Consider the following 144,179-nt stretch of genomic DNA (forward strand, 5'->3'; position numbering starts at 1 on the left):
ACTCTTCGCTCACTCTGAAAATTCCTTTCAATTGATTCAACGACTTGTGTCAGCTTACTTTCCGGAAACACAACCGACTCCAATGAGTCATTTGAACTGACTCACCAATTTGAGTCAGAAGATTTACTTAAAACACAACACCCTAAGATGGTTCATTTAAAATGAGTCATTGACTCAGAAGATTCATTCAAATTAATTCACTAATTGGAGTCAGCTGATTTACTAGAATCATCACACACTTAGATATGATTCCTTTAAACCGATTTACGAACTCAAAAGATTAATTTCCATTGTCAAGTTCATTTCCAAGTCCAATGACTGCAGTCATTGGACTTACCAGAATCCGTGCAGAATCCATTGATTCATTTGAATCGATTCACCATTTTGACTCATTGTCAACACAACACACTCAAGAGGACTCATTCAAACCGATCACTGACTGATAGATTCATTTAAATTGATTCAATGACTCGAGTCAGCGCATTAACCGGAAACACTGTTAACTCCAATGATTCATGTTAATTGATTCTCTAATTCAAGTCATAAGATTCACAAGAATCACCACACACTCAGATGATTAATTTAAACTGATTCAATTAGTGGACCTATCGCTCACTCAGAAGATCGATTTCAGTTAATTAACTGACTCGAGTCAGAGAACTTACTGGAAGCAAAACGGACTCTGAGTCATTTGAATTGATTCACCAATTCGAGTCAGCCGATTCACTTTCAACGCAACGCACTCAGACGATTCATTCAAAATGACTCACTGACTCAAATCAGCGGACTGGCTAGAATGACAGCTGAGAGGACGATTCATTTTGATTGATTCACTAAATCGAGTCAGCGGACTCAAGGGAAAGGATTTGATTGACAGACTCAAGTGTACCGGATGGAGTGGATTTCAATGACTTGTCCAGAAAAACGACACTAAACCAACTAAGTTTATTACATTTCATCCTTCATTTGAGCTAACAGGAAGTTCATAGGAGAGCTTAACGGGAAACACTTGTGCTCTTGATGACGATGGACGTGCTTACACCGAGTAGAAACAAGAGTCAGACCAGTTTCATTCCGTGTAGTGGGCCACCAGAGTCACTTTGCGCAGGGGACAGTTTACCGAGGACGCTGCCGACGGCGGAGCGGACGCCCTCTGGGCTCCCTTGCCGGATCTGTGGGTGGAGTCCGGAGAGGGCTGGGCCGAGGAGGGGCCGGCGGCCGACACGTGGGGGTCCCTCTCTGGGCGGACGGTGCGATGGGTTTTGGTCATTCTGGAAAAGGTCTTGAGGGTAGAGCCTCGCTCGGGGGTGGAGCATCTCAGGAAGGCCCTGAAACAGCGGTAGAACTACACGCACACACACACACACACACACACACACGCACACACACACACACCCACACACACACACACACACACACATTAGGAGTAACTAACATCGTTTTAGACCTGTGTTGTACCATAAAAGTTCACTTAAGTGGTCTCCATGTTGGCAGGACAGCTGCCTTGGATAAACGTAGTGTACTTAGTATACTCTCCCATTCCACACGTATACTTTAAGTCTACTACATTTCCCCAAGGGGCCGCATGGGAAACTGGCACGCTGCAGCGTGTATAAATACAACCGTATTTTTCGGAGTATAAGTAGCACCGGCCGAAAATGCATAACAAAGAAGGAAAAAATACATATATAAGTCGCACTTTTTGGGGAAATTAATTTGATAAAACCCAACACCGAGAATAGACATTTGAAAGGCAATTTAAAATAAATAAAGAATAGTGAACAACAGGCTGAATAAGTGTACGTTATATGAGGCAAAAATAACCAACTGAGAACGTGCCTGGTATGTTAACGTAACATATTATGGTAAGAGTCATTCAAATAACTATAACATATAGAACATGCTATACGTTTACCAAACAATCTGTCACTCCTAATCGCTAAATCCCATGAAATCTTATACGTCTAGTCTCTTACGTGAATGAGCTAAATAATATTATTTGATATTTTACGGTAATGTGTTCACACATAAGTCGCTCCTGAGTATAAGTCGCACCCCCGGCCAAACTATGAAAAAAACTGTGACTTATAGTCCGAAAAATACGGAAATTATAATTGTGACAAAAAAATCTAAATGTTACTGTATTGCTCAAGTGCTTCATAAAACATTAAAGTTAAGATATTCAAATGTAAGTACACCAGAAATGTCCACTTAATTTATTATTTTTGTTGCATTTATTGTTCTGTGTTAAGCAAGTTAATGCAGCCATCAATTAAGACTATATAGTGCCAATTTGCACTTAATTTAGTTTTAAATACCACACACGTCTTCACATTATTAATATTCATACATTATTAGTTATTTTACATTGTATTAAAATATTTTGTTGGACTTTGATATTTTATTATTTTGTTTTTGTCCAACCACATTTTTATTCTTTTTAAAACCACATTCTAAAACCAAAACAAAGCAAAATATGATAATACAATGGAACAAAATATACAATTATTAGTAATATTGAAACAATAATAATAATAATGTAACATGCCATTGAAATTTCAATTAAGTTTATAAAGGTATTTAGTTTGAATGAATGTAATTTTTATATTAATTTAATGGGTCCAAAAGATGTATAATGAAATAAAATATGATAATACAATGGAATAAAAAATATATACATATTAGAAATCTTTAAACAATATTATTAATAATGTAAAATGCCTTTGAAATGTCAATTAGGTTTATGACAGTATTTAGTTAGAATGAATCACATTTTTAGATTAATTTAATGGGTCCAAAAGATATATAATGAAATAAAATATGATAATACAATGGAATAAAATATATACATATTAAACATTTTTAAACAATAATATTAATAATGTAAAATGCCTTTGAAATTTCAATTATGTTTATAAAAGTATTTAGTTTGAATGAATCACATTTTTATATTAATTTATATATAATGAAATAGAATATGATAATACAATGGAATAAAATATATAAATATTAGTTGTATTGAAACAATATTAACAGTCATGTAAAATGCCTTTGAAATTTCAATTAAGTTTATGAAAGTATTTAGTTTGAATGAATCACATTTTTAGCTAACTTTAATGGGTCCAAAAGATATATAATTGAATAAAATATGATAATACAATAGAATACAAAATATACATATTAGTAATATTTAAACAATATCAATAATCATGTAAAATGCCTTTGAAATTTCAATTACGTTTATAAAAGTATTTACTTTGAATGAATCTAATTTTTAGATTAATCTAATGGGTCCAAAAGATGTATAATGAAATAAAATATGAAAATACAATGGAATGTATATATATATATATATATATTAGTAATATTTAAACAATATTAATTACCATGTAAAATGCCTTTGAAATTTCAATTAGGTTTATGAAAGTATTTAGTTGGAATGAATCACATTTTTAGATTAGTTTAATGGGTCCACAAGATATATAATGAAATAAAATATGATAATACAATGGAATAAAATATATACAGGTACATATAAGAAATATTTTAACAATATTAATAATCATGTAAAATGCTTTTGAAATTTCAATTAGGTTTATGAAAGTATTTAGTTTGAATGAATCACATTTTTAGATTAATTTAATGGGTCCAAATATATATAATGAAATCAAATATCATAATACAATGGAATAAAATATATACATATTAGTAATATTTAAACAATATTAATAATAATGTAAAATGCCTTTGAAATTTCAATTAAGTTTTCGAAAGTATTTAGTTTTAATGATTACATTTTTGGATTAATTTAATGGGTCCAATATATAATGGGTTCAAAAGATATATAATGAAGTAAAATCTGATTATACAATGGAATAAAATATATACATATTAGTAATATTTAAACAATATTAATAATAATAATGTAAAATGCCTTTGAAATGTCAATTAAGTTTATGAAAGTATTTAGGTTGAATAATTAAATGTTTGGATTAATGTAATGGGTCCAAAAGATATGTAGTGAAATAAAATATGATAATACAATGGAATAAAACATATCATTATTAGTAATATCCAAACAATAATCCATCCATCCATTTTCTACCGCTTGTCCCTCTCAAATTTAAATGAGGTTGATACAAATATTTTTAATGCATTTTTAATGTTCAATATATTTTATAACATTGTAAATGTTTTATAAAAACAATAAAAAAAAAAAAAGTAAGTATTAAATGCAGGTAAATACAACATTACAGTGTAAGGTTATTTTATTATTTTCTATATTGTTATTTTTTATTATTATTAATTGAATTATCAATTGGGTTTGTTGGGCTACTTTTTCAAAATCTTATGTAAAATAGTTTTTAATGTATCATTCTACTAATCTTATCATAAATAGGATCAACATTATTATCATTATTACATTAGACGCATTTCAACTAAAAAAAGCAAGAGCCCCAAAAGTAAATATAAAAAAGTAATGCAAAAGTGAATACAAAGCATAATCTATAATGCAATGATCTTCTCAAACTTTCCTTTTTGGACCACAAATGGCCCGCAGTCTTCCACGGAGCCACGTGTCCCGTCTGGTGACTTGTTTCCCGCCCAGTATGAGACGCACCGTGACAATGTATTAGAAACACCGTTCCCATAACTCCCCTGGTGGCTGTCAGCTGGTAGCAAGTGTGGGCGGCCCGCGCGGCGATTTAAGCCTTCAACTCGCCTCAACACACGGCGGTTATATTGATGGGCTGGGAGGAACTGAAGACTGAAAGCGCCACGCGGTCGAGTGTGCGTCTCCGTTTGCGCCTCTCTCTGTGCGGGGCTTTTTATTGGCGCCTCGCAGGGAAGAGCAGAAGTTGTATATTGTAGCATCCTGGAAGAGTTAGTGCTGCAAGGGTTTCTGGGTATTTGTTCTGTTGTGTTTATGTTGTGTTACGGTGCGGATGTTCTCCCGAAATGTGTTTGTCATTCTTGTTTGGTGTGGGTTCACAGTGTGGCGCATATTTGTAACAGTGTTAAAGTTGTTTATACGGCCACCCTCAGTGTGACCTGTATGGCTGTTGACCAAGTATGCTTTGCGTTCACTTGTGTGTGTGAAAAGCCGTGCATATTATGCGACTGGGCCGGCACGCAAAAGAAGTGCCTTTAAAGTTTATTGGCGCTCTGTACTTCTCCCTACGTCCGTGTACACAGCAGCGTTTTAAAAAGTCATACATTTTACTTTTTGAAACCGATAGCGATAATTTCCGATATTGCATTTTAAAGCATTTATCGGCCGATAATATCGGCAGTCCGACATTATCGGACATCTCTAGTTGTAATAGCAGTAAGGAGAATACACGCACAAAAATTTTGGGTTAAAAAATAACCCAATTTTAACCCAATTTTTGCATTGAATTATTTAACCAAAAAGTTGAGTTCTGATTACTTAATGTTGGGTTATTCCCAACCAAGCTATTGGGTTAAATTATTTAACCCAAAAGTTGAGTTATGCTAACTCAATGTTGGTTGATTCATAACCCAACTATTGGGTTGACTTTATTTAACACAAAAGCTGAGTTATGCTGACTACAATGTTGGGTTATTCCAAACCCAACTATTGGGTTGCGCAATTTAGCGCTCCTTGATCCAATAGTTGGTGAAAAATTATACATTTTACTGCTGGTTTGTCCTACTCCTTCCCAACTGCTGATCAAAATTATTTTTATTCCATTAAAATATACTCAAAAGCAAGATATGAGTGACATATTTTTTTACAAGAATTGGCGTGTATGGTCATAGTAGTCACGGCGGGGTCGCATTCTACTGCGTGGATCGTTCTCCCAGTATGCCGACGGGACTCCAGAGGCAAAGTGCAGGTAAGGAAATTATTTATTGTCCCACAAACCAGCGTGCCAATAGCACGGGAAGCTAACGGAATAGCGAACAAGAAAAGCTTAGCATGTAAACAGGCAAACAAAAAGGCAAAGCTTAGCTCAGGAATCAAATTAGTTGCCGTCGTAACTGTTGCTTGGAAGCAAATAATAAAGCCAGACTGAGTGTGGCGATAAGCAGGGAATAAGTAGCTCTCTGATTAGTGCCCAGGAGCAGGTGAGCGTCCCGAACACTAATCAGAGGCAGTTGAAAATAATCTGCAGTCATGGCAACTAAAACACAAACACAGCGGTGCGCAAAACAGGAACTGAGGGAGTCAAAAACTAAACAAACATGATGAATCATGACATTAGTAGTTCTATACAGCATGCTCAAATATTTCCATGTACATAAGATGTGTGATTGTAAATAATGTTAATGAGATTAATCCTTAATAAAATTCCCTTCAAGAAAAAAGTACCTTTTTAATTAAAAAAAGCCTTTTACCCAAAAACGCATTCGACATTGAAAAACAACCCAAAAATGGATCATAGTTTTGAAAACCCAGAAATTGAGTTAAAATAATACCCTTATAACCCAAAAAAATGATTTCTATTCATAAAAATAACTCAAAAATTTAACCCAACACTTGCAACTCATAAATTGGGTTATCAAAATAACCCAGCATGTTTTAGTGTGTACTTGCTCAGCCAGCATTAATAGCACTAATGAATAGAGTGGGGTGGGCGTGGGGGGAAGTGGGGGGTCCCAATTCAAAATTGATATCAGATATCGGTTTGATATCTGAAAAAAAACCCACAAGTAATGGATTATATCATGTAAAATACAATATAACAAGCAGTCCTGCAAAACCAGCATATAAATTGGTATTTTTTTGTATTTTAGTCAAGTCATTTACCAAAGGTAAACATGGTAGATTATAGGCTACTAGTAGCTAGTAGCTACACAACAGCTAAGCACATATAGCACAAGAGCTATGTCCCTCATTAAACAAAATACGGCAGTCTAAAACATGACATGTGTCAATATAAACAAGTATCGAATTATTATAGTTGCATATTACTTCCACGTACAAAGTCTCCAATGCAGAAGTGTATTGGAAAATATCAAGTAACAAATGTGTCCGCATCATCTTAATGCTAGATTTCGCGGGAAAAAAACACAACAATTACCAGTCCACTTCAACTTAAAGACAGCATAGGTCCATTCCAGACGGCTAAAAATAAATAGGTCACTTTTTCTAACATTCCACACTAGCAAATAACAAAAGTATGTATAACTCCTGCTGAATCATAATGCATATTCAGGCAACATCCTATGTGTTACTGTGTTCATCAATGTGCATTGTCTCTTTACATACACAAATAAATATCGTATCGGATCAATCTCATTGTCAGCAGATGCTCAAGGCTCCAATGTCGGTTGTACTGGAACACCCCTGCTGCTGATGAGTAAATCGTAAAATGCTGTACGATAAGTGTTACACACATGACATAGCAGACTAGCCACATTTTAAAGCGCAGAACGAGCTGAAATAAAGCTGCGGGACGCTAGGCCGCTCATAGTACTTCAAATCTTGTGGACGGCATGGTCACATAGTACATCGCACGATGCAGCAGCGACAGAACCAATGTTGTAATAGCGGTAACGAGCAAACTTGCTTAATGAGAATTAACCCTTGTGCAAACCGAAGGCCCAAATCGGGCATTACATTGATTGATTGGTTGAGAAGTTTATTGACATCTTAAAGAATTGAATCCATGTAATGCTTTAAAAAGGCAAATGGATGCACAAAAAGCCAAAAGGCTTGTTTTCATTGTGGTCCATTAAATATTCATCACATTTGATACATTTAATAATAAAATACATATAACCTGTATCATGTATATAAAAAAAATACGTTAAAAATGGATAAATGTGTTTTTTATGTGATATGATTGTTCAGTTTGAAGGTTAGGGAGATTTTGCTAGGGAGTTAAAAAAAAAAATAGCATTGTGTTGTTAGAATAGAATATAAACAAAGTATACACACCCTTTCTTCCCCATTGACTCCCATTATAACAGCTATTTTCAAACAGACTGTACTCTTGGTATATTACAATGCCTTTCTACATTAAAAAAACAAATACATCTCATAGAAATAAATCTCAAGAAAATACTGTTTCAGTGTAATTGGTGCCAGAAACCATGAGCATTATTCTCAGAGCTTTGATAAGCGTAAATGAGTTAAACTGCCATTAAGCTACTGAAATGCAATGAAAATGATCTTACAGTAAGTGTTTTTTTATTATGATTTATTATGATTAGTTTAGCACCTAGCCATCCTGCTAATGCTACAGTGTTTCAACTACTAAAACACAATTCCTCATCCTCTTAGTGTTCGGGCTCAAAAATATAAGGTTCTGAATCTTAATTTTGGCCAAATTTATAATTAATGGCTGTAACATTGTCTGCATGATTAGCATTGTGTTGTTGATTGCAATGTTGTTAGAATAGACTATAAACATAAAGTATACACACTAGAGATGCGCGGATAGGCAATTATTTCATCCGCAACCGCATCACAAAAGTCGTCAACCATCCGCATCCACCCGAACTAACATTTAATCAAAACCGCACCCGCCCGCACCCGCCCGTTGTTATATATCTAATATAGACGATGCAAGGCATTAGTGAGGTTATAAAGCTTTTGCCTGGTAAAGAAAGGAGACTGATCCAATGTAGCAGAGACATTCAATACGTGCCACGCTGTCACGGCCCAGACGCACACTAGTGCGCAATCATCTGGGAGCCGCGCTGAGCGCACCTCCAAGCGCGCTCGCGCCACTGCTGCAGGCAGCTGCGTTCTATCTTGTTTTAACATCCTGTGGCACTCTTCTGGGATCACGGCGGACGAAACTGCTCATGCTCAGGGTGTTTGTGGAGATTCGGGGTTTTGCACAAATGTGATGCACCATGTTAGATGTCCCGGTTTTGTGACTGTCGTAGACATAAACAGCGTCGCAGCTCTTGCAAATCACGTAGCCAGCATTACTATCATCCTGATTTACAACCTCATAAAAACGAGTCCACGCTGAACTTTTCTGGCCTTTTTTCCCCCTGGTCTTTAGTATTCCCTTTTTTAGTTTGTCGCGTACCACGTTTGCTGCCGGCGTTGCCATCTCTTTTTTTTTTTTTTCTTCTGTTTTGGCATATGCTGCAGGTGCCTGCTCGTTTTTCGTATGTGGGTAACAACATTTAACTATGTATATATATTTCCGAATTGGCTTAACTGCCACCCGCCTGATTCTATTTAAAATCAATTTTTTTTACATTTCAACCGCCCGACCTGACCCGCGGATAAAATCAAATTTTTTTTTTATTTCAACCGCCCGACCCGCGGATAATCCGCGGACTCCGCGGTTGTGTCCGCAAACCGCGCATCTCTAATACACATCTTTTCTTCCCCATTGACTCCCATTATAACAGCTATTTTCAAACAGACTGTACTCTTGGTATATTACTATGCCTTTTTACATTAAAAAACCCCGAATAAATCTCATTCTTGCTGATTGACAAACAAGAAAATACTGTTTCAGTGTAATTGGTGCCAGAAACCATGAGCACTATTCTCAGAGCTTTGATAAGCGTAAAGTTAAACTGCCATTAAGCTACTGAAATGCAATGAAAATGATGATGAGTAAGTGTTTTTTATTATGGTTTATTATGGTTAGTTTAGCACCTAGCCGTGCTGCTAATGCTATAGTGTTTCAATAAAGCTGTGTCCGCTTAGCACTCGGCTTCTAAAACTAACTTCCTCATCCTCTTTGTATTCGGGCTCAAAAATATAAAGTTCTGGATCTTAAGTTTTCCCAAAGTAATAATTAATGGCTGTCACAAAGTCGGCATGATTAGCATTGTGTTGTTGATTGCAATGTTGGATTAGACTATAAACATAAAGTATACACACCTTTTCTTCCCCATTGACTCCCATTATAACAGCTATTTTCAAACAGACTGTACTCCTGGTATAATACTACACCTTTTTACATAAAGAAACAAATAAATCTAATTTTTGCTGATTGACAAACAAGAAAATACTGTTTCAGTGTAATTGGTGCCAGAAAACATGAGCATTATTCTCAAAGCTTTGATAAGCGTAAATGAGTTAAACTGCCATTAAGCTCCTGAAATGCAATAAATATGATCTTAGGCCGTCATGTGCAACATTGCATATTTACATAAAAGACACCTGTGGACTCAATAAACTCAGCCAAGTACTGCCTGATTTTTCTCTCATTCTACTTCAGTAGGCTCTACAAATATTGTCTGAATGTTGTCATGAATAAGTGACCTATTCAAGGCTATAGTATTAAGACTATAAGCTTAATTGTGTTCCATTGTATCCATTAAACCATATCCAATTGTATTTACAATCCAAAAGGTATGTGAAAATACCGTCTAAACATCACAAAATGCCACAAATTCAGTCAGCTTTTTTAAATATTCCACTATGAATATCTTCCGCAATTTCCGTAGGTTCCACAAACCCCGTTTCCATATGAGTTGGGAAATTGTGTTAGATGTAAATATAAACGGAATACAATGATTTGCAAATCCTTTTCAACCCATATTCAATTGAATATGCTACAAAGACAAGATATTTGATGTTCAAACTCATAAACTTTTTTTTTTTTGCAAATAATAATTAACTTAGAATTTCATGGCTGCAACACGTGCCAAAGTAGTCGGGAAAGGTCATGTTCACCACTGTGTTACATCACCTTTTCTTTTAACAACACTAAATAAACGATTGGGAACTGAGGAAACTAATTGTTGAAGCTTTGAAAGTGGAATTCTTTCCCATTCTTGTTTTATGTAGAGGTTCAGTCATTCAACAGTCCGGGGTCTCCGCTGTCGTATTTTACGCTTCATAATGTGCCACACATTTTCGATGGGAGACAGGTCTGGACTGCAGGCGGGCCAGGAAAATACCCGCACTCTTTTTTTACGAAGCCACGCTATTGTAACACATGCTGAATGTGGCTTGGCATTGTCTTGCTGAAATAAGCAAGGGCGTCCATGAAAAAGACGGCGCTTAGATGGCAGCATATGTTGTTCCAAAACCTGTATGTACCTTTCAGCATTAATGGTGCCTTCACAGATGTGTAAGTTACCCATGCCTTGGGCACTAATGCACCCCCATACCATCACAGATGCTGGCTTTTGAACTTTGCGTCGATAACAGTCTGGATGGTTCGCTTCCCCTTTGGTCCGGATGACACGATGTCGAATATTTCCAAAAACAATTTGAAATGTGGACTTGTCAGACCACAGAACAAAGTAACACTTATGCACTCTGACCGTATTATGAGATCAGTCATACTGGAAATGTGCAAAAATTGGAAGAAGATCAATCAATCAATCAATGTTTATTTATATAGCCCTAAATCACAAGTGTCTCAAAGGGCTGCGAGATGTGATGTTTATCATTCACAAGAACACATGCTTGGCTTTTTTATGCATTGGGAAATCATAAATAAATAACCATTGAGTCAACAGATAGAGGGTCTTCTGTTGCGGTCATTATACTCTCTCTAAAAAAACATCCAGAAAGCGCCAACAATCCTCCATTTACATGTCGTGACCTGAAAATTAACCAAATATGAGTGATATTGTTATTATAAGCGTCAACGCAGACTGACTATTTTAGCGGCGCATTGATAGCAGTGAGCTAACGCTAGCTTACGCTGCTATTGTTGACACACTGAGCCGGCGGCTGCGTCTACCTAGTTTCAAATCTGCTGAAAGTAATTTCTAAACTATAATCGATGCATCGCTCACCTGGTAGTAGACACATGTGGCCATGGACCGACGGGCTGGTCGACCTTCACATCCCCCAAGATGGCAAAAAAGACAACCCCTTGGGATTGAGTCTTTATCTAAACTGTCAGTCAGCATCCCAGCGAGAGTGGAAATATTACAGTAAGTGTTTTTTATTATGGTTTATTATGGTTAGTGTGTATGTTTAGCACCTAGCCATGCTGCTAATGCTATAGTGTGTCAATAAAGCTGTGCTCGCGTAGCACTCGGCTTCAAAAACTAAATTCCTCATCCTCTTTGTGTCCGGGCTCAAAAATATAAGGTTCTGGATCTTAATTTTTCCCGAAGTGATAATTAATGGCTTTCACAAAGTCTGCATGATTAGCATCTGTGGCTCCTAATGCTACGTGACTGGCTTGCTCATTACCTCTCAAAAATGGCTGGGGAATCTCCGTGAGAATGATACTATTTTGGTCATATTTATTTCCTCGCAAAATTTGGAGGTCTTTTGGTGTCATAAATCAGATATATATGATAACAGCTTGAATATAGAGCAGGGGTGTCCAAACTTTTTGAATTGGGGGAAACATAGGGCTAAAAAAGTTTGGTCGAGAGCCGAAAGCGGACAGCATGTAAAGTTTTATATATATATATATATATATATATATATATATATATATATATATATATATATATATATATATATATATATATATATGTATATATATATATATATATATATATATACAGTACAGACCAAAAGTTTGGACACACCTTCTCATTTCAATGCGTTTTCTTTATTTTCATGACTATTTACATTGTAGATTGTCACTGAAGGCATCAAAACTATGACACCTGTGAAGTGAAAACCATTTCAGGTGACTACCTCTTGAAGCTCATTGAGAGAATGCCAAGAGTGTGCAAAATAGTAATCAGAGCAAAGGGTGGCTATTTTGAAGAAACTACAATATAAAACATGTTTTCAGTGATTTCCCCTTTTTTTGTTAAGTACATAACTCCACAAGTGTTCATTCATAGTTTTGATGCCTTCAGTGACAATCTACAATGTAAATAGTCATGGAAATAAAAAAAAAAACATTGAATGAGGCGTGTCCACATTTTTGGCCTGTAAATATATATATATATATATATATATATATATATATATATATATATATATATTTACATATAATGGATATATAATCCAACCATCCATCTATTTTCTACCGCGTGTCCCTCTTGGGCTTAATAATTGGTATATTATTAATTATATTAAATAATTAAATATATTAAGAGTATGTGAAAGTTCGACTTCTACTTTGTTTACTTCCGTGACGACCTCCTTAAAGTTTTGTAATCAATCAGAATAACCAAGCAGCTAAAATGCACCAAACATGGATAATTGTGTTGAGTGTTTTGCATTTTTCCCATCATGCTTTGTAATGGATATAAATGGGTGTAATTTAGAATTTTTTATGGTGCATGGACATTTTTTTATAATGTGACCATGTCTGTTGACATTTTATATATATTTTTTTGCACCATGACTAAGGAAGGTTGTTTGCATTGGGTCATAGAAGTAAATGCTGCGCAAATTGTTGTTCAATGTATAATTAAAGGTAATTGAACTGTATTACCCACGTTGTAAACTCTATGGCAACATAATGATGGCATCACATTTTTCAGACTATCAAAATGAATGCAATCTCTTGGTGGATAAGCATACTTGCCAACCTTGAGACCTCTGATTTCAGGAGGTGGGGGTGGGGGCGTGGTCGGGGGTGGGGTGGGGCGGGGCGTGGTTGGGGGCGTGGTTAAGAGGGGGGAGTATATTGACAGCTAGATATCTACATCCTGAAAATATGCACACAAAACTGTGTTTAGATAATTGATACTTCAAACTTGCATAAATATAACATGAATATAACATTACTTGGCTTCTGAGAGCTTCAAAATGTAATGAATAAAATGCTAACGTTGTTGATAAACAAGCAATTATTTTAATAATTAAATATGGTCATTTTAAATGAATTATTATGATAATTTAAAATTAATTATTTCATATATGTTTATTTTAATGTACCGGTATAATTATATGGCTGGATGTAATAAGGAGTCAGAAAAAATACAAATAAAAATACAATTAATTTTGATGTTTTTAGCAAAATATAGTAAAAAAAAAAAGTTTTTTTTAAATTAATAAATATGTTTATTTTTACGTAAGATAAACATAATAATACAATTTATCTCTAGTCTGGATGATTTAGTTCTTGTCACCCTGTTGTCCTCCCGTCGTGAAAAAAGGCTGTCCTCAGTCAGGTCTGCATGGAGCTGGAAGCCACGCCCCCTCCAGCTCCATGCGGACCTGAGTGAGGACAGCCTTTTTGTCACGCCCCCTCCAGCTCCGACTGAAAATCGGGAGATTTTCGGGTGAGGCACTGAATTTCGGGAGTCTCCCGGAAAATTCGGGAGGGTTGGCAAGTATGTGGATAAGATTCTCATGACATCTCGCGGGCCAAATTGAATATGTCGATGGTCCGCAGGCCGTAGTTTGGACACCCCTTATATAGAGGCAACTTGTTTTGAACTCTACTGGTACTTTAAGCTTGCACAAGGGTTAGTGGCACTGAGTTCATTGAATCGTGACACATGATCACCACCAAGAGTGAAGAAGTAGCAACATTTTAAAGCGCATGCAAAGGTAAATCAATTCGCAAGATGTCGAACTCTCTTCAAACGCAGCTACTGCCACCTTGTGGCGTCATAGAAAGCCAGTGTTTGGGGACTGATTAGAGACCATGCACCCGGCGTACATAAATAAAAGAAAAACAAAATATGCTAACAGACAAAGAAGCCAATGTTGCATAATGGAGACAAACAGGAGCCAAAACAAAACTGAACAGTAAATGAATTCCGCCCCGTCAGACAAAAGTGAAAGCATCCATTGATCACAGCTGCTGGCAGAGTGATGAAAAAAAAATAAAGACAAAAAAAAGAATGTCAGAGTTCTTAATCCGAAAAATAATTTATTCAGCTTGACTGCACCAAAACAGAACGACTGAGGGTAGGCTGCTAATTAACGGGTGCCTGTTAATTACACGTCTATTAATGTTGCATTCAAGTGCCAGGCTCCATGTGGGGAATGGGGGTCGCGTACATCTGGCAACCGTCTCTGGAAAAAGGAAACAGCAAATGTCTGCCTGTTCTTTTTGTGCATTAAAGCGCCCTCGTTGAGTTAATTATGAGCCCTGGTGAGCCTTTGAAGGAAGGCAGGAGCGATAATTGGACACAAATTGTTGTAGAGGGTCAGGTGACACTCACCTGGAGCTGCCAGGAAAGGTGATTTGTTCAAATGTGGATAAGACGGGACTTTTTTTTTATTCCAGCGTAGCGCTCAGACAGATTCCTCAGCTCATGGAATTCGGGCAAATGTTACCGCAGTGTGAAAAATGTGGATAAAATTGCCGTAAGTGTTCTTCTGGTGTCAAGTGTGCCTGTCGTCTCGAGATAAAAAGCAACAACAAAAACATTGTCTTGGGGATTAAGGGAAATTATCTGCAAGATTTGAACGCTTAAATGATGATGGATGATGCCAACATCTTATCGCGTTCCTTTGAAATCATATTTGATGGATGTGAAGCGCAGCGTCTTATGACAATAACTAGCGCTTGTTTCATGGGGTTTTTCCTTGCCTCCGTCGCCAAATGGCTTGCTGGTGACAGTTTAATGTGGCCTAGCGACTTGCTGGCAAGATTGGATTTGGAAACAAAATTACCCTTTTGGAGTTGATGTAAATACCGTAAATACTCTATCTGGCCAGGGCTTTTATTTAGAAGGCGATAATGTGAGCGATTCAGCGGAACATTTTTTTTTTTTTTTATTATTTTAATAATGACTCAGAGTGCATGAGAAAGTGTAATGGAGACATTTATAATTTAAGGGTGTCAAAAAAAAATGTTTTCACATTTTTTAAATCTGATCAAGGTCAAGGGTCCCTGAACTTTTTGACTCGGGGGCCGTATTGGGTTAGAAAAATTTGGTTGGGGGCCGCTGTATATATATATATATATATATATATATATATATATATATACATATACATATGTATATATATATATATATATAGATATATACACGTTGAAGAGCAGGGAAACCTGTGAAACAGGCTTGGAGGGATGAAATAGCCTCTGTGTTTTTTCCTGACGTAATGTATAATATATATGTACATATTATATTAATATAATGGATATCCACTCATCCATCTATTGTCCCCCTTTTTAAAATCCCCTGAAGAGCAGGGAAAGCTATATATATATATATATATATATATATATATATATATATATATATATATATATATTTATAGTCGAGTTTACTGTGGTTTATCCGTTATACAGTGCTCAATATCGGGGTAGAGCGGGTTATACGTTTTGCAGCTTTCCCTGCTCTTCAGGGGATTTATATATATATATATATATATATATATATATATATATATATATATATATATATATATATATATATATATATATATATTCCGAGCGTGATATTCCGAGCGTGATGATGTCACGTTATCGTTGGGAAAATGCATTTTTAGACAATATGATTTGCCTGAGCGGCGAGGAGACACCAAGAAAAACAAGCGGTAGAAAATGGATTAGAAAGGAAAGATTAAAAAAATAAAAATAAAAATAAAAAAAAATAAATAAATATTAATATTTATTTTATTTTATTTTTTTAACTTTGGACTTCCTGCGGGCCGGATTTTGGTCGCTGGCGGGCCAGATCCAGCCCACGGGCCGTAGTTTGGGGACCCCTGATGTAGATGATCATATCTGCTCTACAGATTTCCTTTAGAAAAGCGAAGTGTTACTTCTCTTGTTGCCTTATTTGTATTTGACTTTATTAAATGTTTGGGTAGAATTTTATTAAACAAGACTAGTTTTCTTTTAAATAAGGCAGAAATTTATCAGAGCTGTTTATCTATTTTATGGAGGAATGTAGTAAATCATAAAACTGGCACCCAATGTTATTAAAACTAGGTTTTAAATTGAGAATCAAATGTATTATATGTGTAAATTTTTGTATTATTTTTTACAAGTGTAAAAATAAGCTAACCAAAGAGGTCATCATCAAAGCCCACCTGTTTGTTCATGAAGATGTAGAGGAAGGGGTTGACAACCGTGGACGACTTGGCGAGCAGCGACGGCATGATGGTCGCCTCCGGGGTGAGAAGGTCTTGCGGGCCGAAGGTCGCCAGCAGCGCCACCACGCCGTAGGGCAACCAGCAGACCAGGTAGCAGAGCACCATGGTGACCACCATCACCAGCACCCGCTGCTCCCGCCGCCGCGCCACAACCGAACTGGCGCTGCGCACCTAAAAGAAAAGCAGCGTCAGCAACATCGTGAAGTTTATCAATCATCTTAGATTAGTCTCTAGATTTAATGCCTGCATTTGACTCCTCTTTTTACATAGACACTGTAACGCAGCACTTGGGAGAGACGTGATGTTGGCGAACGAATCAACTAATTTGAACGACTCTTGTAGGAAAATGATGAGATTCGATTCGCAGTTGAGAGCCGTTCATTTGAAAGCAGAAATTGCTTCCAAATGCCATCCGACTTCCAACTGGACGAGAAGACTTTTTACATTTTTTTAAATCACATTTCCGTTGTTTTTAATGCATGTCATTTTTAAAATTGGATTCACTTTTTTTAATTTGAAGATACATATTTGATTTACTTATTCATTTTTAATTTGGATTCACTTTTCTGGTGACATTGTTCTGATGAGGATATGTAAATTAATTCAAGCGTACACAAACCATGTAGGGTGGTGCCATTTTGGATTCACGTTTTTATTACGTCAAGATTTGGTGTCTAGTTTTATTCATAGTTTTTATTCACATTATTGAAAAGGGCTCTCGCGCTACTCGGTTTTTTTAAGTGATGAAATATTCTAAAGAGTGATGTTTATAATAAAATAAAATAATAAAAATATAATATAATAAAAACCCAATGAAAATATAATTTGAGTCATTATTTCATAATAATAATAATAATAATACAATTGGAGTTATTTTTTTTAACTATTTTGATCCACATCTTATTTTTATTTTATTTACCAGAGATTTCGGGAGGGGGCACTGAAATTCGGGAGTCTCCCGAGAAAATTGGGAGGGTTGGCAAGTATGGCTCCTGTGTCGTGTTCCCGCAGTCCCTCTTCGCTTTCCGGATTCAAGCTGTGTCTTGTCTCCCTGGATTCCCTCTGGTCCCCTTGCTGCCTTCCTGGATCTCGACCTCTCACCTAGACACGGACTCTGACGCCCCATGCTCCTGCCCTCGACCTCACGCCTGCTCCGCTGAGCGCATCTCCAAGCGCGCGCCTGCGTGCGCCACTCCGGCTGCAGCAGGCGGCTGCATCCAATCACCAAACAGTCAGCACTCAACACACCTGCCGCTGATGAGCTCCCTGGGCTTCTTAAGCCAGAGCATACCTGCGTTCCGGGCCAGAACGTAGTTTCCTGTCCCGTACAGTAAACCGAAACGTCAATCTCTCTGCGCACTCTCTCTCTCCGTGTTTCCCCACCTCTGTGCTCATTGCATACTTGCCAACCTTGAGACCTTCGAATTCGGGAGATGGGGGGGGGGTCCACCGTGTTCAATGGAGTAGTCTGATTGGGGCGGTATAGCTCGGTTGGTAGAGCGGCCGTGCCAGCAACTTGAGGGTTGCAGGTTCGATCCCCGCTTCCGCCATCCTAGTCACTGCCGTTGTGTCCTTGGGCAAGACACTTTACCCACCTGCTCCCAGTGCCACCCACACTGGTTTAAATGTAACTTAGATATTGGGTTTCACTATGTAAAGCGCTTTGAGTCACTTGAGAAAAAGCGCTATATAAATGTAATTCACTTCATTTCACTTCACTTCTGATCTACAAAATTTGCAGGCAGCATACTCCTTCCCCTTCGAGCTGTCCTGGCTGAACTGAAATTATTTTTTCCAATCATTTTGGAACTTGCAAGCGTACTTCGTCTTCTTACTCGTCGTCGCCACGTCTCTTCTTCGTTCTCCTGCTTCGTCTCTGTTATGTTTTTGGACATTACTACTTGCCGTCGTTTTGAAGCAATGCATGATGGGAATCCGGATGTTGTGTGTCAGTGTATTAACGTGCCGGCTGGAATAAACACACGCTGAGAAATAGCTCCGTGCCTGCCTACTTTATGGGTTATAGATAAACCTATGGATAGCGGAGACATATATAATAGTCTCCTTTTCTGGTGAGAGGGAACGCTAAAGGCAGTGCCTTTAAGGCACGCCCCCAATATTGTTGTCCGGGTGGAAATCGGGAGAATATGGGGAGAAAGGTTGCCCCGGGAGATTTTCGGGAGGGGCACTGAAATTCGGGAGTCTCCTGGGAAAATCGGCTCATTGTGTGTTGTCCTGTGTCGTGTTCCCGCAGTCCCTCTTCGCTTCCCGGATTCAAGCCGTGTGTCTTGTTTCCCTGGATTCCCTCTGGTCCCCTTGCTGCCTGCCTGGATCTCGACATCTCACCTGGACACGGACTCTGACGCCCCCGCTCCTGCCTTCGACCTCACGCTTGCTCACGAACCTCCGAGCTTGTCTTGCCCTTCTTGGACTTCCGCCTCTCACTCAACACACACCTTCAACAACTCCCGGTAACACTCAACATATAATCACTACACATAGTCGCACATATATACATTTTGGTTCAGTTACATGCTTCATTTGGATATTGTTTATATGAATAAATAGAGCAAAACGACGTCAGATATTTTTAAAAATAACACGCATTCATATAAATACAGCTGATATGGTGAATATGTATTGTGTCGTGTGTGGAACATTAGTTTAACAATCAAGCAGCACGACTAAGCTAGCAGAACCTTACAGTTCATGCACCTCAGCCTCCATGTTTTCCATTTGGATGATCCCATTTGCAGTCAGTTGCCGCTCCGGTTAATTTGTGTAGTAACGTTCCGCGGAAATCCACTAAAATGGGGGCAGGGCCACAATAAATCCGATGAAACGGTCACGGCCATCATTCCAAGTCAGGGCAGGGGATCATCAGATGGACCCATAAAAAGAAGAAGAAGAGGCTGCAGTGTAAACAATCAAGCCTGCCATCATAAATATTCCATTTTGGAGGTCTGGGGCGGTGTCTATGTGGACTTATGGAGTCTGGATTTATGCATGCATCACTTCACTGCTCCAAAAATGTTCCCCACTCGGAGAACAATCGACTTAAAAAAAAAAAAAAAGCACAAAAAGCAACAGGCAAGGCACCAGCTGGAGGTCGTCAGCGGAATATGTCAGGGTATGCTCTGATGGAGCGGCCAAAATGTCGAAAATTGACTACAATCATTAACATAAGAATAGGCCTGTCCTCTTAAGGTGACGCATGGGGCTCGGTCGCCATGGCGACGGCAGTAACAGGCGACGTCAGCGGTTGAAATAAGCAGGTACCCGAGCAAAGTAAACAGCTTAGTGTGGCTAATTACATGCTCATCAGCACATGTCTGTTTATTCACCGACACACACAATTCCATTTGAAATAATAATTACTGTAAGCGCGGCCGATTACAAATTACCGGCGGATTACTGCCAAGTCACCTCTTTAGAGTTGAATAAAAACTGAAAGGAGGGAAACAAAAAGTAGTTGCGGGGAACCAACAAAAGGTGCTGAATGGGTTTTGGAGGTTTTTGTCTGGGCCATCAAGGGAAGGACAAAAATAACAAAGGATCAAAATTATACTATCATTTATATCCTCAAAAGAAATTGTTCAACTGGGAACTTCATTTTAACTCACGCTCAAACTTTATGACAAAACATTAACTACACAAAACCTTTTTATAAAAAAATGGTGTATACTTTTTTTTTGTTTTATTATTTTTTTAATTTAAAAAAAAATCCTCAAAATACATAATAGTACACAAAAAACTTAATTATTTCCATCCATCCATCCCTTTTCTACCGCGTGTCCCTTTTGGGGTCGCGGGGGGTGCTGGAGCCTATCTCAGCTGCATTCGGGCGGAAGTCGGGGTACACCCTGGACAAGTCGCCACCTCATCACAGGGCCAACACAGATAGACAGACAACATTCACACTCACATTCACACACAAGGGCCAATTTAGTTTTGCCAATCAACCTATCTTGATTTATTTATTCTTTAATGGAGTTGACTTTATTTGTGTGAATTCCTTTGAACCATTTTTTGTCATTTTATAACATTATCATATTACTCACATTACAAACTGCAGGAAAATAAAATGCGCCATTAAAATAGGTAAAGGGGGTGAAATGTATTGTATTTATTTATTTTTTATTTTTTATTTATCTGGATGTTCATTTTTACCGTTTCCCCAAAGTATCACCATCACCACTATATTATTAATATTACCATTCATTTTTAGAGCTACTATTACGATTATTAGTAGTGGTAGTGGTTGATTTGAGCAGCTTGCAAATGAGAGTTCATTATTCAAATATTGGAAAGTATGAATTACATAAGAAATCACACACACACACACAAACGCGCACACATACACACACACGTAGACAGGATGTATTTAGGGAGAAAATGCCATGTTGTGTACACTTGAGATTATCTCTTCCCCAAAGGCAATCATAGAACTATGCTAATGCAGACACACACACAACGTTTATGGTCGCTTTATATTTAAAGACAAAAAGCTTCATACTCTGTACTGAAACCAGCGTAAATATCTCATTAATAGTCTTAGTCAGATTGTGTTTTACGTTATTGTAAACACTGGAGATTGTCTTAATTCAGACCTGTCTAGCTGCCTAAATGGGTTGCCAGAGGAATCAGTAAAATATTTTCCTTTCAAATGAAAAAAAAAAAAATATATATATATGTTAAAGTGTTTATATTACATATATTTTTTACATTTAAAACACTTCCTTGTGGTCTACATCAGTGGTCCCAACCACCAACTACCGGTCCGTGGATCGATCGGTACCGGGCCGCACAAGAAATTTAAAAAAAAAAGTAATATTTTAGTATAATTTTTTTTTTTTTTAATTAAATCAACATAAAAAACACAAGACATACTTACAATTAGTGCACCAACCAAAAAACCTCCCTCCCCCATTTACACTCATTCACACAAAAGGGTTGTTTCTTTCTGTTATTAATATTTCTGGTTCCTACATTATATATCGATATAGGTCAATACAGTCTGCAGGGATACAGTCCGTAAGCACACATGATTGTATTTTTTTATGACAAATAAATAAATAAAAATACCATACCCCCCCGGTCCGTGGGACAAATTTTCAAGCGTCCGCAGTTAGTAAAAGGTTGGGGACCACTGGTCTACATGACATGTAATGGTGGTTCTTTGGTCAAAATGTTGCGAAGATTTTTTTGACAATCACTTCAGGAGGCGCTGTTTTGTGGGCGGTCTTGTCGACCCGCTTCGACTGCCTCTCCAACCCGTCATCCATGTTTTAGTTTTTCAAGACATGTTTTGTTTGCAAATCTTTTTTTTCGGTTACTTTCTTTGTGGTTGCAAATTATTTTTTTTGTTCCTCCTCTGAACAATGTGTTAGTTTAACCACAAAAATTATTTGCAACCAAAAAAGGTTTCGACACAAAAAAATATTATTCGTAACCAAAAAAAGATTTGCAACCACAAAACCGATTCGGAACCAAAGTAAAGATTTGACACCGAAAAAAAGGATTTGTAACCCCTCACCACTCTTAAAATGTTTTAACTAAAAAAAACGATTTGCAAACAAAAAAAGGCTCTATCACCAAATATTTTTTGTAGACAAAAAAAAAGCTTTGTAACCAAAGGACCGATTCGGAACTAAAGATTTGGAACCAAAAAAGAAAGATTTGCAACCAAAAAAAAACTATTTGTCACCCCAAAAACTTTTTGTAAACATAAAAAATATTTGTAACTAAGAAAAGATTTTTAGCCAAAATAACCCGATTTGTAACCAAAATAAAGATTTGCAACCAAAAAAAAAAGGTTTCGTAACCTCAAAATTCTTTTTTTTTTTAACCAAAAAAACATTTGCAACCAATAACCAATTAGTAACCAAAGTAAAGAATTGTGAAGTGAAGTAATTGCATTTATATAGCGCTTTCTCTCTAGAGACTCAAAGTGCTTTACATAGTGGAACCCATGATATACATCAGGCTCTGTTAGGAGGAAATCTTTTCCCAAGTGGGCCGGACTGGTAAAATTATGACAAGATAACTTAAAAGTGAAGTAAACTTTAGATTGTTTTCTTTGTTAAAAAATAGAACTAAACTTACATGTTGCGGTTAATATTATTCTATCTTCATTTGTCGTTATTTATACTTTCTGAATAAATGATGTGATAATGTAATCAGTCAAGTAGGTGGAATTGAGTCTGGCAGAGTTATAAAATGCTCCCATTGGTGTTAATATTTAATCCATCAGAAGATGAAATAAATAATAATATCAAAATGTAATTACAGACTGTTATTAATGTAATTTACTGATTTCACTCAACTGATGTACGAACATCATGTGGTTTATTCTGTACATATCTAGCATCATCTACTTTGTACAACAAAACTTGTGAATTTGGACTTGTTTCATTAATCAGACATGAAGTCAGAAAGGGAATTATGTGCGCCCAAGAAAATGTGTCCCCAGTCATAAGCACAACAGGAAATGTACAGATTATCAAAAACATTCATTTGGGTAGAAATGTCACAGGTTTCATTACCAACATCTTTGACGATCAAGGCATGAGCAAAACATTCCACATTTTGTATACTACCACTAAAAAGCAGCGTCAGTACCTAGTGTCCAAACACGGCACATAGCTCCGCCTCCTCTGAAGTCATGTTGCCCTGACGACAGGTGATACAAAGAATTGCTATTGCGACATCCAGTGGACACAATTAGAACAGCAGTATCTTTCATTCAAAAATTTCAGCTCATTTTTATACCTAGCAAATTCATTACGTGGGCCTGATGCGCCCCGTACATTTGACACCACTGATCTACATCTTTAAGCTACATTCAAACCAGTGTGTGTGGCACTGGGAGCAGGTGGATAAAGCATCCTCATCAAGGACACAACGGCAGTTACTAGGTTTGGCGGAAACGGTAATCAAACCTGGAACCGTCAAGTTGCTGGCACGATAACGCTCCAATTCCAAATGGGCCAACAATATTTTGGATGCGTTCTGTCCAACATTTGCATTAAAGTCTTCTGTTATAATCTTGTGATTGATAATGCTGCTGCTGGTGCCTCACCTCGTATGAAACCAAAGTCAAAGTTTAACAACAAGTTCTCAGTCTTTAAATCCCCAGCAGCTTTTCAAACGTCACCATCTCTTCTTGGATTGTATCTCCTCCAAAGTATAGAATTGTGTGGTTACCTCATATTATTTCACTTGATAGTCCAAAAATATTGTTCTTTATTCTGTTAATTTCTTATTTGACTTTCCCTTTCTGGTGCGTAGTTGTGAAATTCCCTGCGGCTATTTTGATGACTCGTTTACATAAATTGTTGCGTCGGATCAGTCTTCCTCTCAAGGAATAAAAGTCACTGGTCAATCCCAAATTCTTTCGGATGACATACATGTTGAGTAAGAAGGACCATCAAGACAAAATAGCAATATTACCAAGTTTTACTAAAGCTTTAGGAGACCAGCCTTACAATGCGTTAATAGCAGCATCAAGAAACGGTCTAAAAATCAAATGGAAAGAGTCAGCTTATTAAGGTATTTCTAGGTATTTTTATTTTTAACTTTTTTTTTGTCATAAAAAAATATAATCAGGTGTGCTTATCCCTGCAGACTGTATTGATATATATTGATATATAATGTAGGAACCAGAAATATTAAAAATAGAAAGAAACAACCCTTTTGTGCGAATGAGTGTGAATGAGTGTAAATGGGGGAGGGAGGTTTTTTGGGTTGGTGCACTAATTGTAAGTGTATCTTGTGTTTTTTATGTTGATTTAATTTAAAAAAAAAAAAAAAAAAAAAAATATATATATATATTTTTTTTTTTTTTTATTTCTTGTGTGGCCTGGTACCAATCGATCCACGGACCGGTACCGGGCCGCGGCCCGGTGGTTGGGGACTACTGATGTAGACCAAAAAAAAGTGTTTTCCATTTAGAAAAAAAATACAAATAATATGACTCCTTTAATGCGCCTTATAATCCGGTGCGCCTTATATATGAAAAAAGATCGAAAATAGACCATTCATCGGCAGTGCGCCTTATAATCCGGTGCGCCCTATGGTCCGGAAAATACGGTAATTATTTGAGAAAAAGAAACACATTAAATATTGTGAAAATATCCAAATTTCCAAAGGACTGGTTAATCACCAAAAAGCTAACTCGGTTAACAAAACGGAACCTATGGCTGCTCTGGGCCTATTGTTTACCTTGCCATGTTTTTTGTTTATGTATATCACATTGCTACAGCTACATAAACATCCGTCCATATAAATGTCAACCTATGTTTCCATGAGAGACGTTTGTTAAGGAAATACTTGGGCTAAATATGTCAGCGGAGTCTTGCGGTCATGGGAGAAAACCTCTCAGAGAAGGCACATGAGCCAGCAAATGGTGTGGCAAATGAAACGCTTGTGCAGACAGCAGAACACGCACACGGAAGACAAATGGGCCTATAACCTTTAAATGAGAAGAGAACACAGATGTTCATGTGTAGTCGGTGGAATCCGGCGTAAAAATCTGTTTAGATACTGATAAGACGACGAATGTCAGCTTGTATTTTGTCCACAGGCTTGTCAGGTTTTCAAAGCTGACATATATCATTGTTTGTGTGGTTTACATATTGACATTTATTTTGGGATGTGCAGCGAAGCCTGACCCCCCCATTAAGTACAAATATACACAGGGCGGTTTCATGTCCATACGGAGAGAACTTTTTCTCTTAGTGACGTTACGAAAAGCCACAACTTCACACTTCTTCATTCTTGTCTCAAAAGTGGATCAAGCAAGCGATGGAGATTGATTTTCCTCACATTAAATGCTCATAAACAGGGAAAAATATTACAGTTAGAACTATAAAACTTGATAAAGTCCAGACCAGATAAAACAGAATAGAGGGTAAAATAAAGTAAAAGTGAAATACAAGGTAGAATAAGGTAAATGACAGGTAAAACTTGTTTTTTTTAAATAAATAAATGAAATGAATGAAAATAAGATAAAAAAAATTAAAAAAAACAGATAAAAGAAGAAAATAGAAGGTAAACAAAGGTAACAGGAGGTAAAGAAAAGGTAAAAGAAAGTAAATGGTAGGTCAAAAAGGTCAATAGAAGGTGAAAAAAGTGGCAAATAGAAGATAAAGAAGGTAAAGGTCAGTAAAATAGAAGGTAAAATAAAGTACAAGATACATTGAAGTTAAAATAAAGTAAATGGCAGGTAAATTGAGGTAAACAACAGGTAAAATAAGGCAAATAGAAGGTAAAATAAGGTAAATAGAAGGTAGATAACAGGTACGGTAATATAAGATAAATAAAAGTTAAAAGAAGGTAAATAGAAAGTTAATAGAAAGTTAAAAAGGTAAAATAAAATAAATAAAAAGGTAAATGGCAGGTAAAATAGAAGGTAAAAAAGGTAAAAGAAGGTAAAAAAAAAAAAAGGTTAAGAAAAGGTAAATGGAAGGTAAAATAAAGTAAAAAATAACAGGTAAAAGAAGGCAAATAGAGGGTGAAATAAGGTAAATAACAAGAAAAGATGGCAAATTGAAGGCAAAATATGGTAAACAGAAGGTAAAAAAGACAAATAAAAGGTAAAAGAACGTAAATAGAAGGTAAAAGAAGGTAAATAGGTAGAAGAAGGTGAATATAAGTTAGATAAAAAGTAAAGGATGGTAAACAGAAGGTAAAGAAGGTAAATTAAAGTAAAATACAAGGTAAAATAAAGTAAATGTTAATTACAACAAGGTAGAAGAAGGTAAATAACAGGTAATATAAGGTAAATAAAAGGTCAAATAAGGTACATAAAGGTAAAGGAATTTACATAAAAAGTAAAAGAAGGTCACCAAAAGGTTAAAAAAGGTCAAAAAGTGAATGAAATGTAAAGAAGGTAAAATAGAAGGTAAATAGAAGGTAAACAAAAAAGGTAAAAGAAAGTTAAAAAATGGTTAAAAAAAATGTTAATGGAAGGTAAAATTTAAGAAATGTAAAATAGAAGGTAAAAAAAGGTAAAGAAAGTAAATAGAAGGTAAATTCTGTAGACATTTATGGCAACCAGAAAAATGTTGGTTTATTTCACCTATTTTCCCTAAAATACGCATTGAGACGATAAAGTGTGTTTTACCCGATTACTCGATTAATCGGACAAACTGATCTTGTTACAACATTATTAAAATGTTATTTTTACTTACTTAAGTACAAAACAGTCTTACAGTCAATTAGAGTAGAACAACGTTTTCCGCCCAATAATTTTACGTTAAGAGGCGCAAGCTAGCATCATCAGAGCTAAAAGTGGCGCAAAATATAAAAATATTTGCAATGAAGTTTGTTGGCGAGACTGCAAAAGCCTTTCTAATCTGCTTCCACACAGTCCTTACTTGTAGGACGTATTTGTCAAGGAAACAGAAGATTAGCCGGCGAGGATTAGCATATCTCGCTAAGCAAACAAAATGTGTGAACCAGAAATCTGAAAAATCGCCCTACTTATCTCCTTTTTTTAAGCATTAACTGAAATGTGTAAAATAAAAAAAAAGTTGGCAAAAATAATGAAATATAGTCTTTAAGGCATTTCATGGCAAAGGACGCAAAAAAAGCAGATAGCTATTTAGCGGCAAAAAATGTATTGTTGCTTTTATTCTTATTTATTCCAAAAGGAGAACTGTAGTGGAAAAACGATTTGCACACTGCAAAAACTGAAATCTAAGTAAGATTAAATATCTCAAATAAGGGTGATATTTGCTTATTTTCTGTCTGATAAGATCATTCTTCTCACTAAGCAGATTTTATGTTAGTGTTTTACTTGTTTTAAGTGTGATCTCAGTAAGATATTACAGCTTGTTGCTGAGATTTAATGACCTATATTGGGTAAAACATGCTTGAAACTAGAATATCAACTGATGCAAAGCTGTGTCATCAACACTCACAAGTGTAAAACTACTTTTTTAAAGTAATAATTTATTATTTCAAGCATGAAAAAAAAAAATCATGACTTTGACACAATTGTGTCTCATAATAAAACAGATGACAGCTAAATGGACTTTGCTGTTTTATTTTCAATGAAACAATAGAAAATATGCACTCATATATTAGTACAGTTGTTATTAGTGAGAATATACTTATTTTAAGGTATTTTGGGGTTCATTGAGGTTAGCTCATTTTACTTGTTTGGGAAAGTAAAATTTTCTTGTTCTACTGGCAGATAATTTTCCTTAGTTCAAATAAAATACCCCTAATTTTTGTATTTTTTTTTCTTGTTTTTGAACACTGACTTTTTGCAGTGCAGATAAATAGTTTAATGCTAATAATGCTTAACTTGAATGTGAAAAGATGACCTCGTCACTTTCCTACGCACGCTATTGAACCGCAAGGACTCAGAACGCCACTTGGTGCTCTTACCTGTCTGATGGCGTACAGCAGCCGGCCGTACGAGAACACGATGACCCCGAACGGCAGCAGCAGGCAGAAGGCGAACAGGCACACCACGTAGGAGACGTTGTTGGCCGTCTGCGAGCGCCAGTCCACCGAGCACGTGGTGCCCGGACCCTCGGGGCCGTAACGGCTCCAGCCCAGCAGCGGGGGCACGGTCCACGCCGCCGAGTAGAGCCACGAGAAGCAGATACCGCCCAGCGCCGGGCGGAAGTCTCTGCCGTCGGCCATGTTGGGCACCATCATGGTGCAGTAGCGCTCGTAGGACAGGACGGCGAGGGATATGAGCGACACGATGCCTGGGGGCGAGAGAGGGACAAAAGTATTGGGACACCAAAGCCATCCTGCCATTGTTTCTGCCACTGCTGATTGATCTCCTGTGAGGCTCAATTGTTGTTCTGAAGTGACAAAATCAGGCCCAATCAGCGTTAATTTAGTGAAGTAGATCACCTGGGAGTCGCTTTTTGATTGGAATCAACAAGCTGCAAAACACTAACCCAGACCCGCTGTATTAAGCATTTATTAGACACATCTTCAACACTTCTTTCATTCACACTCAGTTCTACAAAACCCTAACCCAGTGAAGTTGGCACGTTGTGTAACTTGTAAATACAAACAGAATACAATGATTTGCAAATCCTTTTCAACTTATATTCAGTTGAATAGACTGCAAAGACAAGATATTTGATGTTTGAACTGAGAAGTTTAATTTTTTTTTTGCAAATAATCATTAACTTAGAATTTAATGGCAGCAACACATTGCAAAAAAGTTGGCACGGGCATTTATACCACTGTGTTACATGGCCTTTCCTTTTAACAACACTCAGTAAACGTTTGGGAACTGAGGAGACACATTTTTCAGGTGGAATTCTTTCCCATTCTTGCTTGATGTACAGCTTAAGTTGTTCAACAGTCCAGGGTCTCCATTGTCGTATTTTAGGCTTCATAATGCGCCACACATTTTCAATGGGAGACAGGTCTGGACTACAGGCAGGCCAGTTTAATACCCGCACTCTTTTACTACGAAGCCACGCTGTTGTAACACGTGGCTTTTCATTGTCTTGCTGAAATAAGCAGGGGCGTCCATGAAAAAGACGTTGCTTGGATGGCAACATATGTTGCTCCAAAACCTGTATGTACCTTTCAGCACTAATGGTGCCTTCACAGATGTGTAAGTTACCCATGTTTTGGGCACTAATACACCCCCATACCATCACACATGCTGGCTGTTGAACTTTGCGCCTATAACAATCCGGATGGTTCTTTTTGTCTTTGGTCCAGAGGACACGACGTCCACAGTTTCCAAAAACAATTTGAAATGTGGATTCGTCAGACCACAGAACACTTTTACACTTTGCATTGGTCCATCTTAAATGAGCTCGGGCCCAGTGAAGCCGGCAGCGTTTCTGGGTGTTGTTGATAAACGCCTTTCGCTTTGCACAGTTGAGCTTTAACTTGCACTTACGGATGTAGCAACGAACTGTAGTTACTGACAGTGGTTTTCTGAAGTGTTCCTGAGCCCATGTGGTGACATTCTTTACACACTGATGTCGGTTCTTGATGCAGTACTACCTGAGGGATGTTGGTTTTCAGCCTTGCTGCTTACGTGCAGTGATTTCTCCAGATTCTCTGAACCTTCTGATGATATTACAGACCTTAGATGGCGAAATCCCTAAATTCCTTGCAATAGCTGTTTGAGAAATGTTGTTCTTAAACAATTTGCTCTGGCATTTGTTCTCAAAGTGGTGAACCTCGCCCCATCCGTGTTTGTGAATGACTGAGCATTTCATGGAAGCTGCTTTTATACCCAATCATGGCACCCACCTGTTCCCGATTAGCCTGTTCACCTGTTGGATGTTCCAAATAAGTGTTTGATGAGCATTCCTCAACTTTGTCAGTCTTTTTTGCCACTTGTGTCAGCTATTTTGAAACATGTTGCAGGCATCAAATTCCAAATGAGCTAATATTTGCATAAAAATAACACAGTTTACTAGTTCGAACATTAAGAATCTTGTCTTTGCGGTCTATTCAACTGAATATAGGTTGAAGAGGATTTGCAAATAATTGTATTCTGTTTTTATTTACAATCTACACAACGTGCCAACTTCACTGGTTTTGGGTTTTGTACAAACAGGCGCCTGAAACTTACGTGAGAGGGCCTCTTAACTTCTTGTTAGGCGTCATGATTGACAAGCACAAATGATTTGTCTAACAACACTTAATGAAAGTCATCCCCGTATCACTCGTGTGTATGTGTGAGTGACATGAAGAAAAGCTCTGAATCACTTTGTGAAAAAGTCTCTTTTTGTTTTGTTTAGATTAAACAAATTAAAACACCTACCAGTACCTACTATTGTTATTGTGGTGGATTTTCCACATGTGATTTTCTTCAGGCTTATAGCGCCACCTGCTGTTTAGGCATGCATGTGAAAACCTACAGATGACATGTTTCTTTTTTTAACCCTTTTGCTACATCTCATTCAGGCCCTGAAACATCATACTATCTTGCACAGGTCTTCAACAGGGTCTGCGATCCCCAGGGGGTCTGCAGAGATACTGCAATTTCTCCACAAATGTAAATGTTGTAAACACACATGAACATTGAGCCAACACACTGTCATGCAGTTGAATGTGAATAAATAATTACATATAAATAATGATGGTATTATATTCATGTTAGCATTAAAGATAGCTAGCGAATAGCGCTCTAGTTGTCAGCCAGCGAGTAACACCAATAGTCATCTGCTAGCGATTAGCGTTGTAGTTGCCAGTTAACAATTAACGCGCTAGTTGGGAACTACCGATATGCGTGCCAGTTGCCCGATTAGAGCTCTAGTTGCCAGCTAGTGATTGCCGCACTAGTTGCCAGCTAGCGATTAACACGTTAGTTGTCAGCTAGCGATTAATGCCCTAGTTGTCAGCTAGCGATTGGCGCTTTAGTTGCCAACCAGCGATTGGCGCACTAGTTGTCAGCTACCAATGATCACACCAGTTGCCATCTAGTGATTAGCGCACTAGTTGCCAGCTGGCAATTAGCACACTAGTTACCAGCTGGCAATTAGAGCCCTAGTTACCAGTTAGCGATCAGCTAGGGCAGTGTTTTTCAACCTTTTTTGAGGCAAGGCACATTTTTTTCATAAAAAATTCCGGAGGCACTCCACCAGGTCGTCGTGCCTTATTTTGAGTTTGTTGGTGTCTTCCTGTGTAGTGCTTTAGTTTTTGTCTTGCGCTGTTATTTTGGTGGCCCTTCCTGTTTTGTTGGTGTTTTCCTGTAGCAGTTTCATGTCTTCCTTTGAGCGCTATTCCCCACACCTGCTTTGTGTTAGCAAGCAAGGCTATTTAAGTTGTTGCTATCCTTCTTTGTGTGGACATTGTTGATTGTCATGTCATGTACGGATGTACTTTGTGGACGCCGTAAGTTTTTGCTGTCGTCCAGAATTCTGTTTCTGTTTACTTGGTAGCCATTTTAGTACTCTAACTGCCAGCTAATGATAAACGCTCTACTTGTCAGCTAGAGATTGATGCCTGAATTGTCAGCAAGCAATGGGTGCGCTAGTTGCCAGCCAGCAGTTAGGGTGTTAATTGCCAGCTAGCGATTAACACCGACTTTTCTGTCTTGCCTCTTGGTGAGGGCGGTCGCATTTTTCTCCGCTCCCTCCTTCCCTGCTTACTTTCTGTGTGTCCTCGTCTTGTCTGAACTTTTTTGAAGCCTCTTTCTTTGCGCTGTCCTCAAATCTAAATATCAAACATGGATCTGATCAGCTGGACTCTCGACACAATTGACAAAGTCTTTTCGACAAGGAAAAGAGGTTCGGGGGAGCCCGGCTGCCCTGATGGAACCATTGCTGCGGGGTACCTGAGAGATTCCTCATGTGCCTCTCAGGCCTTTCCATCGAGGACGTGGAAGACATCTACCTATTTGGAACCGTGATTGCGGGGCACCTGCTGATTGGTCTGGGAATTGCTCTGGTGTATCGTCAAATTCGGAAGACGATAGCAGCCACTCAAGGAGCCCAACGGCTGTTCATAGCAATGGAAGGATTGGGTCGAGCTGTGGGAATACAGACTGGGGCAATTTCTGATTTGAATCGCAAAATGGATCTCATCTTGGAGAAGCTTGATGAGAAGGAAGAATTAAATTGAATTTGAGAGATCCAGCACGGACACAGAGCAGGCAGGTCATTGTTTTGACTGCTCGAAGAAAACAACATCTTAATCTACGATTTGACTCCCTCGAATGGCCTTGATGCTATCAGGAACAGGCTGTTCTGAAGAACTCCCCCGAGGACTCCTCAACGACGGACGCTTTTGACCTTCCTTTTTTTCAACAACACCTGGTGTCGAACTTTGAGATCGGCCCCAGACCACAAAAACATTTCAACATCTCACCCAAGTTAATTGGGCATACATGCACGCAACCGCCCCTCCCCCAATCAACGCCTTCACCACTGCTTAATTCCTCCGGGGTTGTGGATGGCTGAGTAGCGCTTTATAGCGGCAGACGGCCTCCAGGGCCCCAAATCCCCCCCCTCTGTTGCAAGTTGTTGTGATTACATGTATCATGTTTATGTGTGCTATGCAATGTAAGGTTTTTTCCTCGGACTCAGTCTGGTCCCCTCCTGAGGGTCCAGCCTTAGACTGATATTTTTTTTTACTCTTCCCCCTTTCCCAATGTCACCTTTTTCCCACCTTTTTCCCACCTTTTTTAAGGAGCGCCCTAAGTGGCTGATCCGTTGGCGGTCCCGTCTTGTCCCCTTGTAACGTATGTCTGCTCTTAGTGGGACTGTGTCAAAAATGAAATTTCATTTCTTATGTGTCTTGTACATGTTAAAGAATGGGCAACAATAAAGCATCTTGAATCTTGAATCTTCAGTAGCCAGCTGGCCATGAGAGGACTATTTGCTATCTAGCAATCAGCGCGCTAGTTGTCAGCTGGTGATTAACGCTCTATTTGCCAGCTAGCAATTAGCGCGTTAGTTGTCAGCTTGCGATTAGTGCTCTAGATGGCAGGTAAAAATAAACTATTTTAGTTTTCAGCTAGCAGTTAGCACACTAGTTTTCACTAGCAATTAGCACGCCAGTTGGCAACAAGCGGTTGAGGCGCTAGTTGCCAGCTGGCTATACATATATAGCCAGCTATATAAGTAAGGGGTCATGGCTAACCTTCTCTCCATCAGTTTTAGAGTCCTTGGCCTGGTAGAAGACCCGTGTTATAGTAAAAACCTTCTGAACCTTGAATGATGCTATTAAACATACAGGGATTGATGTGTTTTTATGATGTTTTGAACAAAAAGTGAGGTGGTAGAGGTGATTATGATTGACTGCAGCTCAAAGTTTCTCTTTGCAACGAAGTGTCAGAGAGTTTGTTTAAAGGCACTTAATGGAATCGATCGATACTGGAAGAAGATCCAGATTCACAAGCAAGCAGAAGATATTGGAAATACCGTGTTTTAAAATAAACACCCTCAGTGTGCGTTCCTGTTCAATAATTATGCCATCTGTATTATCTTTAGCCAGTCAGTGTGCAATTTGTTGTCTTTTCTTCCTCCAACACCATGTTGTTGTTGTGCGGTCACGCTCTAATTGAACACTTTGAGAGAGGAAGCTGGCACTGAGCCAACTGAAACGGTTTTGCCGCTTCTGGAACCAAGAACCTATTTTGAGTAATCCGTCTCTCTTTTTTTGAGGGCATTAAAAGTAGAGTTTTGCCGTGCTTGCCCAAAGTTTTTCGTTCTTTAAAGAAATAGTTTGTACTAATTTGTATTATTAACCTCCATTTTTCAGTTCAGCCTCTAAGGAAGGACTCGTGTCCTCGGTGCTGGCACGGATTCAACAGTGGCTCGTTCCGATCGTCCATTTTTAATGGGCTCCCCTACCTAGAGCCCGATTATTCACATGGAGAAATGAAGCGGCCCCTCAGCTGAGTCAGCAGAAGGTCTAATCATGGCAAAATTGTCCGTTGCTTTTCATGTCCTTTACGGCGCTAATTCTCCTCCAAGAACCATTTCCTGCACCACATGCAGCAACAATGACAATCACAACTTTGTTGGCTCGACTCAATTAGTGGGTCACTTGATTCTGATTTTAGACTTCACACAAACAAGAACCATGCTTCTTGTAATCAGGACTTTCAAAAAGGTCCAGACTTTTTCTGTTTTAATCTACTTTTTTTTATAAACAGCATTAAAGAGGCAACGACAAACAAGTCTCATGTGTACTTTGACAACCGTTACGACTTACATCCTGCTGACATCAACACTTATTCAAATAAAACTAAAGTTTAGGTTAAAAAATCTATTCCAGATCCAGGTTCAAACCCCACTTCCGCCATCCTAGTCACCAGAGGCGCTACATTTACTACGTTACATCTACTTGAGTAACTTTTGGGATAGTTGGAGTAGTTTTAATGCAACATACTTTTACTTTTACTTGAGTATATTTATAGAGAAGAAACGCTACTTTTACTCCGCTCCATTTATCTACATTCAGCTCGCTACTCGCTACTGATTTTTATCGATCTGTTAATGCACGCTTTGTTTGTTTTGGTTTGTCAGACAGACCTTCAAAGTAGTATCTATGCATGGCTGCGTTTCACCAATCAGATGCAGTCACTGGTGACGTTTGACCAATCAAACAGAGCCAGGCGGTCACACCAACTTATATTCTTGTCTTCATGAAAAAAGGAATCTATATGTTAAACATGCATGTGTATTCATTAAAACACCTTTAACATGTGAACAAAAACGGCAAAATAAATAAACATAAATTATATACTGTACATATAAATGTATGTATATACATATATATATGATATGTGTGTGTATGTATATGTATATATGAGGTAGATCACCTCGACTTGGTCATTTATTAAGTAATTGATTAACGTTGAAAAACTTATTGGGGTGTTACCATTTAGTGGTCAATTGTACGGAATATGTACTGTACTGTGCAGTCTACTAATACAAGTTTCAATCAATCAATCAATCAATGCCTACTGAGCCTATGGTGCTGTTAAGTTATTGTGGCTCAATTTGCCTTATTTTTTTTTATTTTAATGTATTATTATTTAACATATATTATTGTTTTAGTTGCTTAAGAGATATTCCTGGCTCTGAATTTGCTCATTGCTATTTTTATGTTTTTGTGCATTATTTGTTGCTGTCATCATTAAACGAACAGGTTACTCATCAGTTACTCCTCTCTGAGCTGCCACCTTACCGTGGTAGAGGAGTTTGCGTGTCCCAATGATCCTAGGAGCTATGTTGTCCGGGGGTTTCTATGCCCCCTGGTAGGGTCTCCCAAGGCAAACTGGTCCTAGGTGAGGGATCAGACAAAGAGCAGCTCGAAGACCTCGATGAAGAACACAAACCAAGGACCCAGATTTCCCTCGCCCGGACGCGGGTCACCGGGGCCCCCCTCTGGAGCCGGGCCCGGAGGTGGGGCACGATGGCGAGCGCCTGGTGGCCGGGCCTGTCCCCATGGGGCCCGGCCGGGCACAGCCCGAAGAGGCAACGTGGGTCCCCCCTCCAATGGGCTCACCACCCATAGCAGGGGCCATAGAGGTCGGGTGCAGTGTGAGCTGGGCGGCAGCCGAGGGCAGGGCACTTGGCGGTCCGATCCTCGGCTACATAAGCTGGCTCTTGGGACGTGGAACGTCACTTCGCTGGGGGGGAAGGAGCCTGAGCTAGTGCGTGAGGTGGAGAAGTTCCGGCTAGATATAGTCGGACTCACTTCGACGCACAGCAAGGGCTCTGGAACCACTTCTCTTGAGAGGGGCTGGACTCTCTTCCACTCTGGCGTTGCCGGCAGTGAGAGGCGACGGGCTGGGGTGGAAATTCTTGTTGCCCCTCGGCTCAAAGCCTGCACGTTGGAGTTCAACCCGGTGGACGAGAGGGTAGCTTCCCTCCGCCTTCGGGTGGGGGGACGGGTCCTGACTGTTGTTTGCGTTTACGCGCCAAGCGGCAGCTCAGAGTACCCACCCTTTTTGGATTCACTCGAGGGAGTACTGGAGAGTGCTCCCCCGGGTGATTCCCTCGTTCTACTGGGGGACTTCAACCTCATGTTGGCAGCGAAAGTGAAACCTGGAGAGGTGTGATTGGGAAGAATGGCCGCCCGGATCTGAACCCGAGTGGTGTTTTGTTATTGGACTTTTGTGCTCGTCACAGATTGTCGATAACAAACACCATGTTCAAACATAAGGGTGTCCATATGTGCACTTGGCACCAGGACACCCTAGGCCGCAGTTCCATGATCGACTTTGTAGTTGTGTCATCGGATTTGCGGCCTCATGTTTTGGACACTCGGGTGAAGAGAGGGGCGGAGCTTTCTACCGATCACCACCTGGTGGTGAGTTGGCTGCGATGGTGGGGGAGGATGCCGGACAGACCTGGCAGGCCCAAACGCATTGTGAGGGTTTGCTGGGAACGCCTGGCAGAGTCTCCTGTCAGAGAGAGTTTCAATTCCCACCTCCGGAAGAACTTTGAACATGTCACGAGGGAGGTGCTGGACATTGAGTCCGAGTGGACAATGTTCCGTACCTCTATTGTCGAGGCGGCCGATTGGAGCTGTGGCCGCAAGGTAGTTGGTGCCTGTCGTGGCGGTAATCCTAGAACCCGTTGGTGGACGCCGGCGGTGAGGGATGCCGTCAGGCTGAAGAAGGAGTCCTATCGGGTTCTTTTGGCTCATGGGACTCTTGAGGCAGCAGACAGGTACCGACAGGCCAAGCGGTGTGCGGCTTCAGCGGTCGCGGAGGCAAAAACTCGGACATGGGAGGAGTTCGGGGAGGCCATGGAAAAAGACTTCCGGACGGCTTCGAAGCAATTCTGGACCACCATCCGCCGCCTCAGGAAGGGGAAGCAGTGCAGTGTCAACACCGTGTATGGTGGGGATGGTGCTCTGCTGACCTCGACTGCAGATGTTGTGGATCGGTGGAGGGAATACTTCGAAGACCTCCTCAATCCTACCAACACGTCTTCCTATGAGGAAGCAGGGCCTGGGGAATCTGTGATGGGCTCTCCTATTTCTGGGGCTGAGGTTGCAGAGGTAGTTAAAAAGCTCCTCGGTGGCAAGGCCCCGGGGGTGGATGAGATCCGCCCGGAGTTCCTTAAGGCTCTGGATGTTGTGGGGCTGTCTTGGTTGACAAGACTCTGCAACAACATCGCGTGGACATCGGGGGCGGTACCTCTGGATTGGCAGACCGGGGTGGTGGTTCCTCTCTTTAAGAAGGGGAACCGGAGGGTGTGTTCCAACTATCGTGGGATCACACTCCTCAGCCTTCCCGGTAAGGTCTATTCAGGTGTACTGGAGAGGAGGCTACGCCGGATAGTCGAACCTCGGATTCAGGAGGAACAGTGTGGTTTTCGTCCTGGCCGTGGAACTGTGGACCAGCTCTATACTCTCGGCAGGGTCCTTGAGGGTGCATGGGAGTTTGCCCAACCAGTCTACATGTGTTTTGTGGACTTGGAGAAGGCATTCGACCGTGTACCCCGGGAAGTCTTGTGGGGAGTGCTCAGAGAGTATGGGGTAACGGACTGTCTTATTGTGGCAGTTCGCTCCCTGTATAATCAGTGTCAGAGTTTGGTCCGCGTTGCCGGCAGTAAGTCGGACACGTTTCCAGTGAGGGTTGGACTCTGCCAAGGCTGCCCTTTGTCACCGATTCTGTTCATAACCTTTATGGACAGAATTTCTAGGCGCAGTCAGGGCGTTGAGGGGATCTGGTTTGGTGGCTGCAGGATTAGGTCACTGCTATTTGCGGATGATGTGGTCCTGATGGCTTCCTCCGGCCAAGATCTTCAGCTCTCACTGGATAGGTTCGCAGCCGAGTGTGAAGCGACTGGGATGGGAATCAGCACCTCCAAGTCCGAGTCCATGGTTCTCTCCCGGAAAAGGGTGGAGTGCCATCTCCGGGTTGGGGAGGAGATCTTGCCCCAAGTGGAGGAGTTCAAGTACCTCGGAGTCTTGTTCACGAGTGGGGGAAGAGTGGATCGTGAGATCGACAGGCGGATCGGTGCGGCGTCTTCAGTAATGCGGACGCTGTATCGATCCGTTGTGGTGAAGAAGGAGCTGAGCCGGAAGGCAAAGCTCTCGATTTACCGGTCGATCTACGTTCCCATCCTCACCTATGGTCATGAGCTTTGGTCATGACCGAAAGGACAAGATCACGGGTACAAGCGGCCGAAATGAGTTTCCTCCGCCGAGTGGCGGGGCTCTCCCTTAGAGATAGGGTGAGAAGCTCTGTCATTCGGGGGGAGCTCAAAGTAAAGCCGCTGCTCCTCCACATCGAGAGGAGCCAGATGAGGTGGTTCGGGCATCTGGTCAGGATGCCACCCGAACGCCTCCCTAGGAAGGGGTTTCGGGCACGTCCGACCGGTAGGAGGCCGCGGGGAAGACCCAGGACACGCTGGGAAGACTATCTCTCCCGGCTGGCCTGGGAACGCCTCGGGATCCCCCGGGAGGATCTGGACGAAGTGGCTGGGGAGAGGGAAGTCTGGGCTTCCCTGCTTAAGCTGCTGCCCCCGCGACCCGACCTCGGATAAGCGGAAGAAGATGGATGGATGGATGGTATTATTATTTAACATATATTATTGTTTTAGTTGCTTAAGAGATATTCCTGGCTCTGAATTTGCTCATTGCTATTTTTATGTTTTTGTGCATTATTTGTTGCTGTCATCATTAAACGAACAGGTTACTCATCAGTTACTCAGTACTTGAGTAGTTTTTTCACAACATACTTTTTGCTTTTACTCAAGTAAATATTTGGGTGACTACTCCCTACTTTTACTTGAGTAATAAATCTCTAAAGTAACAGTACTCTTACTTGAGTACAATTTCGGGCTACTCTACCCACCTCTGCTAGTCACTGCCGTTGTTTCCTTGGGCAAGACACTTTACCCACCTGCTCCCAGTGTCACCCACACTGGTATAAATGTAGCTTAAAGATGTAGATAATGGGTTTCACTATGCAAAACGCTTTGAGTCTCTAGAGAAAAGCACTATATATATATAATTCCCTTCACTGTACGGGTATCTTGGTTGTCATATTAGCGGAAAAGATCGCCCATGGTGTACAACAAAAGTAGCGGTAGAGTAAGCTGTCTTGCTCCTGCTCTACTCTCTTTAATAGTACCAGTAATTCAGTTCGAAATATTAGCTTTGGCCTACTTACTGTTGCGTAGCTGTCTGGATGGTTGGCCTGCAGACGGCGCTTCACGTTAGTTGTATCTTTACCAGAGAAAATCAAAGGACAGGGATTACAAGGTGTCTTGTTGTCTACCGTGGCAAAGGTGAAGCCCGTCCATATGTCTTCCCTTGTCTCTCTTCCAGGTGTAGAAGACATACTGAAATGCCTAACCTACTTAGTGGCCTAGTGGTTAGAGTGTCCGCCCTGAGATCGGTAGGTTGTGAGTTCAAACCCCGGCCGATTCATACCAAAGACTATAAAAATGGGACACATTACCTCCCTGCTTGGCACTCAGCATCAAGGGTTGGAATTGGGGGCTAAGTCACGAAAAAATGATTCCCGGGCGCGGCCATCGATGCTGCCCACTGCTCCCCTCACCTCCCATGGGGTGATCAAGGGTGATGGGTCAAATGCAGAGAATAATTTCGCCACATCTAGTGTGTGTGTGACAATCATTGGTACTTTAACTTACAAAGACAGTAGCTCTGATTGGATCCCCTAAGTCAGGGGTCGGGAACCTTTTTGGCTGAGAGAGCCATGAAAGCCAAATATTTTAAAATGTATTTCCGCGTGAGACATATAATATTCTTTAACTCTGAATACAACTAAATGTGTGCATTTTTAAGTAAGACCAAAATTTTTAGAGTACCGTATTTTTCGGACTATAAGTCACAGTTTCTTTCATAGTTTGGCCGGGGGTGCGACTTATACTCAGGAGCGACTTATGTGTGAAATTACTAACACATTACCGTAAAATATCAAATAATATTATTTAGCTCATTCACGTAAGAGACTAGACGTATAAGATTTCATGGGATTTAGCGATTAGGAGTGACAGATTGTTTGGTAAACGTATAGCATGTTCTATATGTTATAGTTATTTGAATGACTCTTACCATAATATGTTACGTTAACATACCAGGCACCTTCTCAGTTGGTTATTTATGCCTCATATAACGTACACTTTTTCAGCCTGGTGTTCACTATTCTTTATTTATTTTAAATTGCCTTTCAAATGTCCATTCTTGGTGTTGGGTTTTATCAAATAAATTTCCCCAAAAAATGCAACTTATACTCCAGAGCGACTTATACTCCGAAAAATACGGTATAATAAGTGTCTTTTTCTTTTTAATAACAGTTATTCTGAAGGTAACCAATAATAAATAAAACACTTCTTACCATTAATGCGACTTCTGGTGCTGTATGGTTTTGCTGATGGCTTTGTAGTCTGATTGATACATGGTTATTGTTAACACTGTGATTACCAGTGGAATTATTCATCACTTATAGTGTTAAGCAATGTCAGCTAGGATTTATCTGAGAGCCAGATGCAGTAATCAAAAGAGCCAAAATCTGGCTCTGGAGCCATAGGTTCCCTACCCCTGCCCTAAGTGATTCAGTCCCCTCCCCTCGCCTACATGCAACTGTGATTGGACAGATTCCTAACTTGTACCACCCACCTAAAGACGAAATGAAATAGGATTGGTTTTTGTCTTGTTTTTATTCATTGACTGAATTGCCAATTAATTTTGTCATGTTTTTAGTCAACGTGCATTTGTTTTGATTGGGGTTCTATTGTGTCAGGGGAAAATAGGTTGCTGACGATACCTAAGACGGACATTTTTAGTCAACAAAATTAACTCTTCTTCAGTCGCATGCTTTGAGACTTTGCTGACACGGTAACCGAACACTTCATGCTCGTAGCCAGAGAATGGAGCATTGGACAAAAAGTTAGCACGCCGACTACTGATGAATGCAGAGGCAAGGCATCTGGCGTTTGAACGTATGCCTTAGGCCCTGTCTATGTTAAGCTGGATAACACCTTAAACGAATAACTATTTAGTCTTAACCCCGTGTCAGCCACACTAACCCATCGTTTAAGGTTCCCGTCCTTGGATATTTCTTAACACGGGTAAGTGCGGCGTCTATTTCTTGAGTCTCCGGCTCTTTGCTCGGTAAGGACTCATTGATCGTTTATAAACGGAGTCTGGAGAGGAAGTAACGTCATAACGTTTCATAACAGCCGGTTTCCACTCGGAGGTAACCACTAGAAAGATGGCGGTGAATCATCCAGACATGCCCGTGTTTCTCCTACTTCTACATGTACAGGCGCTTGTAGAAATCATACATGAATATCTTAAAGGGGAACATTATCACAATTTCAGAAGGGTTAAAACCATTAAAAATCAGTTCCCAGTGGCTTATTTTATTTTTCGAAGTTTTTTTCAAAATTTTACCCATCACGCAATATCCCTAAAAAAAGCTTCAAAGTGCCGGATTTTAACCATCGTTATATACACCCGTCCATTTTCCTGTGACGTCACATAGTGATGCCGATACAAACAAACATGGCGGATAGAACAGCAAGTTTATAGCGACATTAGCTCGGATTCAGACTCGGATTTCAGCAGCTTAAGCGATTCAACAGATTACGCATGTATTGAAACGGATGGTTGTCGTGTGGAGGCAGGTAGCGAAAACGAAATTGAAGAAGAAACTGAAGCTATTGAGCCATATCGGTTTGAACCGTATGCAAGCGAAACCGACGAAAACGACACGACAGCCAGCGACACGGGAGAAAGCGAGGACGAATTCGGCGATCGCCTTCTAACCAACGATTGGTATGTGTTTGTTTGGCATTAAAGGAAACTAACAACTATGAACTAGGTTTACAGCATATGAAATACATTTGGCAACAACATGCACTTTGAGAGTGCAGACAGCCCATTTCAGGCGCGCTAAGAACATATATTTTTCCACGATTTCAGCATTTTAAATGTGCTGTTTTTGATTGAAAAAAATAAATGTTTTTAAGCTAAGTTATTGGTAAACACAGTTTATGTATAATAATTTACGTAAAACCGCGAGTAATGAATAAAGTTTTCTTCAATTAAAATATTCTGTAGACATACCCTCATCCGCTCTCTTTTCCTGAAAGCTGATCTGTCCAGTTTTGGAGTTGATGTCAGCAGGCCAGGAAAGCTAGGGTCGATATTCTTCTCTTGATCATCTTCGGTGGCATAAGGGACGGTTGAAGCGGTGTGAGCCAAGACATCCAGGGGGTTTAGCTCGCTCGTCTGCGGGAACAAACTGCCGCCATTGCTTGCCGTTCTACCGAGGTCCGTTGTCCCTGAATAGCTCACACACTCCGGCAGATTCAATGGGGGTCTGGCGCCAGATTTCTTTGACTTTATCGTTGGAAATGCATCTGCTTTAAGTGTCGCAGGATATCCACACATTCTTGCCATCTCTGTCGTAGCATAGCTTTCGTCTGTAAAGTGTGCGGAACAAACGACTGACCATTTCGTCGGCTTTCCCCACACCCTCGTATTTTGAACAAATTCCGTCCAATTTCTTGCCACTTTCGCATCTTTGGGCCACTGGTGCAACTTGAATCCGTCCCTGTTCGTGTTGTTGCACCCTGCGACAACACACCGACGAGGCATGATGTCTCCAAGGTACGGAAAACAGTCGAAAAAACGGAAAATAACAGAGCTGATTTGACTCGGTGTTTGAGAAAATGGCGAATTGCTTCCCGATGTGACGTCACGTTGTGACGTCATCGCTCCAAGAGCGAATAATAGAAAGGCGTTTAATTCGCCAAAATTCACCCATTTAGAGTTCGGAAATTGGTTAAAAAAATGTATGGTCTTTTTTCTGCAACATCAAGGTATATATTGACCCTTACATAGGTCTGGTGATAATGTTCCCCTTTAAGAGAAAGCGATTGCAGCTATTTCAGATACAACACATCTCAGACGGCAAGAGAACTTTCCAATGTCCAGGTCACCTGTGCTTCTATTTACCGAAAAACTTTGTCCATTTGTCGAAGGAGAGACAAAAAGAATGCGAGCTCCCGTGGATGTGATTAAAAAGGTAGCGTGTGCTTTGTATTACCTGACCGTCAAGGGAAGACTACGGAAAACAGCGAATGCTTTTGTACTGGCAAAGCAGACTGTATCAGTCATTGTCCGCCATGTATGCCGCAGACTCAACGTCTAGGTCCAGAGTATATAAAGTCACCAAAAACGAATGGACAATGAAGGTGAAGACAAAAGAGTGAGGAGTGTCCTGACCAGATATCTAGATCCCTAGACTGATTGATGTAAAATTTTCTTTATCACATTGTTTACTTTCACGTGTCCATTAAAGATTTGATTAATTTATGATGGCTCAGATGTGATTCACTACAATAGAGCCCCACAGCACACTGGATTCCAGTTCATTGAAATACCACAACACTGGATATTGTTCAGATAAGTTAATTTTAAGAACTTGCACACAAAGCAACACTGGAGGTGACTATGACGTGCGCATTTTCTGCGCATGCGTGTTAGATCGCGTTGTGCCGGCGGACGGAGGGGGATTAGGGGGTCTTAAACGACCGTTGTGTGTGTGTGGACAAGGATAAGGTTAGGTGGGATTTACCCTTAGTGTAGAAGGGTCCTCAGTGTAGAGGCACCCTTAGCCTCGCACGTAGCCTCCATCGAGCCGTCGTAGTTTCACTACAAAGCAGCCCGTTTCACAGCACACTGGCTAATGGCATAAAAGTCGTTGGCCATTTCACGCATAGCCCACCAAAGGCAGCTGAAAGCAAATTGAACATCGCCTGCACAAGAAAGTCTCTCACGCAGGACATGCCAATGGGATGGAACATCACCCTGAAGATGATCAAGAGTGTTCAGAGGAATCACGACATCCTGGCTCAGCATCACCAAGAACACTGCAGCTGAGCTAGAGAAACTAAAGAAGCTGGAGACAGTGTTGGGAGCACTGCAGCTCATTTTTGATTGTCATTTAGAGCAGGTTTGTCCTTAAAGTTTGTGCGTGGGTGTGTGTGAGCGAGAGAGAGAGTGTCTGAGACTTTGAGTTAATTTACTCACTTTTATGAGAATAGATATAACAAGCTTCTAATAATGGAGGTAAATGTGTGTCTTCTTTTTTTTTTTTTACACTGAATTTATGTAGCTGAAATGTTTGCGTATTAATTTGGAAAAAACAGATTTTTTTCAAAATATGCTGAACATTTCACTGAATAAAAATGTGTGAGCAAAATGTGTATATTTAAAAATTAAGTTTGTCAAAATACAGTGTTAATAAATCAGTGCAGAAATACTTTGCTTTAAAACTCAAGAAGTTTACAAACTTGACACCTTTTAGGCTGGTTCTGGATCGCTTCAGTCTTAATTAATGAAAGTGGCTCTTGAGTTCAAATATTTCTGCACTGAATGTTTTTACAATTAATATTTATACACTGATTTTTTTTTACACTCAATTTTTCTGCACTCAATTTTTCTGCACTTGGTATTTTACACTGAATTGTTATACACTGATTTTTACATTGAATTTCTATACACTGACTTTTTTATACTGAATTTTAAAACACTGCCTTTTTTTAACACTGATTTTTTTTACACACTAAAATTTTAAACACTGATTTTTCTTTTGACACACTGAATTTTTAAACACTGAATTATAACAAACTGATTTTTTTTAAACACACCCATTTTGCCCACATGTTTTTTTATTCAATGAAATTGCCAGCATCGTTTATTGTAAAATGAATACGTCCACAAAATTTAAACACAAAAAAATCAGTTACGTAAACTCAGTGTTTATAATTCAGTGCAGAAATACTTAAAAATGTTCTTTAAAACTCAATAAGTTTGCAAACTAGACACCTTTTAGGCTGGTTCTGGATCGCTTCAGTCTTAATTTACTGAAAGTGGCTCTTGAGTTCAAATATTTCTGCACTGAATGTTTTTACAATTAATATTTATACACTGAATTTTTTTTTACACTCAATTTTTTTGCACTCAATTTTTCTGTACTTGGTATTTTACACTCAATTTTTATAAACTGATTTGTTTTACATTGAATTCTTCTTCACAACATTTTTCTGCACTTCATGTTTTACACTCAATTTCTATACACTGACTTTTTTTACACAGAATTTTAAAACACTGCCTTTTTTTACACTGTTATTTTTTTACACACTGAATTTTTAAACACTAAATTATAGCAAACATTTTTTTTTTTTAACACACCCATTTTGCCCACAATGTTTTTTATTCAATGAAATTGCCAGCATCATTTAATGTAAAATTAATACGGTCCACAAAATTTAAACACAAAAAAATCAGTTACGTAAATTCAGTGTTTATAATTTAGTGCAGAAATACTTTAAAATGTTCTTTAAAACTCAAGAAGTTTGCAAACTTGACACCTTTTAGGCTGGTTCTGGATCGCTTCAGTCTTAATTTACTGAAAGTGGCTCTTGAGTTCAAATATTTCTGCACTGAATGTTTTTACAATTATTATTTATACACTGAATTTTTTTTTACACTCAATTTTTTTGCACTCAATTTTTCTGCACTTGGTATTTTACACTAAATTTTTATACACTGATTTTTTTTTTTACATTGAATTTTTCTGCACTTCATATTTTGCACTGAATTTCTATACACTGACTTTTTTACACGGAATTTTAAAACACTGCCTTTTTTACATTGTTATTTTTTTACACTGAATTTTTAAACACTGAATTATAACAAACTGATTTTTTAAACACACTGATTTTTTAAACACACCCATTTTGCACACAATTGTTTTATTCAATGAAATTGCCAGCATCATTTAATGTAAACTTAATACAATCCACAAAATTCTAACACAAAAAAATCTGTAAATTCAGTGTCCAAAAAAAGCTTTCATAATAAAGACACAAATTCAGACTGAAGCCATCGATCCAGCCAATGAGGTGTCAAGTTTGCAGTCACAATATTTTGACACTGAATTTTAAAACTTAATTTTTAAACACACACATTTTAATCAATGAAATTGCCAGCATAATTTGATGCAAAAAAATCAGTGAGATAAATTCAGTGTCCAAAAAAAGCTTTCCTAATAAAAGGTTGAAGTGTGACGTTTAAAGGGGAACATTATCACCAGACCTATGTAAGCGTCAATATATACCTTGATGTTGCAGAAAGTGAAGTGAATTATATTTATATAGCGCTTTTCTCTAGTGACTCAAAGCGCTTTACATAGTGAAACCCAATATCCAAGTTACATTTAACCAGTGTGGGTGGCACTGGGAGCAGGTGGGTAAAGTGTCTTGCCCAAGGACACAACAGCAGTGACTAGGATGGCAGAAGCGGGGATCGAACCTGCAACCCTCAAGTTGCTGGCATGGCTGCTCAACCAACCGAGCTAAAAAGACCTTTTTTTTTTTTTAACCGATTTCCGAACTCTAAATGGGTGAATTTTGGCGAATTAAACGCCTTTCTAATATTCGCTCTCGGAGCGATGACGTGACGTCACATCGGGAAGCAATCCGCCATTTTCTCAAACACCGAGTCAAATCAGCTCTGTTGTTTTCCGTTTTTTCGACTGTTTTCCGTACCTTGGAGACATCATGCCTCGTCGGTGTGTTGTCGGAGGGTGTAACAACACGAACAGGGACGGATTCAAGTTGCACCAGTGGCTCAAAGATGCGAAAGTGGCAAGAAATTGGACGTTTGTTCCGCACACTTTACCGACGAAAGCTATGCTACGACAGAGATGGCAAGAATGTGTGGATATCCTGCGACACTCAAAGCAGATGCATTTCCAACGATAAAGTCAAAGAAATCTGCCGCCAGACCCCCATTGAATCTGCCGGAGTGTGTGAGCAATTCAGGGACAAAGAACCTCGGTAGCACGGCAAGCAATGGCGGCAGTTTGTTCCCGCAGACGAGCGAGCTATCGACCCTAGCTTCCCTGGCCTGCTGACATCAACTCCAAAACTGGACAGATCAGCTTTCAGGAAAAGAGCGCGGATGAGGGTATGTCTACAGAATATATTAATTGATGAAAATTGGGCTGTCTGCACTCTCAAAGTGCATGTTGTTGCCAAATGTATTTCACATGCTGTAAACCTAGTTCATAGTTGTTAGTTTCCTTTAATGCCAAACAAACACATACCAATCGTTGGTTGGAAGGCAATCGCCAAATTTGTCCTCGCTTTCTCCCGTGTCGCTGGCTGTCGTGTCGTTTTCGTCGGTTTCGCTTGCATATGGTTCAAACCGATATGTCTCAATAGCTTCAGTTTCTTCTTCAATTTCGTTTTCGCTACCTGCCTCCACACTACAACCATCCGTTTCAATACATTCGTAATCTGTTGAATAGCTTAAGCCGCTGAAATCCGAGTCTGAATCCGAGCTAATGTCGCTATAGCTTGCTGTTCTTTCCGCCATGTTTGTTTGTGTTGGCTTCACTATGTGACGTCACAGGAAAATGGACGGGTGTTTATAACGATGGTTAAAATCCGGCACTTTGAAGCTTTTTTTAGGGATATTGCGTGATGGGTAAAATTTTGAAAAAAACTTCGAAAAATATAATAAGCCACTGGGAACTGATTTTTAATGGTTTTAACCATTCTGAAATTGTGATAATGTTCCCCTTTAATACTGCCTTGCTTATGGAGAGGAAGGGAATGACAGCCTGAACAGCCAGCCAAGTCTGAGCCTTCAACAAAAAAAATCAGTTCTCATGTTTCAGGCGTAATGGGACAGAGCCCACTACTGGCTTCGAAGATTGTTCCCAGCAGAGGTGGTCTGAACATGAAGGGGCACGCAGTGAGATGGCGTGAGTTGCACAAAAGTATTGGCAACACCTGCCACATCAGTGCCATGCGAAAGGTCATTTTTCCCTGTCTGGACATGTGGTGCCGAAGAAAATGTGAGCACCCTTGTCTTTCTGAGAAAATGCCACAGTGCAAAGAAACACAACTAATTGGGACAATCTATGCACCGTTTATCGCAGGTTGTTGATCTTGATTTTATTTTGCAGTTTTAGTAAGTCAGAACAAATGTTTGCCTAACCTTTGAATAAGAACAGTTCTTGAGCTTTTTTATAAGTTCCATCCATCCATTTTTTACCGCTTGTCCCTTTTGGGGTCGCGGGGGCTGCTGGAGCCTAACTCAGCTGCATTCGGGCGGAAGGCGGGGTACACCCTGGACAAGTCGCCACCTCATCGCAGGGCCAACACAGATAGACAGACAACATTCACACTCATATTCACACACTAGGGCCAATTTAGTGTTGCCAATATTAAGATTTATTGTTCTTACACCTTGCACATGTTGTCTCTTTTTGATACATAGAAGTACATTTTGTGTTGAGCTGTTTAAAAAACAGAATTAAACATTTGTACAAGGCAAACACATTGTCCACTCCTACTGCTCACTAGTGTAACCATATCTGAGTTATTGTGTAGAAATATGGGGAAACAACTACAATTGTAACGGTGTTACAAAAAAGACCAATTAGAACAATACAAAATGTTGGATATAGACATACTTGCCAACCCTCCCGGATTTTCCGGGACACTCCCGAAATTCAGCGCCTCTCCCGAAAACCTCCCGGGACAAATTTTCTCCCGAAAATCTCCCGAAATTCAGGCGGAGCTGGAGGCCACGCCCCCTCCAGCTCCATGCGGACCTGAGTGACGTGTCGACAGCGGCCAGCCTGTTCTCACGTCTGCTTTCCCACAATATAAACAGCGTACCTGCCCAATCACGTTATAACTGTAGAATGTTTGAGGGCGAGTTCTTGGTTTCTTATGTGGGTTTATTGTTAGGCAGTTTCATTAACGTCCTCCCAGTGCGGTAACAACACACAACAACAGCAGTCACGTTTTCGTCTACCGTAAAGCAGTTCGTCTGCCGTAAACAGCAATGTTGTGACACTCTTAAACAGGACAATACTGCCATCTACTGTACATGCATATGTGACAATAACATCTACTGCTTTTAGAGAGTGCAGTGCACAACTGCTATAATATATATATATATATATATATATACAACAGCACAACTTTATCTCCTTTGATATCGAGGAATTTTACCCTTCCATCACGCAAGACCTACTGACTCAAGCACTAGACTTCGCCTCAGACTACGACTCAATCACAGGCAACGAAAGAAACATCATCATCCACGCAAAAAACTCCATTCTCATCCACAACAGTACACCATGGCAAAAAAAGAACAATGCAACATTTGACGTCACTATGGGAAGTTTTGACGGAGCAGAAACGTGTGAACTCGTTGGGAGTTTCCTCCTCTCCCAGCTCGCTAGCCTCAATCTGAACCTTGGTATTTACCGTGATGACGGACTGGCAGTGTGTCGCGCCTCGCCAAGGAGCAGCGAGAATACCAAGAAGCGCATATGCCAAATTTTCAAAGAGAACGGCCTACGGATCACGATTGAAGCCAACAAACAAACCGTCAACTTCCTTGACGTCACTTTCAACCTGAGAAATAACAGCTACCAACCATTCACGAAACCCAACACAACACTCCAATACGTGCACCATGACAGCAACCACCCACCCACCACCACGAAAAGAATACCTACCGGAATCAATAAAAGGCTATCGATGCTGTCATCTAGCAAAGCTGAATTTGACCAAGCAACCCCCCCGTACCAAAAAGCCCTTGATGAAAGCGGATACAATTTCACCCTCACCTATGAACCCACGCCAGGAAACCAGCCAAAAAAGAACAGAAAACGAAACGACATCATCTGGTACAACCCCCCATACAGCAAAAACGTCTCAACTAACATTGGACACAAATTCCTCAATCTGATTGACAAACACTTTCCCAAAGACAACACCCTAAGAAAAGTATTCAACAAGAACAACATTAAATTGAGCTACAGCTGCATGAACAATATACGACAAATCATCTCAAACCACAACAAAACAATTGCAAATGAGCCGTCAGCCCCCAGACAGAGCGACTCCAAAACCAACAAAGGCTGTAACTGTCGAAAGAAACCTGATTGCCCTCTCAACGGGGGGTGCTTACAAACATCAGTTGTCTACCAATCTAAGGTAATACGCAAGGACATTAACACATCCGACACATATGTAGGATTAACCGAGGGAGAATTCAAAACCAGATGGAACAATCACAAGGCTTCTTTCAGGAACAAAAACCTGCGAAATACCACAGAACTCAGCAAACACATTTGGGACCTCAAAGACAATAATGTTGAATATTCAATAACATGGCAAATTCTTGCATCCAGCACACCTTACAATAGTGGTAATAAAAGATGCAACCTATGCTTGAAAGAGAAACTGTTTATTATTTACCGTCCAGACCTGTCATCCCTCAACAAGCGCAGCGAAATTGTAACAGCATGCCGCCATAGACGGAAACACCTCCTAGGTAACACATGAGCCAATCACCACGCCCCTACGCCAGCCTGTACCCACCCACTCTGTGCCCTATATAAACCATGGTATGCGAATGCTCCCATTAAAATCTCCTGATGATTGAGGGTACCCCCCCTCATGAAACAGGCCTGTAGAGATGAAATAGTCTTGTGATTTTTTTCCCCACACATACATATATATATATATATATATATATATATATATATATATATATATACATACATACATATACATATATATATATATATACATATATATATACACATATACATATATATATATACATCCATCCATTTTCTACCGCTTATTCCCTTTGGGGTCGCGGGGGGCGCTGGAGCCTATCTCAGCTACAATCGGGCGGAAGGCGGGGTACACCCTGGACAAGTCGCCACCTCATCGCATGGCCAACACAGATAGACAGACAACATTCACACTCACATCCACACACTAGGGCCAATTTAGTGTTGCCAATCAACTTATCCCCAGGTGCATATCTTTGGAAGTGGGAAGAAGCCGGAGTACCCGGAGGGAACCTACGCAGTCACGGGGAGAACATGCAAACTCCACACAGAAAGATCCCGAGCCCGGGATTGAACCCATGACTACTCAGGACCTTCGTATTGTGAGGCAGATGCACTAACCCCTCTGCCACCGTGATGCCTATATATATATATATATATATACATATATATATATATATATATATATATATATATATATATATATATATATATATATATATATATATGAAATACTTGACTTGGTGAATTCTAGCTGTAAATATACTCCTCCCCTCTTAACCACGCCCCCAACCACGCCCCCGTGGGGTTACTTTTTGGTTGGCCAACGATTTACGTGGTGTTGCGCACCTGACGTCAAGTGCGTTGAGTCTGTTCTGAAGTCTACAGTAAAGAGACGTACTTCATCACCTCGCCTGGTTATTGCCTCCAACTCAATATATTACAACAACATTGCTGTTTACGGCACACGAACTGCTTTACGGTAGAATAAAACATGACTGCTGTTGTTGTGTGTTGTTACCGCGCTGGGAGGACGTTAATGAAACTGCCTAACAATAAACCCACATAAGAAACCAAGAACTCGCCCTCGATCATTCTACAGTTATAATGTGTTTGGGCAGGCATGCTGTTTATATTGTGGGAAAGCGGACGTGAATACAGGCTGTCGACACGTCACTCAGGTCCGCATGGAGCTGGAGGGGGCGTGGCTTCCAGCTCCGCCTGAATTTCGGGAGATTTTCGGGAGAAAATTTGTCCCGGGAGGTTTTCGGGAGAGGCGCTGAATTTCGGGAATCTCCCGGAAAATCCGGGAGGGTTGGCAAGTATGAACATGCTACCCAAGAATGTACAACAATTCTTCTCCACAAAAGAGGAGGACTATAACCTTAGAGGAAAATCTACTTTAAAACATTTTCATGCACGCACAACACTTAAGACCTTTAGCATATCAGTATGTGGAATTAAATTATGGAATGGATTTGACAAAGAAATCAAACAAAAGCACTAATATGATACGGCTTAAGAAACTGTTCAAGCTACAAGTGTTCACAAAGTACAAAGAAGAAGAATTATGATAAACATCTTGAACCTTTTTTAAAAAAAGAAGAGATAATCTCATTCATCCCGTCGGTGAACAATAAATTACTTAACCATTTATTTATGAGAATTTAAATCATTGTGTACATATTTACATGTCTAAAATGTATTTCATATTGGTTTGCTTACATATGGTATATGTATGTATTTTTTTATTCACTTTTCTGTTACAAACAGAAAACAAAGAAATGGGATACAACTGCTATGATATGGATAGGGGTAGAGTTAAATAAACTCTGCTTCTTCCAACTCCTTTTTAGACGTGCTGTAATCAAACAATTGGAAATATGTGATACATTACATTGTAATTGCATTGTATGCATATTCGAAATAAACTGTAACATGTAATAATAGTATAAAATACTATATCATATTTTTTATGGTACACTTATTAAAGACAAAAACATATTTTTCTAGTTGTGATTAATCGTGATTACTTACGAGTTAACTATGAACAATATGCAATTATTGCGATTGAATATTGTGATCGTTTGACAGCCCTAATATAAATGTGTGCTTGAAAAATCTAGTTAAATAGGTATGGTTTATTATAATAATAAAAAAAATCTTATCATAAATGAATGTGTATTTGAAAAAAAAATTATATTTCAAATTAAAATAGATATTTTATGAATATTTTGGGGATTTTCTTACATTTATAATAATTAAAAAAGCTGTAAACTATTTCGTATTATAGAGAATTTGTTTTCTTTTGGAGTGTTTGCTTGTTATTTGCTTATATTGAATAAATAAACATTTAAAAAAATAATATATTTCTACAGTATATACAGACCTTGACGAAAAGACAACCCCTCCTTTTCAAGACTTTTTTTTGACAAAATATTTTTTTAAGACTACATGAAGTAAAAAAAAAAAAAAAGCATTTTAATAACGAGTGACCCTCGTGTGTGTGTTAGTGACAGGAAAAAAAGCTGTAACTCAGAAGTGCCTGGGCGCCACCTGCTTGTTAGTGTTTATCTCCAGACCTTGACTGTAAGACGACCTATGATATGTCATATACTACAAATGAAGAGATCAGGCGGGAAAACTGAAAAACGCCATTTTCAAGCAAAACGAGACGGTGTTGTTACACTCGGGTCGCATGACGGCGATTAGTGGCGTGTTCCCAAGATGCAGAAGATCGAGGAGGCAATGTGCAGGTAAAAGTATTTAATATAGCTCAAAACAAACAAAGGAAAAGGGAAGGCACCGAAGCATATGCAAAAAAACGAAACTAAAACTGACAGGTGCAAAACAACAAAACAGAATGCTGGAATACAGCAAAACTCACGGCAGGAGGAAAGGGCGTTCAAATGATCAATATCCATTCCAAACAAAGTCCCAACAAAGAATGGCGGCTCACACTCAACTTAAATAGAACTGATTGCAAACGGAAAATAGGTGAGGGGAAATGCTCTGGGCAAGATGTGTGAAGCGGTCACGAAAAAAAAAAAAACATTACAACAGGAAGTGCCACCAAAAGAAAAGCACAGGACATGAACCAACACAAAACACAGGAGAACACCAACAAAAGGGCACGGCCTGGTGTAACCAGCCGTCACAGGTGTCCTGATAAATCTGAGCGGTCTGTGAGCGAGAAAGGTCGACACAGTGAGGTGGGAAAAATGCCTGTTTACATAATGTACGGTATACTTGTGTAGCCATTACTGTCTCCAATGACAAACTGAATGGTGTGTTTACTCTGCTGTTGTTGTCTTGGGATGCAGCTGTCAATTTAATCATGTCACGATGCAGCGGTCAATGTAAACCCTGGACCCCCTTGTCCAGGAATGACCCAAAAATGTTGCTTAGTTGGAGGAAATTGATTTCTTACAGTGATGGAATGTGCATTCATGTGGGAAAAATGGATCTGTTTTCACTCATTTTTAGAGCCAGGCAGGCACTATATACAGTTGAAACTCAGAAAATGCAAATGTCCATTCATGTCAGCAGTAACTTCAAATGTAAAACTTTTATGTGATATAAAGTCATTGCATGCAAAGTGAGATATTATTTCTTATAATTTTGATGATCATGGTTTACAGCAGGGGTCACCAACGCGGTGCCCGCGGGCACCAGGTAGCCTGTTCTAAAAATAGCTCAAATAGCAGCACTTACCAGTGAGCTGCCTCTATTTTTTAAATGTTATTTATTTACTAGCAAGCTGGTCTCGCTTTGCTCGACATTTTTAATTCTAAGAGAGACAAAACTCAAATAGAAAATTCAAGAAAATATTTTAAAGACTTGGTCTTCACTAACTGACAAAGAAACAGATAACAGATTTGGTCTCCAGTTCAAAGTGTGACATGATTTATTTAAAAATTTGAGAGTTGACTTTTGTATTTTACATGAGTTATTATTTGTACAAACATGGTGCAAAGTAATTCATGATTTGTTAAAACATGTTAGTGGCTAGCTAGTTAAAATGGGATATTGTGATTTCACAAGACTGTCTTAGAAGTGATCATTTGAAAATGTTCAATTTGAAAAATGTGCACTTAGAGAAAACATAAAAATAAAGTGTTGCATATTGATATTTATCTGTTTCTATATATATTTATTGTGAGAAATCATTAAGATGATCAGTGTTTCCACAAAGATAATTATCATTAATTATCAATAATAACATAGAGTTAAAGGTAAATTGAGCAAATTGGCTATTTCTGGCAATTTATTTAAGTGTGTATCAAACTGGTAGCCTCTGCGATGAGGTGGCGACTTGTCCAGGGTGTACACCGCCTTCCGCCCGATTGTAGTTGAGATAGGCTCCAGCGCCCCCCGCGACCCCAAAGGGAATAAGCGGTAGAAAATGGATGGATGGAAACTGGTAGCACTTCGCATTAATCAGTACCCAAGAAGTAGCTCTTGGTTTCAAAAAGGTTGGTGACCCCTGGTTTACAGTTTTCAAATTAAATATTCTGAGATTTTCAATCTGAGGTTTCCATACATTGTATGCCATAATCATCAACATTATATCAAAAGTAACCTTGAAATATGTCGAGTTGCATGTTAAGAGCCCTTGCCATATATTACTTTCAGCTTGTAAATCTACACAAACTTTTGCACAATATTGCATTTGTTTCAGTTTCACCTATATAAAGTATTTTCTCGGGAGATTCTTAAAATATTCGAAAATGTTACTAAATCTTGCATTCCTGTGTAATTTTCACATATTTTTTATCCGGTTAAATTCTACAGAGGAATATTTATTTCTTATATTTATTTTCAAAAAAGTGTTTTTTTTCCTACGCTTTGTGCCTCTTAAAACCTCAATGTTGGCTTTATAAAGTCACGCCACCTCTACCCTAAACAAAGTTGATGCTAACCCACCTTTTGTGTTCTCCTTTTTACAAATAAACAATAAGAGAACCGACAAAAAAAAAATAATCGTTAAGCAGAATCGAAAGTAGAATCGGAACCGGAAAAATATGATCAATTCCCATTCCTATCTATAATATAAACTATTTCGTAATGTATATTATCATGGAAGGGCTTCACGGTGGCAGAGGGGTTAGTGCATCTGCCTCACAATACGAAGGTCCTGAGTAGTCTTGGGTTCAATCCCGGGCTGGGGATCTTTCTGTGTGGAGTTTGCATGTCCTCCCCGTGACTGCGTGGGTTCCCTCCGGGTACTCCGGCTTCCTCCCACCTCCAAAGACATGCACCTGGGGATAAGTTGATTGGCAACACTAAATTGGCCCTAGTGTGTGGATGTGAGTGTGAATGTTGTCTGTCTATCTGTGTTGGCCCTGCGATGAGGTGGCGACTTGTCCAGGGTGTACCCCGCCTTCCGCCCGATTGTAGCTGAGATAGGCTCCAGCGCCCCCCGCGACCCCAAAGGGAATAAGCGGTAGAAAATGGATGGATGGATATTATCATGGAGAATTTGTTTTCTTTTGGAGTGTTTCCTTGATATTTGCTTACATTAAATTCCTAAATATATTTGTAAAATATTACTAAATATATTTTTTATAATTATATATATTTTGTAACTATATACTGATCTTGACTAAAAGACACCCCTCGCCCCTTCAAGAACTCTTTTTGGGAAAAAAAAAATGTTTTAAGACAGAATCAAGAAAAATAAAATACAAAACACATTCATTTAAATGACTTTTAAAACTTGTGGGAGTGACAGGAAAAAAAGCTCTGACTCACTTATTTGTATTTTATTAATCTCCAGAGCTTGACTGTAAAATGACCTCTTTAACACCCATTCGATGTTTTATACTGCAAATATTTATGTTGTTTTTGATTGGTCAACAATCATTTGTGCGTGATAATCATCAGCATATATCTCATTAGCTAAAATAATCTTATGAGTTATAGCGCCACCTGTTGCTTTGGTATACACCTGAAAACTTGAAATATATATTTTTTAACATTTGTACATTCCATATACAGTGTGGGGCGCGGGGACCAAATTTGGCTTGTTGAGTCGCTTGATTTGGCCCGCCAAAGGTTGGCTTTACAAATATAATTCATATTCATACTGACCTTTTAAGCTCACTTTGGGTGTCCTGACTGGATAATAATATCACATATCGGTCCAATATCAGCATGAAAAAACAAGTATCAGATTATATCGACTTGCATCCAAACCTTCCAATACTAGTTTTACTACAAGCAGTACTGCAGTGTGTTTACTTCAGTCAACCTCTAAATTACCTCCAATAAACACTCAATTTCTTCTATTTTAGTCAAGTCATTTACAAAGGGTAAACAATTGAAATGTGGGTGGTTGATGAGCCTCTTGTGTGCTTGTTGGTTGATGTATTTGAACCTGTTAGGGATTATTTTCTGCAGTTTGGCATCAAAAACTTGTCAAATCAGATGTCACATAAAGGTCAAGAATCGGCAGCAAGAATTTGACGTAATCCATTCCGGTGAGGGAGCGGGGGCGTCGTGGAACAGGGCGCAGGAGAGGCTTAAGGTTTATGAAGCGGAGTAAAATGATGGCGGGTTACAACCTTTTAGACCATTATCAGCTTCAAGCAGCCTGCAGATGGACGACAGCACAGCGGGGATTGCACTCATCATCATCATCATCATCATCGTCACTCTAACACTTTGCGCCGATCCATTAGCGCCTTACATTGGGTGTGCACGCTGATTATTTATACTCCACTCCCATGTTGTTGGCCAAAATGGCTTATAAGAGCTTCCAAAGGGTTAACAAGTCCAATAAACGTGCCACAATTAACCACTTTTATCATATATTATCAACTCAAAATAGTCAAAGTTTGCAACCACATATGAGATGCACAGTTCAGAACATAAAGCAACAACTTAATTGGACAGCTTTGGTAACATATTACTTGACGTAAACAAATATTCCAAACCAAAATGCCATCTGCTTAGTTAAATATATACATTATTTATATATTGCGCTAGTTTTACCATTGTACATTTCACAAAATGCTTCTAAAATATACTTTTAATGAGCTTTTTGACCAATTACATGGCTTAATCTGAAATATTCAGAACCAAAATGCCATCTCTTGGGTTGATTTCACAGGTTATTTTTAACCTCTGTTTTATATACAGTACTGGCTTAGATTTCACCAAAAGCTTCAAAAATCCATCCATCCATCCATTTTCTACCGCTTATTCCCTTTGGGGTCGCAGGGGGCGCTGGAGCCTATCTCAGCTACAATCGGGCGGAAGGCAGTGTACACCCTGGACAAGTCGCCACCTCATCGCAGGGCCAACACAGATAGACAGACAACATTCACACTCACATCCACACACTAGGGCCAATTTAGTGTTGCCAATCAACTTATCCCCAGGTGCATGTCTTTGGAAGTGGGAGGAAGCCGGAGTACCCGGAGGGAACCCACGCAGTCACGGGGAGGACATGCAAACTCCACACAGAAAGATCCCGAGCCCGGGATTGAACCCAAGACTACTCAGGACCTTCGTATTGTGAGGCAGATGCACTAACCCCTCTGCCACCGTGAAGCCCAGCTTCAAAAATATACTTTGAAAAAGCTTTTGTGACAGTCAAATATTCCGGACCAAAATTCTATCTTTTGGCTTGAAAACGTAGTTATTTTGATAATCTGCAAAATGTACTCACTTAGATTTCACCAAAATCTTCTAAAATATACTTATAATATGTGGCATGTATTTTGAGCAAAAATTCAGTCTCTTGGGTTGAATATGCAAGTTTTTTTATATTCCGCTACATTGTGCAGCCTTTTGAGACATTTGTGATGAAGGGCTATATAAGTAAACTTTAATTGGTTGATTGATGATTTAGAGTACCACCTGAGATTTCACCAAAAGCTACCAAAATGTACTTTCAAAGAGCTTTTGTGACTTATTTTGTGGTTTAACTGAAATATACCAAATCAAAATTGTATCTCTTCCTTTAAATACACAGGGCCAAATTTATCAACTCAGATTACACCAAAAGTTATTTTAAATATACGTTTAAGGAAACCTTTTTTGACTTATTATGTGGGCCAACTCAAATATTCCGTTCTGTGTCTTGGTTGAAACACGCAGGTTATTTTCATATTCTGCAAAATCTAGCGTTCCCAAAAAGCTTATAAAATATACATTGAAAGAGTTTTTGTGACATATTACATGGCTTAACTCCAATACTTTAGTCTATTGGGTTGAGTACGCAGGTTATTTTTAAACTATATTTACCAGTTTAGATTTCACAAAAAATTTTCAAAAAAAAAAAATACTTTGAAAGGGCTTTTTTGACATATTTCATGGTTTACCTCAAAGAATCAGAATCAAAATTTGGTCTCTTGGATTGAATACGAAGGTTATTTTTTATATTGTATTATGTTTACCAGCTTGGATTTCATAAAAATACTTTAAAATATCCTTTGAAAGGACTTTTATTTTTACTTATTTTGTGGCTTAACTCAATCATTCCGGACCAAAATTCTGTCTTGTGGTTTGAATATGCAGGTTATTATTTATATACTATTATATTAACCAGTTTAGATTGCACAAAAATATTATAGAATATACTTTGAAAGAGCTTTTTTGACTTTGTACGTGGCTTACCTCAAATATTCTGTGCAAAAAATTAGGTCTGTTGCATAGAAAAGGTACGCTATTTTCATATTCTGACAAATTCACCAAAAGCTTATAAAATACACTTTGAAGGAGCTTTTTTTGACTTATGATTTAAATATTCAGAACCAAAATTCTATCTCTAGATGTGAAAACGTAGTTTATGTTTATATTTTGCAAAATGTACCACGTTTGATTTCACCACACACGCACACACACACACACACACACACACACACACACACACACACACACACACACACACACACACACACACACACACACACACACACACACACACACACACCCAGTTCCAATGCATTTTCTCTTACATAAATGCTGCATGCTTTTTGCTGTCATTTTAACACGGTCGGTGCCTTCGGTCTGTTTTCATTTCAAGTGACCCAAGACCCATCAATAATAAGGGCGGCTGCTTTTTCATTTCAGACAGGGGTGTCCAAACATTTTTCCAACAAGGGCCACATTACCAAAAGTCATAGGATACGGGGCCCATTTATATATTTTTTTATTTTTTTAAAAATGCTGAAAACTGACATTAAATAAGTTTAAAGACAAACCTTAGTGTCAGCTTTGTGTTATAGGTGACAAAGTGTACAATTTGTAGTTATTTCAGGGGTGTCCAGGTGCTTGGGTTTTGTTGGCCCACGACATATTGTTGGAAAAAACCAACAGTAAAAATGTAAAGAAAAATTAACAAAATGATGTAATGTAATGAAAAAAAAATTAAATTTTGATACTAATCAGAATCAGCTTTATTGGCCAAATATGTTTAGCAAACAAGGATTTCGACTGCGCTCTCTTAGTTCAAGGAAAACAATAAATAATAACGATTAACTATAAATATAAACAAGCACTTAAATAACAAATATGTGCAAAGCTCTTAAAATGATAGTGTAGCGGTGAATAGAGTAAAGAGTAATAAAGATGATGACGTGAGCACGAGTTAATACATTCAGTGACAGATAATAACTAATAATAATACAATTTGTCTCTCATAACAAAGCTGGCACTAAGTTTTGGTATATGATGTCTGTTTTTAGCATTTTTTTTTTAAATATATCAAAAGATCCCCCAAATTTATATCAATTCTTACGTGTGTTTTTTCCGACAACATTTCTAGATAATCTTATTTATATGAAATATAACTTACTTCACTGATTATTTATTATTTTTAATGTTGTTAGTTATGGAGTATATTGTGAATAAATTGAGAACAGGAAGTGAAGAAAAGTTTTAGCAACTGCTATGTAAAGGAAAAGGGATAGGATTAAATAAGCGCTGCTTCTTCCTACTCCTTTTCGAACATGTTGACTATTTCAGTGTTTTTCAACCTTTTCTGAGCCAGGGCACATTTTTTTTCATTGAAAAATCCCGAGGCACACATTAAAGAGCAGAAAAACATAAAAAATGAAACTCAGCAGCCGATATTGACAATAAAAAGTTGTTTTCGCAATTGTTGGATATGAATTCAAACCATCACCAACCCATGCATCACTATAGCTCTTGTCTCAAAGTAGGTGTACCGTCACACCGTGACTTATTTTGAGTTTTTTGGTGTTTTGCCGTGTGTAGTGTTTTAGTTCTTGTCTTGCGCTCCTATTTTGGGTGTTGATTGTCATGTACGGATGTACTTTGTGGACGCCGTCTGCTCCACACGCTGTAAGTCTTTGCTGTCGTCCAGCATTTGGTTTTGTTTACTTTGCAGCCAGTTCAGTTTTAGTTTCGTTTTGCATAGCCATCCTTAAGCTTCAATGTCTTTTTTTAGCGGCACTCGCCTTTTGTTTATTTTTGGTTAAAGCATTAGATACCTTTTTACCTGCACCCTGCCTCCCGCATAATGTGATTGCGACAAACCGTGTTCCTGACATCGACAAAGCAATTAGCTACCTGCTGATATGCCGAGCGCTTAACAGTACAGACACTCAACAACGGCACATTATTTGCGGGTTATAATTACTGGTTTGCATAAAATAGTTTTAACCCAATTAGGTGAAATTACATAATGTCCCACGTAGGGTTGTACGGTATACCGGTATTAGTATAGTACCGCGATACTAATGAATCATTTTCGGTACTATACCGTCTCTGTAACGTACCGGTCCCGATCCCCCCCATCCCCGCGTCGAAGTCACGTCATGTCATTGCTGGTTTACGAGCAGACAAGCATGTTCGGCGGCACACAATCACAGATTACTTACAAGCAGACACAGTGTGTAGACAGAAAAGGGAGAACGGACGCATTTTGGCTTAAAAACTAATGAAGTTAGAACACTAAAACGCCCTCAGGAAGAGATGCTTTAAGACATGGCTAGCTAGCTATAGCGGCTAATGTCCATCCGCCGTCGGCAGTGGTTTAGCGACTTCTAAATCACTAATCCTCGCTTCCATGGCAAAAAATTAAGTACGTTTCTTACAAGTATCATCCCTGCAGGACGAGGAATAGCTAAACATGCTTCACTACACACCGTAGCTCACCGGCGTCAAAATGTAAACAAACGCCATGGGTGGATTTACACCTAACATCCACTGTAATGATATCAAGTACAGGCACGTATCTAGTCGATACTACTATGATTATGTTGATATTTTTTGGCATCACAACATCTTCTTTCGTTTTTTAAAAATGTATATCATGTTTATAAACTCAGGAAATATGTCCCTGGACACATGAGGACTTTGAATATGACCAATGTATGATCCTGTAACGACTTGGTATCGGATTGATACCAAAATTTGTGGTATCATCCAAAACTAATGTAAAGTATCAGACAACAGAAGAATAAGTGACTATTACATTTTAACAGAAGTGTAGATAGAACATGTTAAAATAGAAAGTAACAGTAAATGAACAAGTAGATTAATAATACATTTTCTACCACTGGTCCTTAATAATGTTGACAAAATAATAGAATGATAAATGACACAATATGTTACCTAATCAGTCAGCAGACTAATTAGGAGCCTGTGTTTGTTTACTTACTACTAAAAGACAAGTTGTCTAGTATGTTCACTATTTTATTTAAGGACTTAACTGCAATAAGAAACATGTTAATGTACCCTAAGCTTTTTGGTCAAATAAAGCCAATAATGCAATTTTTTGTGGTCCCCTTTATTTAGAAAAGTACCGAAAAGTATCGAAATAATTTTAATATAGGTACCAAATAATTGTTATTGTTATACAATACTAGTCCCACGGCACACCAAACATTATGTCATGATACACTAGTGCAGTGGTTCTCAAATAGGGGTACGCGTACCCCTGGGTACGCGTACGTGAGATTTTTTTTAAATCTTCTAAAAATAGCAACAATTCAAAAATCCTTTATAAATATATTTATTGAATAATACTTAAACAAAATATGAATGTAAGTTCATAAACTCAGTGAAGCACAAGCTCAGGTTTCTCACTAAAATGTCTGTCAAAAAGAACTGTGAAAAGAAATGCAACAATGCAATATTCAGTGTTGACAGCTAGATTTTTTTTGTGGACATGTTCCATAAATATTGATGTTAAATATTTCTTTTTTGTGAAGAAATGTTTAGAATTAAGTTCATAAATCCAGATGGATCTCTATTACAATCCCCAAAGAGGGCACTTTAAGTTGATGATTACTTCTATGTGTAGAAATCTTTATTTATAATTGAATCACTTGTTTATTTTTCAACAAGTTTTTAGTTCTCTTTTTTTCCAAATAGTTCAAGAAAGACCACTACAAATGAGCAATATTTTGCACTGTTATACAATTTAATAAATCAGAAACTGATGACATAGTGCTGTATTTTACTTCTTTATCTCTTTTTTTCAACCAAAAATGCTTTTCTCTGATTAGGGGGTACTTGAATTAAAAAAATGTTCACAGGGGGTACTGAAAAAAGGTTGAGAACCACTGCACGAGTGTGCCGCGGCACAGTGGTTGAGAAACACTGGAATAGAGAAACTGGAAATCGTGATATGTATCATGTTGTATGCATGCATGTTTCGAAATAAACACACACTCAACTCAACTCAACATTGCTGGCCATCAAAACCAACCCACAAATGGCCCCCGGGCCGCACTTTGGACACCCGTGATTTAGGGAAAAGCAGCTAGACAACATTTGGATGAGGTGCATGGAAAAGACTTGCACCTGCCGGCATATAGTAACGTGGTTATTATTTCATGCATGCATGTTTTGAAAAAGGGTGATAAAAGTGATCAGGACTCACCCAAACAGGCGTTAACGAAGCCGTACCAGACGCAGCCTGCCCGCCCGATCAGCCAGCGTCCCTGGATGCTGGCCGCGAAGCTGAAGGGTGTTCCCAGCACGCACACCAGCAGGTCGCTGGCCGAGATGCTCACCAGGAGGAGGTTCATGGGCGTGCGTAGAGCCCGGTACCGGAGGAACATGGCCAGCACCACAAAGTTGCAGAGGAACCCCAGGGTGCCGATGAAGCCCAGGCACACGGCCACCACCAGGTGCCCGGTGGGGCTGAGGGACGGCGGCGGCAGGGAGCCGGACACCTCCTCATACTTGGCCGTGGAGGCGGCTCCTCCCTCGGGACAGTGTGCGCAGCTCAGGCTGACGTTGGAGTCGATCATGCCGACAAGTTTGGAGGCGAACCATTCGGCTCTCGGAGCTGTTCGGAGCGCGCACTCAACCCATCGGGGGAATTCAGACTCGTCAGACTTTTACGCACGGGCGCGAGGCGGAGGGTTGCGTCTGCGGCCGACGAGGGAAGCTGAGCGTGGGTGAGGAACACGCAGGTGTCGCGGCGGCTCCGCCCACCCTGCGCCGAGCGCTCCTCAGCAGGAGAGGTGCGCTCCCTTCTCGCATGTCTGCCCTTTTATCGCCCACTGCGCCGGCTGGTGCGCCGCGGAGAGAGAAATGTGCCCATCTGGGCAGCATGTCGGCGTCTGCGCATGCGCCCGACAACGCCAATCACAGTTAATCACTGTCATTTACCATACTGATAGACCAGAGGTCGGGAACCTTTTTGGCTGAGAGAGCCATGAAAGCCAAATATTTTAAAATGTATTTCCGTGAGAGCCATATAATATTTTTTAACACTGAATTCAACTAGATGCGTGCATTTTTAAGTAAGACCAACATTTTTAGAGTATAATAAGTCTCTTATTCTTTTTAAAGGGGAACATTATCAGCAGACCTATGTAAGCGTCAGGGGCGTCACTAGCTTTTAAGGACAGGGGGGGCTTAGCCCCCAGGAGATGCACAGGATGCGAGCGAACGTTACGCACGAGCACAAAACTTCACAAACGGCTAACAACGACTTAGAAATTATTCATTGTTGTTATTATTATTATTTTTTAAATGCACGGGACGAAATGAAATGCTCCCCGGGACGATGGCTTTTAACAATTTTTTTTCTTTTTCTTTTTATGTATTTATTCATTTTACATTTTATATTAAATGTCTTGGTTTTTCCTCCCTCTGAAAATCCTATGAAATGTTTAACAAGCCATCCTATAATAATACAACAGCTATTAATGTAGCTATACAATAAGACAAATATATTTAATGATGTTTTTTTCATTATTTTAACAATAGGCTAATGTATATTACTTTATATAGATTCTACAAGAGGAGTTCAAGTACCTCGGAGTCTTGTTCACGAGTGAGGGAAGAGTGGATCGTGAGATCGACAGGCGGATCAGTGCGGCATCTTCAGTAATGCGGACGCTGTATCGATCCGTTGTGGTGAAGAAGGAGCTGAGCCGGAAGGCAAAGCTCTCAATTTACCGGTCGATCTACGTTCCCATCCTCACCTATGGTCATGAGCTTTGGGTTATGACCGAAAGGACAAGATCACGGGTACAAGCGGCCGAAATGAGTTTCCTCCGCCACCCGTGGCGGGGCTCTCCCTTAGAGATAGGGTGAGAAGCTCTGTCATCCGGGGGGAGCTCAAAGTAAAGCCGCTGCTCCTCCACATCGAGAGGAGCCAGATGAGGTGGTTCGGGCATCTGGTCAGGATGCCACCCGATCGCCTCCCTCGGGAGGTGTTTAGGGCACGTCCGACCGGTAGGAGGCCACGGGGAAGACCCAGGACACGTTGGGAAGACTATGTCTCCCGGCTGGCCTGGGAACGCCTCGGGATCCCCCGGGAGGAGCTGGACGAAGTGGCTGGGGAGAGGGAAGTCTGGGCTTCCCTGCTTAGGCTGTTGCCCCCGCGACCCGACCTCGGATAAGCGGAAGAAGATGGATGGATGGATGGATAGATTCTACAAGAAACACAAAACTTAAAAATTTAATTATTTACAATTGCACACACAAGTTTTCGTGCAGCTTCACTCATTGTAAAGGAAGATAATGTGCTTCGTACACCTGCAGGATCGCAAGCAAGGTCGCAGAGAAAATGCGGACTGGAATTTGAGTGATGTGGGCATTTTCTATATGAACAAGTGGAATGGATTGGATACCAACGCACTAAAGGGGCTCTCTACCTTACGCTACGAAGTGAGGGGAAACTGAGTGAATAATAACAGGTTATATGATTATTTATTTAAACTCATATTCGGGCCACTTTATAATGAATATGTATTTGTAAAAAAAAATAAAAAAAAATAAAAAAATAACACTAAACTATTTAGGGGGGCTTAAGAATATTTTAAGGGGGATTGAGCCCCCCTAAAATAGGCCTAACAACGCCAATGGTAAACGTCAATATATACCTTGATGTTGCAGAAAAAATACCATATATTTTTTTAACCGATTTCCGAACTCTAAATGGGTGAATTTTGGCGAATTAAACGCCTTTCTATTATTCGCTCTCGGAGCAATGACGTTGTGACGTCACATCGGGAAGCAATCAGTCATTTTCTCAAAAACATTACAAACACCGAGTCAAATCAGCTCTGTTATTTTCTGTTTTTCCGACTGTTTTCCGTACCTTGGAGACATCATGCCTCGTGTGTTGTCGGAGGGTGAAACAACACGAACAGGGACGGATTCAAGTTGCACCAGTGGCCCAAAGATGCGAAAGTGGCAAGAAATTGGACGTTTGTTCCGCACACTTTACCGACGAAAGCTATGCTACGACAGAGATGGCATAGAAGAATATCGACCCTAGCTTCCCTGGCCTGCTGACATCAACTCCAAAACTGGACAGATCAGCTTTCAGAAAAAGAGAGCGGATGAGGGTATGTCTACAGAATATATTAATTGATGAAAACTGGGCTGTCTGCACTCTCAAAGTGCATGTTGTTGCCAAATGTATTTCATATGCTGTAAACCTAGTTCATAGTTGTTAGTTTCCTTTAATGCCAAACAAACACATACCAATCGTTGGTTAGAAGGCGATCACCGAATTCGTCCTCGCTTTCTCCCGTGTCGCTGGCTGTCGTGTCGTTTTCGTCGGTTTCAAACCGATATGGCTCAATAGCTTCAGTTTCTTCTTCAATTTCGTTTTCGCTACCTGCCTCCACGCTACAACCATCCGTTTCAATACATGCGTAATCTGTTGAATCGCTTAAGCCGCTGAAATCCGAGTCTGAATCCGAGCTAATGTCGCTATACCTTGCTGTTCAATCCGCCATGTTTGTTTGTATTGGCATCACTGTGTGACGTCACAGGAAAATGGACGGGTGTATATAACGATGGTTGAAATCAGGCACTTTGAAGCTTTTTTTAGGGATATTGCGTGATGGGTAAAATTTTGAAAAAAACTTCGAAAAATAAAATAAGCCACTGGGAACTGATTTTTAATGGTTTTAGCCCTTCTGAAATTGTGATAATATTCCCCTTTAATAACATTGTTATTCTGAAGCTAACCAATAATAAATAAAATACTTCTTATCATTAATGCGACTTCTTGAACAGGTGTGGTAGAAAACGAATGTATGGATTAAAATGCATGAGAATGTTTTATATTTTGAAAGTTATTTTTAACACTGTGATTACCAGCTGAATTATTCATTACTTATTGTGTTAAGCAATGTCAGCTAAGATTTATCTGAGAGCCAGATGCAGTCATCAAAAGAGCCACATCTGGCTCTAGAGCCGTAGGTTCCCTACCCCTGTGATAGACGATCATTAAGTTTTATTTTTGTGCACAAAAAACATTATTTTTGAGAAACAATAGGATTAGACACAAATCACAATGTGCTTTTTGCTGAGGGATTGGATTGCATCAATATTTCATAAAAACATTCTAAAGCAGTGTTTTTCAATCTTTTTTGAGCCACGGCGAATTTTTTTCTTTTCCAGCAGAAATCATTAAAAAATTAAACTCAGTAGACAATAAAAAGTCAATGTCGCAATTGTTGGATATGAATTTAAACCAGTGGTTCTTAACCTTGTTGGAGGTACCGAACCCCACCAGTTTCATATGCGCATTCACCGAACCCTTCTTTAGTGAAAAATAACATTTTGGGGTTTTTTTCAAATTCAAGATAAAGTTTTATGCTTTTGGTAACACTTTAGTATAGGGAACATATTCTATAACAAATACTTAATAAAGAGTTATTTGGTTAGGGCCAGGGTTAGAGGGTTAGGGTTATAATAAGGCCATGCCGAATAAGGTATTCAGGGCCGGCCCGTGGCATAGGCCGTATAGGCAAATGCTAAGGGCGCCGTCCATCAGGGGGCGCCATGCCAGTGCCACAAATGTTGGAGAAAAAAAAAAGGAAAAAAAAGTTGTTACTATTATTTCTAAATACAAAAAATAATCTCACGTTAATTAAAATGCAAAGTAAAGCCTATTTAATAGAAATATTATTTGTTACAACATTACGCCCTCCTCCTCCCCCCGCACGGTGCGCCCCCTCCCTTCCCGTATCATGACTCTTTTTGGAAGTCACCACATCAAAAAATCAACACAAGATGTCAAAACGGCCAAAACTGTCAGGTGCCCAGGGAAGAAAAAAGAGAAAAGAAGAGGAGGAGAAACGAGAAAAGACAGAGTTAGCAGGTAGGTAACGTTAGCCTACATGAAATTATTTGTCTGTTACAGAATGTGATAGTAACCTGGCTTTTTAGCATTAAGCTAATGTTACATGATTCGGCAATTGCTAATCAATAAATAGCTAGTTCTGTTTTAACGTCGGGTTAATATTGTGGAGGGGGCTAAATTGTTATGGAAAATAATAATGTAACGTTAGGTAATTACAGTACTCCCACCTTACATTCCTCAGGGACATTTGTATTAGATCTTTTAAGCAGGTGTTTTTTGTTTACATTATTGCCTTCTGGTTAGCTAATGTTTGCCCTGCAGGTAATAGTCACTTTTCCACCCCTTTATATATTAGGTATAGTTGTAAGTAAAAAAAAAAGGTCAAAGACAAAGCTATTCGGGTTCTTGTGAGTATATACACTTCACTGCCGATGTGGGGGGGCGCCACCTAAAATCTTGCCTAGGGCGCCAGATTGGTTAGGGCCGGGCCTGAAGGTATTAATAAGTACTTAATAATGACTAGTTAAGAGCCAATATGTTACTAATTTGCATGTTAATAAGCAACTAATTAATGGTAATTATGTTCCCCATACTAAAGTGTTACCATGTTTTTTTACTGGTGCACAAAATGAACCGTGCATGAACATCACCTTGTTCAAACAACAAAACCAACACAGTGCATAAACTCACAACAAATTACACACCTGCAAATCAGTGTGACTTCTGCTGTTGCCGTATCCGTAATACTCCGATAGGGAGAAGTTTTTATTTACACGATAAGTCGAGTGTGTTTTGACCTCCGCCGAACCCCTTAAGCCGACTCACCGAACCCCTAGGGTTCGATCGAACCCAGATTAAGAACTACTAATTTAAACCATAACCAACCATGCATCACTATAGCTCTTGTCTCAAAGTAAGTGTACTGTCATGACCTGTCACAACACACCGTGACTTATTTTGTGTTTTTTGCTGTTTTCCCGTGCGTAGTGTTTTAGTTCTTGTCTTGCGCTCCTATTTTGGTGGCTTTTCCTGTTTTGTTGGTATATCCCTGTTGCAGTTTTGTGTCTTCTTTTGAGCGCTGTTCCCCGCACCTGCTTTGTTTTAGCAATTAAAAACATTTAAATTGTTGCTATCTTTTTTGGTGTGGACATTGTTGATCGTCATGTCATGTACGGATGTACTTTGTGGACGCTGTCTGCTCCACACGCTGTAAGTCTTTGCTGTCGTCTAGCATTCTGTTTTTGTTTACTTTGTAGCCAGTTAAGTTTTTGTTTCGTTCTGCATAGCCATCCCTAACCTTCAATGCCTTTTCTTAGGGGCACTCACCTTTTGTTTATTTTTGGTTTAACCTTTTTACCTGTACACTGTCTCCAGCTGTCGCCTGCATATTGTGATCACGACAAACCATCGTCGTCGTTCCCGACATCTACAAAGCAATTAGCTACCTGCTGCCACCTACTGATATGGAAGAGAATAAGATGGTTACTCTGCCGAGCCCTAGACAGCACCGACACTCAAAAACCGCACATTATTTGCGGATTATAATTACTGGTTTGCAAAAAATATTTTCAACCCAAATAGGTGAAAGTACATAATCTCCCACGGCATACCAGACTGTATCTCACGGCACACGAGTTGAAAAACACTGTTCTAAAGTATCCTTAGAAAGGACTTTCTTTGACTTATGTGGCTTAACTCAATCATTCCGAACCAAAATTCAGTCTTGTGGTTTGAACATGCAGGTTATTTTTTATATTCTGTTATATTAACCAGTTTAGATTCTACACAAATATTAAAGAATATACTTTGAAAGAGCTTTTTTGACTTTTTACGTGGCTCGCCTCAAAAATTCTGGACAAAAAATGACATCTGTTGCTATTTTGATATTCTGCAAAATCTTGCATCTTAGAGTTCACCAAAAGCTTATAAAATACACTTTGAAGGAGATTTTTTGACTTATTATATAAATATTCAGAACCAAAATTATATTTCTTGGGTTGAAAACGTAGTTTATTTCCATAGTTTGCAAAATGTACTACGTTAGATTTCACCAATAGCTTGTAAAATATACTTTTAAAGAGTGTCGTTGACACACAGGCACACGCTTACTTGCTTAAGGTTGTCCATCGTATCCGATGACGACAATTCATCTCTACGTTTTGTGAGTCCTCATATGGCTGAACAGTCCAATCCGTGATCCACATGATCTGCTGCAAACAGAGCAGGTGAAGGCACTGACTAGGGGTGCGGGTGTGCCAATGTCTTCATGCCTTCTTTGACGCATCCTGGCTCGTCGATCACCTCGGTCCTCCTCAAGCTTATGAACTCCTTGTTGGAGGACCTGCCGCCAGGTGGAGCGTTGGGCTTGCCTTAGGATGTTGACAAACTTCTGTGGGCAGCCAAATTTCAGGAGGATATTCCAGAGAAGCTCCCTGTTGACCGTGTCAAAAGCCTTCGACAGATCGATGAAAGCAACGAAGAGGTCCTGGTGCTGCTCCCTACACTTCTCCTGAAGCTGCCATGTTGTGAACACCATATCCACAGTGCTCCTGTTCTTCCTGAAACCACATTGTGACTCCGGCAGCAGGTCTTCCGTGATGTTGTTCACCAGCCTGTGTAGCATGACTTTAGCCAGGACTTTACCAGCAACAGCCAGAGGTGAAATGCCACGACTGTGGCCACAGAGGGTCTTGTCCCCCTTGCCTTTGTAGATGGTGATAATATTGGCATCTCTCCACTGCTGAGGGACAGTTTCATGCTTCCACACGTTGCTGATGACAAGGAAGAGGCACGGATGGAAAGGTAGCCTCCTTGCTTGAAGATCTCTGCAGGGATGCTGTCAGGACCAGGGGTCTTGTTGTTTTTCAGAGACCTTATTGCACTCTTAACCTCTCCAAAGGTTGGTGGAAGGTCAAGGTCATGGATGGTCAGGTAGTCAGGTAGTTCTTCCAGGACTGACGGGTCTGTTGGGGCGGGCTGATTTAGTAGGGTTTCAAAATGTTCTGCCCATCTTTTGGTGTTAGTCAAGCCCCTTCTTCCCTGACTTTTGAAGAAGGATAGCAGGGCGTACTTGCACCCGTAGCCTGGTCCAACACTCAGCTCCTCTCATTGCATGAGTTAGTGATACGTATTTTATGTCCAAGCTTCTCAAAATGGCGTAATCAATCAGGTGCCAATGTCTGGAGCGTGGGTGCATCCAGGATGTTTTGCACTTATTTTTTAGTTGGAAGATGGTGTTTGTGATGGTCAGGTCATGCTCAGCACAGAGACTTAGCAGCCGTAGGCCATTAGCTTGTCCAATGCCGTGCCTGCCAATAACACCACTCCACACCTTGTTGTCCTTCCCCACTCTGGCATTGAAATCGCCCAACAAGAAGATCTTGTCCTCCTTAGGTATGCGACGGAGGGCCTCATCTAATGCTCAGTAGAAGCGGTCCTTACCATCTTCCTTTGATGGTAGTGTCGGTGCATAGGCACTAAGAAGGGTGGCCTATATTTTCTTAGCCAGAAGGATCCTGAGAGACATAAGCCTTTCACTTATGCCAACCGGTGTTTCTGGGAGTTTTGGTAGGAGGTTGTTTTTTATTGCAAGTCCCACACCGTACTGAAGCTCCCCTCCTGGAGGGTATCCTTTCCAGAAGAAAGTGTAACCTTGACTTTCTTCCTTCAGGGATCCTTCATCCAGGAGTCTGGTTTCACTAAGTGCAGCAATATCAACATTGTAGCGGTTAAGTTCCGCTGCAATGAGTTCCGCTGGGGGTTCTATTAGTGGCAATGCTCGTGTCCTGGAGTGTCCTTATGTTCCAGGATGCCAGTTTAAGAGGGATTCTTTTTTTTGTTTTATTTCGACCGCTGAGTGGAATTCCCGACAAGTGCGGTAGCCTGTCCAGGATGTTTTTGAGTGGGCAATGTTTGGGCCACCTTTTCTAGGCCCTTACCCAGTTGGGGTGAGCAGTGCAATCCTAAATAGGGCTGCTCAGACGTACAGGGGTCTGCCGAGAGCAGCTGTCACTCAATTTCAGCTACTAGCGACCATATATAGCCCTGTACCGCTGGTGTGCAGAGTTCTGACTAGGAGCTTCCGGTGCATTCATACCTGCTCCGGTTATCAGGCACTCTATCGCCACCAGACTTTGGTTTATTTTTGGTAGCTGGTCTCACCGAGGCAGAGATGAATACCTGCACATAGGAGCTTGTTTAGAGTTCCACTGGGGGTGCGCATGTCCCAGCAGCATTTCTTCACTGTGAGAGGGTGGGATCTGGTGGCAAGGGGAACCCAGGATGACCGGCACTCTTCCACAGTTGCAGGAGGCTGCCGTAGCTCCAGTTTTTTGGAGGACCGCCTATCTAAGGTGCCAGCCACGTTGATTTTCTCTCAGGGTGTGCTCTCCTAGCCTTTGTCTTTCTAGACTTACCCACAAGGCAGAGGGTCTTCACCGTATCCCTGGCTAGGGGGCAGTCAGGTAGGCCTTTGCCAAGGGCCACCTGGGGTAACAGTAGTAAAGGGGTTAACCTCCTAGTGCCCTAAGACCCCCAAAGAGGAGCATCCACTGCCGGATGCACTTTAACGTCATGCCCACACACACACACACACACACACACACACGCACACACACGGAGACAGCAGAGCAGAGCGAGACAACAGTTACAATGCATTTTCTCTTACATAAATGCTGCAATTAATATCAACTGTAATCTGCAGTCCTTCAAATCATTAATTTCCCTCATGCGTGAATAATAATAATAATAATAATAACTGGGATTTATATAGCGCTTTTCTAAGTACCCAAAGTCACTTTACATGTAGAACCCATCAATCATTCACACCTGGTGGTGGTAAGCTACTTTCATAGCCACAGCTGCCCTGGGGTAGACTGACGGAAGCGTGGCTGCAATTTGCGCCAACGGCCCCTCCGACCACCACCTATCATTCATCATTCAATTCACCGGTGTGAGTGGCACCGGGGGCAAAGGGTGAAGTGTCCCGCCCAAGGACACAACGGCAGCGATTTTTTTTGGATGGTAAGAGGCGGGGAGCGAACCTGCAACCCTCAGGTTTCTGGAACGGTTGCTCTACCCACTACGCCATGCCGCCCCAGAATACCGAGAGACAAGCTTTCACACTCATCTCAAACATTCATATCCACCGTATTAAATATGACATCATTTTTGTGTGAATGCTACGACCCAATCAGGGGCCCCCGTTTTTGACGGCGGAATGCAATGGTCGGTGGTCATGGCTGTCAATCACACACAGCTCTGCTTCGATTGTGAACTCTCGCTCTTGTCTGTTTTGTTTTTGCCTACTACTCCGAGCGGGGCGGGTGTAAAGCGAGCGTGCTGACGACTGAGCTAAAAGCAAGCTCGCGGATCGCCAGCATCGTTCTTGAAGTTGACTGGCCTCTGTTACACTCGCACAGGCATGGCTGGGCCTGTCACAAAGGAGATGTATTCATGAAGAAAATATTTTTTTAAATGGATGATATTTTTGCATTGTTGCTGTTCTGTTGAATAAAATCTTTTTTTTTAAACTGTGTTCTGTCACGGCCCGAGCGCACTCCAGCGCACATTCACTTGTGCGCTGCGCCGGGCGCACCTCCAAGGGCGTGCCAGCGCGTGTCACTCCAGCTGCAGCAAGCGGCTGTAGTCAATCGGCAATCAGCAATCTACACACCTGTCGCTGATGAGCTCTCCTGCCTTCTTAAGCCTGCGCAACCTGCTATCCTGTGCCAGAATGTAGCGACCTGTTCCTGTACAGTAAGCCGAAATTCTCCAAGCTATATGCATACTCTCTCTCTGTATTTCTTCCCCTCTGTGTCGATTGGTCTCGTGTCCTCCTTGTCGTCTTCCAGGAGCATTTCTCCGTTCCCGCGTTACGAGCTGTGTGTCTCGTCTCCCTGTGTTCTCCACTGGTTCTCTGGCTGCCCCTTTTGGATCTCGACCTCCCGCCTGGACACGGACTTTGACGCCTCTCTATTGCCCTCAACTTCCTGCCTGCTCACGGACCTCCGAGCCAGCCTTGCCCCTCGTGGACTTCCGCCTCTCGCTTAACGCTACTGGTAACACACTACGATATATATATATATATATATATATAGCTAAAACTACGTCCCTGCTGACTGTGCCGTCTTCTTCCCCTGTACACACGTAACTTGTTCTTGATGTGAGAATGCTGAGAAACAAACATTTACAATGATGCTTTTAATTATTAGGCTTTCTTACACTATAATCCTCAATATACGATTTTGGTTCAATATTTCAGATCAGTGACAGCATCTCCCAGCATCATGAACCATTAAAACCAATATTTCCTTGGTCTTCAAGTATAGTCTTCCCGAATACACTTCACTTTAATTAAAGTCACAGATTTTGCTGCCAGCAGGAGCAGACAATCCATACACCGCCTGACATCAGATGTTTAAACCCAGTGGGAATACTGTTTGTTTTTTTTTAAAGTGAATCGTTAGTTCAAGCAGCTGGATCTATGTCTCTGTGCTCACATGCTGCATCAAGGCAAACAACAACTGTACACCGCAAATATACATACAGTAGGGTAACAATATTAGCTGCAGCTCTCAGTAAGCAATGAATAAAAATGGATACCTCTCCTGATTGCTTCAAATCAATGTGGCAACACATCTAAGGAAAATCTGTTCTTATTGTTTGCGACAAAAGTTAAAATGAAGTTAACTTTTTCAGACGCCATGTACATAATTCACGTCTTTTATCATCGCTTTGATATCAGATGTCATACGTTTGCACCTCCACCGAGGACCACATGATTAATTAAACAAAACAGCGGGAATTATTTAAATTAATGCCATTAATAATGCAGACAGATTCATAGAAACTCCTGAGACGTTTGTGGCATGTTCACTCCTTCCAATGTCATGAGGCTGAAGTGTCCACTTTATGTAACCAGAGATGCTTGCATCAGCGGAGTAATTCCCCCTTAATCACATGCCAAATAGCAATAAATTAAATTATATTTTGCACATAAATGCCTAAATGTCAAAAGAAGTGGAGGAAATACAAATCTGCTGTTATTGTTTTTTTCTACTAAGTGCAATGGGCCCATTGTGTGTTATACTCAATGGTTAACTGGACATCTTTATGTGCTCGACGCCTCAATCATTGGTATGTTTTCATCTACAAAACCATTCTGGGTATCACTCCATCTTATCTGTCTTGTCTTTTAACAAAGAAACAAGGAAGTCACAATCTTCGTTCAATGAATGTTCTGCAATTTGTCGTCCCCAAAGTAAGAACTGAACTGGGCAAGAAAGCATTTAGGTTTTCAGCACCAAAGGCTTGGAATAACCTACAATCGAACATTAAACTTCAAACCCTAGTTACGTTGAATGAGTTTAAAGCTTCTGTGAAAGGATTGCAGTCTACCTTGTCTGTATGCACATGTGTCATGTGAGCAAGTTTTAATGTTGTAAATGTGATGTTTTATGTATTTATTTACTGTTTTTAATGTAACCTTGCTGCTGCCCTCTTGGCCAGGTCTCCCTTGGAAAAGAGATCTTTGATCTCAATGGGATTTTACCTGGTTAAATAAAGGCTAATAATAAATAATAAAAAATGAGCCACTGTCTGGTTTATATATTTTACCGGGAAGGGTAAGTGTTACCACAAGCGCTAGTCAAAGGCTGGGCTGCATGCTTGTGGAGGTGTTCTGCACACTTCCACGGCATGTTTATGCACACTCTGTGTGCTTATAAAGGTGCCCTACATGACTGGATCCCTTCCCCGTCCTCTGTCCATCCATCTTCTTCCACTTAACTGGTGTCGGGTCGTGAGGGCACCACCCTAAGCCCTTACCCAGCTACTTCGGCCAGCTCCGCCCGGGGGATCCCAAGGCGTTCCCAAGCCAGATCAGAGGCAAAGTCTGTCTAATGTGTCCTGGGTCTTCCCCGTGGCATCCTATTGATCAGACGTGCCCTAAACACCTCCCCAGGGAGGCAGATGTTTGAGACACCTCATCTGGCTCCTGTCGATATGGAAGAGCATTGGCTTTACTCTGGGCCCCTCCCAAATGACAGCACTTCTCACCCTATTTCTAATGGAGAGTCCTGCCACCCTACGGAGGAAGCTCTTTTTGGCCGCTTGTATACGCGATCTTGTCCTTTAGGACACAACCCAGAGCTTGAATGTAGATCCCATCCATCTATCCATTTTCATTGTCTACCGGTTGTCCCTCTCGGGTTCTTGGGGGTGACTGGAGCCTATCCCAGCTGCATTCGGGCAGAAGGCGGGGGTACACCCTGGACAAGTCGCCACCTCATCGCACGACCAACTGATTAACCAGTAAATTGAGAGCTTTGCCTTCTGGCTTAGCTCCCTTTTTACCACAGCGGACCGGTGCATAGTCCGCATGCTGATGCCGCACCATTCCGTCTGTTGATCTCACGAGCCACTGTTCCCTCAATCGTGAACAAGACCCCAAGGTACTTGAGTATCTCCACTTGGGGCAGGATGTCTCCTCCTCCTGGATCTCCTTTCCCGCGACAAATATTTTGCCTTTTGGGACCGTTTGTATTTGATTACACAGAAAACACCTCCTATCTTTCATTTTTAATGCGTATCGTAGGGGAATTAAGTACACGGTTCAGATCAGTTTATTTAATCCTTGGACCGGCAGTGTGATAGTAACATCGTCCACTCTTCTCCTCCACTACTCTGATTGTGGGAGACAGCATACCTAAGAATATCTGCTTTGTCAACTGCTATCTCACACTTATCGACTAGCTGTCCCTCTTCTGTGACTTGGCTCATTCTACTTGTTTGATCTAATGACATGGAAGGACGCCAATCAGAAAAGACCCAAAATAATTTCGAAGTCCGCTTCAGTCTGCTGGAAGAGGTAAATACTCTACATTATTATTACATTATTTCATAAAAGTACCGTAGTTGTTTGTAGTAGTTTCTATTGTTTTCCAAACAATGTTGCTTATCTAAAAGTTAGTTTTTCTTTTTCAAAGGCATGTTACATGTTAAAATTGTTGTGTTTTGAGGAATACCGATATCATTGATGTTAACAAGGCACGCTACTTTTGATGCGGTTTTTAACCAACATGACAGTGTCAAAATCACAGCAAGTACAATGCAGGAAATAACTTTTTACTAATGAAAGCAACAACCAGCACCACACAAAAATGAACTAGATATTAAATAGGAATAAGCAACATCACACAGCAAACAACACACTACTACTACTACTACTACAAACCCCGTTTCCATATGAGTTGGGAAATTGTGTTAGATGTAAATATAAACGGAATACAATGATTTGCAAAACCTTTTCAACCCGAATTCAATTGAATGCACTACAAAGACAAGATATTTGATGTTCAAACTCCTGAACTTTGGGTTTTTTTTGCAAATAATAATGATCTTAGAATTGCATGGCTGCAACACGTGCCAAAGTAGTTGGGAAAGGGCATGTTCACCACTGTGTTACATGGCCTTTCCTTTTAACAACACTCAGTAAACATTTGGGAACTGAGGAGACACATTTTTTAAGCTTCTCAGGTGGAATTCTTTCCCATTCTTGCTTGATGTACAGCTTAAGTTGTTCAACAGTCCGGGGGTCTCCGTTGTGGTATTTTAGGCTTCATATTGTGCCACACATTTTCAATGGGAGACAGGTCTGGACTACAGGCAGGCCAGTCTAGTACCCGCACTCTTTTACTATGAAGCCACGTTGATGTAACACGTGGCTTGGCATTGTCTTGCTGAAATAAGCAGGGGCGTCCATGGTAACGTTGCTTGGATGGCTACATATGTTGCTCCAAAACCTGTATGTACCTTTCAGCATTAATGGCGCCTTCACAGATGTGAAAGTTACCCATGTCTTGGGCACTAATACACCCCCATACCATCACAGATGCTGGCTTTTCAACTTTGCGCCTATAACAATCCGGATGGTTCTTTTCCTCTTTGGTCCGGAGGACATGACGTCCACAGTTTCCAAAAACAATTTGAAATGTGGACTCGTCAGACCACAGAACACTTTTCCACTTTGTATCAGTCCATCTTAGATGAGCTAAGGCCCAGCGAAGCCGATGGCGTTTCTGGGTGTTGTTGATAAACGGTTTTTGCCTTGCATTGGAGAGTTTTAACTTGCACTTACAGATGTAGCGACCAACTGTAGTTACTGACAGTGCGTTTCTGAAGTGTTCCTGAGCCCATGTGGTGATATCCTTTACACACTGATGTCGCTTGTTAATGCAGTACAGCCTGAGGGATCGAAGGTCACGGGCTTAGCTGCTTACGTGCAGTGATTTATCCAGATTCTCTGAACCCTTTGATGATATTACGGACCGTAGATGGTGAAATCCCTAAATTCCTTGCAATAGCTGGTTGAGAAAGGTTTTTCTTAAACTGTTCAACAATTTGCTCACGCATTTGTTGACAAAGTGGTGACCCTCGCCCCATCCTTGTTTGTGAATGACTGAGCATTTCATGGAATCTACTTTTATACCCAATCATGGCACCCACCTGCTCCCAATTTGCCTGCTCACCTGTGGGATGTTCCAAATAAGTGTTTGATGAGCATTCCTCAACTTTATTAGTATTTATTGCCACCTTTCCCAACTTCTTTGTCACGTGTTGCTGGCATCAAATTCTAAAGTTAATGATTATATTAAGGCTGCAGCTAACGATTATTTTTCTATCGATTAATCTATAGATTATTTTTTCGATTAATCGGTTAATCTATAGATTATTTTTTCGATTAATCTATAGATTATTTTTCCTTTTACCGATTTTTTTATTTATTTAAAATGAAGATGAAAAAAATAAATGTAGGCCAGTTTTTTCAAAAGGCATGGCTTTTATTTACAAAAAAAAAAGTATGGCCACTCAGTCAACATTGACAACAACATGACAAAATATTCTGTAACAATGTAAACATTTAACAAAATTAAAAGTAGCTTATTTGCTTTTAATGTGCAAATATAAAAGTAAACATCCAGTGCAAATCTTAATATTCTGCAATAGTATAAGCATTTCAAAAGTAAAAGTATTGCTTATTTTGCTTTAAAATGTGCAAAAATAAAGATAAACATCCAATTCAAAAAAGTGCAAAACGGAAATATTCTGTAACAACAGTGTAAACATTTCAACAAAAGTAAAAGTATTGCTTATTTGCTAAAATGTGCAAAAATAAAGATAAACATCCAATACAAAAAAGTGCAAAACGAAATATTCTGTAACAACAGTGTAAACATTTCAACAAAAGTAAAACTTTTGCTTATTTTGCTTAATAACACAACAATGATAGTATGATTGAAGTGAAAGTTAATTGTTCGTTTGTACATAGTATACGTAATTGTTAATGTTGTAAAAGGTATTTGCACAACTAATTAACGTTAGCGTTAAAGAGGAGCGCGTCTTTGTAAACACTGAACAGGCACGCCAAACGCTCCTCTCAGAGCGAAACGGAGCTTTAGTTTATGAATTTACAACGCAGATACAAATGACACATTCATGTTTTTGTGTAATGATGACAACGTATACTCACGCGGACGATTGACTAGTTGATGGTGATGGCAAGAACGCTGCCGTTGTGCTGCTATGATAGGCCATTTCCGCTCGACACAGTGTGCATACAACAACATTATTAGCAGAGGTGGGTAGAGTAGCCAGAAATTGTACTCAAGTAAGAGTACTGTTACTTTAGAGATGTATTACTCAAGTAAAAGTAAGGAGTAGTCACCCAAATATTTACTTGAGTAAAAGTAAAAAGTATGTTGTGAAAAAACTACTCAAGTACTGAGTAACATACACACACATATCATATATATATATATATATATATATATATATATATGTATATATATATATACACACACACACACACACACACACACACACACACACACACACACACACACACACACACACACATATATATATATATATATATACATACATTGATATATACAGTATATAATTTATATTTATTTATTTTGCCGTTTTTGTTTACATGTTAAAGGTGTTTTAATAATTATACATGCATGTTTAACATATAGATTCCTTTCTTTCATGAAGACAAGAATATAAGTTGGTGTATTACCTGATTCTGATGACTTGCATTGATTGTAATCAGGAAGCAGTGCTGGTAACGTCCACGTTTTCAAATGGAGGAGAAAAAAAGTTCCTCCTTTCTGTCTAATACCACATGAAAGTGGTTGTTATTTGGCATCTTATTTGTCCACCTTCCATATTCGTTTTTATACACTTTACAAGAAATACATTGGCGGCAAACTCCGTAGCTTGCTAGCTTGTTTGCGCTGGCTTTCGGAGACTCTTATTTTGAAAGCGCAGGCGCGATGGAGCGGGACTTTTATTGTGAAGACAGGAACTGTGCAGTCAGTCTTTACGGTTGAAATAAAAAAAGGGTCTTTTTTCCTTCACACTTTTGATTGATTGATTGAAACTTTTATTAGTAGATTGCACAGTACAGTGCATATTCCGTACAATTGACCACTAAATGGTAACACCCGAAGTTAGCTCGGAGCCAGTCAGGTCATGTGACCCCTGGCTCTGTTTGATTGGTCCAACGTCACCAGTGACTGCATCTGATTGGTGGAACGAAGTGAAACGTCACCAGTAAGGCAGGCACATTGAAGGTCTGTCTGACAGACCAAAACAAACAAAGCGTGCATTAACAGATCGATAAAAATTAGTAGCGAGTAGCGAGCTGAATGTAGATAAAAGTAGCGGAGTAAAAGTAGCGGAGTAAAAGTAGCGTTTCTTCTTAGGCCGTTTATTGAAATACTCCCACACTTTTGACGACTTTTGGCGTGCTTTTTTCCCCTCGCTCGCACCGCTCGCATCGCCTGCTTTGCGCTCCGCCATGACGGTAGTGTGACGTAAATATGCGACGCGTCGACGAACAAAAACGTCCTCGACGTATTTACGTAACCGATGACGTCGACTACGTCGACGCGTCGTTTCAGCCCTAGATTATTTGCAACAAAAAAAAAATGTTTATCAGTTTGAACATCAAATATGTTGTCTTTGTAGCATATTCAACTGAATATGGGTTGAAAATGATTTGCAAATCATTGTATTCCGTTTATATTTACATCTAACACAATTTCCCAACTCTTATGGAAACGGGGTTTGTACTACTACGTGGACATAACGAACAACAAATCAATGATTAAAGTGAAATGCTTCCATTTCTACTCTGCCTAGTTTGTCGAAAAGGAGACGAGACAGCTATAGAAGCACACTCAATCTCTTTATTAACACAGTAACGCAATCCAGTGAAAAGATTTAAAAGAGCTACCAACCCGCAAGAGCTAACAAATCCACCTGAGCTAATGTTACTCTGTCTCCTTCGCTGACATTACACATCACCTGGCAACAGGCACCGCCTTTCAAAGGCACACACTCTGCTTTCATGAAACGTCTTTCATCTGCATATGCCGGCAAGTTTAAGTTGTTTAAATGAAAGGTTACACAATAATTACATTCCCTTGAAATGAATTGCATTTATTAAAGAGTAATTCCTTTAGTAATTCAATTAATTGTTTGGGAAAGTAATCAGTATAAATAATAACTTTCTGAACACTGCCAAAACAAAGCACATGGTTACCAATGTGAACGATAATGATGTTGCACAACACTATTCAAGGTTATGCCGTATTTAAAAAATATATTCTTTTTAGAGCGCTTTGCTTCCCTAATTTGTCTCCATTTACAGCGTGTTGACTAACGTACTCCATTGAGTTTTGTCGTTGAAGACAAGTAGCGCGAAGGTCCATGAGCATGAAAAAGAAACACAACAACGAGGGCGGGGAACAGAGGTGAGCAGGGCAAGGTAAGAGCCATTATTGACATTACTCATCCATTCAACCAGGTGTTAATTAACATCGTCCCAGAGCTTGTAATCCATTCATAATCTTTTGACGTGGCGCTGGCCGTGTTCCGCGGCTATATTCTAAACCACCAGGCCTTGGGATGGCAGGCGTGAAAAGATGGCGAGGTTGACGAAAGAAAGATAAAATTAAATATGATCTGTCTTGATAAGCATTATGTGCGTTGAATGTGTAATCACGCCACAACATTAGCCGTCAACACACATTATTATTAGACTCTTGAGAAAACAATAATCCATACTCATTACTGATAAGGATTTTTATCCGCAATGCGAATGCGATGACATGACCTCTTATCAGCCACATTCTGCCTTGGATTCCCTAATTGCGAAGCCAACGAGAAGCGACACGGCTGCCGCAAAACTCTTCTTTTTAACGATTCTTTTTGTTAGAGACTGTAACTTTTTTCTTTTTTCGAGCAAAAACACAGGTGTGAAGAAATAACGAGCAGTAAACTAAAAGAAAGTAACAAAAATAAGCCGGTGGGGTAATGAGGTATGGACACAGGTGGGACAGGGAAGAAGGAGACTGGCTTAATTACGACAAGGTTGTTGGCTCGACACAAGTAGAAGAAAGGAAGCTAGACACAGGTGGAGGAAATAAGGTTTAGGAACAGGTGTAAAACAGGAGACAAGTATCTAAAAAATGTTTCCAAAAAAAGTTAAAGTTTGGTGAAATTACCCTCTACATTTGACCCATCCCCTTGCTCCACACCCTGGGAGGTGAGGGGAGCACTGAGCAGCAGCGGTGGCCACTCTCGGGAATCATTTTGGTGATTTAACCCTCCAATTCCTACCCTTGATGCTGAGTGCCAAGCAGGGGGGTAATGGGTCCCATTTTTATAGTCTTTGGTATGACTTGGCCGGGGTTTGAACTCACGACCTACCGATCTCAGGGTGGACACTCTAACCCAGGGGTCGGCAACCCAAAATGTTGAAAGAGCCATATTGGACCAAAAATACAAAAAAAAAATCTGTCTGGAGCCGCAAAAAATTAAAAGCCATATTACATACAGATAGTGTGTCATGAGATATAAATTGAATTAAGAGGACTTAAAGGAAACTAAATGACCTCAAATATAGCTACAAATGAGGCATTATGATGCAATATGTACATATAGCTAGCCTAAATAGCATGTTAGCATCGATTAGCTTGCAGTCATGCAGTGATCAAATATATCTGATTAGCACTCCAACAAGTCAATAACTTCAACAAAACTCACCTTTCATGCACAACCTTAAAAGTTTGGTGGACAAAATGAGACAGAAAAAGAAGTGGCATAAAACACGTCCTAGAAAGTCGGAGAAAGTTATACATGTAAACAAACTACGGTGAGTTCAAGGACCGCCAAAATTAGTAGGACAAAACGGCGCTCGCCAAATACTCAAATCAGTGAAGCATGTTTAATATAAACAGTGTGCTTTATAACAATTAGGGAGGTTTGTGTCATGTTTGTCCTCCTACAGAAACCATATTAAAACAAAAAATAGATTTTTTTCTCCTCATCTTTTTCCATTTTTCATACATTTCTGAAAAAGCTCCAGAGAGCCACTAGGGCGGCGCTAAAGATGCGGCTCTAGAGCCGCGGGTTGCCGACCCATGCTCTAACCATAAGGCCACTGAGCAGGCATCTAACTGGTTATACAGGTGGAAGACTTAAGGCCAGGTTTGAAATATGATTGAAGAAACACAAAAATGAAGGTATGCTGAGCAGACACTATGTCGAACGTGTTTTACGGGGCTCCGCTGGAATGTAACAATTTATATATTTTAATAAAATCCGTAAATAACATCCAACAGTATAGTGGTGTGTTTTTCACAACTGTTGAGCCGAGGGAGACCTGACCGCATAAAACTAGGCCGCGGTAGACCTCGAGCCTCTCCAGAGTCCCCGTAAAGATTTTTTTGCTGATTCAACTTTGCTGCGGAATATGAAAGAGATAAACAAAATGTGCACAGATATTAACAGTTAACTTGAGTCCATTGTCTCAGGCACGTTTGAAGGGAGGTAGCAGCCGTTCCAAAACAACTTTTGTCTCACGGAGCGCTCTGATCATGCCTGTGATAGCCATACTTGCCAACCTTGAGACCTCCGATTTCGGGAGGTGGGGGGAGGGGGTGGGGGTGGGGGCGTGGCTAAAAGGGGAGGAGTATATTTACAGCTAGAATTCACCAAGTCAAGTATTTCATATATATATATATATATATATATATATATATATATATAAGAAATACTTGACATTCAGTGAATTCTAGCTATATATATATATATATATATATATATATATATATATTTTATTATATATATATATATATATATATATATATATATATATATATATATAAAATAAATACTTGAATTTCAGTGTTCATTTATTTACACATATACACACACATAACACTCATCTACTCATTGTTGAGTTAAGGGTTGAATTGTTCATCCTTGTTCTATTCTCTGTCACTATTTTTCGAACCACGCTGAACACCCTCTCTGATGATGCATTGATGTGTGGCACGCACAAAAGTGCTTTCATCAAATGCACTAGATGGCTGTATTGTCCTGTTTAAGAGTGTCACAACATTGCTGTTTACGGCAGACGAACTGCTTTATGGTATACAAAAAAGTGACTGCTGTTGTTGTGTGTTGTTGCCACGCTGGGAGGACGTTAATGAAACTGCCTAACAATAAACCCACATAAGAAACCAAGAACTCGCCCTCCATCATTCTATAGTTATAACGTGATTGGGCAGGTACGCTTTTTTATATTGTGGAGGACCTGAGTCCGCCTGAATTTCGGGAGATTTTCGGGAGAAAATTTGTCCCGGGAGGTTTTCGGGAGAGGCGCTGAATTTCGGGAGTCTCCCGGAAAATCCGGGAGGGTTGGCAAGTATGGTGATAGCGAGCTAACCAACCTGTGTGCTAACGTTAGCAAGCTAACGGCTACGGTGGATTTCCTCTGTCAGAAATTTGAGGAGCTTGAGGTGGAACAATATTGGCGTGGTGGGTCTCCCTGAGGGCTGGGAAGGCCCTCGTCCCACTGAGTTCACGGCCCAGCTCCTGCAGGATGTCCTTAAACGCGATGACAAACCCCTTTTAGACCGGGCTCACCACACCTTGCCTTCCAGGCCTAAAGATGGCGAACCTCCGTAACCACATTCTACTGGTGAAACTTCCCCGCTCTCCTATATGGCGCAAAAGGATCTCGATTTTCCACAACTTTACTCCAACCGTGGCTCGGAAACGAGCCGCCTTTGCTCCATTCCTGCCCCAACGAAAAGTTTGGTCTGGTCTACCCAGCGACGCTACAGTTCACTCTACCCAACGGCAAAACTCACAAATTTGAAAACCCAACGCAAGCAGCGGATTTTGTGGAAGGAAAATCTTAAAATGGGAGTTGCTCAACATTCAATCTAGGAGGCATGCTAGCTGACCACTGTAGTCATGGACTTTGAAGACGACATTAAGATGGTTTACACTTATCCATCTGTTTCTACCTCACTCAGGTGTTATTGTTGTTGAGTTTATTACCTGTTCCTTTTGTCAAAATGACCACAATTTTCTTTGGATATTTGATTTAACATTTTTACCATTATAACTGTGTTTTGCTTAGACTTGTTTTTTCATTATTATATTGCCACTTTTACGATTTTATCTAAATTATATTTATATTATTTTATTGACTGATTGCATGGTTTTGTACTGTTTAACTTTACATTTTTGTGCACCTTTTAATGAGGGAATATAGGTTTTTCTCTTTGTTGATGGTAAGCTGTAACTATAGCCATCCATTTTCTACCGCTTGTCCCTTTTTCGGGGTCGCGGGGGGTGCTAGAGCCTATCTCAGCTGGATTTGGGCGGTAGGCAGGGTAACCAGTGGCAATTGCTCTAAGACTGCAATACACAATACAATATACATACTTGCCAACCCTCCCGATTTTCCCGGGAGACTCCCGAATTTCAGTGCCCCTCCCGAAAATCTCCCGGGGCAACCATTCTCCCGAATTTCTCCCGATTTCCACCCGTACAACAATATTGGGGGCGTGCCTTAAAGGCACTGCCTTTAGCGTCCTCTCTCACCTGAAAAGGAGACTATTATATATGTCTCCGTTATCCATAGCTTTATCAATAACCCATAAAGTAGGCAGGCACGGAGCTATTTCTCAGCGTGTGTTTATTCCAGCCGGCACGTTAATATACTGACACACAACATCCGGATTCCCATCATGCATTGCTTCAAAACGACGGCAAGTAGTAATGTCCAAAAACATAACAGATGTAGCAGAAGAACGAAGAAGAGACGTGGCGACGACGAGTAAGAAGAAGTACGCTTGCAAGTTCCAAAGTGATTGGAAAAAATAATTTCAGTTCATCCAGGACAGCTCGAAGGAGAAGGGGTATGCTGCCTGCACATTTGTATTTATTTTAATTATATATATATATATATATATATATATATATATATATATATATATATATAATAAAATAAATATATATATAGCTAGAATTCACTGAAAGTCAAGTATTTCTTTTGTATGTATATATATATATATATATATATATATATATATATATATATATATATATATATATATATATATATATATATAAGAAATACTTGAATTTCAGTGAATTCTAGCTATAAATATACTCCTCCCCCCTTAACTCTGCCCCCGGCCCCGCCTCGTTATTATTTTTTGAACAAGAACAGTTTAGAAAAAAATCAGTCGAAAGGTTACAGGAATCCAAAAGGCCCCCACTCAGGGTGTTAAAAATAAGTTATACATAAATATGTATTATTTTTACTTTCAACGCTCAAATCTGGAGATCAACTTCAGATCTATCCGTCGATTATAAGTTTATAACATTTTTAATGAGTTTTAAAGTAAAAAAAAACTACATGCACGGCAGCTTTGTGTTATTAATGTCAATATTGCAACATTTTCTCATGACAGTACACCTGTTAGTACTGTAATTCCAATTTTTATGTTTTTTTTGTTGTCATTTTTTTTTTTTTTTTTAAATGGGCCGAGGGCCGCACTGTGGATAGCCAGAATTTAAACACTCACCTTAGTGCATTTTATTGGTTTACAAGATGATTGCATACTGTACAGTAGGAAGGGGATTTATATGGCCCCATTTGTCGCGATTTACCTGACACATGAAACGTGACGAAATGGGGTCATGCACTATCCACTTTAGCCGCCAAAAGGCACTAGAGTGTTGAATATCTTAAAATACGATCTGTGGCTATTCCAACTTTGACCACAGCGTCAGTTGCTGTATAGAGTGGCCCTTTCCATCATTTTCAGCAGACTGCATTGCAAAATGATTAACCCACCCCTTTCCTTTCACGCCAGATCCACCCAGGAATGCATAAAAATCCCATAAAACCATGTGCACTTAAGATGCGTTTTACTACTTACGTATAAAATACTACATGGTCTAGCTCCATCCTATCTTGCTGATTGTATTGTACCATATGTCCCGGCAAGAAATCTGCGTTCAAAGAACTCCGGCTTGTAAGTGATTCCCAGAGCCCCAAAAAAAGTCTGCGGGCTATAGAGCGTTTTCTATTCAGGCTCCAGTACTCTGGAATGCCCTCCCGGTAACAGTTAGAGATGCTACCTCAGTAGAAGCATTTAAGTCCCATTTTAAAACTCATTTGTATACACTAGCCTTTAAATAGACCCCTTTTTTAGACCAGTTGATCTGCCGTCTCTTTTCTGCTCTGCCCCCCTCTCCTGCGTGGAGAGGTTATTAGGTGACCACAGATGACGCGCTAGCTGTTCAAAGTCGGGACCCGGGGTGGACCACTCATCTGTGCATCAGTTGGGGACGTCTCTGCGCTGCTGACTTGTCTCCACTCAAGATGATCTCCTGCTGGCCCCACTATGGACTGGACTCTCACACTATTAACTAAATCCACTCGACGTCCATTGCACCGGTCGCCCAGGGGCGGGGGTCCCCACATCTGCGGTCCCCTCCAAGGTTTCTCATTGTATCCCATTGGGTTGAGTTTTTTCTTGCCCTGATGTGGGTACTGAGCTGAGGATGTCGTTGTGGCTTGTGCAGCCCTTTGAGACACTTGTGATTTAGGGCTATATAAATAAACTTTGATTGATTGATGATTGATGTAAGATATTACATTATCTTTGTCATTTGGGCCATGTCATCTTTTTATAGGAGACTCATCTTAAAGGCCTACCGAAACCCACTACTACCGACCACGCAGTCTGATAGTTTAAATATCAATGATGAAATCTTAACATTGCAACACATGCCAATACGGCCGTGTTAGCTTACTAAAGTGCAATTTTAAATTTCGCGCAAAATATCCTGCTGAAAACGTCTCGGTATGATGACGCCTGCGCGTGACGTCACGGATTGTAGAGGACATTTTGGGACAGCATGGTGGCCAGCTATTAAGTCGTCTGTTTTCATCGCAAAATTCCACAGTATTCTGGACATCTGTGTTGGTGAATCTTTTGCAATTTGTTCAATGAACAATGGAGACAGCAAAGAAGAAAGCTGTAGGTGGGAAGCGGTGTATTGCGGCAGGTGTTGTGCCGGATAACGCACCCCCGCCGTAGAATGCACCCCCTGACTGTTGTGCCGGATAACACAGCCGGTGTTTCATTGTTTACATTCCCGAAAGATGACAGTCAAGCTTTACCATTGGCCTGTGGAGAACTGGGACAACAGAGACTCTTACCAGGAGGACTTTGAGTTGGATACGCAGACGCGGTACTGTGAGTACGCATGCAGCTGCGGCTTCCAAACATTTGATCGCTTGCCCGTACGTGCGTGCCGCTATGTGCATGTCACATACGTAACTTTGGGGACTTTGGGGAAATATATGTGCTGTATGAACTTTGGGGAGGTGAACGGTACTTTGGGCTGTGGGATTGAGTGTGTTGTACAGGTGTTTGAGTTGTATTGGCGGGTTATATGGACGGGAGGGGGGAGGTGTTTGTTATGCGGGATTAATTTGTGGCATATTAAATATAAGCCTGGTTGTGTTGTGGCTAATAGAGTATATATATGTCTCGTGTTTATTTACTGTTTTAGTCATTCCCAGCTGAATATCAGGTCCCACCCGCCTCTCACAGCATCTTCCCTATCTGAATCGCTCCCACTGCCCTCTAGTCCTTCACTCTCACTTTCCTCATCCACAAATCTTTCATTCTCGCTCAAATTAATGGGGAAATCGTCGCTTTCTCGGTCCGAATCGCTCTCGCTGCTGGTGGCCATGATTGTAAACAATGTGCGGATGTGAGGAGCTCCACAACCTGTGACGTCACGCTACTCGTCTGCTACTTCCGGTACAGGCAAGGCTTTTTTATCAGCGACCAAAAGTTGCGAACTTTATCGTCGATGTTCTCTACTAAGTCCTTTCAGCAAAAATATAGCAATATCGCGAAATGATCAAGTATGACACATAGAATGGACCTGCTATCCCCGTTTAAATAAGAAAATCGCATTTCAGTAAGCCTTTAAACTCTCTGATCACTTAAAAGTGAGGAGAGGATGGGTTGCACGGATGTATCATTCCTAATTTTCGAGCAAATCGAGGGGTGCTGCCACTTCCCTCAGGCCGTAAGACTCTTGAACGCATCATAATTATCCCCTCAATTCTCTCCAAAATGGATTAACTCGCTGGAATATAAAAGACAATACAACATACATCCATAAATGTGGATGCATATGAAAAAGTGCAACATATTTATCTGTATAGTAACCTATTTATTTATTTATATATGCACCTTATTGCTTTTTTATCCTGCACTACCATGAGCTAATGCAACGAAATTTCGTTCTTATCTGTACTGTAAAGTTCAAATTTGAATGACAATAAAAAGGAAGTCTAAGTCTAATTTTGCGACATTAAGCTGATCCTTTTGTACACTTAATTAAAGTATTTCTGATCCCAACAGGACCAGTATCCCTTGGAAAGGTTTACCTTCCCAACTATGATGATATATTTTTCATATGTATTTTTCTGTTCTCCCTGATTTGTCACTGAGTATTTTAATATTAGACTTTAACTGTTTGCTTCATCCCCAGCATGAATCACCCAAGACCTGTTACCATCAAGGTCTGCTAAGGTAATTCAGTCTCTTAGATGTCTGGCCCTTTGAAATCCCTCTAAAAGGCTATTCTCCTTCTTCTCTCACATCCATCACACGTTCACCTGTATTGACGACTTTCTGGTTAATAACAAATTACTGTATGCAAATATGAGGCAAAAGTTATCGCTGACCATGCTCTAATTTCAATGGTTTATGCATTAATAACCTTATAACCACACATGTCGTGGCGCCTTAATACGTGATTGCTTCTAAATGAGGACTTTGTAGATTTTGTCTCGCGTCAAATAGATTTCTCGGTGTGCTTGGACAAGACTCCTGATGTGTCTTGAAGGCATACATTAGGGGGGGGAGATAATCTCCTACGCAAGCTATAAAAATAAATGAATGGAACTTTATTGTAATTGCGCAAAATAAGTCTAAGTACAACCCTTCCAAGAACAGACATACAGTAGATAGGGTAGAAAGAACAGGAAGAGCGATGAGTCGCCCCAAAGGCGGCGCCCTGTAGGGATGTAGGGAAAAAGGTAAACATGGGGAAGAAAGGGGAGGGGAAAAAAAAAAGGTAAACATGGGAAAGAAAGGGGAGAAAAAAAAAAGGTAAACATGGGGAACAAAGGGGAGAAACAAAGCAGATTCCAACTAAGCGCCTATAGGGATGAGGGAGCTTAGTTTGGAACCTGAAAAAGAAACTCTACATAAGAGCACATATTACAACCAGTGTTGTGTTAGTTACTGAAAACCAGTAACTAGTTACAGTTACTAGTTACTTTATTTCAAAAGTAACTCAGTTACTTACACCAAAAAGTAATGCGTTACTGTGAAAAGTAACTATTTAGTTACTTCTTTTTCTTTTTCTTTTTTCTTTTAAGGCTCCCATTAATGCCCTTTTAGCCTTCATTTCAGTACTGTTATTGCACTGGAGAATCTGTTGATCAACTTGACATGCATTTGCATCACTGAACTCATAAAGCAATGTGGTCTACATACAACACACAAAAACAAAGATATGTTTCAAAGGGCCAATTTATTTCAGGCCAGAACAAATTGACAAAACTATTTTAAATAGCTGCAACATAATGGCACTTTTTTTTTTTTTTTTTTTTTTTTTTTTTTTATGTCCTGTCCAGCTTCTCAGGCAAATCATATAGTTGATGTAGATGCCCATGTCGGCTGTTCAGATTTACTTTACAAAAGAGAAGTGTAGGATACTTCTCTTGTTGCCTTATTTGTATTTGACTTTATTAAATGTATTTATATTATCATTTAGTGCAGCCGGGCCGGAGCAGGAGGGGATAGAAAGAGAAAAAAAGAAGACAGAGGGGGAAATTGTGGGGACAAGAGGGGGATTAGACAGAGAGACAAAAACAACAACAGCAAACAACAACAACAACAACAACAATAGAGCAACATCAGCAAATATGACATGTACAAATATGATGGTAAAAGTAATAGCAAATAAGCAGTTAGCGAAAAATAAAAAATAATACAGAAATGACAATGAGCATTATTACACTACAAATGGATCAATACAAATACCAATAGAAATAGCGCTATTGATAATGAACAATACCAATAATTTACCTTTATTATCAACAATACAGTTGTTTAAATGCAACAATACATATACGTAATGATAACTTGAGATACGAAAGAATGCAGAAAAATGGAGGGGGAGAAAGAGAAGCAACCTACATTAACCTTGTAGATTGTTATAGTCACAATAGGTTAAGCTTTGTCAGTGTGCCATGTGTTACACCCAGTTTACCCTAGGGCAACAACGTTAATATATGTTTGATGAAACGTGATTATGTGCATGAGTGTAAGTATGCATATGTACTTGTATATGTACAGAATGTGTATATGTGTTTGTACAATGAATGTATATGTACAGAATGTGTATATGTGTTTGTACAGTGAATGTATATGTACAGTATGTGTATGTGTATGTTTGTATATTGAATGTGCGTGTGGATGTACGAACATTAGGTAGGTAAATATGTACTGTATTTGTGTATGTATGTGGGAGCGTAGGTACCTATGTACGTATGTGAGCATATGTGAATTTGCATGTACAATACATTCGACTCCCAGAGTGCGTGGGAGCCAGAGCACGGCCCCATCACCCCCGAGAGCCCAACCCACAAACAGGAGGCGTGGTGCCCAGGGAACCAGGGACCACCGCCCCCACGCAGCCAAGCCGGCCAGCGACAGGAACTCCAGAGCCCGACCCACCGTACCGCCCACAAGGGCCAGCAGCAGGCCGCAGACAGACGCACCCGGCAGAGGACAGGGCACGAGAAAAGCAGGGGACAGCCAGACCCCAAGCCAGCGAGAGACCACACCCCACACGGGCAGAAAGGCGAGACGCCCCGCCCGAGGGACCCAGAGACTCCCCGCAACCGGACGGGAAGACCGCCCCCGCCCCACCGGCAACCGGGCCCCCACGAGCCCACCCCCCACCCCCGGAGAGCGCGGCGAGGCCAGCCCCCGGCCACCCCACCCAAACCGGCCGCCGCAGGACCACCCAGGCACAGGGCCACGGGAACCACCCACCCCACCCGCAGGGACCCCAACGATGGAGATGGAACAACCAGCAACCGCCCCGCCGAGCCCCCCCCCTGAGGGAGGGGAAAAATTAAAAAATAATATTAATAAAATATATTTAAAAAATAAATAAATAAATAAATAAATAAATTAATTAATTAAAAAAAAAAAGAATTAAAAGAAGATCACAGACATGCTGACAAACAAGGTCACTACCCCAGCAACTGGCCGACTCGCAGCACCTCGGAATACCTTGCAGCACCAAGCTACCACAATAGACGCAGGGACTAGGCCCAACAGGCCCCAACCAAGACGGGCACCCGGAAGGGATGGACAGCGGGACCCAGGAGCTCCAGACACGCAGTTCGGATGCAGTAGCCTGAGGCGTCGACCCCCGTCTGACAGGCAGGCCCAGAGCGTACCCCCAGAAATATACATACATACATACATACACACATACACATACACATACACACATACACGTATACATACCCACACATACACATATATACATATACATACACATATGTACACATACACATATATAAACATACATACATACACACACATATACATACATATACACAGTTCGTCAGCCCCGACAGCCATCACGCGCGCGCGCTGCCACCAGTCACAACATCAGCCACACCCCTGCACCAGACCCAGCAGCCACGGGCGCCCACACCACAAACAAACGGCAGCAGAAACAGCAGCCGCAATAACCCCAGACAGCCAGCACCAGCCAATCAAATCAAAGCGATCAAAGAAAAACTGCGACCAGCAACCACACGCCACCAGGGCCACGGAGACCAGCCGGCGCCAGCCCGCCGGTCAGCCCGAACGCCAACACGCAAACAAGAGACACCAACAACCCCCCCAACCAAAAGGCCCCCCACCCCAACCCAAACCCGCACAAACACACCACCGCCCAAACAACCGGGACACAGCATCCAGACCAGACACGGGGGCTGCGCCGCCACCACACCAAGTCACCAACAGAGACCCCACAGCGCAAGGTCGGGCCACACGGGCACGGACCCCATCCAACAGGAAGTGAGACCCGCGCGACGCCACACACAAATAAATAATAAGATTTTTTTTAAAAATGAAATAAAATAAAACATAATGGCACTTTAACTTTAACTGTAAGTAGATAGGATCTTTGATCCAAGACACAACTTACGTTTAACTAAAATGTTATTTTCTTTGTGCTCGACAAAAGATAAGTATTGAGAATGTCTCCATGTTAAGAAACTCGACTTCTGGCTTCGCCATGATGTCTTGTTAGTTGTTATGAGTAGCGTATGTGTGTGTGTGTGTGTCTGTGTGGCACTTTAAGATATGACAGCATGTGAGGTGAGTGACGTCAGTGAGTGAGTGGGCGAGAGAGGTGAGGGAACGGCGACAGTGAGTGCCTGCAGGTGCTCTAGCTTGGTGGATGGCTGCGTCCAATAAAGTCACAAAGTTGCAACAAACCGCCGGCCTCGTCATTCACCCTCAGCTGGTAAGACCCACTTCCGGGTAAAGTGAAGGTTGTTAGCCTCTAAGTACATAGGCCCTGGAGGAACGTCTCCCCTGCGCCCCTCAACTACGGTCTGGGAGCCCCCCCGCCCCCACAAAGCACGCATTTTATTTTCCTTGTGACACAGAAGGACGACACCGCAGCGCTCCAATAAAACACACTCAGATCTTCTGTTTCTAGCCGATACTACATAAAAAATAACGTAAAATAACGCAGTAATACTGTAGTAAATATTAACACAGTAATACTGTAGTAACGGTAACTGAGTTACTGAATATAAAAAATAACGTGTTAGATTTCTAGTTACCGCCGAAACTAACGGTGTTACACTAACGGGTTACTTGTAACGCGTTAGTCCCAACACTGATTACAACACACAATGGAGGGGGGATGCCTTCAGCCCTAAACTGCTGCCACCAGAGACACTGAGCCGTTGTTTATCATACTGTGGGAGGTGAAGCGATGAAGGCGTGGGATGTGGGGCAGTGGGGTCTGGTGTGTGTGGAGTGTATTTTCCGTGGCTATGCATATTGTGTACGAAAGACTGAAAAGTCGCTTTTCTCTCGACATTGGTGCTCTCGCAATGTTTTCGCAATAACACAGCCCTTCAACAAGACGCGCAAGGAATTTGGAGCTTCTTCGCTGCACTGTCCTCTGAGGGAGTCTCGTGGCAAAGACCTTGCCGAGCCGTTCCAATTGTTTCAATCAAATAGTCCAATCCAGGTCCTCAAATGTATCATAAATTTGCCTTGCAGAGCAGACAGCTTCTCCAATGTGTTGTCCAGTTTGTGATTTAGTTCAGAAACCACCAAAGTCTGATTGCCCACAGCTTTACCCATAATTCAATCATTTGTGGCAGCTTTACGGTACTTTGAACGGCTGCTAGCATCTTACAAATGTGTTGATACACCAGTGCAACGCTTACTCCAATCATCAAATGTCCTGCTATCATGACTCCGGATAGGTGGATGTCTTTAATGTCCTCGACTGTAAGACTCGCCAAGCACATTACCCTCCACTTCTCCCAAGAGTCTATGGTGTGTCCAGCCAGGTTTTCCCGAATCTGAGCTTCTTGTCAAAAATATATTGTCAATTTCGTTGAGAGGTCAATTGATCAATTCCATTGTTAAAGGGGAACATTATCACCAGACCTATGTAAGCGTCAATATATACCTTGATGTTGCAGAAAAAAGACCTTTTTTTTTTTTAACCGATTTCCGAACTCTAAATGGGTGAATTTCGGCGAATTAAACGCCTTTCTATTATTCGCTCTCGGAGTGACGTCACATGCTAATGTTTTGTACTAGTATTTTAGGTAATTGTTTACGTTTTAATCTAATAATCATGGATTTGGTTTCTTGGCACTATCTTGCAAGTATATCAACTGTTCCCATGTTAAGATGGTAACATTAGCATGCTAACATTTTATGCTGGAATTCTATTTAATTGGTTATATTTTTAATTTAATAATCGTGGATTTTGTTACTTGCCGCCATCTTGGAAGTATGTTAACTCTTTCTATGTTAGCATGCTAAAATATCAAATGGTACTATTAGCATGCTAAAATATCAAATGGTAATGTTAGCATGCTAATGTTTTGTACTAGCAGTTTACGTAATTGTTTACGTTTTAATCTAATAATCATGGATTTGGTTTATTGGCGCTATCTTGCAAGTATATCAACTGTTCCCATGTTAGGATGGTAACATTAGCATGCTAACATTTTATGCTGGAATTCTATTTAATTGGTTATATTTTTAATTTAATAATCGTGGATTTTGTTACTTGCCGCCATCTTGGAAGTATGTTAACTCTTTCTATGTTAGCATGCTAAAATATCAAATGGTACTGTTAGCATGCTAAAATATCAAATGGTAATGTTAGCATGCTAATGTTTTGTACTAGCAGTTTACGTAATTGTTTACGTTTTAATCTAATAATCATGGATTTGGTTTATTGGCGCTATCTTGCAAGTATATCAACTGTTCCCATGTTAGGATGGTAACATTAGCATGCTAACATTTTATGCTGGAATTGTATCTAATTGGCTATATTTTTAATTTAATAATCGTGGATTTTGTTACTTGGCGCCATCTTGGAAGTATGTTAACTCTTCCCATGTTAGCATGCTAACATTAGCATGGTAATGTTAGCATGCTAATAATTTATGGCAGCATTTTAGCTCATTTTGTACGTTTTGACCTAATTATAGTGGATTTGGTTAAAGGGCCCCATTTTGAAAGTATGCTGACTGTTCCTATGTTAGTCTCAACTTTATCTTTTTTTTAAGAAAAGCTAATTTTAGCTAAAATTATACAATTTGGTTGGTTGGCGTTATATTGTTAAAATGCTAACTGTTACCATGTTAGCATGTTAATGTTTATCATGTCAACGTTTTATGCAACCATTTTATGCTACCATTTAAAAAAAAAAGAAAAGTTTATCATGTCAATGTTTTATGCTACCATTTTAGCAAATTTTACACGTTTTAACCTAATAATAATGGATTGTGTTACTTGGCACCATCTTGGTAGTATGCTTACTGTTCCCATGTTGGCAAGCTAATGTAAGCATATAAATGTTTCATGTTAGCATATTTTAGCAAATTTTGTGCGTTTAATCTATTTATAATGGATTTTGTTACTTGGCACCATCTTGAAAATATGATACTTGTTCCCATGATAGCATGCTAACATTTTATGCAAGCATTTTTCTAGGTTTTTACATTCTGCATCTAATAATTACGAATTTTGTTACTTGGCGCCATCTTGGAAATATGTTAACTCTACCCATGTTAGCATGCTAACATAAGCATGGTAATGTTTACATGCTATTGTTATATGCTAGCATTTTAGCTAATTTTGCACGGTTTGACCTAATAATTATGGGTTTGGTTAAATGGGGCCATCTTGCAAGTATGTTGACTGTTCCCATGTTAATATCAACGTTATCTTACATTTAAGATAAGCTACTTTTAGCTAATTTTGTACGTTTTGGTTGTTTGGCGCCATCTTGTAAGTATGCTAACTGTCCCCATGTTAGAATGTCAATGTTTATCATATTAACATGTTATGTTAGCATTTTAGCAAATTTTCTACGTTTTAGCCTAATATTGATGGTTTTCGTCACTTGGCGCCATTTTGGAAGTATGCTAGCGGTTCTCAAGTTAGAATGTTAATGTAAGCGTGTTTATGCTAGCATTCGAGCTATATTTGTACATTTTCAATCTAATAATTATGGATTTTGTTACTTGGCGCCATCTTGGACGTATGCTAACTCTTTTCATGTTAGCATGCTAACGTAAGCATGCAAGTGTTTCATTATAGCATATTTAAGCTAACTTTGTGTGTTTTAACATATTAGTCATGGCTTGCATTACTTGGTGCTATCATGGAAATATGATAACTGTTTCCATGATAGCATGTGTAGATCATTTGGTAAAATGACTGTTTTGTTGTTGTAATTTTCGAACACACCACCAGGGTGTGCACATCAGGGAATCAGTTATTACCACTCTCTCATGCAGTGTGTATGTAAAATTGCTGTCCTCCTGAAGTCTTTATTAAAGCCAAGTTATTCATGCAGCTCGACATGGTTCTTCCTACTGGTAACCACAAACAACAACATGGTGTCAGAAGTGGGATTTCATCCACACCACTAGCAGCCCAGAGTTTCCCCAGTCGAATGGACTTGCGGAAAGAGCTGTCAGGAGTGCCAAGCAACTGATGGAGAAATCCCACCGGGACAAAACTGATGTCTTCCTAAACCTCCTTAACCTCAGAAACATTCCCCGAGATGCGGACATTGGTTCCCCTGCCGAACGGTTAATGTCAAGACAAACGCGCGCAGCTATCCCAGTGTGTACCAGACTACTACAGCCAACAGCAAAAGACTCAAGACAAGTACACGCTTGACTAGTCGACAAGAGAACTACGGTGAAACGTCACTACGACAAGTCAAGTCGCCCACTGAGTCCCTTGGCAGAAGGGCAAGTGATCCGTATGCAAACTCCTGCTGGACATGACCGACTTGGAATAGTGGAAAAGTTGTGCGAAGAGCCACGTTCCTACATCATCCAATCCGATGGGAGAAGATACAGAAGGAATCGTCGCCACATCCTCCCGGTTCAAGAACGACCACCAACACCTCTCCAGAACGACGAAGCAGACTCTCAGGATGGTAGACATACCGTGGTGGACTTAGTCCCTCCCACACCACTGAGAGAAGAGACAGTGATTAGGCAAACGGAAAGTGCATCACCAATTCGACCCAGATTCATGACGCAGACTGACACAGCTTATACAACACGTGCAGGTCGAGTGTGTAGACCCAATCCAAAATATGTGCAGTAAGAAAAAACAAAAAAACAAATGTACATGTGATTTATTTTGAGAGATAGTATTTTTTCTACCTGTTCTGTGATGTGTTGAGATATTTCATACAGATAGTGAATTGTTTGTACTTACCCTACACAGTTAAGAGATTTAATCTCTGTTACATATAGATATTCATTTCACTTATCTGCTTTTGTTTTTTATGAAAGACTCTTAACTAAAAGGGAAGGATGTAGATCATTTGGTAAAATTACTGTTTTGTTGTTGTAATTTTCGAACACACCACCAGGGTGTGCACATCAGGGAATCAGTTATTACCACTCTCTCATGCAGTGTGTATGTAAAATTGCTGTCCTCCTGAAGTCTTTATTAAAGCCAAGTTATTCATGCAGCTCGACATGGTTCTTCCTACTGGTAACCACAAACAACAACAGCATGATAACAATTTAGCTAATTCTGTACATTTTGACCTAATATTAAAGGGATTTGGTTCCTTGGCGCCATCTTGCAAGTATGCTGGCGGTTCCCATGTTAGTATCAACGTTAGCATGCTAATGTTTTATGCTGGCCTTTTAAAGGTAAAAATCCTTGATTTCTGAACTTGGCACCCTCTTGGAAGTATGCGGTTCCGATGCTAACGTTAGCATGTTAACTTTTTAAAGCTACCGTATTTTTCGGACTATAAGTCGCAGTTGTTTTCATAGTTTGACCGGGGGTGCGACTTATACTCAGGAGCGACTTATGTGTGAAATTATTAACACATTACCGTAAAATATCAAATAATATTATTTAGCTCATTCACGTAAGAGACTAGACGTATAAGATTTCATGGGATTTAGCGATTAGGAGTGACAGGCTGTTTGGTAAACGTATAGCATGTTCTATATGTTATAGTTATTTGAATGACTCTTACCATAATATGTTACGTTAACATACCAGGCACGTTCTCAGTTGGTTATTTATGCGTCATATAACGTACACTTATTCAGCCTGTTGTTCACTATTCTTTATTTATTTTAAATTGCCTTTCAAATGTCTATTCTTGGTGTTGGCTTTTATCAAATAAATTTCCCCCAAAAATGCGACTTATATGTGTTTTTTTTCTTCTTTATTATGCATTTTCGGCTGGTGCGACTTATACTCCGGAGCGACTTATACTCCGAAAAATACGGCAGTTTGGCAGGTATACATTTATTATGTTACTTGATGCTGTCTTGCTAGAAAATACCTGACTGATTAGACACAGGTGGGAGACACAAAGGGTGGGCAAGGAGATGAATAGTTAAACACAGGTGTGGATATAAGGCATGGAATATGTTTGGTTGGATACAGGTGAGTGACACCAGGGGATGAAGAGAGTGAGAGGCAGGAGAAGGCAAAGACCTGATTGATTGGACACAGGTGAGAGACATAAGGGGACAACAAGTGCAGACTGATGAGACGCAAGGCAGGAAGGAAGCTGACTGATTAGACACAGGTGTGATTCATGTCTTTATAAAAGACTATTTCAGTCATGTGATGCTTGTCAATCGGTGAAGAAAGAAGAGGCGCCTTCGAACAATGAACGTCAGATGTTGTTGCTGGAAAGTGTGTAGGTGTGTGTGTGTGTGTGTGTGTGTGTGTGTGTGTGTGTGTGCGTGCGTGTGTGTGCGTGCGTGGATGGATGCAACACAGCCTCAGGCGGCTCATCGTGTCTCAGCAGCACATCAACATGATTGGCATGTGTCTGCGCGCCAAGCAGGAATTAAAAAAACGCCGCTGCCCCGTGGCAAACGAAAAAGCCGCTCTCATCAATAACAGCAAGTGGAAAAAAGCTGATTGACAATGTCTTCTGAAACTAGATATTCTAATAGTCTACTCCATAATTTCTTTTGACAGGCAATGCTTCTTCCATTGGCTATTTTGTTGTTGTTTTATGTCACCACTTTTATGACCTAATCTCGGGCTGTCAAAGTCATTTTTATCAGGGGCCACATCGCAATTATGGATGCCCTCAGAGGGCCACATGTAACAGTATATATATATATATATATATATATATATATATATATATATATATATATATATATATATATATATATATATATATATATATAGTAGCCTTGTTAGACAGTTTGCAAAGGCAGCTGTTTTTGATTATTATATTTTTCACAGATTGGACGGTAGCTTAATTATAAATCAAGATGACAAGCCGATATTTAAGCGTTTATTTTTGATCGCTTGGGAAAATCAAATATTAATAAAGTGTAAAACATATGCAATTACATGTGCAACATTGTTCTGTCAAAATTGAAAGAAATAATTTTCGCCAAAAAAGTGTTTTCTTATTTCAAATCTTTTGCAGGCCACCTTAAATGTCGTGGTGAACCACATTAAATGACATGGCGGGCTACCTAAAATGACGTGGAGGGCCACAATAAAATTATGTGGCGGATCACATACAATTAAATGGCGGGCCAATTAAATTGAAGTTGAGCTCCACAACAAAATGATGTGGCGGGCCACATCATTTGAAGTGGAGCTCTACAACAAAATGACGTGGAGAGCCACATAAAATTATGTGGCGGATCACATACGATTAAATGGCGGGCCAATTAAATTGAAGTGGAGCTCCACAACAAAATGACGTGGAGGGCCACATAAAATTAAATGGCGGGCCAATTAAATTGAAGTGTAGCTCCACAACAAAAATACGTGGAGGGCCACGTAAATTAAATGGCGGGCCACTTAAATTGAAGTGGAGCTCCACAACAAAAATACGTGGAGGGCCACGTAAATTGAAGTGGAGCTCCACAACAAAATGACGTGGAGAGCCACATAAAATTATGTGGCGGATCACATACGATTAAATGGCGGGCCAATTAAATTGAAGTGGAGCTCCACAACAAAATGACGTGGAGGGCCACATAAAATCAAATGGCGGGCCAATTAAATTGAAGTGGAGCTCCACAACAAAAATACGTGGAGGGCCACATAAATTAAATGACGGGCCACTTAAATTGAAGTGGAGCTCCACGACAAAATGATGTGGAGGGCCACAATTAAAATTATGTGGCGGATCACATACAATTGAAAGGCGGGCCAATTAAATTGAAGTGGAGCTCTACAACAAAATGACGTGGAGGGCCACATAAAATGATTTGGCGGGCCAATTAAATTGAAGTGGAGCTCCACAACAAAATGACGTGGAGGGCCACAATAAAATGAAGTGAAGGATCACATAAAATCAAATGGCGGGCCACTTAAATTGAAGTGAAGCTCCACGACAAAATGACGTGGAGGGCCACAATAAAATGATTTGGCGGATCACATAAAATTAAATGGCAGGCCACTTAAATTGAAGTGGAGCTCCACAACAAAAGGACGTGGAGGGCCACAATAAAATGATGTGGCGGATCACATAAAAGTAAATGGCGGGCCACTTAAATTGAAGTGGAGCTCCACAACAAAAGGACGTGGAGGGCCACAATAAAATGAGGTGGCGGATCACATAAAAGTAAATGGCGGGCCACTTAAATTGAAGAGGAGCTCCACAACAAAATAACGTGGAGGGCCACTATAAAATGATGTGGCGGATCACATAAAAGTAAATGGCGGGCCACTTAAATTGAAGAGGAGCTCCACAACAAAATAACGTGGAGGGCCACTATAAAATGATGTGGAGGATCACATAAAATTAAATGGCGGGCCAATTAAATCGAAGTGGAGCTCCACAACAAAATGACGTGGAGGGCCACATAAAATTAAATGGCGGGCCACTTAAATTGAAGTGGAGCTCCACAACAAAATGACATGGAGGGCCACATAAAATCAAATGGCGGACCACTTAAATTGAAGTGGAGCTCCACAACAAAATGACATTGAGGGCCACAGTAAAATGATGTAGCGGATCACATAAAATTAAATGGCGGGCCAATTAAATTGAAGTGGAGCTCCACAACAAATGACGTGGAGGGCCACAACAAAATGAAGTGGCGGATCACATAAAATTAAATGGCGGGCCACTTAAATTTAAGTGAAGCTCCACAACAAAATGATGTGGAGGGCCACGGGAGGGCCAAAATGAAATGACATGGCGGATCACATAAAATTAAATGGCGGGCCATTTTAATTAAAGTGGAGCTCTACAACAAAATAATGTGGCGGCCTACATTAAAGGACGTGGCGGGCCAGATTTGGCCACGGTCCTTGAGTTTGACACCAGTTTGTCATTGGTGCCTCTTGACCAGGGGTCCCTAAACATTTTGACGCGGGGGCCGCATTGGATTAAAAAAATTTGGCCGGGGGCCAGGCTTTATATATATATATATATATATATATATATATATATATATATATATATATATATATATACACACACACATATATATAATTGCCTTTTCATTACATTGAACAAAAAAAAGTTATATGTTCACGGATGTTTAAAAACTCTACACTGAGTCTCTTTTACGTTTTCCCAATGATTTCGCCATTTTTTTTCCCCCTCGTGCACTAATTGACTGAAAGCCAGACACGCGAGCGTGATGACGTCACGTTATCGATGGGCAAATGCATTTTTAGAAAATATGATTTGCCAGAGCGGCTAGGAGACCCCGAGAGTAATAAGCGGTAAAAAATGGATGGACTAGAAAGGACAGATTAAAAAAAGAATAATTAAAAAAAAAATTTATATATATTTTTTTTACTCGGGACTACCCGTGGGCCGGATTTTGGACGCTGGTGGACCGTATCTGGCCCGTGGGCCGTAGTTTGGGGACCCCTGTGATAAAATATACACTCAAGGACAGCTAACGTAAGCTATCCAAACTGCTATTATTAGCTGACAACACCTAAAGGTAATGCGCGTGCGTGTGTTACGTACGTACGTAATTACGTCAAATATGATTTGCCAGAGCGGCTAGGAGACTCCGAGAGTAACAAGCGGTAGAAAATGGATTGATGGATGGACTAGATGGGACAGATTAAAAAAAAAACTACCAACGGGACGGATTTTGGACGCTGGCGGGCCGTATCTGGCCCGCGGGCCGTAGTTTATAGACCCCTGCTCTTGAGGAATACAGTTGTATGAAACTACGATTAAAAAGCCTGCAAAAACCTTAGGTTTGATGATGAAAATTAAAGAAAATATAAAAAATATTACATGTTAGCAATGTGACTGTTTACAACTTGTTCATAGTTAAATTTTGTGATTAATATAAATGTTTTTTTTTTTTTTAATGGACTAATTGTATTAAATAAAAACTGCTCGTTGGTTCGAGGAATTTATGTGGTGTTCAGGCTCGTCACAATTTGCAATCATGTTGTTGTTATGATACAATATATATACTCAATGTTAGCTAACGCTAGTAGAGCTAAACTTTGACAAAACAAAGCTTAATGCTAATATGTTTACGTCATTGGTTAAAATCAGGCACCTTGAAGCTTTTTTTTTTAGGGATATTGCGTGATGGGTAAAATTTTGAAAAAAATTTCAAAAAATATAATAAGCCACTGGGTATTGATTTTTAATGGTTTTAACCATTCTGAAATTGTGATAATGTTCCCCTTTAAGCTAACTTTGCGTTTTAACATAGTCATGGTTTGCATTACTTGGCGCTATCTTGGAAATTTGATAACTCTTTCCATGATGGCATGCAAACATTTGAGCTAATTTTGTACATTTTGACCTAATATTAAGGGATTTGGTTCTGTGCCATCAGCAGTGTCCTGACTTGCGGCTTTTTAGTGTGGTTTGCTAGCTGCACTAAAGCGAACCAACAGGCCCTCCAGCGAGTGGTTAAAGCGGCGGGGAAAATTACAAGGACGATACTCCCAGAGATGAGTGCCATGTACACAACTCGCTGCCAAAAGCGAGTACATACAGCCTGCCCCTTTGCTGCCCCGGGCCATCTTATTACCTCACTCTTCACCACCTCAATAACTGTGCTCTGGACATTGCATTGCTGCAATATCAACATAGCACCCATCAGACATCTGACTGTTCCCACCCCCACGTCCCTCTATTCGTAATCTTCTTGACAATTCTAAACTGTAAACTATGGTCAACCTGCACTTCAATCAATCAATCAATCTTTATTTATATAGCCCTAAATCACAAGTGTCTCAAAGGGCTGCACAAGCCACAACGACATCCTCGGTACAAAGCCCACATACGGGCAAGGAAAAACTCACCCCAGTGGGACGTCGATGTGAATGACTATGAGAAACCTTGGAGAGGACCGCATATATGGGTAACCCCCCCCCTCTAGGGGAGACCGAAAGCAATGGATGTCGAGTGGGTCTGACATAATATTGTGAGAGTCCAGTCCATAGTGGATCCAACATAATAGTAAGAGTCCAGTCCATAGTGGGGCCAGCAGGACACCATCCCGAGCGGAGACGGGTCAGCAGCGTAGAGATGTTCCCAGCCGATGCACAGGCGAGCGGTCCACCCCGGGTCCCGACTCTGGACAGCCAGCACTTCATCCATGGCCACCGGACCTGTGCCCCCCCCCCCCTCAAGGAAAAGGGGAGCAGAGGAGAAAAGAAAAGAAACGGCAGATCAACTGGTCTAACAGGGGGGCTATTTAAAGGCTAGAGTATACAAATGAGTTTTAAGATGGGACTTAAATGCTTCTACTGAGGTAGCATCTCTAATTGTTACCGGGAGGGCATTCCATAGTACTGGAGCCCGAATAGAAAACGCTCTATAGCCCGCAGACTTTTTTTGGGCTCTGGGAATCACTAATAAGCCGGAGTTCTTTGAACGCAGATTTCTTGCCGGGACATATGGTACAATGCAATCGACAAGATAGGACGGAGCTAGACCGTGTAGTATTTTATACGTAAGTAGTAAAACCTTAAAGTCACTTCTTAAGTGCACAGGAAGCCAGTGCAGGTGAGCCAGTATAGGCGTAATATGATCAAACTTTCTTGTTCTTGTCAAAAGTCTAGCAGCCGCATTTTGTACCAACTGTAATTTTTTAATGCTAGACATAGGGAAACCCGAAAATAATACGTTACAGTAGTCGAGACGAGACGTAACGAACGCATGAATAATGATCTCAGCGTCGCTAGTGGATAAAATAGAACGAATTTTAGCGATATTACGGAGATGAAAGAAGGCCGTTTTAGTAACACTCTTAATGTGTGATTCAAACGAGAGAGTTGGGTCGAAGATAATACCCAGATTCTTTACTGATTCGCCTTGTGTAATTGTTTGGTTGTCAAATGTAAAGGTGGTATTATTAAATAAATGTCGGTGTTTAGCAGGACCGATAATCAGCATTTCCGTTTTCTTGGCGTTGAGTTGCAAGAAGTTAGCGGACATCCATTGTTTAATTTCATTAAGACACGCCTCCAGCTGACTACAATCCAGCGTGTTGGTCAGCTTTAGGGGCATGTAGAGTTGGGTGTCATCAGCATAGCAATGAAAGCTAACACCGTATTATACACTTCAATGCAGTTTCTATGCCGCGAGATAAAGCTCAGACAAAATCTCGTTGACATGTATGACTTAAGTGTTATTATGACAACGACAATAAAGGAATTGATTGATTGATTTATTTAATTGATTGATTGATTGATGTCACTTCCTGTTTGTCTGCCACATGTGCCTGGAGGCCTCCATGCACATTTTCACACATTTTTTCCTCTTTTTTTCTGGCCTTTTTACAGTATTGCAGGTGGTTTTTTTGAAGAATGGCACGTAGACTTGAGAACATTTCTATATTAAAGTCAACCATCAACAGCATGTTTGCTTTGGCCAAACAAAAGACCTCTAAAAGTTTATACTCTATAAAGAAAGCTGGCACACGGAAATCGCCAGACGCTGATCCGTGAAGAAGAAGAAGCGCCGCTATTAGTCTTCATAAACCGGCTTCAGGCAGCAGTGTCGCGAGATGACACAGGTGTCGCCCGTCTGACCCAGGTGTTGTATACGCGACACCCTGAGGGGGTCCACGTGACAGACAGAGTCCATAGTTGAGGACACAGCACTCTGTGACCACTCTGAAATGTTTTTTTGTTCCCTTCATAACTTTTGACAACAGGAACCGAAATTTACCGTTTGAGTCGAGGAAAGTTGAGTTAATGGAAGCACAAAACATGGAAACACAACAGCAGGAAGTGACCAAACATCAACACAACCGCACCCTCTCTAGCCCCCGCCCTTTTGCTACCCTTCCACTGCTTATCCAATAGGGAAGAAGAAGAACTGCATTTTTTTTTTTAAGTTGCCCATCATCCACAATCCTAGTGAGACAAGAACATGTCTCACTAGGTTTTTTTCTGTCCTTTTCAAGTTAAAAAAAAACTGCTAGCAAGAGGCGGCCAACAATACAGGTAATGGGGGATGTAGTAACAGGCACATTCATAACAACATGTAATATTTACAGTATTTTGCTCATTTTAAGCATTGCCGGAACATCTTTCCCGGGCGGATTGGTACATGACAACCAACGCTACTTCCGTCAACAACAACAGCATCCAGTTTGGTGTTTGCTAGCACTAAACAAGCATACTTTGCGAGAGACGACGGCCACTTTGGTACAAATGATGATCAAAAACCTTATCTTTTTGAGCCAAAATATCCGGAAGGTGAGCTACAAGTTTTAGAATCTGGGTACTTAACAGATCCAGCTCTCGTAAAACACTAACCCTGGGGTGTAAAAACTAAAGATGTCCGATAATATCGGACATTTTTTTTTATTTTATTTTTTTATTAAATCAACATAAAAAACACAACATACACTTACAATTAATGCACCAACCCAAAAAACCTCCCTCCCCCATTATTAATATTCTGGTTCCTACATTATATATCAATATATATCAATACAGTCTGCAAGGGATACCGTTCGAAAGCACACGATTGTGCGTGCTGCTGGTCCACTAATAGTACTAACCTTTAACAGTTAATTTCACTCATTTTCATTAATTACTAGTTTCTATGTAACTGTTTTTATATTGTTTTACTTTCTTTTTTATTCAAGAAAATGTTTTTAATTTATTTATCTTATTTTATTTTATTAATTTTTATAAAAAGGACCTTATCTTCACCATACCTGGTTGTCCAAATTAGGCATAATAATGTGTTAATTCCACGACTGTATATATCGGTATCGGTTGATATCAATATCGGTTGATATCGGTATCAGTAATTAAAGAGTTGGACAATATCGGAATATCGGATATCGGCAAAAAGCCATTATCGGACATCCCTAGTAAAAACTATGGCCCACCAATTTGGATCGCGCGATCATGAGTTCAACAAAGCATTGCACTGTGGAGTACTTTCAAATTAATCTTAAATACCAGGCAGTCTCTGAATACTACATATTTGATGCCACCTTGTGGACAGTGTGAGTAAATCAGGTCAATGAGCCTTGAAAGTACAGCATTCACTTATATGACATATTCCAAATAACCTTCCCTAGTAATGGTGAAAAAACAAACAAATTGCAACTAAGAAATCGGTCAACACACATTGTCACACATAACACAACTGGCTCACTGAACATTGTGGATATTAAAATACATCTAAATAACACCCATTTAAAATACATCTAAATAACACCCACTTATTTATTTATGTCCCATCATCCATTAGAGTGGATGATGGGACAAAATCTAACACACTCTCTCCACATGTATCCATGTTTGGGGCATTTTAGCTGCTCGAAATTTCTGAGGGATTAAAAAACGTTAAGAAGGTTGTCACGGAAGTAAACAAGGTAGAAGTCAAACTTTCACATACACTTTATATCCAATTATATTAATTAGATGTCCGTTACATTAATTATAATTCCATCATATTAATATAATATTTACACACACAAATGTGTATATATATATATATATATATATATATACAGTATATATGAAATCTCATAGACAGATGTTTTTATGTAAGTATGGAGGCATGTTCCTCTGGAACCCATGAGATAGGATGTGGGTTTCCTTAAGGCTCAATTTTAGGTCCCATTCTTTTTAATCTTTATACGGACATCAGCAGGCTGATGAAGGCCCCGCCCACATTTTAGAGCTAAAAAAGTGGCTGTTCCAAAATGTGCTGAAACAAGCTTAAAATCATTACTGTCTCTATTTTGGCGGGAATTTTACATGTAGACTGAGTTTTTAGGTCCACAGCTAACTCTCGCTAGTGGTCGGAGGAGCAGTGTGGGTGTTTGTGTTACTATCCCAGAAAAGTCGTTCCTCTTCTCAACTAAAGAGGAAAAACTAACTTAAAACACTTGTATGCACATACAACATTTAAGACCTTTAGCATATCAGTATGTGGAATTAAACTAAGGAATGGATTAAGCAAAGAAGTTAAACATTGTACTAATACGATCCAGTTTAAGAGGTTGTTCAAATTAATAGTGCTTACAAAGTACAAGGAAGAAGAATCATGAGAAATACCTTCAACCTTATTGAAAACGGGATATTCTTCATCTAAGTATGTTGATCATGACTGACTCAATTATATATTGCAAGAATTGCTGTATTAATCATTCCCTGAAAATGAAGACAGTAAATGAACGTATGTATTTGTAAACGCTCTGAAGTGGGAAAGGAGTAGGATCAAATAAGCTTTGCTTCTTCCTACTCCTTTTCGGACATGATGTGTCACGGCCAGGGCGCATTCCAATGCGCTCTCATCTGTGCGCTCTGCTGATTGCGCCTTCAAGAGCGCACCACTCCGGCAGTGGCTGCAATCAATCACCGGCAATCAGCACGCCTGAAGCTGATCATCAGACCCGCCTTCATAAGCCTGCACAACCTGCTATCCCGGGCCAGAACGTAGTCTTCTGTTCGAGTACAGTAAGTTGTCTCACAAAGCTCTATGCATTTCTCTCTCTGTGGTTCTACCCCGTCGTGTTGATTGGTCTTGTGTTCTCCCCTTGTCGTTCCTTGCAGCAACCCCCTTCGTTCCCGCGTGACGAGCAGTGCGTCTCGTCTCCCCGTGTTCCCTCTGCTTCCCTGACTGCCTCTCCGATCTCGTCCTCCTGCCTGAACACAGACCTTCGACGCCTCTCTATCGCCCCCAGCTTAACTGCCTGCTCACGGATCCCTTTTGGACTTGCCTCTCGCTCAACACTCCGGTAACACTCAGCAGTTAATTCCTACACATAGTCACACACATATACACCCTTTTGGCTCAGTCACACTCCATACCCTTGTTTATTAATATTATTATTTATATACAGTGTTGGGACTAACGCGTTACTTTGTAACGCGTTACTGTAACGCCGTTAGTTTCGGCGGTAACTAGTAATCTAACGTGTTATTTTTTATATTCAGTAACTCAGTTACCGTTACTACATGATGCGTTACTGCGTTATTTTACGTTATTTTTTATGTAGTATCGGCTAGAAACTGAGGATCTGAGTGTGTTTTATTGCAGCGAAGCAGAGACGTGCTTCTGATTCTTCCTCTGCGCTCTCTGTGTGTGTGTGCGTGTCTGGGTGTGGGAAGGAGAGGGGAGGGGGGTGCGCAATACAACGTAAACCGTTGGCCAACCAAAAAGTAACCACAGAACACTATACGACTATACGGTATAGTGTTCTGTGGTTACTTTTTGGTCGGCCAAGCGGACGTGACGACAGGCTGTCCTCACTCAGGTCCGCACGGACCGGGAGGGGCGTGCCTTATGTCCGGCTGGAAATCGGGAGAAATTTGGAGAATGGTTGTCCTAGGGAGAGGCACTGAAATTCGGGAGGGTTGGCAAGTATGAGATATTCTCACTTCTTTTCTTTTGTCAAGCACAAAGAAAAGAACATTTTAGTTAAATGTAAGTTGTGTCTTGGATCAAAGATCCCGTCTACTGCCCAAAACAACAATTCAAATCTGCCTGGTTAGGCTTTGTGTATGTCACGTGTGCCTTCCTTAGGTGAAGCCAGCTTTACAGCTATGTTGTTGATTGATTGATTGATTGAAACTTTTATTAGTAGATTCCGTACAATTGACCACTAAATGGTAACACCCAAATAAGTTTTTTAACTTGTTTAAGTCGGGGTCCACTTAAATTGATTCATGATACAGATATACACTATCAAATATATACTAACATCATAATACAGTCATCACACAAGATAATCATCAGGGTATATACATTGAATTATTTACATTATTTACAATCCGGGGTGTGAGATATGGAGGGGGTTAGGTTTGGTTGGTATCAACACTTCAGTCATCAACAATTGCATCATCAGAGAAATAAACATTGAAACAGTGTAGGACTGACTTGGTAGGATATGTACAGCAAGTAGTGGACACAGAGAGAGAGATCAGAAAGTATAAGAAAAAGTGTCTACATTTTATTATTTACAATCCGAAGAGGTATTATGTGGAAGGGAGGGTGTTAGTTTAGGGTTGTAGTTGCCTGGAGGTGTTCTTTTAGTGCGGTTTTGAAGGAGGATAGAGATGCCCTTTCTTTTACACCTGTTGGGAGTGCATTCCATATTGAAGTGGCATAGAAAGAGAATGAGTTAAGACCTTTGTTAGTTCGGAATCTGGGTTTAACGTGGTTAGTGTTAGTGTTAGTGTTATTATGCTGTTTGTTACTTATGTATGTTATGTTGCAGCTATTTAAAATAGTTTTGTCAATTTGTTCTGGCCTGAAATAAATTGGCCCTTTGAAACATATCTTTGTCTTTGTGTGTTGTATGTAGACCACATTGCTTAGCAGAGTTCAGTGATGCAAATGTATGTCAAGTTGATCAACAGATTGTATTATTCTCCACTACAATAACAGAACTGAAATGAAGGCTAAAAGGGCATTAATGGGAGCTTTAAAAAAATAAAAAAGGAGAAGAAGTAACTAAATAGTTACTTTTCACAGTAACGCATTACTTTTTGGTGTAAGTAACTGAGTTAGTAACTGAGTTACTTTTGAAATAAAGTAACTAGTTACTGGTTTTCAGTAACTAACCCAACACGGTTTATATATATATATATAAATATAAATAATATAGAGCTTAATACTACGCCCCTGTTGTCTGTGCTGTCTCCTCCTCCTGTACACACAACATGATGTAAAGAGAAATGATATGAAATGATGTGTGATGTATTATACTGTAAGTGTATTCATGTTCGAAATAAACTAAACTCAATCAATCAATCAATCATTTACAGCATTGCAAATGAAGCATTTTTGGATGTTTTTTTAGAGGCGCTATAGATGACTCCCTATTACCTGCATTGTTAGTTGCCTCTTGCTAGCAGTTTTTCACTATTTAGAATGCACAGAGAAGAGAGAGACAAGCATGTTTTTGTCTCACATGGGCAAAAATACACAAAAGTGCCAAATGAAAACAGCTAAATGTTGCGTACCCTTGACTGTTGCACTGATTGGAACCCCAACGTTGGATGTAGCGTCTGAGTCGTTTCTTCTGTGAACGATAAAAAGGCGCAATTTCAGGGACGGTTGAGGAGAATGTTTCCGAAAGACAATGAAAAGAGTCCATAAACTTGAAGGATGCTCGCCTCTCCCCAAGTGTCCTTTCACTTTTGTTTTTAAGGAGCTCTTCATTCTAACACAACCTCCCTCTTCTCAGGGGAGAACATATTTCTCCTCTCAGTTTGACACCATCGATCGCTTTCCCTGCTCCAGTTCAAGGATGAGTCACTTTTCCTCCACTCGGCCAACCGCCTTTTTTCTCCCACGCTCTCGTCTGCCTGTGTAAATATTCATAACAGCGTGTTATTAAGTATGACTGCACCCAATGCAAGTAACGTCAATAAGAACACGTTGGCACAATCACCGAGGTGGAGGTCAGTCAAGCCACTAGTTAGCGCTCCGTCGGTGCGATTGCATACAGAATTTAAAAAAATGGTACAGTAAAAAAAGAAAACACAGATTAAAAAACATGAATCTATTTTCAGAATTTCTATCATTTCAAAAAAAAGTTTTATAATAGTTTTAAAATAAAACATATCTATTGAAGAAAATAAAAATGCATAAGTATTATAAGTAGTAAAAAATTATTAATTTTTATGAAATAAGTTGTTTATATTTAAGGCAAGTAATGTTAATTTATGTATTGACAATAAATAACTAAATTAAACAGCATCCTGATAACACGTTGTCACATACTGTGATTGATAAATACACTGAATTACAATGAAATTCTATTTATTGACAGTGAAAATAATGAAAACATTTAGAAATAATGAAAATTAAATTAAAACTGTCACTTCTAATGAATAACATAAAAATGCAAACAACAAATACCATGATAAAAACAGTAAAAATATTTGACATTCTTCATGTAGTAATTACATATTAATATTAAAAGCAATGAATATATAATGGGTCCCGAGAGGTATGAGCGGTCGAAAATGGATTGATGGATGAATACATTAATAGTTAATGTTAATAGGTAAAATGTGTGTGTGTGTGTACTTAATAATGACATTCTGCTATACAGTATAAGTACAAGTAATATATTAAATGTAATGCTGTGATTAATAAAAGCACTGAATTAAAATATTAGATTAATTGATAAGAGAACAGAACTTTCCTCCAGAAGGTGTTATCTTTGTCCATGTGATGTCAGATGAAACAAAAATGTAGCTCTTTGGCCAGCAATATGTTTGGAGGAGAAAATGTGAAGCCTTCAATCCCAGGAACACCATGTCTACCGTCAAGCATGGTGGTGGTAGTATTATGCTCTGGGGCTGTTTTACTGCCAATGGAACTGGTGCTTTACAGAGAGTAAATGTAATGCAATAAAAAAAGAGGATTACCTCCAAATTCTTCAGGACAATCTAAAATCATCAGCCCGCAGGTTGGGTCTTGGGCGCAGTTGGGTGTTCCAACAGGACAATGACCCCAAAAACACGTCAAAAGTGATAAAGGAATGGCCAAATCAGGCTAGAATTAAGGTTTTAGAATGGCCTTCCCAAAGTCCTGACTTAAACGTGTGGACAATGCTGAAGAAAAAAGTTAATGTCAGAAAACCAACAAATTTAGCCGAACTGCACCAATTTTGTCAAGAGGAGTGATCAAAAATTCAACCAGAAGCTTGTGGATGGTTACCAAAAGCGCCTTATTGCAGTGAAACTTGCCAAGGGACATGTAAGCAAATATTAACATTGCTGAAAGAATACTTTGGACCCAGCAGATTTGCTCACATTTTCAGTAGACCCATAATAAATTCATAAAAGAACCAAACTTCATGAATGTTTTTTGTGACCAACAAGTATGTGCTTCAATCACTCTTTCACAAAAAAATAAGAGTTCAAGTTAAAGTTAAAGTACCAATGATTGTCACACACACACTAGGTGTGGCGAAATTTGTCCTCTGCATTTGACCCATCCCCTTGTTCACCCCCTGGGAGGTGAGGGGAGCAGTGGGCAGCAGCAGTGCCGCGCCCGGGAATCATTTTTGGTGATTTAACCCCCAATTCCAACCCTTGTTCTAGAAATGATTGGAAACTCGAGACAGCCATGACATTATGTTCTTTACAAGTGTATGTCAACTTTTGACCACGACTGTATATATGTGTGTATATATATATATATATACTAGATTAAACGACATCCTGATATACAACTCATATATTGTAATTAACAAATACACTGAATTGAAATGACATTGCATTCATTAATAGTAAAAACTAATGTAATAATAACATTTAAAACTAATGAAAATAAAACAAAAAACGATCTTGCCTAGTGAATATATGAGTGTAGTAAAAAGTAAAGTAAAAAAGTAAAAATATGTTTTTCATGTAGTAATTCATAAAACAATATTAAAAGTGATTAACATATGAATACAATGATCATTTATATAGCTTTAAGAACTAAAAAAATATCAACAAAATTAAACAATGATATCCTGATATACACTATATTGCCAAAAGTATTTGGCCACCTGCCTTGACTCACATATGAACTTTAAGTGCCATCCCATTCCTAACCCATAGGGTTCAATATGATGTCGGTCCACCTTTTGCAGCTATTACAGCTTCAACTCTTCTGGGAAGGCTGTCCACAAGGTTGTGGAGTGTGTTTATAGGAATTTTCAACCATTCTTCCAAAAGCGCATTGGTGAGGTCACACACTGATGTTGGTCGAGAAGGCCTGGCTCTCAGTCTCCGTTCTAATTCATCCCAAAGGTGTTCTATCGGGTTCAGGTCAGGACTCTGTGAAGGCCAGTCAAATTCATCCACACCAGACTCTGTCATCCATGTCTTTATGGACCTTGCTTTGTGCACTGGTGCACAGTCATGTTGGAAGAGGAAGGGGCCTTCTCCAAACTGTTCCCACAAGGTTGGGAGCATGGAATTGTCCAAAATGTTTTGGTATCCTGGAGCATTCAAAGTTCCTTTCACTGGAACTAAGGGGCCAAGCCCAACTACTGAAAAGCAACCCCACACCATAATTCCTCCTCCACCAAATTTCACAAAGGGCACAAGCAGTCCGAAATGTACCGTTCTCCTGGCAACCTCCACTCGTCCATCAGATTGCCAGATGGAAAAGCGTGATTCATCACTACAGAGAAGGCGTCTCCACTGCTCTAGAGTCCAGTGGCGACGTGCTTTACACCACTGCATCCCACGCTTTGAATTGGACTTGGTTATGTATGGCTTAGATGCAGCTGCTCGGCCATGGAAACACATTCCATGAAGCTCTCTGCGTACTGTACGTGGGCTAATTGGAAGGCCACTTAAGTTTGGAGCCCTGTAGCAACTGACTGTGCATCCGCTGACCCCTCTCTGGTCAGTTTACGTAGCCTACCGCTTGGTGGCTGAGTTGCTGTTGTTCCCAAACTCTTCCATTTTCTTATAGTAAAACTTACAGTTGACTTTGGAGTATTTAGGAGCAAGAATAATTCCCAGACTGGATTTGTTGCACAGGTGGCATCCTATGACAGTTCCACGCTGGAAATCACTGAGAGCGGCCCATTCTTTCACAAATGTTTGTAGAAACAGTCTCCATGCCAAAGTGCTTGATTTAATACACCTGTGGCCAGGCTAAGTGATTAGGACACCTGATTCTGATCATTTGGATGGATGGCCAAATACTTTTGGCAATATAGTGTATAAGAGTAAGTCCTACTCAAATTTCAAAAGCAAACTTCGGGGGAAAAAAATGTCAAAGTAGATGAACATGCTTGATTACATACATTTAATTCCCATCAATTGGAAATCCATTTCATGTCAAGGGCGGCCATTCCAATGCCGAAAAAAATGAGCTGTCAGTCATAGAAATTACATTGGAGCCTCCTCCCGCTCCTCAGGAAGTTCTCTGGAAAAAAAAAAAGAGACATTTGCTGGAATAATGAGGACTCATTCAGACACTATTACGAGAACAAATTGAAAATTAAATCATAGCATTTTCTGTGCTTTTTTTAATATTTTTTTCAAATGTGATCTTTACAAATGGTGCCTGGAGACACAGGAAAGGAGTGTGTGGGGGGGGGGGAAACCTTGACAGGCTGTGAAAAGATGCCAATTTTTTCTTTTGTGAACGCACCACGCAGCCATTGTGTGGCGAGCGCTTCCCGCCGTTCTTTTGCGGCCCGTGCAGAATGCCGTCATGTGGGGCAGTTCACCGACTCTCTGGCATGTCCTGCACGCCAACATATTCCTGGGAACACAACTCAAAACAACGTCAGTCGCTTAATGGCTACTTTATCCTTACACTCAGACGTGGGGGGTCTCACAAAATGTCTCACAAAATGGAACAAGTTTTTCAAAAGAAGGTGCGAAGCGGTAGAAAAAGGATGGAGGGTGTACAAAATAGCGCAGTCTGACCAGAGGTGGGTGGTAACGCGCTACATTTACTCCGTTGCATCTACTTGAGTAACTTTTGGGATAAATTGTACTTCTAAGAGTAGTTTTAATGCATACTTGCCAACCTTGAGACCTCCGATTTCGGGAGGTGGGGGGGCGTGGTCAGGGCGTGGCTAAGAGGGGAGGAGTATATTTACAGCTAGAATTCACCAAGTCAAGTATTTCATATATATATATATATATATATATATATATATATATATAACAGAAATACTTGACTTTCAGTGAATTCTAGCTATATATTTATTTATTTTATTATATATATACATATATATAATATATATATATATAAATAAAAGAAATACTTGAATTTCAGTGTTCATTTATTTACACATATACACACACATAACACTCATCTACTCATTGTTGAGTTAAGGGTTGAATTGTCCATCCTTGTTCTATTCTTTGTCACTATTTTTCTAACCATGCTGAACACCCTTTCGCAGGTACCCAGAAAGGTTTCGAGTACCACCAAAAAAACTGAATCTCTGAAGACAGTATAAAAATCTGTGTTAAAGGTGTACAAATACTGTTTGTATAATAAGTATGTTATTGTTTACAAATGAGGGTTAAGAGTTCAGTACTAAAAAAAAAAAAAAGAATGTGGCTTAAGTACAGTTTTTTAATTGAGCTGCTGCATTTTTTGGTTGGGTTGTTTATTTATTTTGAGTAACTTCTACATTAATAAAAGGGGAGGAATGTAATAGAGTGATCTATGTTTGTCTGTTGCCATCTCCTGGTGAATGTCGGCTATAGCATACTGGGGTTACTTTTTGGTTGGCTAACGATTTACGTGGTGTTGCGCACCTGACGTCAAGTGTGTGAGTCTGTTCTGAAGTCTACAGTAAAGAGACGTACTTCATCACTTCGCCTGGTTATTGCCTCCAACTCAATATATTACAACAACATTGTTGTTTACGGCAGACGAACTGCTTTACGGTAGAATAAAACATGACTGCTGTTGTTGTGTGTTGTTACCGCGCTGGGAGGACATTAATGAAACTGCCTAACAATAAACCCACATAAGAAACCAAGAACTCGCCCTCGATCATTCTACAGTTATAACGTGTTTGGGCAGGCATGCTGTTTATATTGTGGGAAAGCGGACGTGAATACAGGCTGTTGTCACTCAGGTCCGCATGGAGCTGGAGGGGGCGTGGCTTCCAGCTCCGCCTGAATTTCGGGAGGTTTTCGGGAGAGGCGCTGAATTTCGGGAGTCTCCCGGAAAATCCGGGAGGGTTGGCAAGTATGTTTTAATGCAACATAGTTTTACTTTTACTTGAGTATATTTATAGAGAAGAAACACTACTTTTACTCCGCTCCATTTATCTACCTTCAGCTCGCTACTCGCTACTGATTTGTATCGATCTGTTAATGCACGCTTTGTTTATTTTGGTTTGTCAGACAGACCTTCAAAGTAGGATCTATGCATACCTGCGTTTCACCAATCAAATGCAGTCACTGGTGATGTTTGACTCCGTTTCACCTATCAAACAGAGCCAAGCGGAAACAAAGTTTTTTAAGGAGCGCCGTAAGTGGCTGATCCGCTGGCGGTCCCGTCTTGTCCCCCTTGTAACGTATGTCTGCTCTTAGTGGGACTGTGCCGAAAATGTAACTTCAGTTCTTATGTGTCTTGTACATGTTATAGAATGGACAATAATAAAGCATCTTGATCTTGATCTTGAAAACAACAACAACAAGCTTAAGCTTACATGAACCCAACGTCAAATTTGAGGAAGCACATCGCGGTAAGTAACCTTAGTAGATATTTTGGCTGTCGCCGTAGGCTGATGTTAGCTTCCCTGCTATGAATCACTGTCAAATGTACATCGTGTGGGGACATTTATTAAACGCACTGCAGCCTCATAGACACACATACAGACACACGCACACACACTCACGCCTGCATACAAACACCAATCAGAAGTGCACAGTGTGTTCCCAGGTTTAGTTAGTTTAGTCTTTATTTGAAGGGACAATGCACAGAAACATTAAGCTCAAAGACAGATATGTTCTGTACCAGATTATAACTAAATAGCTAATTTCCATCTGCAGTCCCTGGCTACCTAAATTAAAGGGATACAAAAATCATGCGATAAAATTATGACAATAAAATCATACACAAGTATTAAGAAAAAAGTCATAAAATGCCCTTTCTTGGACACATACTTAATATACAATACAACCACACCTCATTTACATCATCACACAAAGACAATACATGCTCTTGTTCACATCTGTCATCATTTGTAAAAACAACAACAATTTTAACAGACACACATCACAATTTACAACAAAAATGCTCTCATGGATAAAGCCTATGGTGCTGTTAAGTTATTGTGGCTCAATTTGCCTTAATTTTTTTATGTTAATGTATTTTTATTTAATATATATTATTGTTTTAGTTGCTTAAGAGATATTCCTGGCTCTGAATTTGCTCATTGCTATTTTTATGTGTTTGTGCATTATTTGTTGCCGTCATCATTAAACAAACAGGTTACTCATCAGTTACTCAGTACTTGAGTAGTTTTTTCACAACATACTTTTTACTTTTACTCAAGTAAATATTTGGGTGACTACTCCTTACTTTTACTTGAGTAATAAATCTCTAAAGTAACAGTACTCTTACTTGAGTACAATTTCTGGCTACTCTACCCACCTCTGAGTCTGACCCAACGTGAGAGTTTCCGTGCAAAATAAACCACGGTTTTCAATTGGTTTTTGTTCCTTTTATTCGTTGATTCAATCGTTGCCTGCCATCCAAAAACATTGCACACCAAAATTAGTTTAGTTGCAGTTAATCAAATAGGGCCAAGATAAGTAAACACATGTCTAGAATGATAATTATTATAAAAACAATCACGTCTGACATCTAAGGCGGACGCTCCCCTTTCCTCTCCCTTATCTCTCCTGCTTGCTTCTTTGTCTTAACTTTCTTGTTGCCTCTTTTTGCACTGCTCTCTAAATTTAACATTGGAACTATTTAACTGGTCTCAGCAAAATTGACAAGATCTTGGGTTTCCTGCTTGTCTGCTGACACTCGGCGGACTCTTGGGAGAAGAAGGAGTGCTGCGTGCCACTTTCAGTCGAGAACGTGAAGATATCCACCTATTCGGAATTATGACAACACGACATCTGCTGATTGGAGTAAGGGTTGCTCTGGTTTGTCCACAAATTGGAAGTTGCTGGCAGTCTTCAAAGTAACCCAAAGCTGCCACAAATGATTGGAGGATGCGTGAAGAACTGTGGACACTCATGTGATTTGGATAACATCGGACTGTCTGCCCCGCAGGATGAATTTGAGGACCAGTCATAGACAATTTAGAGTGAAAAGCAAATTGTATTTTCACTCGCATACAAAACATTCTAACTTGGATTGTTTCCCTGGCGTCGAGACTCTCCCGAGGGAAAGTGCGGCGAAGACACAACAAACTCCCTTCTTGTCTCTCGTGGACACACACTTGTTGTTGTTGACTTTGGACTGACTATTGGCTGCGCGACACCAAGGCCGCGAAACAGAGACACGCGGCAGGCTTACACACACACATGCGTCCACAAAAATTATACGCCACACACACACATACCCCACCCCCCATTCAACGCCCTTGACGTGAATCCCTTAGGGGTGATGGACAGCTGGGCAGCGCCTGAAGAGCTGCAGCCTGCCACCGTAGCCCCCACTCCCTCCCCTCTGTGGCAAATCTTGAGATGTACAGTATGTTGTAATATGTATAAGTGCTTTGCTATGGAGGTTTTTTTCCCACTCCAGACTGGGCCCCCTTAGGAGCCCAGTCTAGATTGTATTTTTTTTACTCATCCTCCCCCAGCATTTACCTTTTTCCCATCTTTTACGGGGCGCCTTGTGGCGACCCTTCAGCGTTCCTGTTCTGTAACCCTGTACACTGTTTGTTTGTCTAATCTTGAACGGGTTTGTGCTGAAAACAAAGTTTTGTTGTACTTGTGCAATGACAATAAAGACCTACCCTACCCTACTGAGAAGCAGTTTCGGTGGAAGTGCAAAAATAAAAAGGGCTTAAATCAGATTTTTCTTTGTTTTATTGACTGATTCGGTTGTCATGCACAATCAGTATCAATTAAAAACTTTTGTTATCCAGTCGGAATAATAAAAAACTAATGATGAGTTTCATCATCATTAGTCAATTACCAAGCCTTGATGAAATAGTGTCTTTTATTTACTCAGCTTTTTTTGGAAATTTTTAGGTCTGGGCTATTCACCAGGCAGCCATACTAATTAATTAGAACGGTACTTTACGGCTTCTTTAATTTTTTATCAATCAATCCAACAAAATATTACGCAATAAATCCATAATAATACAATTCCAAAACCGGCCCAGCAACATTCAGAATAGCAATCAACAGAGCAATTGAGAGGACACACAAACATGACACAAAACAATCCAAAAGTAGTCAAACAAAAAAGAATACTATCAACAACAGTATCAATATTAATAAGAATTCCAACATAGCAGTGATTAGAAATCCCTCATTGAAATTATCATCACAGCCATTTATAAAAAAAAAAAATTAAAAATGAACAATAGTGGCTTACACTTGCATCTCAATATTGTGTCCAATATTTTCCACAAAGATAAAATAAGTCATATTTTAGGTTCATTTAATAGTCAAAACTATTTTAAAAAATTTACTCAGCTTTTTTTGGGAAATTCCTAGACCTGGGCTATTCAGCAGGCGGCCCGCCGTACTAATTAATTAAAAACGGTACTATACTGCTTCTTTTTTTATTTTTTTATTTATTAATCAATCCAACAAAATAATACGCAATAATACCCATCCATCCATCCATTTTCTACCGCTTATCCTCCATAACAATACAATTCCAAACCAAACCCGGCCCAGCAACATTCAGAATAGCAATCAACAGAGCAATTGAGAGGACACACAAACATGACACAAAACAATCCAAAAATAGTCAAACAAAACTTAATAATATCAACAACGGTATTAATATAAATAAGAATTCCAACACAGCAGTGATTAGAAATCCCTCATTTACATTATCATCAGAGCCAATTTGTTATGGTTTAACAGAGGGAGATGACAGCAAAGACACCAGGGAGCAGTAATGTTCAATAATTTATTATATATATATATATATATATATATATATATATATATATATATATATATATATATATATATATATATATATATATGAAGCCTAAAATACCACAACGAAGACCCCCGGACTGTTGAACAACTTAAGCTGTACATCAAGCAAGAATGGGAACGAATTCCACCTGAGAAGCTTAAAAAATGTGTCTCCTCAGTTCCCAAACGTTTACTGAGTGTTGTTAAAAGGAAAGGCCATGTAACGCAGTGGTGAACATGCCCTTTCCCAATTATTTTGGCACGTGTTGCAGCCATGAAATTCTAAGTTAATTATTATTTGCAAAAAAATAATTTATATACATATATACATATATATATATATATATATATATATATATATATATATAATAAACAAAACTAAGAAAATGGAGAGTGTCAAAACCAAAGAGTGTGTGTGTGTGTGTGTGTGTCTGTGTGTGTGTGTGTGTGTGTGTGTGTGTGTGTGTGTAGTTAGCTGAAGTGTGTGTTACCAAGTGTTGAGAGCGAAGGAACGAGGCAGTCCGTGGGGCAGGCAGGTGGTCCAGGGCAGGAGAGGAGTAACAAGGTCCGTGTCCGGGCGAGGGTCAAGGATCGAGGAAGGCAGTCCAAAGTCCACACGGGAAAACAACGGAAGAATCACCAAGGGCAAAACTAGGGATGGCACTGAGGGAGGACAAACAAGGAAGTCAGGCACGGAGGGAAAACGCAGAGGGAAAACAGAGAGCATCAAGCTAGAGTAGGCTTACGGTACACCATTGAGAAACTAAGTTCCCGCCAGGATCTTTGGGTCCACTGGTCCTTTATTCAGCTCCCTCTCATCAGGTCCAGGTGCGCTGATTGCAGATTGTGTCCGGCTGCTGCAAAGCGTGGGCGCGGTCTGCGCGGGGGCGTGTCTTGTGGAGCTCACAGCGGAGCCTCTAGGTGCTCCCGCAGAGGAAGGAGAAGCAGACTGCGCGTGCACCGTAACACACACTGTCCAATATTTTCCACAAAGATAAAATAAGTCATATTTGAGGTTCATTTATAGTTAAAACTATTAATTAAGTATATTATATACAATTTTTTTTACTCCGCTTTTTTGGGGGGAAATTTTTAGGTCTGGGCTATTCAGCAGGCTGCCCGCTATATTAATAAATTAAAATCGGTACTATACTGCTTCTGAAAAATACCAGTATTTTTATTTTTTTTCCGGACATGACTGCGCGCCGTCGTCACGCCGTGATATTGCTGGTAAAACAAACAGACGCGCATATTAGTCAACGCACAGAGCACTTACAAGCAGAAACTATGTGTGGAGATAGAAAAGGGAGAATGGGCGCATTCTGGCTTAAAAACAAACAATTAAGTTGCTAAGCCTTGCTCTTGTCAGCCGTTAGCTAGCTTGTGGCTAACGTCCATTCGCAGTCGGTAGTGTTTTAGCTACTTCTAAATCACTAATCCTCGCCTCCATGGCGACAAATAAAGTACGTTTCTTACAAGTATCATCCCTGCAGGACGAGGAATAGCTAAACATGCTTCACTACACACCGTAGGAGGATACAATAGCTAACCTCTACCAGCATGCTAGTGCTCCTCAATGTAAACAAATGCCATGGGTGAGTCTACAGACATTGACAGTAACGATACCAACTATAAGAGCCGTACATAGTCAACACTACAATGATTACATCGATATTTTTTATTATCTCAAAATCTTTTGTCTTTTTGTATTGTTTATAAACTCAGGAAATATGTCCCTGGACACAGGAGAACTTTAATTATGACCAATGTACAAACCCTGTTTCCATATGAGTTGGGAAATTGTGTTAGATGTAAATATAAACGGAATACAATGATTTGCAAATCATTTTCAACCCATATTCAGTTGAATATGCTACAAAGACAACATATTTGATGTTCAAACTGATAAACATTTTTTTTTTTGCAAATAATCATTAAGTTTAGAATTTGATGCCAGCAACACGTGACAAAGAAGTTGGGAAAGATGGCAATAAATACTGATAAAGTTGAGGAATGCTCATCAAACAACTTATTTGGAACATCCCCCAGGTGTGCAGGCTAATTGGGAACAGGTGGGTGCCATGATTGGGTATAAAAACATATTCCCAAAAAATGCTCAGTCTTTCACAAGAAAGGATGGGGCGAGGTACACCCCTTTGTCCACAACTGCGTGAGCAAATAGTCAAACAGTTTAAGAACAACGTTTCTCAAAGTGCAATTGCAAGGAATTTAGGGATTTCAACATCTACGGTCCATAATATCATCAAAAGGTTCAGAGAAACTGGAGAAATAATTCCACGTAAGCGACATGGCCAGAAACCAACATTGAATGACCGTGACCTTGGATCCCAAAAACCAACATCAATCTCTAAAGGATATCACCACATGGGCTCAGGAACACTTCAGAAAACCGCTGTCACTAAATACAGTTGGTCGCTACATCTGTAAGTGCAAGTTAAAGCTCTACTATGCAAAGCGAAAGCCATTTATCAACAACATCCAGAAACGCCGCCGGCTTCTCTGGGCCCGAGATCATCTAAGATGGACTCATGCAAAGTGGAAAAGTGTTCTGTGGTCTGACGAGTCAACATTTCAAATTGTTTTTGGAAATATTCGACATCGTGTCATCCGGACCAAAGGGGAAGCGAACCATCCAGACTGTTATCGACGCAAAGTTCAAAAGCCAGCATCTGTGATGGTATGGGGGTGCATTAGTGCCCAAGGCATGGCTAACTTACACATCTGTGAAGGCACCATTAATGCTGAAAGGTACATACAGGTTTTGGAACAACATATGTTGCCATCTAAGCGCCGTCTTTTTCATGGACGCCCCTGCTTATTTCAGCAAGACAATGTCAAGCACGTGTTACAACACGTAAAAAAAGATTGTGGGTACTTTCCTGGCCCGCCTGCAGTCCAGACCTGTCTCCCATTGAAAATGTGTGGCGCATTATGAAGCGTAAAATACGACAGCGGAGACCCCCGGACTGTTGAACGACTGAAGCTCTACATAAAACAAGAATGGGAAAGAATTCCACCTTCAAAGCTTCAACAATTAGTTTCCTCAGTTCCCAATCGTTTATTGAGTGTTGTTAAAAGAAAAGGTGATGTAACACAATGGTGAACATGCCCTTTCCCAACTACTTTGGCACGTGTTGCAGCCATGAAATTCTAAGTTTATTATTATTTGCAAAAAAAAAATAAAGTTTATGAGTTTGAACATCAAATATCTTGTCTTTGTAGTGCATTCAATTGAATATGGGTTGAAAAGGATTTGCAAATCATTGTATTCCGTTTATATTTACATCTAACACAATTTCCCAACTCATATTTAAACAGGGTTTGTATGATCCTGTAACTACTTGGTATTAGATTGATATCAAAGTTTGTAGTATCACCCAAAACTTTTGTAAAGTATCAAACAACAGAAGAATAAGTGATAATTACATTTTAACAGAAGTGTATATAGAACATGTTAAAACAGACAGTAAACAGATATTAACAGTAAATGAACAAGTAGATTAATAATCCATCATAATTTTGACAAAATAATAGAATGGGGAATGACACAATATCTTACTGCAGACAAATTAGGAGTCTGTGTTTACTTACTTACTACTAAAAGAAAGGATGTTCAACATTTTATTTAATGCCAAAATTATTCTCTAATTGTATTAAGCAACGTATGTTTAACGTTTTATAAGATTTTTTTGTTCAAATAAAGCCATTTAGGACATTTTGTTTGTGGTCCCCTTTGTTTTTGAATAGTATCGAAAGACATTTTGGTACTGGTACCGGTACCAAAATGTTGTTATCGGAACAACCCTACACTAATACCAGCCCCCGAGTTCAGTCCTAAACTTTGGAGAAAGTTATTTTTGCAGTAAATTTCTAAAAACACTGGCATGCTCCTATTCTGAAGAGGAACTTGGACCACTGCAAAAGACTTTGGCACAGCCTTGCGTTTACATTTGAACCTTGCTAGCACACATAGAACACTAGGGTCCGAAATTTTGATATACATAACGGAGTTGTTCAAGGCACCCCTTTAAAGTCCTCTTCTTTTCGGCAGTTCCATTTTATGTAACTAAGGTGTTGCTGTAGCTTGTTTACTTCATGCAGTCAGTATTAATGTGTTCAACTTCTTTAGTTATACATGGGGTTCCTCAAGGTTCTATTTTAGGTCCCCTCTTTTTCATTGTCTGTGTAATACAACTGATTGTTTAAAACACTCCGAAGGACACGAGGTCCACAGTTTCCAAAAACAATTTGAAATGTGGACTCGTCAAACCACAGAATACTTTGCACCAGTCCATCTTAGATGAGCTCGGGCCCAGCGAAGCGTTTCTGGGTGTTGTTGATAAATGTACACACTGCAAAAACTGAAATCTAAGTAAGATTAAATATCTCAAATAAGGGTGATATTTGCTTATTTTCTGTCTGATAAGATACTTCTTCTCACTAAGCAGATTTTATGTTAGAGTGTTTTACTTGTTTTAAGTGTTTTGGTCCTAAATGATCTCAGTAAGATATTACAGCTTGTTGCTGAGATTTTATGACCTATATTGAGTAAAACATGTTTGAAATTAGAATATCAACTGATGCAAAGCTGTGTCATCAACACTCACAAGTATAAAAGTACTTTTTTAAAGTAATCATTTCGTACTTCAAGCATGAAAAAAAATGCCAAGCGCATATCATTATGTCAACATAATGGCACTAGCATTTACTTAATTTAAGAATATTTTTCAACATATTGAGCAAAAAGGTCTCCTTTTTTTCTACCAAGAAAAGTGCACTTGTTATCAGTGAGAATATACTTATTTTAAGGTATTTTGGGGTTCATTGAGGTTAGCTAATTTTACTTGTTTTGGAAAGTCTTTGACAAGCCGAATTTTCTTGTTCTATTGGCAGATAATTTTGCTTAGTTCAAATAAAATACCCCTAATTTTTTTTTTTTTTTTTCTTGTTTTTGAACACTGACTTTTTGCAGTGTAGGTCAGTCATAGAAATTATTTTTGACTAGCTTTTTTGCAAAAAGTCCTTAAAAACAGCCAACGCTCCTGTAACCCTTCCACAAAATAGAGCACACAATGTCTACTGTGGAGGACACTGGCTCTCCAGAACATACAAAATAGGACTAATAGTAAAGGCATAGGTTCGACCCCCTGTGTTCTAGGATTTCTGAAAATATGCTCCCCCCAAAACAAATTGATTGATTGATGTTATTTTAGATAGCAGGTATATCAACAACAACCTGTAAATCAGCTTTAACATGAACATAACTGCAGAAATATGGGGAAATAACTACAAAAGTACACTTAATGCAATAACTGTTACAACAAGGATCAGTTAGAATAACACATGATGTTGGATATAGAGAACATACAAACACTATTTTTTTTTATTCAAAATAGCAAAACTGGGTGATTTGGTGCATTTGCAAACAGCTAAAATGATGTACAAATCAAACTAAAACCTGCTACCCAAGAATGTACAACAATTATTCTTAACAAAAGAATAATAATATAACCTTCGAGGAAAATAAAATTTAAATTATTTGTACGCACTCACAACACTTAAAACCTTTAGTACATCATCAGTAAGTGGCATAAGATTATGGAATAGATTAATAAACAATATGATCCAGTTTAGGAGGCTGTTCAAAGTACAAGTGTTTACAAAGTACAAGGAAGAAGGATTTTTTGATAAACATTGTGAACTTTGTTAAAATGATATATTTATCTCATTATGTGAATCATAACTGACTCAACTATTAAGAGAAGTGTTGTATTTAGAACTCACTGATGTAAATAGTGATGCAAGATGAGAACAGGAAGTGAACAAATTTGTTACTAATTGCTATGAAATGGAAAAGGGGTAGGATTAATTAAGCTTTGCTTCTTCCTACTCCTTTTTGAACATGTAAGGAGTAATGAGAATGTGTGGATTATATGATGTGTCATATTGTATTTGTAACGTTGAAACAACATGCTTTTTGACAACGTTTAATCAATGTCAAGTAGTGGTGTTGATTTGACCTTTGAAATTTGGTAATTTCCCAACCAACAGCATGGATCCAACGTAGGTCATCAACGTTGTCTCAATTTAAAAATACAACTATGTTGCATTGTTGAGTGTGAATGTTGTCTATCTGTGAGAGGGGGACAAGCAGTAGAAAATGGATGAATGGATGAATGTTTCAAAGGACATGTATGTATAATCAACGTTGTATCAATGTCTTGTGCCTGCTGGGTCATATCTATGCAGATAAAGGTAAAGCAGGACAGGAAGTACAACACATGAACACAGTAATGTTGATTGATTTTCAGAATAAAAACCTCAGTGTTTAATAATAGCTGGGTTGCAATCACATGACGTGGAGGCACAACCGGGCATTTCTAGGTTTTAGGCGATTGTCTAGAGCCCCATTAGGCTGCTGTTTATTTCCCTGAATCAGTGCAAAGAAAGATTTATATGCAAATATAAAAGGGATCATAAAAATATTTAAAATGGGATAGAGTGGATTATAACACTCTTTTAAGAAAAAAAAAATTATATATTAAAAAAAAATCTAAACCATTCATCATCACCAAGAGGGCATGCTTCACTTCATGTGACACTCACTCACACTCAAGACTGGAGGCACATCATGTCTTTACATCTGAGGGGTCCACAAATTAAACATGAATCCATGAAAGACAAAGTTGGATTTATTTGTGCATCGCTAAGTAACATATTTGATTGACATGAGTGCCATGCTGCTGTGATCATGACGCCAATGAAAAAAAGAAAGTTTGTTTGCAGTTGATTTCCTGCTACAAATATTAGTCTCATCTACAATTCATGTCTGCAGTTGTTTTTATGCTGTGAAGTTCATAGTTTTTCTCATTATTTAGCTATGGATGTCCCTCAACAATGTCATGACGGAGGGGTTTTTGCAGCTTACTGCGAGGATTGTTTTCCCGTGATGCAAACGGACTTGACCGGACATCGGAAGAAGGTAGGAACATGATTTAATTTCTACCCATCAAAAGGGTACAAATAAAAAGCGCTCACAGCGGAGGCACAAACTTGACGCAGGGATACAAAAACCAACTCTTAGGCAGACTATGGACATGAAACAAAAAAACACTTACTGTGACGTAAAACGAGCAACATGAACTATGGCATGGACAGAGCAAGAAATCGGAGTAGCACATTGCAAGACGAGAAAATGGACAGAATATCAATGTCGCCAGGACGACCAACTGAAAACGACAGGCTTAAATAGTCTCTCTGATTACAACAGGTGCGTGAGTCCAAACAAACGAGGCAGGTGAAACTAATGAGTTGACATGGTGACCAAACAAGGGAGCGTAAACAGGAACTAAAAGAGTCTTAAACAACCAGAAAATAACAAAACAAAACATGATCTAGACCAGTGTTTTTCAACCTTTTCTGAGCCAATGGCACATTTTTTTCATTGAAAAAATCCGGAGGCACACCACCAGCAGAAAAAAAAAAAAATGAAACTCAGCAGCCGATATTGACAATTAAAAGTTGTTCTCGCAATTGTTGTATATTAATTTAAACCATAACCAACCATGCATCACTATAGCTCTTGTCTCAAAGTAGGTGTACTGTCACATCATGACTTGACTTATTTTGAGTTTTTTTGGTGTTCTCCTGTGTGTTGTGTTTTAGTTCTTGTCTTGCGCTCCTATTTTGGTGGCTTTTCCTGTTTTGTTGGGATTTTCCTGTAGCAGTTTCATGTCTTCCTTGAACGCTATTCCCCGCACCTGCTTTGTTTTCGCAATCAAGAATATTTAAGTTGTGCGGACGCTATCCTTCTTTGTGGGGACATTGTTGATTGTCATGTCATGTACGGGTGTACTTTGTGGACGCCGTCTGCTCCACGCACTGTAAGTCTTTGCTGTCGTCCAGCATTCTGTTTTTGTTTACTTTGCAGCCAGTTCAGTTTTAGTTTTGTTCTGCATGGCCTTCCCTTAGCTTCAATGCCTTTTCTTAGGGGCACTCACCTTTTGTTTATTTTTGGTTTAAGCGTTAGATACCTTTTTACCTGCACACTGCCTCCCGCATATTGTGATCACGACAAACCAAGTTCCCGACATCTACATAGCAATTAGCTACCTGCTTCCACCTACTGATATGGAAGAGTATTACATGGTTACTCTGCCGAGCTCTAGACAGTACAGACACTCAACAACGGGACATTATTTGCAGACTATAATTACTGCTTTGCAAAACATATTTTTAACCCAATTAGGTGAAATTACATAATCTCCCACGGCACACCAGACTGTATCTCACGGCACACTAGTGTGCCGCGGCACAGTGGTTGAAAAACACTGATCTAGACCACAAATTATGACAAAAAATGTTTGCTATAGCAATATCAAGATTCAGTATATGCTGTTGAGCCCATGAGAGATTCATTCATCTAGTTTATTATTACTAGTAAGAATATTTTCTTGATGCAAACAAATATCACTAAAGACGCTATAATGTGGTCATCCATGTTGAATAAAGCACTTGGCTTTCCTGTACAATTACAACTAAGATTTTAGTTTCTGTTATGAAAATCAAGAAAGAAAATAAGGGTGGATTGGACCAACAATCCCAATATTTATTACTAGTACTTTAGTATGACGTTAGTTTATGTGCACAACCATGTCTTCATAGTTATAATTAGGCATAGCAACCACAAAAGAACACAATGTGATCTCTTGTCCTTTTTAACGTTTAGTTCTGCTCTTAAACCCTACTAATACACAACATTTTTATTTCCCCTCGGGGACTAATAAAGTATTCCTGATTCTGATTCTGATTCTGAATACAGTAGAGAATAAACTCGATTGCATCACAGAAAGTTTCTTAAATCAAATGTTCAAATAAGCATTTTACAAAGTGATCGCTGCAGACACAAGCATGGGCCGATTGTAGATGATGAAAGTCTCGTATTTTCCTTGACTTTATTACCTTTACGAACCATTTCTTTCAGGACTTTATGAAAGCTCTTTCCTATCTCTCTATTTCAACCACTGGAACACCCAAAAACAGAGCATTTTCTGCTCAAACTCTACACTCACTCTCAGTTGTTTAAAATGCTACGCTCAAGCTGCTTGACCATTGTGTCAATTAAGCCGCGAAGAAGAAAAACGGATATGACGTCATTATGCAACCCACCTGTAGGTTACTTACCCATTTTAGCACAAAATTCAGGAAGAAAAATAAAAACTAATCCAAGCAAGTCTGGCCATCTTCCCCTTCTTCCGTTGCACCATTGCACTGCAAGAACATATCTGGGGGGGGGGGGTTTCGTGTTCTGAAAAGCAACGTAAATGCCCTCGGTGGAACAAAAATATGTCTACATCAAGCTCAAAACGTCATTATGGCGCTTAAAGACGACTAGTCCTTTAGACAAGAGACGTTTGCGAACGAATCGAGTCGTTTGAATGGCTCTCTTAGGTGAACGATGAGAACCGATTAGCAGTCATGAGCTGTTCGTTTAGGAGCCATTTTTTGTGCACACGGTGATGCAGTGTCGACAATTTTCATTCTAGTTTTATTTAAACTTTTATTTACATTTTACTTTCAAGCGTTTTATTTCTGTTTTGTTCAAATCAGGGATGTGAGCACCGTTTGAGAAAAAAAGAGGAACATTTCTATCGGCACAAAGTGCTGCCATACAAACCCCGGAATACATTTTTGAAAAACAAGACTACATTTCTTGCATTTCTATAATATTTTTTACATTTAGATGTATTCTCATCGACCAACCTCCTTTGGCTGTCTTTTTGTCCCATGTAATTTATCAAAGAATGTTTAGTTTTTCTTTCGTAGAAAATTTAGTAACATTATTATCATTAAAACGTCATGTAAAATTCTATATTACAGGGGTGTCAAACTCATTTTAGCTCAAGGGCCGTATGAAGGAAAATGTATTCCCACGCGGGCCGGACTGGTAAAAATCATGGCATAATAACTTCAAAATAAAGACAACTTTAGATTATTTTCTTTGTCTTACTTTGGCCAAAAATAGAACAAGCACATTCTTGACTTTGACATCTAGGTTTAATAACAGTGTTTTTCAGCCTTTTCTGAGCCAGAGCACATTTCACATTTTTCATTGAATAAATCCCGAGGCACACCACCAGCAGAAATCATTGAAAAAATGAAACTCAGTAGCCGATTTGGACAATAAAAAGTTGTTCTCGCAATTGTTGGATATCAATTCAAACCATAACCAAGCATGCATCACTATAGCTCTTGTCTCAAAGTAGGTGTACTGTCACCACCTGTCACACCACGCCGTGACTTATTTCATGTTTTTTGGTGTTTTCCTGTGTGTAGTGTTTTAGTTCTTGTCTTGCGCTCCTATTTTGGTGGCTTTCCCTGTTTTGTTGGTATTTTCCTGTTGCAGTTTCATGTCTTCCTGGAACGCTATTCCCTGCACCTGCTTTGTTTTCGCAATCAAGACTATTTAAGTTGTGCGGACGCTATCCTTCTTTGTGGGGACATTTTTGACGGTCATGTCATCTTTGTGGACGCCGTCTGCTCCACACGCTGTAAGTTTTTGCTGTCGTCCAGCATTCTGTTTTTGTTTACTTCAGAAGAAGAATCAGAATCAGCTTTATTGTCATTACGCAAGGTAACGAGATTGAGGCCATTCCATACAGTGCGATGTGTGCATGCTAGTAAAACAATGTGCAAATATATAGAAATATAAAAAATGTAGAAGTGCAATGAATATGGTGTGAAGTGAATATATACATGAAAAAGCCAGTTCAGTTTTAGTTTAGTTTTGAATAGCCATCCCTAAGTTTCAATGCCTTTTCTTAGAGGCACTCACCTTTTGTTTATTTTTGGTTTAAGCATTAGAAACCTTTTTACCTGCACGCACCCTCCTGCTGTCGCCTGCATATTGTGGTCACAACAAACCATCGTCGCCTCACACGACCTGTTCCCGACATCTACAAAGCAATTAGTTACCGGCTGCCATCTACTAATATATGTTATGGTATAACATGGTTACTCTGCTGAGCTCTAGACAGCACCGACACTCGACAACGGCACATTATAATTACTGGTTTTCAAAAAATATTTTTAACCCATAAAGGTGAAACTGCATAATCTCCCACGGCACACTCGCCGCGACACAGTGGTTGAAAAACACTTCTCTATAACATGCATGCAAAAAACTCAGAAAGTATTTCCCATTTGGCAACTCTATCCTGTAGCCATTCCCCATTGGGTAATATACTTCCAGTGTTGTGACCTCTGTTAACATCAGTCACTTCGAAAATATACCTTCTCGCTGGCTACTAACAAATACTCCAGAACTACAACTGGTTCGGAACTAACAATGTTCGGTTTGTAATCAACCAAAAGTGATTAGCTGCAAAGTGGACAGCCGTCAACGTTGTGACTGGGGGAGCGAATGGAGGTGACAGCAAGTAAGCGAGCTCGATGTTTAGAAAACTAGCGAGCTCGTTTCGGTGTCTTCAACCATGGTCTTAACTTTTTTACTTCTATTCGTTTTGGAGCACAGGGGGTGGGACAGTGCGATGCCAGGAAAGGGCGCGTGTGACCCCGGGGAACATGCCTTATCCGTATCATGCTTCAAAGCCCGCTTCGAAAAGCTGTGCATGACAAAATGTGCTTATTCTAGCCATTCACCTAACTTCCTCATTTTGATGAAAAAAAATCTACACAAATTGTTTTAAAGGTTACAGTGTTTTATACAAACCCCGTTTCCATATGAGTTGGGAAATTGTGTTGGATGTAAATATAAACGGAATACAATGATTTGCAAATCCTTTTCAACCCATATTCAATTGAATGCACTACAAAGACAAGATATTTGATGTTCAAACTCATAAACGTTTTAGTTTTTTTTGCAAATAATAATTAACTTAGAATTTCATGGCTGCAACACGTGCCAAAGTAGTTGGGAAAGGTCATGTTCACCACTGTGTTACATAGCCTTTCCTTTTAACAACACTCAATAAACGATTGGGAACTGAGGGAACTAATTGTTGAAGCTTTGAAAGTGGAATTCTTTCCCATTCTTGTTTTATGTACAGCTTCAGTCGTTCAACAGTCCGGGGTCTCCTCTGTCGTATTTTACGCTTCATAATGCGCCACACATTTTTGATGGGAGACAGGTCTGGACTGCAGGCCGGCCAGGAAAGTACCCGCACTCTTTTTTTACGAAGCCACGCTGTTGTAACACGTGCTGAATGTGGCTTGGCATTGTCTTGCTGAAATAAGCAGGGGCGTCCATGAAAAAGATTGCGCTTAGATGGCAGCATATGTTGTTCCAAAACGTGTATGTACCTTTCAGCATTAATGGTGCCTTCACAGATGTGTAAGTTACCCATGCCTTGGGCACTAATGCATCCCCATACCATCACAGATGCTGGCTTTTGAACTTTGCGTCTATAACAGTCTGGATGGTTCGCTTCCCCTTTGGTCCGGATGACACAATGTCGAATATTTCCAAAAACAATTTGAAATGTGGACTCGTCAGACCACAGAACACTTTTCCACTTTGCATGAGTCCATCTTCGATGATCTCGGGCACAGAGAAGCCGGCGGCGTTTCTGGATGTTGTTGATAAATGGCTTTCGCTTTGCATAGTAGAGCTTTAACTTGCACTTACAGATGTAGCGACAAACTGTATTTAGTGACAGTGGTTTTCTGAAGTGTTCCTGAGCTCATGTGGTGATATACTTTAGAGATTGATGTCGGTTTTTGATACAGTGCCGTCTGAGGGATCGAAGGTCACGGTCATTCAATGTTGGTTTCCGGCCATGCCGCTTACGTGGAGTGATTTCTCCAGATTCTCTGAACCTTTTGATGATATTATGGACCGTAGATGTTGAAATCCCTAAATTTCTTGAAATTGTACTTTGAGAAACGTTGTTCTTAAACTGTTTGACTATTTGCTCACGCAGTTGTGGACAAAGGGGTGTACCTCGCCCCATCCTTTCTTGTGAAAGACTGAGCATTTTTGGGGAAGCTGTTTTTATACCCAATCATGGCACCCACCTGTTCCCAATTAGCCTGCACACCTGTGGGATGTTTCAAATAAGTGTTTGATGAGCATTCCTCAACTTTATCAGTATTTATTGCCACCTTTCCCAACTTCTTTGTCACGTGTTGCTGGCATCAAATTCTAAAGTTAATGATCATTTGCAAAAAAAAAGTGTTTATCAATTTGAACATCAAATATGTTGTCTTTGTTGCATATTCAACTGAATATGGGTTAAAAATAATTTGCAAATAATTGTATTCCGTTTATATTTACATCTAACACAATTTCCCAACTCATATGGAAACGGGGTTTGTATATTATTAATGTTGCTGATCATTTATTTTTCATATCAAAGGATTCAAGTCGGACAAAACATCTTTTTAATTTAAATAACTATTATTTACTTATTTTTCAGGCAAATTGATGTATTTAAAATCTTTATTAATAATGTTAATAAAGTTATTATTTGTTGTAAGTTGAGCTATATTTCTTTCTTTTGTTTTTTTTTTTAACGTTAATAAGGATACAATGTTATGCAGAGGCAGTAACAAGCAACATGTAGCTAAGCTACGTAGCTTAACTAAATGTTCCAGTAGCTTGGCGGTAGCTTAGCTACTTTTTAACAAGTAGCCTTTCCTGTAGTTTAGCTACTTATAGACCCATGTAACGAGGTAGCGTACACCAAAGCTACAAGCTACACAGAAGAAAAAATGGACTGCGAATCCCAGCCCCCCCAAAAATATGGAGAAAATCCAATGACCTGGATGAATGAGAACATCCATACATACGGAGAAAATCTATGATGATTGGTTGGTGTTCGTATGATTAGTCATGGCTAAGGTTAGGGCGAAACATTACGGACTGACCAATCAGAGGCAAGATAAGGCGGGTTATCGAAATTAGTAATCAAAATCATAACAGTCATGTCTCATGATGACGAGGGAGTCAGAGACAGAGGGACGCTTCAAGCGGACTACTCGAAAAATACAAAAAAAGAAACATACTTGATGTCAGAGGAATTCTCTCCCGCAGTTTAGATTTTTCCTTTACTGATGAAGATGACATGCAGGAAACCCACAATAATGCGTGTCCATTTAGACAAATGTATGGGTTTAGAGAAAACAATGGCCTAACCCTTAGTTTTTAGTTGTTAACTCTGTAAACCGAAATCATAACTGCTCTCTTCATCTAAGACGTCCAACATAAATTTAGGAACACACATCACGGTGAGTTGAGTTCATGAAAAGTTTTACTGCAAATAACCTTTAACAACTGTTCCCAAACAACACACAAATCATGTTTTTTTGGTCAAGATATAGATAGATGCTGTTTTTTTACTGTAGGTAGAGAAAATTAACAACATTGGTGCGCAAAAGAAAAGGCAAACTAAATAAATACATACAGTGGGTTGCAGGGACCCCTAGAAGTAGTTGTAGGGTGTCCTTAACTAAATGACAGATAGTTAATAGTAATGGCCCCTTTTGGGTCATTTGTACACTCTCAGTTACATTAACATTGATATTATGTTGTGGCTTGTGCAGCCCTTTGAGACACTTGTGATTTAGGGCTATGTAAATAAACTTTGATTGATTATACATTTGGGGCCCATTAATATGAATGCAGTTAAATGTAGCTTTGATGTAGTAAGCTACTTTTGCTGTGTAGCTTGTAGTGTAGCTTGCTACAATTATTTGGGGATAGCTTCCCCTGTAGCTGCGCTACATTTCATCGAGAGTAACTTGTAGCTTAGCTTACTACATTTTCCAAGTATCGTATTTTCCGGAGTATAAGTCGCACCGGAGTGTAAGTCGCACCGGCCGAAAATGCATAATAAAGAAGGAAAAAAACATATAAGTCGCACTGGAGTATAAGTCGCATTTTTTGGGGGAAATTTATTTGATAAAACCCAACACCAAGAATAGACATTTGAAAGGCAATGTAAAATAAATAAAGAATAGTGAACAACAGGCTGAATAAGTGTACGTTATATGACGCATAAATAACCAACTGAGAACGTGCCTGGTATGTTAACGTAACATATTATGGTAAGAGTCATTCAAATAACTATAACATATAGAACATGCTATACGTTTACCAAAAAATCTGTCACTCCTAATCGCTAAATCCCATTGAAATCTTATACATCTAGTCTCTTACGTGAATGAGCTAAATAATATTATTTGATATTTTACAGTAATGTGTTAATTTCACACATAAGTCACTCCAGAGTATAAATCGCACCCCCGGCCAAACTATGAAAAAAACTGCGAATTATAGTCCGAAAAATACGGTAGCTTGCCTATCATTGTGCAGAGGTGTACTTACAACAGAAAAAAATATATATTGTAAATATTTTAGAATAATAGTAATACTGAGGTAAGTAAATGATCTAATAATGGCTACCAGTGATTGTTTCATTAATTACAAAAAAATAAATACAGATGAAAAAAAGAACTATAATAACGAGCCAGGCTCCGGATTCGGATCACTTCAAAAAGCCACGAATTCCCTCTAGTCTGTGCGACCCTTAGAATACGCAAAACGGACTCAGACTTTTTAAAAACACATTTTTACAGTGGACTCATGATTGACTCCAGGGGAACCTCATTTGTTGGCTAACTAAATGAATGCCAAAAATAAATAAATAAAAACGTGGCAGAGAACACGGAGCTAACATTAGGATAAACAGTCCGAAGTCCAAGCCCAAGCTGAGTAAGCACAACTGACAAGTCATTCAGCAGGCTGGGAAATCTCACTTACTTACTTGTCTGGCATCAAACTCGTCATGTGATTTGATACCACAAATTTGATTGAGTCATGAGGTAGATTGTCTGTCTGCAAACTGAGTGAGTGAATGGAGTGTGTGTGTGTGTGTGTGTGTGTGTGTGTGTGTGTGTGTGTGTGTGTGTGTGTGTGTGTGTGTGTGTGTGTCACGCACCATCGGTAAATGCGACAGGAGTGCTTAGTGATGTTGTGGATGAGAAAAGCCGTCCAGGGATCACACACTGATTCAGAGCGCCACTGCAATCAATATGAGCGGGGAGGGATGGAGTGTGGTAGAGAGACTTGTCCCGTAATGGAAAGGTCACACGTTTGATCCCGGGGGCATTCTCTTTTCATACCACTTTTATTTCCACCTGCGGATACACGACATAAGAAGTGTTGCGCATTCGCGTGGGGTTTCTTTTTATACAGCTGCAGTAAGTTGGTGCATCTCAAATATGACATTTAAGTAGTAAAAATAAATAACCAGCGCATGTCTGAGTTCAAGTAAGCGGTTCAATTGTGCGACACCAGTTTGGAGCATGTGTTCACAGTACATACAAGAGGAGAACATTCAATGCCGGGTCCTTGGACAGAAGAGTCACCGCTGATATCTCCTGCTGCCGTCACTTCCTGTCAGACAATTGAGAGAGAGGCAGTCAGCGGATGTAACATACCGTGGATCTATCATAGAGCCCTGGGGAACACCACTTTTTATTTCAAATGGTGATTATTTACATATGCTGTTGCAGTGCGGTCCATACGCGTCCAGCATGAGCGAGCTGGCCTGTTCCAGGTTCCACTGGCAGCGCCGCAGCAGCGCCTCGCACTCGGACCGGGACCGCAGGCCCAGACGAAACAACTGCTCCACCTTCATCCACAATGACAGAAAACAAAACAGTACAATAAATGTCATCTGATAAGGCTTTTGTTGTTGTTGTCGTCGCCATACAACTTGGGAGAAAAATATTGGGACATTTCCCAGCTACAGGAAGTGAAAATGAAGAAAAACTTAGTGTTGCTCCGCCCACTTTTGCGGCAATCCACCATTGTGGAATGAATATTAGAAGATTTAGGATTTTTTTTACTTTTAATTTATCAAAAAGTTAAAGTTAAAGTACCACTGATAGTCACTGAAATTACTCTCTGCGTTTCACCCATCCCCTTGTTCCGCCCCTTGGGAGGTGAGGGGAGCAGTGAGCAGCAGCGGTGGCCGCGCTCGGAAATCATTTTGGTGATTCAACCCCCAATTCCAAACCTTGATGCTGAATGCCAAGCAGGGAGGTAGTGGGTCAAATTTTTATCGTCTTTGGTATGACTTTGGTATTAACTCACGACCTACCGATCTCAGGGCAGACACTCTAACCACAAGGCCACTAAGCAGGCTAAAAAATAAATAAATAAATAAATAATAATAAAAAAAGAGTGTTGCCCGTGATTTTATTTTTGTGACAAATACACAACAATGTTGCCATAAGTCAGAATGACTTGAAATTTCTTACATAACTGAATGCAGTTGCTACAAAACGACTCACGGTAACTTCAAGGCAATTTGCCGAATCACCACCAAAGTTGGTACCCACCTAAAACGGGTACAAAATAGGTCGAAAATATGGCCGCCATCAAGCAAAAACATATTTACAGGGGCACGTAACTAAGTGCTCATTTGTCTAATGCAGTGATTCTCAAACTTTGGTTCCCGAACCGCTAGTGTTATTAAGTTAAAGTACAATGATTGTCACACACACACTAGGTGTGGCGAAATTATTCTCTGCATTTGACCCATCCCCCTTGATCACCCCCTGGGAGGTGAGGGGAGCAGTGAGCAGCAGTGGTGGCCGCGCCCAGAAATCATTTTTGGTGATGTAACCCCCAATTCCAACCCTTGATGCCGAATGCCAAGCAGCGAGGTAATGGGTCCCATTTTTACAGTCTTTGGTATGACTCACGACCTACCGATTTCAGGGCGGACATTCTATATGCGTGCTCCATTTAGTGGTACCACAAAGAAGTCTCGAAATACACTATATTGCCAAAAGTATTTGGCCACCCATCCAAATGATCAGAATCAGGTGTCCTAATCACTTGGCCCGGCCACAGGTGTATAAAATCAAGCACTTAGGCATGGAGACTGTTTCTACAAACATTTGTGAAAGAATGGGCCGCGCTCAGGAGCTCGGTGATTTCCAGCGTGGAACTGTCATAGGATGCCACCTGTGCAACAAATCCAGTTGGGAAATTTCCTCGCTCCTAAATATTCCAAAGTCAACGGTCGGCTTTATTATAAGAAAATGCAAGAGTTTGGGAACAACAGCAACTCAGCGACAAAGTGGTAGGCCACGTAAACTGACAGAGAGGGGTCAGCGGATGCTGAAGCGCATAGTGCAAAGAGGTCGCCCACTTTCTGCACAGTCAGTTGCTACAGAGCTCCAAACATCATGTTACCTTCCAATTAGCCCACGTACAGTACGCAGAGAGCTTCATGGAAATGGCCGTGCAGCTGCATCTAAGCCATACATCAACAAGTCCAATGCAAATCGTCAGATGCAGTGGTGTAAAGCACATCGCCACTGGACTCTAGAGCAGTGGAGACGCCTTCTCTGGAGTGATGAATCACGCTTTTCCATCTGGCAATCTGATGGACGAGTCTGGGTTTGGAGGTTGCCAGGAGAACGCTACGTTTCGGACTGCATTGTGCAGAAATTTGGGGGATGAGGAATCATGGTGTGGGGTTGTTTTTCAGGAGTTGGGCTTGGCCCCTTAGTTCCAGTGAAAGGAACTTTGAATGATCCAGGATACCAAAACATTTTGGACAATTCCATGCTCCCATCCTTGTGGGAACAGTTTGGAGAAGGCCCCTTCCTCTTCCAAAATGACTGTGCACCAGTGCACAAAGCTAGGTCCATAAAGACATGGATGACAGAGTCTGGTGTGGAAGAACTTGACTGGCCTGCACAGAGTCCTGACCTGAACCCGGTAGAACACCTTTGGGATTAATTAGAACGGAGACTGAGAGCCAGGCCGTCTCGGCAAACATCAGTGTGTGACCTCACCAATGCGCTTTTGGAAGAATAGTCGAAAATTCCTATAAACACACTCTGCAACCTTGTGGACAGCCTTCCCAGAAGAGTTGAAGCTGTAATAGCTGCAAAAAGTGGTCCGACATCATATTGAACCCTATGGGTTAGGAATGGGATGGCACTTCAAGTTCATATGTGAGTCAAGGCAGGTGGCCAAATACTTTTGGCAATATAGTGTATGTACTGCATATGGAGTATCATTTTTGACAATATTTGTGCACTGTGTGTAATGTGACAGTGGTCAAAATATTAAATACAACCTTCTTAGTCCTACCAGGCTACTGTATTTTTTTTAAAACATTTATAGAATTTTTTTTGACACCGAGCTAACAGAAATACAATACAATACAAATCAAATGTTCTTTTTTTTAAGATACAATCAGTCAAATAAGTGCATGCAAATATTGATATAAAGCCACAGACTGAATGGCCCCAACATGGTGCAGCAATACACAAAAGCAGACAAAAGGCTCAACAATCATCCACAATTCAACCACGTCTCAATCGGGGTCAAACTGGAGATCAGTCTAGTTACACTACTGTATTTTAATGTTGATTATTATGTTGGTACTTGGAGAGCCAAAGTTTTTTCCAAGGTAGTATTTGGTGACCGGTCTAATGATTACATGTGTTTTCCAAAGTATTGTGAGCACAACCAGTCGGGGGCGCCACAAGCGTCATTTACCCTAAAATTAGATATTTTGACTGTGAGGCACATAAACTAGCTACCTTCAAATGGTCGACGGCCTGCTGGATTCCCCAGTTTTGACTTTGCAGCGCAGCCTGACACTCGTCCAGTGTGACCCCATGAACGGCTCCTTGGACCTGCTCCAAGACAAACACGGCGCAGGATATTACCAGACGCTCGCTTCGTGCGTGTTGTCTTCTTCCTTGCACACACCTGTATGATGCTCAGCTCCCGTTGCATGCTGGGAGCTGCCGTCCGTCCGTTGTTGTTGTTGTTGTAAGAGGAGTTGGACTTGGCCCGGGCAGGGTGCTGTATCATTGGTTTGACCGCCGCCATATTGGCTGCGCCGTACCTTGATTAGAGGGAGACAGGAAGTATTAAATACTGCCTTTTGAAAACACTTGTTTCTTTTTCAAAGTGTATTCACACAATATTTAAAATTATATTATAAATTAAGTGTATATAGAGAAGTATATTAACTTAAATAAGAGTGTTTTGAGCTAAGTGTCATTACTGGTTAAGTAGTCTGCTTTAAGTTACAAGTAAAAGGTTGAGTCACAAGAATCCCTGACATTACTTAGCATACGAAATGTCAAAGTGAACCCCTTAAGATCCGCCTAAAACATCTGATCTTACTCGCTAGCATTAGCTTATAGCTAAAGATCGACGTAACTTAGTTTTACAAACATGGGAAGGAAGAAAGTGAGTGTAAAGGACAGTGCCGAGGAAAAAAAAGTGAACGATAGTCTCTAACTGAAAGAAAGAAATCATCAAAAGCCAACTTGACGAAGCAGTTTTGTATCACTGTGAGTCTGCACCATACTGAAGCAAAATGAGTAACACCAGCCAAGAATGTTAAAATAATAAGGAAACGGCGAACATTCATCCATGAAAATATCAAGAAGCTGCTGACGGTGTGTTTGACAGAGAAGCAGATTGAAGAAGAAACTGTCAAAGTCCACTCTCTAAAGGTAAATGCTGTACATTATTTTATGAAACTACTATAGTTGTACATTCTATTATATTGTGTTTATATAACATAAATTTGTACATGCAATTTTATTTTTAAAAGGAATGTACTAGGGGTGCGCAAAAAAAAAATCGATTCACATCCGAATCGCAATTTTTATTCATTCCGATTCTTAATCGATTCATAATTATTTTATATATATATATATATATATATATATATATATATATATATATATACATACACACACACATACAGTAGGAAGGGGGATTCATAGGGCCCCATTCATCCCGGTTTACCAGACACAGGATACGTGACGAATTGGGAGGGTTCACTGTCCACTTTAGCCGCCAGATGGCAGTAGAGTGTTGAATATCTTGAAATGTGTTTTGTGGCACTTCCAACTTTGACCACAGCGTCAGTTGCCACGTAGAGTGGCGCTTTCCTTCATTTTCAGCCGATAGCATTCCAAAATGATTAACCCCCAGTCCTTCCTCTTATCTGAGATCCACCCAGGAATTGGACCATATGAAAACCTTACCTACTGTAGATATGTTTATATATATATATATATATATATATATATATATATATATATATATATATATACATATATTTTTTTTTTTACTAAGAATCTATTTTTCTAAATACGTTTTAAGGCCACCCCAAAGGGAATAAGCGGTCGAAAATGGATGGATGGACGTTTTAAGGCCATCTCTATGCAACAAAGAGCTTTACTAACCTGTAAGCTGTTTTAAAAAAGTTTAATTATAATTACTACACCCAAAAAATATATTGCGAGAATCAGTTCAAATCGAGAATCCTGTTGAATCGAATAGTCACCACAGAAATCCAATCCTTAGGTGCCCAAAGAGTCACATCCCTACAAGTTACATGTTAACATTTGGGGGTGAGCGGGACAAGCACAGATTTAATTGGTTTCTATTCATTTCAATAGGGGATGTCGATTTTAGTGTTTTGAGTTAAGATCTCCCTCACAGGACTAATTAAACTCACAAGTTGAGGTACTTCCGGAGAATATATTTTTATCATTTACTTATATCCTTTTTTTTTTTAGTGTAGACTGAGGGAATCAAAAGCAAACATCTTGGAAGGAATGACGTCAAAGGGCGCAAACATTGGAGGTGTGCGAAGTGATTCAGCACACAGGGAGATAAATACACGCGAGCCTGTCAGTCAAGCAGAGATTGTATTGAGTGATTCTTGCATGACTTTTTTCCATTCTTCTGCTTATCAAAGCTGCGGTAAAAACAGTGTTGTATGTGCCAGCGGGGCGGAAAATAGAACGCTCTTTCATAACTGCCGCTACAAGCATCTCACGCCGAAAACTCTCGATATGTCGTCATCGCACCTTTCCAGTATAGCTGGTCGCTCTGGCAATGGGGCCGGGGCAGAGCTCTGCGAGCTGTCAATCGCGGAGGAGACTCCACGAGGCTCCCGCAAGGCCAGAGGATCCAAAAAGGAGGAAGAAGAACCAGGAGGCGGGCCTTTGGGAGGGGAGCAGGACAGCAGGGGACCCAGGAGGCCAGACGCCCGACGGGGGGAGACGGAAAGCGGGGGAGGTGGAAGGAAGAGGGAGGACGGCACCAGAGTGAGCGGCGAGGAGGAGCGCGAACCCGGCTGGGAGAGGGCGCGGTCCCGCGGAGGGATCTGGGGAGGCGTGTCCTCCAGCTCCAGAGAGATGGAGCTGTGGTGCGGGTGGGAGGCGCCCTTGGAGGGGCGCAGCGGCGGCGCGGGGCTGCGGGGCGGCACCACCGGTCGGTCCCCGAAGCCCGACGTGAAGCTGGAGGACGGCGAGGGAGGCGGCAGGTAGATCTGCCGGTGAGGCGTGAGCGGGGCCAGTGGCGGCGGGAGCGGCGAGGAGGGCAGAGAGCGGCCTGTCGCCATGGGAACCTGCAGCTTCACCATCACCTACGTCAGCATGGGGACAGCAAGTTAGCTCAAACAACGATACCTCGGACTTCAACACCTCTCCACCTCTCGCTGGAGCTCCTGGAAGAGGTCGGCCGACTGAGACTCGTTCCTGCCC

General features: G+C 40.1%; 2 protein-coding genes across 6 annotated transcripts in view; both read right to left on the minus strand.

Moving 5' to 3' along the window:
- Positions 1–764: 764 nt before the first annotated feature.
- On the minus strand, positions 765–64,291 carry tmtopsb (teleost multiple tissue opsin b). The gene is made up of 4 exons (XM_061965138.1): positions 63,604–64,291; positions 28,283–28,611; positions 16,823–17,056; positions 765–1,345 (listed from the first exon to the last, which is right to left on the minus strand). The coding sequence occupies exons 1-4, from the start codon at positions 63,974–63,976 to the stop codon at positions 1,070–1,072; spliced, it is 1,212 nt and encodes a 403-aa protein (XP_061821122.1). The 5' UTR covers positions 63,977–64,291; the 3' UTR covers positions 765–1,069.
- Positions 64,292–135,785: 71,494 nt separating this feature from the next.
- tnk2a (tyrosine kinase, non-receptor, 2a) overlaps positions 135,786–144,179 on the minus strand; it is a 37,589-nt gene continuing 29,195 nt past the window's right edge. For 4 of the 5 annotated variants that reach the window (XM_061965137.2, XM_061965133.2, XM_061965135.2 and 1 more), the window contains 6 exons: positions 144,128–144,179; positions 143,502–144,061; positions 141,373–141,511; positions 141,201–141,296; positions 138,130–138,262; positions 135,787–138,024 (listed from right to left, as the gene is read on the minus strand). The exon at positions 144,128–144,179 is cut by the window's right edge and continues 155 nt beyond it. In XM_061965137.2, the coding sequence (XP_061821121.1) occupies positions 138,023–138,024; positions 138,130–138,262; positions 141,201–141,296; positions 141,373–141,511; positions 143,502–144,061; positions 144,128–144,179 (982 nt within the window). In that variant the 3' untranslated portion in view covers positions 135,787–138,022. Of the gene's footprint in view, positions 138,025–138,129; positions 138,263–141,200; positions 141,297–141,372; positions 141,512–143,501; positions 144,062–144,127 lie in introns of all 5 variants that reach the window. The other variant, XM_061965136.2, reaches the window with a different exon arrangement.

This window comes from Nerophis lumbriciformis, linkage group LG07 (assembly GCF_033978685.3).
Source record: "Nerophis lumbriciformis linkage group LG07, RoL_Nlum_v2.1, whole genome shotgun sequence".
In the NCBI taxonomy this organism is placed as follows: domain Eukaryota; kingdom Metazoa; phylum Chordata; class Actinopteri; order Syngnathiformes; family Syngnathidae; genus Nerophis; species Nerophis lumbriciformis.

Bases quoted from the DNA above. Each gene is read 5' to 3' on its own strand.
- tmtopsb (XM_061965138.1), bottom strand. From the start codon at position 63,976: ATGATCGACTCCAACGTCAGCCTGAGCTGCGCACACTGTCCCGAGGGA. The intron at 28,612-63,603 runs GTGAGTCCTGAT...TCTCGCCCCCAG, and splicing joins CTTCGTTAACGCCTGTTTGG to GCATCGTGTCGCTCATATCC. The intron at 17,057-28,282 runs GTAAGAGCACCA...CTTTTCTTTTAG, and splicing joins TGCTGTACGCCATCAGACAG to GTGCGCAGCGCCAGTTCGGT.